Source organism: Pistacia vera, unplaced genomic scaffold (genome assembly GCF_008641045.1).
Source record: "Pistacia vera cultivar Batoury unplaced genomic scaffold, PisVer_v2 Contig143, whole genome shotgun sequence".
Lineage (NCBI taxonomy): Eukaryota > Viridiplantae > Streptophyta > Magnoliopsida > Sapindales > Anacardiaceae > Pistacia > Pistacia vera.
In genome coordinates, this window is record NW_022195500.1 from 801,123 (window position 1) to 923,018 (window position 121,896).

General features: G+C 37.1%; 2 protein-coding genes, 1 long non-coding RNA gene and 5 pseudogenes across 3 annotated transcripts; 6 read left to right on the forward strand and 2 right to left on the reverse strand.

Annotated features, from left to right (window-relative positions):
- Nucleotides 1-19,433: 19,433 nt before the first annotated feature.
- On the forward strand, nucleotides 19,434-21,198 carry LOC116123568. The gene is made up of 3 exons (XM_031409318.1): nucleotides 19,434-19,573; nucleotides 19,680-20,407; nucleotides 21,038-21,198. The coding sequence occupies exons 1-3, from the start codon at nucleotides 19,434-19,436 to the stop codon at nucleotides 21,196-21,198; spliced, it is 1,029 nt and encodes a 342-aa protein (XP_031265178.1).
- Nucleotides 21,199-53,035: 31,837 nt separating this feature from the next.
- Nucleotides 53,036-66,071, forward strand: LOC116123569 (annotated as a pseudogene).
- Nucleotides 66,072-66,679: 608 nt separating this feature from the next.
- On the reverse strand, nucleotides 66,680-68,335 carry LOC116123570 (annotated as a pseudogene).
- Nucleotides 68,336-73,653: 5,318 nt separating this feature from the next.
- Nucleotides 73,654-75,685, forward strand: LOC116123571 (annotated as a pseudogene).
- Nucleotides 75,686-91,915: 16,230 nt separating this feature from the next.
- Nucleotides 91,916-94,084, reverse strand: LOC116123596 (annotated as a pseudogene).
- Nucleotides 94,085-96,529: 2,445 nt separating this feature from the next.
- Nucleotides 96,530-99,205, forward strand: LOC116123572 (probable disease resistance protein At5g63020). Its single transcript, XM_031409320.1, has one exon. The coding sequence runs from the start codon at nucleotides 96,530-96,532 to the stop codon at nucleotides 99,203-99,205; it is 2,676 nt and encodes an 891-aa protein (XP_031265180.1).
- Nucleotides 99,206-110,206: 11,001 nt separating this feature from the next.
- On the forward strand, nucleotides 110,207-112,331 carry LOC116123546. Its single transcript, XR_004127050.1, has 2 exons — nucleotides 110,207-110,865; nucleotides 112,263-112,331. It is a non-coding gene; the product is annotated as an uncharacterized LOC116123546 (long non-coding RNA).
- Nucleotides 112,332-118,039: 5,708 nt separating this feature from the next.
- On the forward strand, nucleotides 118,040-119,699 carry LOC116123545 (annotated as a pseudogene).
- Nucleotides 119,700-121,896: the final 2,197 nt, after the last annotated feature.

Below are 121,896 nucleotides of genomic sequence, written 5' to 3' on the forward strand. Positions count from 1 at the left end.
GAAGTTGAAGATTTAAACATGTTCTTTTCCTCTTTCTTTTGGATTAAATATTTGGGGTGTTTTTGTCTTAATCTTTTCTTGAATTTACAATATATATATGTTGTCATCTTTGAGAATATACATGGGAATTGAAGATTTTTTTTTTTTGATGTTGGCTTTTAATAGTTGTGTAGATTAAGTAATGGAGAGATGATGATGTGAAAAAGGATTGGGTGCATCGAATAGGTAAGAAAAAGATTAAAAGCATACTTCCATATGGGATGGAGTAATAATGATTTCCTTAACAAGGTTTGTGATTTTTTTTTTTTTTTTTTTTCTCTTTTGATAGAGCTACGGATGCATACATTCAAGGTGCATGGGACTTTGTCAGGATGGCTGAAAAGAAGGCAGGCTAGGAAGCAAAGATTTTATGCCTTGTAAGATTGTGCAACTGACTCATCATGGTAGCGACGTTGGTTATGGCATCTGATTTACAAGGAATGGATCTAATATACAATTGGTTCATCATGGTGAAAATAGAAGATATACAGAAAACTATTACTAAGTAACAGGCAAAGCTTTTTTACTTAATTACTAGGGCATATATGGGAGCCAATCATATGATCAACATCAGAAGAGAGAAAGAGACAAGATTTCACACATCATTGGAAGATGCTGACAAATCCTTATATCCTGGTTATGCCAAGTATACAAAAATGTGTTGCCATTGTAAGCTTATATAAACACAAAAATCACGAAATGGTTGGACTGGCAACAGATTTGATGGCCTTTAAAGATGCTGGAGAGACATGTTACATAGAGCATAATGTAATTCTCAAATCATTACTCTGTGAGAAAAATTTATTAAGGAGTTGGCTTTGGGGTAGACAAAATTCATGCTGTGTGAATGATTGTTGCTGTTTAGAAAGAAATAAAAACTTGCAAAGTGTCCAAAGGTGGGCTTTCAGATGGAAGGTAGATGAAAGAACGAAGAAAATTAGGGAAGGTGTCCCGACTAAAGTTTTGAGATACTTCCTATAATACCAAGGTTTGAAAAGGATGTCAAGTCACCCAAAATGGTATGATAGAAGAACTTACGTAGCATTTCAAACACAAACAGGAAGATGACAAGATGCGTCACCTAGTGGATTCTATAACATGGGACTGGTTATTATAATGGCCTGTTTTGCAAAAGATCATAGAAACTTAGACTTGACTTGGTGCTGATGGCTTTAATCCTTTTTCAAACATGAGACAAACTTATCGTTTTTTGGCTGTAAATACTGTTACTACAATTTGCCGCCTTGGTATGCAGGAAGAAAGAAAATATCATGTTGACTTATTAATTCCAGGACCTAAACAACCGGGTAAGGACATTGATGTATTTACAGCCTCTGATAAAGCTCTACAAGAATTGTGGAATAATGGTGTAAATGTTTATGATGTCGTACACTAATTCTTGTTTAATAAGGGTTTTTTTGATGTGGACCCTAAATGAGTTCAACCTATGGAAATCTTTTGGATGTACAAACAAGGGAAAGTAGCATGTTCGTTGTGCGGTGACAAGACAAATTGATCATTGAAAGTTTAGGAGAAATTCGTTATATGGGTCATAGGAGATTTACACCTACTCATCCATTTAGATAAAAAAAAAAAAAGGCTTAGTTTGATGGAAAGGAAGAGAAAGAGGAGAAGCCCTATGATCATGAATGGTGCACAAAATTTGTCTGCTTTAAGGATTTTGAGAATGATTGGGGAAAGAGTTCTAAGAAAGAAAAGGAAAGAGATTGCGAAGCTACTCCATTATGGAAAAAAATATCTATCTTTTTCGAGTTGCCATTATGGAGGTACTCTTATTGGTTTTGTAGGAATTTTATTTAGTGTTATCCACAATTTTATATGATTTGTATTGCTTATAAAGTTTTGCAAATTTACTTTTCAGGAGTTGCCATTACGCCATAATTGGATGTTATGCACATTGAAAAGAAACATTTGTGAGAGTATCATTGGCACTTATTGGACATTAGTGGAAAAACAAAAGACGGAATCAATGCTCGAAAAGACTTAGAAATATGGAAATTCGTCATGAGTGCATCCAAAGATCATGGACGTAGAACAACAGTCAGCGCTCCATATAGTAACAAAGACGAGAAAGAAAAATTGTGTAAGAGATTCATTACTAAGTTACTGACGGGTATAGCTCAAAACATTAGGAATTGTTTTATCAATTGAAGAATGCAAGATAACAGTTCTAAATTGCATGATTGTATGTTCAATACAACAATATTGGTGGTAGCATTAAGAGGGTTGTTATCCAAGGGACCAAGATGGCAATATGCGATTATGTGCATTTTTTAATAAATATGCCAAAGAGTATTGAGAGAAGTGTGGTTGCACTAGAAGTGAATTGTTGAAACCCATATGTATGTTTGAGCGGTCTTCCCTCGTCATTCTTTGATATCAGCGTCCACCTTTCAATTCATTTAGGAAAAGAAGCAAACTAGGCGGACCAATCGTACAATGGATGTGATCCGTTTGAGAGGTGCTCAACGTTAAACCCACTCTGTTTAAATTACGTCTATTATTAAAGACAGTTATTTAATGTGATATATTTATTAGGTACATGAAGATTCTCAAAGGATATGTTAAAAAATAGGCACGGCCTGAAGGTTGTATTGCAGATGTATCTTGTGATGAAAACTGTTTAAACATATCCTGAGGAGATCTTCATGTAGTGGGTATTGTAAACATGATTTTGGAGGAAATGATCAAATGCTCAATCAAGATTCTTTTCGACAAATTGTAAAAGATCAGCCAATCTTGGAAGGAAAAGTCAATGTGATTAAGTGATGAAGTGTCTATGCGCGTGCACAATCGTTATGTGTTATTTAACACAACAGTGGCCGAACCATTTCTACAATAAGTATTATGCTCTAGATTTCCAATTGTAGTAACTATTTCATTGGTATAACTTTTGCATACTTGGGTTTTATGTTAGGATGGATTTGGAAGAGTTAAAAACAACCAACAAGAATCTTGAGAGAAATCACAACTTACTCCAAAAGACCCATCAAATAGTTTGCAACATGGTGAAAGAAAAGTATTATACTTGAATGTTGCTACAAGTACTTTGGAGTCATCTCATAAAATAATATTAACACCTCTTTAAAGGTTTTTGTATAGGTTTTCGTTCCTAACTTCCATATGTAAGGATGGAGAGGAAACACTAAAGTGGGTTACAAAGGGCCCAGGCAATCATGTCATGCGTATAATGGTTATGTTTATAAATGGATAAGGTTTTCACACAAAGGATATTGACAATCAAACAACACAAAAGTGGTGTTCAATGGAGGCACAAAAATATGTTGAGGCAAGTGCAAAAGAATTCACAAAGTTGTCGATGTAGTTGAATACTATGGGGTGATAAAAGTAACTTATTATTTGGATTAACTATCAATTCAGCTTCCAATATTCAAGTGGTCATTGGGCGAATGCTGGACATGGAGTTATAGTTTGAAGATGGTTTTACACTTGTCAATTAGCACCAAAGTCAGATAAGTATGTAAGGGAGCATATCCTAGCATCTCACAGCGAAAAACAAGTGTTTACCTAGGAAATCGATCACCTAGTTGGGACGTTAGTGCAGGCACCACCGAGAGGTTACTAGGAGTTGGAAATGTATAATGATGCTGAGGATTTGACTAGTAGACCGGAATATGTTCAACAACGGCAATATGAACATTTATGTGTAGTGAGGCAAGCTTAGTACATGAGAGGGGATTGTGAAGGTTAATTGGTGTGATTTATGTACTTTTGTAAATGTAAGTAAACGGAACTACAAATTCTTTTATGTACAGTGTTTATTACTTTTTATTTTGGTGGATGAAGCAGTTAATCTATTCAGTTACATATTGTATATCGTGTAATTTGAGTTGCACCTGTTTATAGGTAATAGGGCTTTTTACATTTATTCATTTCTAATAATTAATTGTAATTTAAATGTTATTTAGATTCTTAATAATTAAATTTCTTTGATTGTTTAGCAGGTATTGAGGCAAAGATAGACATTTGGAGGCCATACTGTGACTAAGGAAACAAAAGAGGGTCCACTAAAATGAAGACCATTGCTTTGAATGTTGAAATCGGATTGGATCAAGTTTCAATGACCAGGTCAGCCTATTGATGAAGAATCTGTTAAGCTATTTCATTCTTAGGACCTCGTGGGATGGAGAAATTGTACCTTTTACAATTCCTGATTGGTAGAAAGCTTCCGTCTGACATGGTAGAGAAAATATGGAAATGTGTTGCAGGTATGTAGATCTCCAGTTTATTTATATATATACATATTGGTGCTTGTTTTACATTTTAATTATATCTCTCAAGCAAGATATTAAGTTGGATTAGAATGGCAAAATACTATGTTTGACAGGGATGGGGTGCTCTTGGGAGAACTTCAAAGGCTAGACTGGTGAGTAACATCAAGATGGCTAAAAATGAAGAGGAAAGAATGGCACTAAACCTGATAACATCATAGGTATTAGTGAATGGAAAAAGTTTGTGGAAGAAAAATTGGGCCAAAGTTTAAGGTAAATTTAACATTGCACACTATGGTCATTAGATTATATCTTGCCGAAATGCGTTGTGATGTTGTTGCATATGGTCATTGTATGGTAAAAGTGAATGAAAGAAAAAGGAGGAAAAACAAACTTCTACTAGAGTGGGCGAAGGGGTTATGCTCGCAGTGACTGAGGATATAGTAATGTCTCATTCTTTGTTAGGTGTGATTGTAGTTTTAAATGGAAAAAAAGTATAAACTTTTAGGCTTATTTTCATTTTTTTGATAGAAAAAGAAAACTGGGAAGCGGGTTGTGTCCAGAGTTGAGGGTGGATGAAGCTCACAGAAAAAGAATGGTGAGCAATCAACAACAAGAACTGTAGACAAAGCAATGTAAGGTACTTGTTATTATGAGGTGGTATATATAATAGAAAAATCGTGATGTCATGTATTGCATTTGTAGGAAAGTTACAAACAAAGGGTAATGATTCAAGTTTACCAACTCCTACAAACTTGAGAGAAGAGTTATAACAAAGGTATAGATGATCTGATAAAGGTGGACATGTGAAGGGACTGGAAAGGGTGTAACTTTACACAATGTCCATAATAGCTCAAAGGGACAACTTATAGCTCAAAACGGCACACAGCTAATCGAGAGTAAATGAAAGTGAACTATATGGGAAAAACTTTTTTTTGGGTGGTTGGTTTATGGATTGTATATATAGATTCCTTATTTAATTTGGTATAATATTTCCTTGTCATATGGTATCATTGGTCAATGAAGTTATGGTATCAATGGTCAATGAAGTTACACAGTCAAAAGGGTAAAGTTCTTGGAAATTATAATTGAGAAGAAGTCAATAACCTGTAAGATCAAGCCTGAAATCTTTGAACTTGACTGAATGTTTTGGAGGCAACTACACGATGTCATTTGGCTTTTGAATATTGGCTTGCATAAACTTTGTAACTCCTGTTTTACACTAACAACTGCAGAGAGAGGAGATTTGAATATACTTCTGAATTTGATGAACTTTTGCTTGATGATTTAATCATTGATCAAAAGTTGATAGCTTGCATGCATCTTCAGTTGAAAAGTATGATCCTTTAGGACTTGACTTCACTAGAATATTTGGAAAGTCTTATTTTGCTGCAGGAATTAGTATGCTTGTTTTATGTAAGACGTGGTTTTGTATATTTGGAATTTAACAATGTGATGTCTATTTTGTTATAGTATTTCCTTGTCATATAGAGTCAATTTCATTGAAAATTCAATTGAACAGACAAAAAGGTTAAACTTCTAGGAAATTATATAATTTCAGAGGAGTCAATAATTGGCCAAAGAATATATCAATTCTAGATAGGTCAAACTTTCAGATCTAATGAAACTGCATATTCAGATCTAATGAGTGGTGCATAAGCATTATACTGTTTTAAAATGAATATTGTACACAGGAGAGATAGATAATATAAATATGAGAGAGGGATAGATGAAAAATAAAGCAAAAAGAGATAGAACAGAAAATCATCAGAAATGGAGATAAGAGCTGAGGAAGCTAACAATACTCAAACACTGTATGAAGCAAGCATGAGGGGAAGCTAACCTTGAATGACAAGTTATTGACTGCAATTTGCAATGCAAGCTGCAGTTTGCAAATGCAGGCTGTAGTTTCATAATGCTTATACTTGTTAATATTGTCTATCTCTCATAGAACCAAAAAGAATTGATACAACTGTAATTCAAATTTGCAGTTTATACTAATGGTTGTTGCGAGCTTTGTTGGAGAAGAACTTTTCTACCGAGTTGCTGTTCAGGTCTGTTGTCAGGAAGAGTGTTCTTTTATTATTATTATTATTATTTTTTTAATATTGAAAAAAGATATCATAGGACTTCTAGATCATAAATTTAGATGTTTGAATTTAGATATCGTACTTATTGACTACAAACTACAATTTGCAAACTGCAGCTTGCAAAAATGCAAACTACAGTTTGTAAAAATGGAGACTGCAGGTCACAGACTGCAGCTTGCAAAAATGTAGACTGTAGTTTGCATATTGCAGTTTACAAAAATTATAGACTGCAGTTTGCAAAAACTAAAGTCTCAAACAATTTGCATGTGCATTTTTAATATGAATTTATTGTATTTGTCAAATTGTAATAGTGTTTCCGTTTATACAGATCGAAATTTGTCCCATATCAAGAGGGAATTAAAGATTAGTGCAACAAGAAGGATTGGAGTTACTAAGCTACAACCATTAAGTATTCAGAGAGTAAGCATTATTATGTTGTTCAATGGAATTTGCATATTATGTTGGTTACATTCAACTCATGTTTTGTTGTTTTCATAATGTTGTTGCCATGTTTACCTATAATTATTCATGTGTAATGACTGTTTTATACTAGGATACTCATAGAAATATATCAAGTAGAATATATTTATATTAGCAAAAGTAAATGGGCCCAAAATTTTCTTTTATTACATATAAACATTCTTTATACAAAATAAAACTATCATTTACAAAATGATATTAAAACAGCGGACAGTGTAGCTATTGCTCCTTGCTTGCCGACGCCCATCCGACTGCATTCTCACCTAGATCCTGCAATCACAAAGAAAACAACGGGATGAGCACAAAACAATGCTCAGTAAGTAAATCCTCTACTCGACTGTCCCTGTAACTCTTTCTCTTAATTCTTTCCTTACACTTTTTCTCATCTCATTTATTCTCTCTTTCACACAACTCTCTTACTTAACTTCTGCTATAAGTCACGGCCTCATCTTACCAGAGGCATAGCTGGGTGGAGTTCACACAGCACCAACCCACTCTTCGTGACTTTCGAGTGGAGATCACAAAGCACCAACCCGCTTTTCATAACTTTCGGGTGGAGATCACAAAGCACCAGCCCATTTTTCATAACTATCGGGTGGAAATCACAAAGCACCAACCCCTTTTTAGTGCTCTTCTCATTCTCTCTACTCTTAGAGTAGTTCATTCACACAGTTCACACAGTTCTCTACTCTTTCTCAAGCTACTTCTCAATGCACAATTAATGCATATGGATGGTTCATGCTCATTAATGCACTTAGGAAATGCCAATATGCAATGTTGCAAGAATTAAGGTTCATAACTCATTCTTATACTTCTTTTAGGCATTTCATCAAACAACTCATGTGCATACAAAAACTCTTCTCTAACTACAACTCTATTTCTCTTTGTAACCATCCAACATGGGAGAAAGCTTCCTTCTATGGACATGGTTCCTATCATAGAAGAACACTCCCAAAATATCTACTCAATCTCCTCCAACTTCATCTCAAACTCATCACACATCAACATTTCTCATAAAGGAAATATATCCAACAAACACAACATGAATACTCATCTCAACTCAATTTCTCAACAAGTAGACATATATCTCTACTCAATTTCTCAATAAGCATCATATATACATGCATAAAGAAATCTCTACTCAAGGATTTCTTAAACTTTAGCTTGAGTTGGATTTACTTACCTTGTAATGGAGAGATTTCACTAACACTTTTCCTTTTCCTTAGTAACTTGTCCCTTCTTTACAACTTTAAACAATACAATCATAAGACTTCAACACACATATAAGCAAAATTTCACCTCTAAAGCAAGAATCCTTATCTTAGGATGCTTTAGATTAACTTTCTACCCCAACTTACTCAAAAAACCCTCTAAAATTCTTTAAATATTGAAAGGACACTTGAGAGGAAGTGGTGAATGGGAATGGCGGTGGAGAAGAGGAATGAGGGTTTTCTAAGCCCAAACCCTTATTAACTTACAATCAACACATCCTTTCCCATTTTGGCCTTGCTTTGTCTTGGAAATTTCATCATTGCCCTTTGATTCATTACAATCACATCCCCACTCTAACATATTCTTCATAAAATTCTCTTACATTTTACTCCCTACTTTTCCTGTTAACTAAGGGTAGAAAGGTCATTTTGCCCCTATGAAAGAATTCTCTAGAAACCTCAATACACATTTTATTCGGCTCTTCGCTGCGGCGAAGACTCTTTCTTCAACCCGATGAAAAATTACAGAACCTATCTCTTGAGTTGCAGAACCTCATCGCCGTGACGAAGATTATTCTTCGCCCCGGCGAAGTCTGTAACACCAAAATTTCGCCAAGTCTTTACAATTTCAAGGCAACCAAACAATATTAACAATATACCATCTCAAAGAAGAGCAAAACAATAACTATTAGCTACGTACCTCAAGTAGGGCGTTACGTCATGTATTGTTTGGCTTTTAATAATTTTGTAGATTAAGTAATGATGATGATGAAAAAAGATTGGGTGATTGAAGTAATAATGATTTTCCTTAACAAGGTTTTAGATGTTTTTTTTTTTTTTTTTTTTTTCTCTTTTGATAGAGCTACGGATGCATATATTCAAGGTGCATGGGACTTGTGCAGGATGGCTGAAAAGAATGCAGGCTATGAAGCAAAGATTTTATGCCCTTGTAAAGATTGGCGCAACTTGACTCATCATGGTATAGACGTTGTTATGAGCATCTGATTATACAAGGAATGGATTCCATACAACAATTTGGTTCCATCATGTGAAATAGAATATTACAGAAACTATTACTCAAGAAATAGTTCAGATGCTTTTAACTTAATTACTAGGGCATATATGGGAGCCAACATTATGCATCAACATCAGAAGAGAGAAGAGACAATGATTTCACACAATCATTGGAAGATGCTGAAACTCCTTTACCTAGTTGTGCCAAGTATACAAAAATGTTTGCCATTGTACCTTTATATAAACACAAAGTTCGAATGGTTGGACGACAACAGTTTTGATGGCCTTTTAGAGATGCTTGGAGTGTTACTAGAGCATAATGGGATTCTCAAATCAATCTACTCTGTGAGAAAATTTATTAAGGAGTTTGATTTGGGGTATGACAAAATTCATGCTTGTGTGAATGATGTTGCTTGTTTAGGAAAGAAATAGAAAACTTGCAAAGTTGTCCACAAGTGTGGCTCTCGAGATGGAAGGTAGAAAAGAACGAAGAAATTAGGAAAGGTGTCCCGGCTAAGTTTTGAGATATTTTCCTATAATACCAAGGTTTGAAAGGATGTTCAAGTCACCAAAATGTAGAAGAATTACAGTGGCATTTCAAACACAAAAGTGAAGATGGCAAGATGCGTCACCCAGTGGATTCTGTAACATGGGACTTGGTTAATTATAAATGACCTGATTTTGCAGAGATCCTAGAAATCTTAGACTTGGCTTGGCTGCTAATGGCTTTAATCCTTTTTCAAACATGAGCACAACTTATCGTTGTGGCCTGTAATACTTGTTACATACAATTTGCCGCCTGGTGTATGCAGGAAGAAAGAAAATATCATGTTGACTTTATTAATTCCAAGACCTAAACAACCGGGTAAGGACATGATGTTTATTTACAGCCTCTGATAGAAGATCTACAAGAATTGTGGAATATGGTTAAATGTTTATGATTCGTAACACTCATTGTTTAAATTAAGGGTTATTTGATGTGGACCATAAATGATTTCCAACCTATGGAAATCTTTATGGATGTACAACAAAGGGAGAAGTAGCATGTTCGTTGTACGGTGACAAGACAAATGCTCATTGGGTTAAAGTTTAGTAGGAAATTTGTTATATGGGTCATAGGAGATTTTATCACCTACTATCCATTTAGAAAAAAAAAAAAAAAAGGGCTTAGTTTGATGGAAAGGAAGAAAAGGGAAGAAGCCCTATGATCATGAATGGTGCAAAATTTTGTCTGCTTTTAAGGATTTTGAGAATGATGGGGAAAGAGTTCTAAGAAGAAAAGGAAGAGAGATGCGAAGCTACTCCATTATGGAAAAAATATCTATCTTTTTCGAGTTGCCATATTGGAAGGTACATCTTATGGTTTCATAGAATTTTTTATGTTGTTATCCACAATTTTATATGATTTTGTATTGCTTATAAATTTTTGCAAATTTTATTTTCAGGAGTTGCCATTACGCTATAATTTGGATGTCATGCACATTGAAAAGAACATTTGTGAGAGTATCATGGCACATTATTGGACATTAGTGGAAAACAAAAGACGAAATCAATGCTCGAAAAGACTTAGAAGATATGGAAATTCGTCATGAGTTGCATCCAAAGATCATGGGCGTAGAACATACCTTCCAGTGGCTCACATACGTTATCAAAGACAGAGAAAGAAAAATTTTATAAGAGATTATTTAATCTAAAGTTCCTGACGGGTATAGCTCAAACATTAGTAGTTGTTTATCAATTGAAGAATGCAAGAAACAAGTTAAATCGCATGATTGTCATGTTCTAATACAAACAATTATGGTGGTAGCATAAGGGTTTGTTACCAAGGGACCAAGAATGGCAATTATGCGATTAGTGCATTTTTAATAAATTATGCCTACGAGTATGATAGAGAAGTTGTGGTTGCACTAGAAGATGAAGTTGTTGAAACCATATGTTGTTTGAGCGATTCTTTCCCCGTCATTCTTTGATATCATGAGCCACCTTCAATTCATTTAGGAAAAGAAGCACGACTAGACGGACCCATTCAGTATCAATGGATGTATCCGTTGAGAGGTGCTCAATGTTAAACCCATCTCTGTTTAAATTCGTCTATTATTTAAAGACATAATTAATGTGATTATATTTTATTTAGGTACATGAAGATTCTCAAAGGATATGTTAAAAATAAGGCACGACCTGAAGGTTGTACTGCGAATGTTATCTTGTTGATGAAACTTTTTTAAAATATCCTTGAGAATCTTATGTAGTGGGTATTGTAAACATGATTTTGGAGGAAATGATCAAAATGCTCATAATCAAGATTTCTTTTCTGACGTAATTCTAGAAGGTCATCCAATCTTGGGAGGAAAGTCAATGTCATTAAGTGGATGAGTGGGTAGAGCGTGCATAACGTTATGTGTTATTTAACACAATAGTGGCCGAAACATTTCTACAATAAGTATTTATCTCTAGATTTCCAATTTAGATAACTATTTACATTGTTTATGACTTTTTCCTACTTGGTTTTAGTAGGATGCATTTGGAAGAGTTAAAGCAATCCAACAAGAATTTGAGAGAAATCAACTTACTCCAAAAGACCCATGCAAATAATTTTGCAACATGGTTGAAAGAAAAGGTATTATATGAATGATTGCTAAGTACTTTGTAAGTCATCTCATAAAATATATTAACACCTCTTAAAATGTTTATATAGGTTTCGTTCCTAACTTCCATATTGTGAGGATGGAGAAACACTAAAGTGGCTTACAAATGGTCCAAGGAATCATGCTATGAGTTATAATGGTTATGTTATAAATGGACAAAGGTTTCACACAAAGGATATGATAAATCAACACAAAATAGTGGGTGTTCAATTGAGGCAACAACAATATGTCGAGCAAGTGCAAAAGATACTTCACAAGTTGTCGATGTAGTTGAATACTATGGGGTGATAAAAGAAATTATCTTATTGGATTACTATCAATTTAGCTTCCAATATTCAAGTGTCATTGGGCGAATGCTGGACATGGAGTTAAGTTTAAAGATGGTTTTACAATTGTCAATTTGCACCAAAGTCAAAATCAGTATGTAAGGGAGCCATTTATCCTAGCATCTCAAGCGAAACAAGTGTTTTACTCTAGAGAAATTGATCACCTAGTTGGTACGTTATGTTGCAGGCACCACCGAAAGGTTACATGAGTTGGAAATGTATAATGAGGATGAGAATTTGACTAGTAGACCAGAATATGTTACAACAGCCAATATGAACATTTAGATGATAGTGAGGAAGTTAGTTACATGAGAGGGGATTGTGAAGCTCTATTGTTGTGATTTATGTACTTTTGTAAATGTAAGTTAAACGGAACTACAATTCTTTTATGTACACATTATTTTTATTTGTGGATTGAAGCTAGTTACTATCCATTACATATTGTTATCGTGTAATGTAGTGTGGCCTGTGTATAGGTAATGGGGTTTTTGCATTTATTAATTTCTTATAATTAATTATAATTAAATGTTATTTAGATTCTTAATAATTAACTTTCTTTGATTTGTTTAGCAGGTATTGAGGCAAAGATAAGAATTTATGGATTCCACTACTGTGCCTAAGAAAAAAAGAGGTCCAACTAAATGAAGACCATGCTTTGAATGGTGATAACGGATTGAGATCAATTCAATGACAAAGGTCAGCCTATTGATAAAGAATCTGTTAAGCTATCTTCATTCTTGGGACCTCTTGGGAGAGAAATTGTACCTTTTACAATTCCTGTTGGAGAAAGCTTCCGTCTGACATGAGAGAGAAATTAGGAAATGTGTTCAGGTTATGTATGAATCTTATGTTATATATATAATATATATATATATTATATATATATATAAATTTGGTGCTTGTTTTAACAATTTACTTATATCTCTCAGCAAGATATAGTTGGTCAGGAATGGCAAAAATATATGTGTTGAAGGAGTGGGTGCTCTTTGGAGAACTTCAAAGTCTAGGCTGGTGAGTAACATTAAGATGGCTAAAAATGAAGAGGAAAGAATGGCCCTCAAACCTGATAACATCAAGAGTATTAGTGAATGGAAAAAAAGTTGTGGAAGAAAAATTAGGGCCAAAGTTTAAGGTAATTATAACATTGCACACATATGGTCATATATATATACATATGCGTATTGTGATGTTGTTGCATATGGTCATTTTAGGGTAAAAGTGAAGAAATGAAAAATAAGAAGAAAAAACAAACTTCTACACAGGGGGTCGAAGGGGTTATGCTCGCATGACTGAGGATATAGTAATGTCTATTTTTGTTATGTGATCGTAGTTTTAAATTGAAAAATAGTATAAACATTTATGATTATCATTTTTTGATAGAAAAAGAAAATTGGGAAGCGGGTTGTGTGCAGAGTTGAGGTGTGGATGAAGCTCATAGAAAAGAATGGTGAGCCAATCAACACCAAGACTACAAAGCAATTTTAAGTACTTTGTTATATATGTGGTATTATATAATTAGAAAAATCTTGATGTGTGTTATTTGCATTTGTAGGAAAAGTTACACAAATGGGTAAGATTCAAGTTTACTAACTCTAAAAACTTGAGGAAAAATATGCTATAACAAAGGTATTAGATCCTGATAAAGGTGGACATGTGAAGGGACTTGGAAAGGGTGTAACTCTTACACAATTGTCCATAATAGCTCAAAGGGACAACCTTATAGCTCAAATGGCACAACAGCAAGAGAAGATAAAAATGGAAAAGAACTATATGAAGAACTTGCTCAACCTAGCTTTGAATCAAATTCAGGCTAGGATCACTAAAACCTGTTCTTTAATTTCATAATTATACATTGTATTTTTTCTCATATTCTCACATGAACTTTAAAAGGTCAAAGACAAACAGTTGAAGAATCCGAAGATGTATCAGTTAGATTATTTTCATATTAAGACGTTTATGTGTCAATAAATAGATACGTTTTCCCTTAGTCATTTCATTTGAGAATGGAAATTGTTTTATTTTTTCCATTTGGTGTTGCAGATTGTGAAAAAAATCCCCCACAAAACTAAATGCAAGTTGCTTGATTGGAGTGGGTCTACTGAAGTAGTAGCTAAAGGATGTTTCTCATCAGATGATCCAAAAGCACTTGTTCATCGTGTTCCTATTGGACCTGATGCTATGAGAGTTTGGATTGATATAGCCAAGGTCCCTAATGCATTTTTATGGAGATCTGCATCCGAAATGGTTTTTGTTGAAGATGTTGTTGGGAGTACAGTTGCTTGGCCTTCTGACAAAGTTGTCATACCTTTTCGAAAACAATTTTAGGTAACTTCTTTTCCAATTTAGGTACCTAATACATTTTTGTTTTGAGTCTAGTAACCAGTGAAGTTGGTTTATGTTGCAAGTGAGACTTCTTTTCTCGTTTTCTTCATTTATTGGGAGAAAATAATTCAAATTCCCTCTTATAAATCTTTGACTAACCGTATGATCAAATACTTATTGTTCCACTTCCGAGAATATTTTGTTTTGTTTTTTTTTTTCTTTTACACTGCATTATAGTATTGCAATATCATTACTTGGTCCATGTAAAATGGTGTATTTTTTTTATATGTTGTATAGTCCAAATATGGTCTGGACTTCATTATATCCTATTGAGGTTGAGGTATAACTTAGAAACTTACTATTGCTCTTTTAAATTATTGGATGCAGGAAATTCTGGGCAAGGTTATACTCTTCATGTCATTAGTGTAGCTGCTGGTGAGGTATGACTACAGTTTAGACTACATGTCATTACTCTTCATGCAGGAAATTCTGGGCAAGGTTAGACTACAGTTTGCAAAATTGTCGACTGCAGTTTGCAAACTGTAAAATTGCAGTTGGCATTTTTGCACGACTAATTGTGAAGTTGAATATTTAAACATGTTCTTTTAAACTTGCATAGTGCCATTTTTTAGAACTAGTGATTGTGAAGTTGAAGATTTAAACATGTTCTTTTAAATTCTGGGCAAGGTTATACTTTTCATGTCATTAGTGTAGCTGTTGGTGAGGTGTGCATTATCTTAGTATTGAAATTTTCTCATGTTGAGGTATATATGTATTCAATGTTTTAATTGTATGAACACACAATTTATGTATAGAGTTTGATCTATCTTAAGAAGTTTTTAATTTTTATTGAAATTGTGTAGCATGACATGAAATGTATCTAAGTAGGTCACTCTACTGTCTTTGTAAAACTTTAAAGTTTTTGCACTATAACATAATCATGTGTTCTTTGTTATTTAATTGAGTGAAGAAAGATTCTTGATGGTGTGCAAACTGCAATATGCAATATGTAGTCTACAAAATTGCAGACTGTAGTTTGCAAACTGCAGTTTGTAATTTTGCAATCGGCATTTTTGCAAACTACAATCTGCATTTTACAAACTGCAGTCTGCAATTTTACAAACTGTAGTTTGCAAATTGTAAAATTGCTGTTGGCATTTTTGCACTTGTGATTGTGAAGTTGAATATTTAAACATGTTCTTTTAAACTTGCATGGTGCCATTTTTTAGAATTAGTGATTGTGAAGTTGAAGATTTAAACATGTTCTTTTCCTCTTTCTTTTGGATTAAATATTTAGGGTGTTTTTGTCTTAATCTTTCTTGAATTTACAATATATATGTGTCGTCATCTTTGAGAATATACATGAGAATTGAAGTTTTTTTTGTATTAATGGTTTTATAGGTTGTGAAAATGCAAGAGTACTTTTTTGGTAAAGCACAATCTGGAATGGAAGATGGTATGCATGATGGTTCTTGTTGTTAGGATTTTTTGAATGATTGGAAGGTATTAACTATTGCTCATAGTTAATTTTCCAGTCATCTAGGTATTATAATGTAAAAATGATAGGTGCATATTTGTTAAGCATATATAAAACTTTTTGTATATGAAGGTTTATATGTTACAAAATATGATATGATATATGAAGCATATTAGATTTTATGGATGTAAAGGATGTTGGGTGCCTACTTATTAGGCATATATGCAAACTTTTTGCATATGAAGGTTTACCATCAATAAAATGTTCTTTGGAATATTAGTGTATCATTGTTTATAATTTGTATTATTTAAATAACAACTATAACAGTTTTATATATGCTATAACAAACACATTGATAACACTTTCAAAATGTTATGGAAAATAATTTTGTAACATTTACTAAATGCAATGAATGATACTTTGGTAGCACTTTTAACATGTTATTAAAAACTCTTCTGTAGCATTTTAACAATGTTACGGAAAACTAAACTGTAACAGGTTAAGAATGTTACAAAAAACTTATTTATAGCATTTTAAGATGTTACAGAAAACTAAACTGTAACATGTTAAGAAAGTTACAGAAAACTTATTTATAGCATTTTAAGAATGTTACAGAAAACTAAACTGTAACATGTTAAGAAAGTTACAGAAAACTTATTTATAGCATTTTGAGAATGTTACAAAAAACTAAACTGTAACATGTTAAGAAAGTTACAGAAAACTTATTTATAGCATTTTGGGAATGTTATAAAAAAACTAAACTCTAACAGATTAAGAATGTTACAGAAAACTTATTTATAGCATTTTGAGAATGTTACAAAAAACTAAACTGCAAAAGGTTAAGAATGTTACAAAAAACTTATTTATAGCATTTTGAGAATGTTACTGAAAACTAAACTGTAACAGGTTAAGAATGTTACAGAAAACTTATTTATAGCATTTTTATAATGTTACAAAAAATTAAACTGTAATAGGTTAAAAATGTTACAGAAAACTTATTTATAGCATTTATGCAGTGTTACCAAAAATCATTCGTAACTACGAATAAGTGCTACAATATACTTAACAACAACATTTTATGACAGTTATTGAAATGATTAGTAACATGCCAAAAGTGTTACCAATGTCTGCTTTTTAGTAACATGGGCTGTCATAGCATCCTTAAAAATGCTATGAATTACCTACAGTAACACTTTTTGCATGTTACCATAGACCATTTTTGTTGTAGTGGGGGTTTGAGTTTTTGTTATTAGTTAAAAAGATGGAATAAACCTATTAAAGAACAAAAACAATTGGTGGAAGCATGCACATTGAAAATGCAACTAAGTTGAACTATAGGGAGATAATTACCAACATGGAAAATAAAATATTTTTTGGTAGATATTTTACATATAAAAATTATATATATTTGTGGATGTAGTTGTGGACTTATTGAAGAATGTTGATGCACATGTGATAATAGGGTCAGACTTGCTTGTTGGAAATACAAAATCTCATGTGCCATTTGTTTCATTCTGTGACACAGGGCCTACTCTTTCTCCTGCTCAAAACCATCAATTCATCCATACAACTCAAAACTTCTCCTCTTCAGTAAAAGCAATTGCAGCCATTTTACAAGAATTTGAACCGAATGAAGTTGTTCTTATATATGAAGATACCGAATATGGCCATGGGATCATTCTTTATTTGGTTGGTGTTTTCCAAGTGATCGACATTCGGCTAGGGCACATTAGTGCAATCTCTAATTCAACTAAAGATTTTGCAAATTTAAGAGAATTGAACTCATTGACAACCATGATGACAAGGTTTTTCATTATGCACATGAGTACTCCACAACTGTTTGTTCTTGCTTATAAGACAGGACTAATGATGAGTAAAAATTATGCATTGGCTTATGACTGATGTCTTGTCAAATTCATTAGATGCCATGGATCCTAGACCAATTGATTTGATGAAGGGCGTGTTAGGCATTAGGCCTTACATTCCCAACTCAAAAGATCAAGAAAACTTCAGGAAGAGATGGAATCAAAACCTCCATTTTATGAAGAAATTCTTCATGCATACAATTAAAAATCGATAGTATTGAAGCTTTAGCAACTTCACTCCAGCAAGCTTCCAACTCAGCATTGAATAGTCAAACATAGTTAACTGTTTTAGTTAACTATAGTTAGTTTAATTAAAGATTAGTTTAACTATAGTTAGCTGAAGTTAGTTAGGATTGATACTTGAGTTAGTTACTACAGTTGAGTTTGTATAAAATGTTGTTGTATAGTAGTCGATTGTAATTTTCTTGACAGTATAATGAAATCCATTTTCCCTGAATCCTCTCTCCTCAAAATCTAACATGGTATCAGAGCTACGAAATTATTTCTTGAATCTACAGCAGGAGATTTGTCAAATTCTTCTTGGAGTGTGTTTGATTCCACTGATGTGTTTGATAAAGCTCAAAATCTGCTTAAAATTCGACGATCTCTGTCAACCCAATTTAAAGATTCTAGCTTGATTTAATGAGTTGCTTCACTAATAATTAGCTAGCTCAACTCTTCTAATGGTCAGTTCGATCTACTAGCTCAATCTGTTAAATGTTCAATCACTTGATTTTACTCGATCTAGGTCAGTTTAACAAGTTCATCTGAACTTCTTTACGAGCTTTGTTATGAGATCTATTTCTTTTGCACTATTTTAGAAAAAATTATAGCAAATGATGAACCCTAGCAGTGAAATGACAATGAATCTTACGGATTCAAACTCTCCACTGTATATCCACTCATCGGATACTCCAAGTTCAATATTAGTAATAGAGCAACTCACAAGACCTGAAAATATAGTATCTGGAGTAGGGCTATGACAGTATCACTTAAAGCCAAAAATAAATTGGGATTTGTTGATGGTACATGCAAGAAACCAGCAGATATAACCCTAGGTACATAGTCGGAGAGATGTAATTCATTAGTTTTAGCCTGGATTTTCAATACAGTATCAAAAGAGATTTTCAATTTTCAATGGAATAGTTTATTCCACTAGTGCACATCAGGTGTGGCAGGATCTCCAAGAGCGGTACCACAAAATTAGTGGAACTAGAATTTATGGAATACAAAGGGAAATAGTTAACTTGACACAAGGAAATATGTCAGTTGCAATCTATTATAATAAGTTGAAATCCTTATGGGATGAATTGAGTTCATTGGTCAGCCTACCACCTCTAGATAGTGTAGCTGCCAAAGCTTATCTGATCATTTAAATCAACAAAAATTGCTACAATTCTTGATGGGGCTCAATGACAATTACTTTATGGTAAGAAGTCAGATATTATTGATGTCACCATTACCATCAGTGAAGTAAGCATACTCAGTTGTTAACCAAGATGAAAGCCAAGGGATTTTGGCAGGAACAAATAATATTGGCACAGATATGACTACTAACCTATATGCTCAGAACACTTAGAAGGGGCAAAATCACAATCCAAAATATAAGGGCAAGACGCCTTACATAGAATGTGACATCTATCACTTGCCAGGACATAAATGTGATACTTGTTACAAAATCCATGGCTATCCTACAGATTATAAAGGAAAAATGACTGGCTCTAAGAACATATCATCAGCAAATCAAGTCCAATCTGCACAACTGACTGTTCAAGCAGCTTCTGTTCCTGCCTCTAACACTCTTGCAGATTCAACCAAAGGTTCTCCTGGAACAATTCTTTCAGCTGAGCAGTATTCTCAACTTCTCTAGCTCCTTGGAAAAAAAAAATATGTCAGCTTCAGCAAATATAGCAGGTAACACAACTTCACTCTTATCTTGCTTACATGAAAATGATAGATGGATAATAGATTTCGGGGCAACTGACCATATGACCAATAGATTATCTAGCATAATCTCTCCTATTGATATGGAATGCAACCCAAATGTTAGTCTACCAAATGGAACCAAAACTAGGATTAGGCACACTGGTTCTGTACAATTGGATGACAAAATTACTCTTGATCATGTTTTACATTTGCCTGATTTTAAATACAATCTGTTTTTAGTTTCAAAATTCACTTCATCACATAATTGTGTAGTCACATTTTACCCTGATTTTTGCTTAGTCCAGGACCTTTGGAGTGGCAAGTTGAAGGGGATTGGTAAAAAATTCCAAGGCTTGTACTTTCATGTTCCTCTTACACAACACTTGTCACACATTCTTGATATTCATGCACTTGCCAAAATTCTTTCTTCAAGCACAATTTGTAATACAGTAGTGAATAAGGTTTCAGATTCCAGGTCAAGATCTGTATCTTCTAGTTTACTATCTGATTTTCATATTTGGCATCAAAGACTAGGTCATGTACCAAATCCTACTCTTAGACATATTAATAAAGCTTTGCCAATTGATGTTAATTCACATTGTTCAATTTGTCCATTAGCAAAACAAGCTAGAATACCACTTCCTTTAAGTCAGAGCATTTCACAACATCCCTTTGATCTTTTGCACCTAGATGTTTGGGGTCCTTATAAAGTACTTACCTATGGTAATGCTAGGTTCTTTCTCACAATTGTGGATGATTGTACTAGAGTAACATGGCTATATTTGATGCAATTCAAATCTGATGTGTTTCAAATATTCAAGCATTTTTTCATCATGATTAAAAATCAATTTTCCATTACACCAAAATCTTCAGATCTGATAAGGGTCTAGAATTTTACAATAAAAATGGTAAAGAGCTATTTTTAGACTTAGGCATTCAACACCAAAGTTCATGTGTTTACTCTCCACAACAAACTGGTGTTGTGGAGAGGAAGCATAGACATATTTTGCAGGTAGCTAGAGCCTTAAAAATTCAATCTCATTTGCCAGATTCACTTTGGGAATATTGTGTGCGCACTGCAGTATATTTAATAAATAGAATACCATCTTCTGTCTTAAAGGGTATTTCACCATTTGAGAAACTTTTTAACAAGCCCCCATCCTTACTTCATTTGAGGGTTTTTGGTTGCCTTGCTTATTCTATTGTCCTTACACCAAAAGACAAATTTTCTCCTAGGTCTATTCCCTCTGTTTTTGTAGGTTATTCTTTGGATAAAAAAGGGTATCTACTTTATAACTCATGTTGTTCAAGTCACTAGGGATGTTATCTTTTACGAAAACATTTTTCCCTTTAAGTGGTCAATCCTAAATATGTCCATTTTTCCTTTAGATTCATTTTTGGATGAAAATTCGTTTGATATGCATTCCAACTCAGAATCAGTTGTGAGTCCTAATCCTTCACCTAATCCATCACAGTCTATACCACATTCTTCTCCTGACCATGACACATTAAGTCCAAATTCCTCTCCTGAATCTACAGCCTTAATATAACCTATTTCTGCTCCCTTAAAAAGATCAAATAAACATACAAGACCACCTATCTGAATACTGATTTCACTATCCCACTATACCTTCTACCTTACAAACTCATTGTGTCCAGTATCCCATCTTGAATGTGTTTACCTATTCTCATTTGTCACCAATATCAAGCTGCCTTAGCAAATTATCCATTAACTGAACCTACCAGCTTCCCAAGCTTCCAAAGATCCAAATTGGGTTGAAGCTATGTCAAAGGAGATATGGGCATTAGAAGACAATCACACTTGGTCATTGGTTCCTTTGCCTCCTGGCAAGAATCCAATCAATGCAAATGGGTGTATAAGTAAAATTCAATGCTTTAGAAAGGTACAAAGTCAAGCTGGTAGCTAAGGGTTACACACAACAAGTAGGTATTGTATGAGGAAACATTTTCCCCTGAGGTTAAAATGGTGACAGTAAGAATCATCTGTCCATAGCTTTTATTCAAGATTGGCCTTTATATCATCTTGATATTGACAATGCTTTTTTGCAAGGTGATTTAACTGAAGAATATATATGTCTTGCCTCAAGGTTTTACTAACCCAACAAATAAGAATGTTGTATGCAGACTCCACAAATCATTATATGGTTTAAATAGGCTTCTGTTTACCAGAGCTTATAGGAAATCTTCTTTACCTATGCGTGACTAGACCAGACTTGAGCTATTCTATCAACTTACTGAGTCAGTTTATGCATGCTCCTAAGCAATCTCATACGCGCGGCAGCTTTGAAGATTGTAAAGTAATAAAATTTGCTCCTGGTTTAGGTTTCTTTTTTCCATCGATGGCTCTTTGAATCTCACTGTCTATTGGATTCAGATTGGCCTCTTCTTGCTTACCAAATATATGTTACTAGCTTTTGTTTGTTTTTTTGGGACATTCTCTTTTATCTTGGAAATTTAAGAAACGGGTCACTGTTTCAAGGTCCTCTTCAGAGGCTAAATACAGGGCAATGGCCTCTACAATTTGTGAAATTGTGTGGATAGTGCAGTTACTTTCAGAACTGGGTTACCCTCTTCTTCTCCTATTCCCTTGTTCTGTGACAATCAATCTATATTGCATATTGTTCCATGAGCACACAAACACATTGACATTGACTGTCATCTTGTGCGTGAGAAGATTCAAGCTAGCATCATTACTACCAAGTATGTTCCCATCAATAGGAAGAGAGCAACATTCTCACCAAAGCCTTTGGCAGTCAGTTGCATCATCATTTTCTGTCCAAGTTGGGAGTGTTTAACCTTTATCACTCACCAACTTGAGGGGGGGTATTGAAGCTTCAACAACTTCAATCCAACAAGCAGCTTCCAACTCAGCATTGAATAGTCAAACATAGTTAACTGTTTTAGTTAACTAGAATTAGTTTGAAGATGTTTAACTATAGTTAGCTAAAGTTAGTTAGGATTGTTACTTGAGTTAGTTACTGCAGTTGAGTTTGATAAAAGGTTGTTGTACAGTAGTTGATAAGAGTGTAATTTACATATTTTTTATCCTATCATATTATGTTTTTGTTATGTTTTATGCCTAATTGAGTTTATTAGAGTTTATTGTAAGTTTGGCATATTTGGATAGACTTTAGGAAATATAAGAAAGATTAGGAAATTCTAGATTTTCCAGATTTTTCGTTATTCTGACCAGTGCTGCTGCGTTTTCAGGTTTTTCATGGAGTCAGACTTCTCGATTGCAAAAGTGTCCTTCAGAAGAAGTAAATTTGACAAATCAAGCTTTCCAGGAAGGTATTATGGGCGAAAATCCAAGTTCGTTTGGGTTCTCAGTAGTCGTTACAAAACCGGACCTGGAATCCTAGTCATGGTAGGATTTCCTGGCTGAGCATTGAATCTTTGAAGGGCCTAACTGGAGCGTCAGATATCAAAAGTGGGTGATTCAAAAGCACAGATTCATCTACACATCTGGGACTACAATTTTTATGAAGTGACTGAGCCCAGAAAAGAAATTTTACATTGCAAGATCCTGGTGCAAGCTGGAGACGAATTCTGGAATCCATATCTGAAAGATTTTGTCAAATCTGGAAGTCTATCTTTAGGAAACGTCTAGGAAAGATTTTCCGTGATTCCTGGGGTAGAATTAGGAGAAAAACATGTTATTTATTCAGGAGTGTTAGGTTAACCAGGGGAGAAGAGAGACAGCAGTAGTTTTTAGTTTTTTTTCGGTTTTTCTTTACTTTCTATGTCAAGATGTGAGGCTGATCTTCTTCTTCAGTTCAAGGGGATTTTGAACCCAAATTCATGCCATTGGTGTAGCCTAACTTCAGTAACATTGTTCTAATCTGTTTTTATTGGAATTGTTTATGTTATTCTGTTTTAATTGTTTTATAATTTTCTGTTTGGGTGATTTAGTATGGCCTGCTGAATTATTTCATCGAATTTTATCTGTTAGAGTTAGGAATTGTGATTTGTAATTGTCCTTTTTCTATTCAACGAGTGACACATGATGATAGCTGATTATGGACAAGTTTTCGGTCTATTGTCTGATAACATAACCTAAGTTAAATAATCCGAGCTTGTATGATTGTTGCTTAGATTGATCTATTCTCCTAATTTAAGGCTGCCATTGAATTAAATTTAGAGAGCTTGTTCTAGGTTGTTCAAGGGTTAGTATCTACTGAAAGAGCTTATTTCAGTAGTGACAAACTAAGGGAGAATTCGGGTAACAGAGCTGTTGTTTCCTAGGGTCAGTAGTTCCACAATAACAAGAGAAACAGTGTTACGGCTACTTATGCCATGCATGTTTAGGTGGATCTTGAACCGAGAACTAATTGTTTTAATTTGATATTTTTACCATTTGAGATTTCTTTGTTTACTTAGTTTGCGTTGTCTACAACCCCCTTTCATTACCGTTGTCATGTTTACTGTTTAGGATTTATTTGTTTTGTTATTTTTGTTGTGGTTATTGGATAGAAATAGGAATAATCGAACCATTCCCTGTGGGATCGACCCTTACTTACCCTATATATAATTCAGTAGTTAGGTTAGGAAGGTTATTAATTTGGAGCATTCGGCACGCTACCAGTAGTCGATTGTAATTTTCTTGGCAGTATAACGAAATCCATTTTCCCTAAATCCTCTCTCTTCGAAATCTAAGAGGCAGCATACTACCCGTGATGAATTATATTCATGGCCTAAATTTTTACCAAGTTATAAAAATTGCAAGTAAACACACTAAAACAACACTTTCTTTTTAAGCCCTGAGGGCGGAGGAGGAAGGGGAAATTATTTGCCGGACCAAAGACATAATGAACTTCGGATATTAATTCACATTGCACCATTAGTAAAAAAAGATCATAAAATCTCCTTTTTTCTCTTTTCCACTCACAACCTAGTTTGAATTTTTTGCTTGCAGAACATCTCTTCAAGATTCACTTTATTCATAGTGAGATGAAACATCAAGAAAACAAAGGTAATATTAGACTTGTACAAACATCAACTCAACTAAGACTCCAATTTCAATCCAAGCCCAAAATCCAACTTTTTAAAGTAGGTTTTTGGGACATGGAGCTCTTCCACCTCTAAAAAAAACATGAAGAACAAAATGATTTTTCCTGAATACCAAATCAATCATTTGGCGTGTTGACCAAATGTTGAAAGTGGCAGTTTTGTAAATAAACACAAATGTTATGCTGTTTGTGTAATTAGACGCAGCTGAGTAATTAGGCGCAGATGTTATACGGTGTAGTTTCATTTTCTTTATATAATAGAAGAAATTGTAAACTCAATATCAATGAATACTTTACGCTACTGAATCAGCTTTACTCTCTGGTTCTTCCTTTTTTTACAAATTCTTTCGTTTGTTTTGACTTGGTATCAGAGCCACTGACTAAGTGTCAATGGCAACTGATTCTGGTTCGGCAAACTCTCTTAAAAGCATAGAAGAGCTTCTAAGAGAGTCAATCGATCGTTCTACTTCGCATTTGATCAAGGAATCTTCAATCGTGGAATTTCAGTTTTACCTTCCAGTTTGCAAACCATTAGTCCAAAGCTCACAAGAAACAACTATCGATTCTGGAGCTCACAGGTTCTCTCGCTGAGGATCGCATGAATTGGAGGATATCTCATTGGTAAAGTTCCTGTCCTTCTCCTTTACTTGTATCGAACTCAGATATTGAAAATGAGTTAGGGCAAATTAGAGGTGAACTTAAGTTAGGTGATGATTTGGCTAGTATAAGGTGAATCCTGCCTATATCTTATGGAAGCGCACAGTAAGTTCCTTGTCAGTTGGCTTTTAGCTTCCATTTCTGAAAGTATGTTGGAGTAATATCAAAATGTAGGATATCAACTGATATTTGGAATACCTTGCATCTTGAGTTCCTAAATGATTCTAAGGCTAGAGCTTTACACCTTAGAACCTATTACAAACACCAAAAAGCGAATATGAGTTTTTTATGTTAAAAGGATGAAGGAAATAGCGAAAAGTTTATCGGCTAGTGGATTGATTGTGGCTGATGAGGATTTGTTGCAGTACGTATTAGATGTTTAGGACCAGAATATGATGCAGTTATTGTCAATTTAACCTCCAGACTTGAGTCCAAAGTTGATACGTGTCTCTGCAGGAAGCTCAGTTTCTGTTAAAAAATATGAGCTTAGGTTGGAAACTTAATACAACAGATTTGTATAACAATTCTGTAAATGTGGCTCACTTCATCACACTGGAACTCTTACTGATGTCACTAATCCAACTTCCTTCCACTCAACATTTCAATACAAAAACTTACCTAACACACTACAAACATCTGACACAAATCTATTCAATTCCTTCAGTGTCACAGGAAATCCACACTGTCAACAGAATTATGCCATACTGTTGCTGCTGCTTACAATGCTGGACTAGAACACCAACCTCAATTTACCTACAACACACACATTCACTCAAGACCTCCCTTTCAACAGTATGCAGAGGAAGAGCAGAAACTTTGGAGGAAAGGCTAATCTGTCAGGTGTGTAATAAGGCAGGACATTCCGCTGTGCAGTGTTATCACATATTCAATGCTGCCTATAATGGTACCTTTAGCAGTGTCTACACCAACTCACAGTCACCACACCCAACTTAACAATCCAATTTTATTCTCCACAGTAGTCTGTCTCTCAGTCATATGTGACCAAAGGATACTCTTCTGGTTAATGCCTTCACTAAATCCTATGAACTCTCAATCCCAACAGTTTGGGCAGCCACAACTTGTTGAACAATCTGCTGGTCCTATAGGGTCTTTTGCTCAGAATACACAACAGTCACAGTTTTCTCATCAAGTGCTGATAATCCGGGAAGTTCACTGTTAAATGTTCCAAGTCAGCAGCTAGCAGGGGATAGTCAAGCTTTTGTGGCTAGTTCAGATGTCCATTTTCTGGCTCTAAATCTGGGTGTTCTGTGTACAATCAGCAAGCTCATCCTCAGCCAGCTTTACATTCTGCTCTTGCTACATATCCACCCCTACTGATCCTGTGTGGTACATGGATTCAGGCGCAACAGATCATGTCACTACTGATTTGAGTCACATGAGTCTTAGCAAGAGTTATGATGGTGCAAATAACTTCAAGTGGGGAATGGTGAGTTTCTTAACATACTCATATTGGCTTTCTCTTATATGTCATCTTCATTCAATGTTTAATGCTAAAAAATATTCATGTGTGCCTAAAATCACAAAAAATTTGCTAAGTATCTCTAAGTTTACTAAGGAAATGATGTAGTGGTAGAGTTTAATGCTGATGTTGCATTGTTAAGGACAAGTTAACCAGGGCTACTTTGCTGCAAGGGAACTTAAAGGAGGCTTGTACCAGTTGAATATCTCACCTAGGTCTGCTGTGCCCTGTTTATCCAATTCTGATGCACCTTACTCTAGTGGTTTTTGTTCCAATCTTTCTAGTTCAAATAAGTCTAGCACCGAAACTTCTCGTCGATAATCAGGTTTTACGTTATGTAGTCAAGGCAACTGTAAACCTGGTGTATCCTGCTCTACATATAGTCCTGGTGTCATCATGTGTAGAGTTAAATAATCTTGTACTAATTCTGGTGATGATAGTAATCCTGATGGTCTTATGAAATGTAGTACTCCAGTTATGATAGTAATTCTGGGGGTCTTATGACATGAATATTCTTTCAGCAATAAAGATTTTACTATGGTTCAGTAAATTCTACATTCTGATTTCTTAGTCTAATGTAAATCTGGTTACTCTAATTCTAATTCTGGAATTCATTGTTTACTTGCTGATACTACTAAGAATGCATATATGACATGGCAAATGAGACTAGGACACCCACATTCACTTATTCTACATAAAATTCTTGCTACTTTACCTAAAAACATTGTTAATCAGCTCAATCTAAGTTAACTTCTGCACCTGAATTTTGTGATGCCTGTCAAATGGGAAAACTGCATTTATCAGTTTTCCATCTTCTTCTTCCATGACCACTGCTCCTTAGAGTTAGTACATAGTGAGTGTGGGGTCCTGCACCCTACCTTCTGAGAGGGTTTTCGTTATTATGTACAATTCTTAGATGATTTTAGTAGATACACTTGGTTGTTTCCTCTTCGCACAAAGGAGAAGTAAAATCTGTTTTTATCAAGTTTCATCATCTTGCCGAAAGGCAATTTGGTCACAAACTCAAGTGTTTGCAATCTGATCAAGGTGGAGAGTACATTGCATTACAACCTATCTTACTGAATTAGGTATTTGGTTTAGTATTCATGTGCATACATTCATCAACAAAATGGAAGATGTGAAAGAAAACATAGGCATTTAGTAGAAACCGGATTAACTCTTCTTGCCCATCTTATGCCTTTATGTTTTGGTGGTTAGCTTTTGAAACCGCTGTTTTCTCATAATAGGATGCCTACTGCCACTATTAATTTCATGTCACCTTATCAGAATTATTCAATCATATGCTGTTTATGACCCTTAAAAGTTTTGGTTGTACTTGCTTTCCTTTTCTTCGAATGTACAATGATAATAAGTTTGGTTTTCATTCTGTTAAATGTGTTTTTGTTGGGTATAGTCTTGTTCACAAAGGTTATAGATGTTTAAAACCTGATGGAAAAATTATAATAACTCCAAGTGTCAAATTTAATGAGTTTGAGTTTCCTTTTGCCAAGGCCCATTTGTGTCTACTCTCATCACCTACTACCCAAGAAACTCACATTGAAACTCCTTCTCTTTCCCATTGTTGCTGTTTATCCAACTTCCTCTGGTCAAGCTTCTGGTTCCCTACAATATTCAGCCCTGCAAACAAGTCTAACAATGGTGTAACAGGAGGTAAGCATTCTAACTCTGTATACATAAAGTCTACTCTGTTTCCAGATTGCAGCAAGAGTCACTCTAATTCTGGTATTCACCAACTACTAAGAGTCAATAAATTCTGGTGTAATACCTGTTGCGTCTGCACCTTTTTCTTCAAATTCTGGTGAACAATCACCTGTTGCATCTGCACCTTTCTCTTCAAATTCTGAGTACAATTCCCTGTTGCATCTATACTCTTTCTTCAGTTTTGAGTCAACCTCTAACATAGTCTCTCATACTAATACTGCTCCATCCATTAGTTATTCCTCTCTGCCATTATACCATCCCATTTATACCTCCGTCTTGCTCACTTGAAGTTGATCTTACACTGTCAAAATTCTCCAAAGATTCAATGTCTTCTCAGTCAGCAGCAACAAATACTCATTCTATGGTGACAAGAGCAAAAGCTACTGCCATAAACTCTGCTCAAACCAGTGCTGATGTTGATCATAGTGCTGATCTTGATCATCCTACTGCTTGCCTTACTACAACAAATGTGGATGTTGTACCTATTCCTGCTACTATCCTGGACAATAATTTCTCAGATTCAGCATTGGTTTTTCCTACAAACCTTCTGCTCTCTGTCTGTTTCTTCACAACTCCAAGTTGAAACGAACCAGCTTCAGTTTTTGATGCATTAGCTAGTCCTAATTGGAAAGCAGCCATGAAATCTGAGTTTGATGCACTTGTTCATAACGACACTTGGGTGCTTGTACCTTTATCTCCTAATATGAATGTGGTAGGAAACAAAGGGTGTTTCGCACCAAATTTAATGCTGATGGTACACTCCAAAAGCAAGGCAAGGTTGGTTGCCAAGGGGTTTCAACAAACCCCTGGTTTTGACTATTTTGAAACATTTAGTCCCGTGGTTAAACCGTCTACAATCAATAATTCTGACTTTGGCAGTAACAAATTGTTGGGATATTCAGCAAGTTGATGTGAATAATGCATTTTTGAATGGGACCTGATGAAGTAAGAAGTGTATATGCAGCAACCGATTGCGTTTGAAGATTCTTCTCAGCCTACTTTTGTATGCAAGTTACAAAAAGCTTATATGGTCTAAACAAGCTCAAGGGCTTGGTTTGATAAGTTGAAAACAGCCTTGCTTAGCAAAGGATTTCTGAATTCTATTTTTGATTCTAGTCTTTTTGTATGTAAGCAAGATTCTTGTCTAACTTATGTGTTGTTTATGTTGATGATCTCCTAACAGGGTCAATCCAGCTTACATTTCACAGCTAATGCAAGAACTTAATGAAGAGTTTGCTCTCAAAACTCTTGGCTCCCTGCGTTATTTCCTTGGATTAGAGGCTACTAGAACTTGCAAAGGTATTCATTTGAAGCAAACTAAGTATGCCTCTGATCTGTTAACAAAGACCAGCATGCTAGATGCAAATTCTTGCTGTACACCTATGGCTGGGTACAAAATTAGCTTCCAATGACAGTGAACTGTTTGAGAACCCTAGTCTTTATTGTAGTACAATTGGGGCTCTAGTACCTCACCCTTACCAGGCCTGATCTCAGCTTTCCCGTAACAAATTAAGTCAGTTTTTTCAGCTCCTACAAATCTACAATGGCAGGCTTGCAAGAGAATTTTGAGATATGTGAAAGGACATTAGATCATGGCTTGCATTCAAGCCTACAGGGAGCTTGCGCTGAGGTGCTATGCTGATGCAGATTGGGGAAGCAATTTGGAAGATAGGAGATCACAAGTGGTTATTGTGTGTACATGGGTCCAAATTTAATACAGTGGAGCTCCAGGAAGCAAAAAGTAGTTGCCTTATCCTCTACTGAAGCTGAGTACAGGCTTTAGCTCAAACTGGAACAGAGGTTGCATGGTTACAAAGTTTATTTGCTGAATTGGGTATTCCCTAAACTTCTAAACCTGTCATTTGGTGCGATAATGTTAGTGCTGCTGCCTTGGCATCTAATCTGGTTTCTGCACGGACCAAACACATAGAAATGATGCTATTATATTAGGAACAGGTTTGGCTAATAAGGTAGCTATACAATATGTGCGTCTAAGTTGCAAATTGCAGATCTGTTGACAAAGGCTGTCTGCTGCCCATTTTGCAGAATTACGTGAAAAACTGAATGTATCAGCAAGGATGACAGCATCAATAATTGCAGTTTTTGAGTTTTTTGAAAATTGCAATGTCTATTGCAGAGAATGTTTGTTGCAGAATGGTTGTTTGCAAAATGCTGAAGAGTTGCAGGTAATCTGTTGCAGAATGTTTATTGCAGAGAATGATGGTTTTAGAATGGTTGTTTGCAAAATGTTGGAGAGTTGCAGTGTAGTTTGTAGTTGCAAAGTGGGATCTGTTAAAGAGCCACTTGTGGTATTGATATGTTAAAGAGTGTGATCTGTTGGTGTTGCGAGTTGTAGAAGGTTTTCTGTTAAATGCTGAAGAGCTGCAGGTGATCTGTTGCAGAATGTTATTGCAGAGAATGATGGTTGTAGAATGGCTGTTTGCAAAATGTTGGAGAGTTGCAATGTTATGTTGTAGTTGCAAAGTGTGATCTGTTAAGAAGCCACTTGCTGGTATTGATATGTTAAGAGTGTGTGATGTTGGTGTTGCAGAGTTGTAAAGTGTTTTCTGGTAATGCAGAAGTTAGAAGTATAGTATCTGCAGGTGTGATGTTAGAGTAGTTGCAGTGTGTGTTGTTGCAAAGAAAAATATGTAGTATCTGCAGGTGTGGTGTTAGAGTAGTTGCAGTGTGTGTGTGTTGCAAAAGAAAAATGCAGAAGTTAAGAGATTGTACTGCAGTGTGATGTTAGAACAGTTGCGTGTGTGTTTGTTACAAAAGAAAAATGCAGAGTTATAGAAGTATTTTCTGGTGTATATTGTGTAATGTTGCAGCATCAGAATTACTAGAATAAGCAGAGTGTGTTGATTATGCTGTGATGACTAAAATGTTGTGTGAAGTTGTATATAGCAATGCTGGTACAAAGAAAAATGAGCAGTTGCAGTGTGTGTTTGTTACAAAGTGCAGAGTGTGATGTTGAATAGCGAGTAAAGTACAGAGTGATTTTTCTGCAAAATTGTTTTCTAGATCAGTTCAGAACTGCTCCTTAACAAGCTTAGTTTTCAGTCAAAAGTGCAGAGATACGTAGCTTGGTTTGGGGGGCATGTTGACCAAATGTTGAAAGTGGCAGTTTTGTAAATAAACACAAATGTTATGCTGTTTGTGTATTAGACGCAGCTGAGTATTAGGCGCAGATGTTATACGGTGTAGTTTCATTCTTCTTTATATAATAGAAGAAATTGTAAACTCAATATCAATGAATACTTTACGCTACTGATCAAATTCAAAGTAGAACATAGGGCTCCAACTTCCTGATTGAAATTATAAAGTTCTTAGTAAGTGATAAAACTTTCTAAATAGCAAAGACAATGGGAAATTATTGAAGAAAGAATCATGTTAAAGAAAAAATCGGATCATCAGATAAAATTTCACGAGGCCAATTAAAGAACAATTGACAAGCCAATTAAGAATGCTTACGATCTAAATACACAAAAAACTTACAATTTTTACAATGAAACGCAATATGAAATAAATAAAAATTACAATGGTTCAGCCTTCAATCCTCAACCCTTCCTCGCAAAGCCAAATTCAAATGCGAGCTTTCTGAAAACGAACAGAGAGAATATAATTAGCCAAAAATGAAACAACCCATCACAAGAAACAAATTTTAAACAGACCCAGAAGAGATGTGAAGATATCAAGTGGACTTATGCTTGGAAGGAACAGGAAAAACAATTTTTGGGCAGCACAGCAAGCCATGAAGCAGAGTATCAGTATAGAGATTCTGAAAGAAAAAGAAAAGCGAAGAAAGCGTCCAAAGGCTGGGTCACAAGCCCGTGTTATCTCTATTAGGCTGGGCTGACCTGCATATATTAGCAAATGGAGATTTAAAAATAGTCTTTTTAGGGATAATCCGCAAATGGAGCTTTTATTTGATAAATACATGTCGCGATTGATATTTTTTAAAATAAAGAATAAATTTAGCAAAGGAATAAATTTATAATGTATCACTAGGGTGTAACCCCTGTTAATTTGTACACAGAACTAGGTCATTTTACGTTCTTATATATTGTTCATATGTAATATGTTATTTTCTAGTTATTACATATTTTTATCAGTCATAATCCTGATTCCTGACGATAGTTAGCCAAAAAAAAAAAAAAAAAAATCATTATACTAATTAGAGTCCATCTTTATTGACATAAAAAGAAGTAGATTTTAGACTAAATAAATATTATTTATAAAATTCATATCTCAACTACTGAGACATGTAATGTACAAATAAATATACATTCACATTCATCTTAGTTGTGGATTTCTTCTCTCACATTTGTTCTCCAGAAACATTTTCATCAATCTGCAGGTGGACATGCTAGCAGGGTTCTCAGAGTATTCTCAATTTCGGTGCTGAGGATTGTTCAATGACGTTCATCTCATTCTCAGTTGTTGATTGAATAACAATTTTTCTGTGTTATTTGGAGAATGAGATGCAAGGTATTTTTGTGTATATCTTTCGCCATTGCAACAGTTTTTGCCAAAACCAGCTTTGTGACATGGTAAGGGCAAATAGGATAGCGACCCCTGCGATGATGAGAGACCTCCAAAGCTATAAACGTCAAGGCTAGGACTACTACTAGCAACTAGATCAGCACTGTCACTTTGAGAAGTAGTTCATGTCCAAAATATCTCTCTCAATATCATCTAGCGTTTATTTTCCCTCACGTGTAAGATCGCTCTAGAAAAATAAGAGACCATCGGATTCTAGCGGAAATGCCTGAAATAATAAATGAAAAAATTAAGATATTACATGAAATTTGTGGCTTTGGAATTAGAGTGATATTAATTATATTAGGATCTTGCCTAGTCACTGTTGGATTTTTATCTGTAAAATATCATTTTGGAAAGAATTACTCAAAGCCAAATCCATCAGTCCTGTATGTTGGTCCAGACATCATGTATTCAGAACCATATTTGGCAAGGAAGACTTAACGTAGGGGATTTCAACGAAGATAGCTGCAACTCCACCATTCTCACTTCTTTAGACAAAGCCTTGTATACTCTTGGATGGTGTGATACGGCACAAGCTTGGACGCATTAAATTTCAATATGCACTAACAAATCTTTCACAAATGAACCATGTTGATATCCAACAAAATAACCTTTTGTTTTGAGTTCATCCACGCTAAAAATGAAGGTTTCAACTGATCGACAGTTAAAATTGAAGATAAACTTGCTGTGTAGCTTTGCAATAAAATATATGCCAAGCATAACCATGAGACAATACAAACTTGGAGTATTTGCTGACCAACTCTCCTGTTATAGTGCAAAGAAATTAACCATATTTCGTAATTAGCTTAAAGATAATTCAAACTCACGTTATTTTTTCTGTATCTTCATGCAATATTCCAGTTAAGCAAAGAAAAATGGAGATTTATTCTTCCTAGCTCGCTATGTATGTGTTTAAATGAAAAATCAACCCAATTTAGTTTTGCCTTTTTTTTGCCTTGTATGGTATCAAACAATGAAAATTGTAAATAAGTGTAGTTAACTTGAAGGCTAGAGATTTTACCTTGGGGAACGACCAGATGATAATGGAAAATATAATACCATGCCGACTTGACGTGTAGTTGATCCTTGAAATTCTGTGTTGGCGTGCCATGTTCAATGATTCGTAGGCAATCCCAGTAAAGATAGAATACATAACGGCAGCCAACCAAAGACCCCAGCTCCATGGTCGTAAGAAAATCCACATATTTTTGCGTTTATCACGCTTAATTGGTACAAGCATGGTCACACCTGACTCCGAATATGGCAATGTAAAATCAACATATGATGTTCGATTGGCCACGATTGTGGTATCTCCCACAACAATATCCACTTTCTAAGTTTTCTCATCATAAAGGCATGAAAAAATAGAAGAATTAATATAAAAATTAGTAAAAAAATAGAACATTCAAACCTGAAAATCAATAAATATATGTGTGCATGAAAAATTGTTTAAAAGAGATTTCGAATTACGAGGCGGCCCAACCTTGTCTCTCAATTTGGTAAAGAAGTTCATCGCAAGTTCCAGCAGTCCTTCCTTCAGCATTCGGTGAGGGACTATTAGGATATTAAAGTAGTTTGGGATTTACTGATTTACCCTTACCTTGTATTATAAAAGGCTTGTAACAGTGACAGTTATTCACTTAAAGAAAATATCAGTCCTCTTCTTCACTTCCTCTGTCTCTTTTCAGCCTCACTAGGTTTGCATTTCCTCTCTAAATCAACTTGGTATCAGAGCCACTGACCAACGTCGAAAATGGCCGATCCATCACCAATTTCTTCTTCCTTTGACAAAGCAAATAACGATTCAAGTCTCAAATACTTTTGATTCAGTCATTTCTCCAATTCTTCTCTTTCTCCTCTTCAACACTTCCAGTAATCTCACCAAAATTGACAAGAGATAACCACCGTTTCTGGAAATCACAGATTTTTTTGCCGTTGGAGCTCATGGACTCGAAGAACACCTCACTGGACTCGTATCATGTCCAGCACCCTTTGTTCGTGTTCAAGTGGATAGCTCAAGTTCAGAGGTTCACAAAAAAACCTAATTCAGAGTATCTACTTTGGAAAAGAATTGATAAATTGCTAGTGAGTGGTTTATTATCTTCAATATCAGAGTCTAGTTTTCTGCGATCTCTAAGTGTCAGTTGGCAACCGAGATATGGCTGACCTTGGAAAAAGAATTTCTTACCGAATCGAAAGCTAAAACACTGCATGTTAAGAGTCTATTGTAACACGAAAAAGGATGGTTAAGTATGCATGCTTATTTCCTAAAGATGAAAGTTATGCTGAGAGTTTGATTGCTAGTGGTGTATTATCACCGATGAAGAGTTGTTGAATATACGTATTGGATGGTTTAGATTCTGAATAGATGCGGCATTGTTAACATAACGACTAGGCTTGAATCTAAGGTTGATCCGATAACTGGCAAGAAGCTCAAATTGTTTTACAGAAGCTAGAACTTAGGCTGGAGAAAGCTAATAGTATAATGAATTCCTTGGTTCAGAATGAATTCATAGCAGTTCAGCTTATATATTGCTAGTCTATCTAGAACAATGAACAGACGAGTTACAATCTGTACACAGTTCTCTACTGATCTAGCTCCAACCTCACAATCTTCTAAGTTCAACCAATCTGGTAACCAGTCATACGCTGCACCTAATCAAATTCAGTATGAATGCACCCTCTCAGAATCAATTCATACCACCTCAGAATCAATTCTTTACTTCACAATTTGCTGAGGATATTTTGGTGGCAGAGGAAGAGGTATGTAGGAGGAGAAACAGATTTATCTGTCAAGTGGTTGTAAAACTGGTCATCTGGCTTTGAACTGCTACCATAGGTTTGATGTAATTTCTCAGAAACTCTTCAATACTACAGAACAATTTTAATCCTCATGGATTTGCAAGAGCACCTGAACCTATCATGGAGGGTTTTATCCTTCCATACCTCCTCAACACTACTCACAAACTGCCAATACAGGCCAGTTGCCACCATTTCAGAGCCAGCCACCATTTCAGAGCCAGTTACCACCATTTCAGAATGTCTATCAGAATCAACAACCTCCATTTTCAACAACCCTTGGAACTTCCTCTAGCAACACTGGTTTACTGTCTAATGTTGGTCCTTCAAATATGTCTAATTAGGTGTTTATGGCTCGTCTCAGACTTATGATCAGGCACAAATCAGACTCCAGTAGCCATTAACTATAGCCACACCATCCACTGTAAGAGATGCTGCTTGGTACATGGACTCTGGAGCAACAGACCATGTTACCTCTGATTTTTCCCAGCTGATAACAATCTAATTACACAGGAGGAGAACAACTTCAGGTTGGCAATGGTGAGTTGCTAACTATTTCACATACTGGTTCTGCTATATTAGCCTGTTCACATAGGAATTTGTATCTTAGAAATGTTTTTTTTTTGTTCCTAATATTACCAAAAATTTACTTAGTGTTTCCAAATTAACTAGAGATAATGATGTCTTGGTTGAATTTTTCAATGATCATTGTGTTGTTAAGGACAATCCTCAAAGCAACCCTTCTCCAAGGAGTTCTTAAAGCTGGTCTGTACCAACTTCAAATCCAGTCTGTCCTACTTCCATTGCAGCTTTGTCTCCCTCGTTGTCCTCTTCACACAATGTTCAACATCACAGCACCAGCTCTGCCTCATTTCCTTGCTCTTCCAATCAAGGTCTTCTTGATTTGTCTCAACAATCACCTTTGATTTCTCCACTCTTAATAATTGTAATGAAGATTGTATGTTCAATAAGGGCAAAAATTGTAGAGAATACACTGATCTGCCATGTATTCTAGTTTGTCTATTCCAAGCAATGTACCCTCTTTTGATATAGCACCTATTAATAATGAAAGTACTGTTTTGCAATCTTCTATCTTGACAAGGTTGTTACCACTAAGTTGATAGTTTTCAATCTTTTCCTGTCCAGAAAACTGACTTATGATATGGCATAAAAGGCTGGGTCATCCTAACTTCTTAGTCCTTACTAAATTCTTAAAATTTGGAGATCCCCTTTCACACAAAAACTGACCTAATTTTGTACAGCCTGCCAATATGGTAAATTGCATCAATCTACCTATCCAAAATCTACCTTTCAAGCCTCTAAACCTCTCAAACTTGTATACTCGGACCTTTGGGGACCTTCACCTATTCCTTCACCTGAAGGTTTTAAATACTACATCCAATTCTTAGATGATCATAAAAGATTCACCTGGATTTTTCCTCTGAAAACCAAATTTAAACTTACACCATCTTCACTCATTTCATAAACTTGTTGAGAAACAATTTGACACCTCCTAAAATGTGTTCAAACTGAGGGGGGTGAATATAGGAGTCTAGTTCCTTATTTCAAAGCCAATGGTATCTTGTTTAGGCATCCCTATCCCACACCCCCATCAACAAAATGGAGGGTAGAGAGGAACATGGACAACTAGTTGAACAAGGATTAACTCTTCTTGCACAAGCAGGCAGCCATTAAAATTCTGGTGGTAGCATTCAAAAGCTGCCTATCTTAAAACAGACTTCCCACACCTGTTTTGGAACAATTTTTCACCCTTTCAAGAACTGTTTCATACTGTCCCTAATTACTCTGCCATTAGAGTGTTTGGTTGTGCTATTTACCCTTCCTTAGACCCTATAACACTCACAAATTTAACTTTCACACTGTCAAGTGTACTTTCATTGGTTATAGTCTACATCATAAAGGGTATAGGTGCTTAGCTCCTTCAGGAGAATTTATACTTGTCAAGTGTCAAGTTTGATGAGTCAGATTTTCCATTTTAGAACATTACCAATTAGCTCCAGTTTCATCTATTATATCATCCAGTTTCTGATTCATTCCAACCCACTATTTCATCCTGGCATGTACCTACTGTAGTACTTAATTCTGCTCCTATATTACCTACAACCTCACAATGTCAATCAAACATGATCATTGGAACAAATCAACCAGGATACATTCTCCAGTTTCATCTCAGTCCAGTTCACTTCAGACTTCCATACCTGTCAGCCTATTGATGTCCAAATTTCTAAAAATTTTGAGTCTTCACTTGAGTCCACAACCTCTAAGATTGAAGAATCCTTGATGTCCCCTGTAACCATCTCCTCTAATAACTCCTTTGAAACTATACCACTTGCAGTTCACTTGCCTTTAGCAGCACCTTTACCTTCTGGAACAAATAACATCCTATGTTAACTAGAGCAAAAACCAAAGCCCATAACACTGCCCTATTGACCTCTTATCCCTGGATACCAAAGAACCAGTCACTGTGTCAGAAGCACTCTCTCATCCATCCTGGAAAGCTGCTATGCAGGCTAAGTATGATGCTTTGATATCCAATCAGACCTGGGAGCTTGTTCCAACTAACTCTGATATGAATCCAGTAGGTTGTAAATGGTGTTTAAGGTTAAAACTAATCCTGATGGTTCTATATAGAGATTTAAAGCCAGGTTGTTGCTAAAGGATTCCAGCAGACTCCTGTATAGATTATCTTGAGACATTAGTCCAATGGTTAAATCTCCACTATTAGAGTATTTTGAGCTTGGCTGTAAGTTTTGGATGGATATCAGCAGGTAGATATTAATAATGGTTTCTTAATAGAGATCTTCAAGAAAAAGTCTACATGGTTCAACCTGAAGGATTTGTTGATTCACAACATCTCATCATGTTGTAGATTGACCAAAGCTCTTTATGGACTTAAACAGGCCCTAGGGCCTGGTTTGATAAACTTAGAAAGCATTCCTTGGTTGGGGATTTGTTCATTCTCTAGCAGATCCTAGTCATTTATGTACAAAAGAAGGCACATTGATGTATGTTCTAGTGTAGTGGATAGACATTTTACTCACAGGAAATGACCCCAATCTGGTTTAGAAACAGTATCTGATCTTAATACACAGTTTGCATTAAAGGCTTTAGGATCTCTCAAGTATTTTCTTGGGTTTGAGGTGACAAGAATAAAGACAGGAATTCATTGATCAGGAGAAATATGCAAAAGATCTACTGGTTAAAACAAATATGGTTGATTGTAAGCCTTGTAATACTCCAATGCTGCTGGAACTAAACTTGCACTTAAGGACATGAACCTTTTGAAAATCCAACACTCTACAGAAGTACAGTGGGTGCACTGCAGTATTTGACATTGTCTAGACCTGACATTCTTACTCAGTCAATAAGCTCAGTCATTTTTAAAAGCTCCTACACAACTGCACTGGCAAGCCTGTAAAAGGCTACTGAGATATCTTAGGCCCCTCCAATTATGGCCTTCAATTCTGTCCCAATCATAGGCTTAATCTAGAGTGTTACGCAGATGCAGATTAGGCTTGCAATCCACTAGACAGAAGGTCAACTAGTGGCTGCTGTGTGTTTCTTGGGTCTAATCTCATTCATGGGAATTCAAGGAAGCAAAGGTATGGCTCTTTCTTCCACGAGGAGAATATAGGGCTTTGCACAAGGGTCCACTGAAATAGCCTGGTTTGCAGTCTTTTCCTGAAATTGGTCTTCAGTATGAAATTCTGTTATCTGGTGTGACAACCAGAGTGCAGGATCACTTGCCTCCATCCTGTCTTTCATGGTAGGACTAAACATATTGAGCTAGATGCTCACTATCTACGGGAACAAGTTACAGCCAACAAGGTGAAGGTTCAATATGTTCCAACTGAGATATAAAAAGCTGATATTCACTTAAGGCACTTTCAGCTTCCAAGTTTGAACCACTTCGAGAAAAACTTACTGTACAAGCACCTGGTAGTGTTTAGTTAATGGACTAATATGCAGTTGTGGTTTATTGCGAATGTGTTCAGTTTTTTTTGCTGTTCTGGTGGAGTTTTTATGGTCTGGTGCAGTTCTGGCTTATTGTGAATGTGTTCTGTTGATTGTTGTTCTGGTGGAGTTTTTATGATCTAGTGCAGTTGTGGTTGTTGCAAATGTGTTCTGTTGATTGGCTTTGTGTGATTTATGTCTGGTGAGAATATTGATTGAGTCAGTGAAGTTTGGTTGTTGAAATCAGATTTGATACTGAAAAAAAAAAAATATGAAATGACTGAAGTTGTTTCTCAGTTTTGTACAGATCGGGATTTTTTTTTTTTAAGGTTGTTTTTTTTTAAGACGGTTTATGGAAAGTTTGGGGTTCCTTGCTGAAAGTTTGAGGTTGGTTTTGGAACTCTGTTTTCATTTAAGTACAACTGTATTGAAGTGTTTGAAGCTGCATTATGGAATTATGGTGTTAAAGTTGTTTGGTGGATTGAAGCGTTTGAAACTGCATTATGGAATATGGTTTAAAGCTTGTTTTGGTGCATTGAAGCTGTTTGAAACTGCATTATGGAATTCTGGTGTTAAAGCTGTTTTGGTGCATTGAAGCTGTTGAAACTGCATATGGAATTCTGTGTTAAAGCTTGTTTGGTGCATTGAAGCTGTTTGAGCTGCATTATGGAAGAGCTGATTATGGAATTTTGCTTGTTAAAGCTTGTTGGTACATGAAGTTGTTTGAGCTGCATTATGAAAGAGCTGCATTATGAAATTTTACTTCTTAGATTATTTGGAGTTCTGGGAAGTGCTGCTGTTTTGTTTGGAAGCAGGTGGCGTTGAAGTTGCTTGAGCTGCATTAAAACCGTGGACAGTTTGCATATTCTGGGGCAAACCTGTAGCCAATTACTAACTGTAGACCAATTGCTTGTCAGCTCCACAAAGGCAGCCAGTGAATGGTACAGCAATGATGCTTGTTCAAGGGTGGATATTAGAGTAGTTGGTAACAGTAATTACTGATAGAAGTTTGTTTAGGGAGGATATTAGGATATTAAGTAGTTTGGGATTTACTGATTTACCCTTACCTTGTATTATAAAAGGTTGTAACGGTGACAGTTATTCACTTAACGAAAATATCAGTCCTCTTCTTCACTTCCTCTATTTCTTTTCAGCTCACTAGGTTTGCATTTCCTCTCGAAATCAACTGGGACAAATTCGTAAAGAACTTCGAAATCTAATGCCTCTAATGTAGCTAAGAAAAAAAATCACATGAGAACCCTGTGCATTTTGTTCTTTTGTATAAGGATTCCTTTGAATCTCACAAATTGAGTAAAAACCAGGCGCGGGATCCCTACTTTCGGTTTATTTTTATGGAGTGTCCAGGCCATATAATCTTTTTAACTTACTTGAATTTGAGAGAGTTGATCGTAGTTGAACCCAAGTTTCGGGATAAACCTTTGTCTGAGTCCAGTATCCTACAACATTTGTTCTTGTCCAATCATATTGAACACTTCAAAGGTGGATTGTTGTAACTGCCCATAACTAACTCAAATTCTCCGCTCAATCCTGTGATTTTGGCATCAAAGATTTATTGAAGTCTTGGACCAATTTGTGAAACGCCCAAGTTTCAACACCTATTGAACTTTCGGTATTGTTTACCTGCAAAGGTGGTACAATATTTAGTAAACAATCTTCTCTAATGCCATTGCTAATAAAGATACTGTATCATATGCCACAAACCAGATATTTTGGGAAATTATTGCTGTACTATTTGGATTCATAAACTTGAGCTTCCTTGTCCATCTTTTTCCGAAGTTTCAAGATCTTTCGACTTCGGGACGTAAGGCCTGATGCCCAATACACCTTTCATTCCTTAACGGTTGTGAGATCTACTGATTAGTGAATTTGACATGCCATCAGTGATGACCAAACATATTCTTTACTCATCATTCAGCTTTATGCGAGTTCAAAGTCGAGAACCAATCGAACAGTCATCTGCACGGAAAAACCCTAGTTTGCATGAGTGTTATTAATGTTTCAGTGCTTTAGAGATTTCAAAATCTTCAGCAAAACTAGAGATTGCACTCATGTGCACAAGCCGAATGCCAAGTCTTGGAAAATATCAATGGCATAAGGAATGATCCCAATCCCATACGATGTGTTCTTCAGTATGAACAACTTCACGCCATTTAAATTCTGTAAAACGGCACCAATGGCTTTTACGGAAGAGGACAAGTTTTGGGTTGTATGGATGAATTGAGGGTTTGTGTGGGAGAAAATGAAATAAACGGGACTTGAGCTTTTTCTTCCAATGCCATCACATATTTGTTTGCATTTAGCAGATGATCGACGTGATAATGGACATGCACCTCAACATTCTCAATAAACCAAAACTGATTTCCATTACAAAAGGTAGCAAAAGTTAGTAGTAAGTAAATAATAGAATAATCTCAAAATTTTCATTGACAAATTGCAAGAAGCCTTCATTTATTCCATTTCAATCTGATTATGACTCTTTATTTTTCTTTAGTAATCGCGATGGGAACATCGCCATGGGGGTTTTTCTCTCTCATGTGAGAATAGTGGAGTATATAGATGGGGCTATCGTGTGAGAATAGTTGAGTGTTTAATTAAATAGGCCTAATAGGTATACTCAATAGACCCGTCTGTAGTGCCAGGACGTGTCATCCTTGACTAGAAATGTTGCTTTCCTTTCAACCTTGACTTAGAAATATTAAATGTTGCTTCCTTTCTCACAACAATATTAATTTTTAAACGTATAATGTCACATTGAATCATTTTTTATTTTTATTTTTATTTTTGTACATTGCGGATATATGTAAATATAATGATTTTTGTTGAATGCTAAGATATGCAAGTGTATAATGATAACCTATAGCCATATAGCAAAATTATGGGTTTCTAATAATCTAATTAACACAAAGTGACTCAACCGATATTTGTGCTAGAACATAAGTTGAAGAAACATAATTATTTCTAACGACTTGTGATTAACACGGGAAGACTTTTTTTATAAGAAATCGAACCACGTAAAATCTGTGTTTTGAGGTTAAAAGAAGTAAATGAACAAGCCAAGACGGAGCAGGTGCAGCAAGCAAACATGAGAGCAAGGTTGAACATTTACTTAATATTAAAGTGGAAGTATAAATACAGTTAAGCTTGTACTTGAACATAAAGCGAAGATATTAAAAAGTTACCTGCAGAAGTGGTGGCAACAACACTTCCCGCCGAGTCCCTGGAGTGTAGAAACAATCTTGTTTGATAATTAGAGTGAGCAGCATAAAAATCCGAGATTGCCATCTTCATACACATATTTGCCATGGCACCAAATGGCGAGTTCAAATCAAGAACCACACCTATATCTACAGATAAGTTTGATTCTGGCATATTTCCTGTACTGATGCCAAACTGAAACCACAGAGAGAATAAGAGGAGATAACCCAAGTTTTCCATGTAAAAAACTTAGAGGTAGTGCTGTCTCAAGGGTTTTTGAGGTCTACGGTTAAAAAAAAAAAAAAGTTAAAATAGGTCTTTTTATATTCATAATATATAACTTTTAAAAAATTTTGAAGTAAGATATATTTTATTTAAAATTTATCTATCTTGCCTTCTCAGGTACAAAAATATTTACTTCATTAATCGTTTAATTATATATATATATAGGCTAGGGTATCATGACTTAAATTTTTTATACTTGGTGAATCATTCATCTTTATGGATACTATAATAATAAGATATATACATATAATATAATCAAAGGTGAACAACTAACAGCTCACATTTGATTATGTTACAAATTTCAAAATGATAATTTTTTCATATATATATTGAAAAAACCAAAATGATAATTGTTGCATATATATATTGAAAAAACCTTGTTCTGTCGTCTCCAAAGGAAAGTCGTCTCCAAAGGAAAGTTGTCTCCAAGGAAAGTACCTTTAATTGCTGAGGTCAAGCCGGCCTTAATTAGGTGTATGGCATGGACCCACGAAGGGGTTCACTTTTCAACTAACCAGATAAATTTCTAATTTGGTGAATACTTGACAGAGGAAGCAATCAAGAAAACTCGTGCTATGACATTTAGTTTCCAAAATAATTATATATTATATATGTGTTATACTCCGACTGTTAGGGTTTACTATTATTAAGTTGTGAATATTTTAATAGCATCATCATCTCCAGCATAATGTATAATTATATAAGAATAATATTATTTATCCCAAAACATATCTCAAAAATCACGTAAAAAATCAGTGTCCTGAATTACTATAGAGCTATAAGTCAAGGACCACAAACTTTTTTTCTCCACATTATTTAGCCTGATGTATGTAATAAATGATGATATACTTTTAATTATGATATTGATACATTAATAATGGCACCAATTGACATTTAAAGTTTAGATTGGAACATAACATTATTGGAATTTAATAAAGAGCCATGCTAGCTCGTATCAAATCAAGAGATTGAGATTCGAGGGAAATAAAAGTATTGTTTAGAAGTTTTTACTTGGTACAAAATTAAACAAAATTTTAAAATGGTGAATTATGCATTTTGATAAATTTTTAAATATAATAAATATATTTTACAATAAAACATAGTACATAATACATACTGAAAAAAAAATTTAAGCTGATTTATAGCACCATCATCATGTATATAAGGCTGCTAAGGTGGTATTGAAATAAAAATTCTTTTTCTTTTTCTTTTTTTCAAATTATTAGATTGAATTAAATAAAAAGTTATTATTGTTGTCCCATTGTGTTTAATCATATCAGAATTTTATATCTTTATATCACGTTTATCTTGATTTTCCCACGAGATTTAAAATAAAACTACTGATCGGATAAGAATTATAATAACTACCTCTATTAGCAATTGAGAAGATATTCAAACTTAAAATAAATGAGAGAGTTGCAGAAGTGGAGAGAATTTTGAGTTTAGGAAGAAGAGAAGTATTGAGAAGGAAGTAGAGGATTATTATTATTCACAGCCAAAATAAAAAATGACATCCCTTATAAATAGAGTCTGATCTATAAGCAATCCCTTATTCAAGCATTCTCTTTACGTCAGGAACATGAGAAATTAAAATAAATCATCTTCTAATTAGTCTTCGATCTTCCCTTTAATCCAACAAGCGAGCTGTCATCCTCAAATTGTGCTTGGGTCTTGTCACAACACCATCCGAAATATCTGCTGGCTGTTGAGAAGGATTGGCTTGAAGCTGAATTTTTGTTACATTAAGAGAGAGTTAATTTCTTTATTGAACCGCCCGAGACTCGACCACTCAAACATAAGTTAATTTCCCCCCTTTTTTTAACTTTCTATTAGAGTCAAATAAAGTTTGATTAATTTGACTCTTTCAAAGTCGGAAATAATTAATTTTGAATGACTCCTCTTAATCTTACTATTTATATGGTAAACCTTACTAATCTTTAAGGTTGTTAGAAATTTTAAGAATTATAAAAATTTCCAAAAATCTTGCCCAAGATACTTAAAAAAAAAAAAAATTCCCTTCTAATGAACAGAATATAAGAAAAGAAAAATAAAATTGTAAAGAATAATATATACCTGCAATGAGCATAAGTATGTTGACATCAAGCCTTAAATTCCTTAGAGCCACAAAGCCTTTGAGAATAATGGGACAAATGCCAACAGCAACAGCTCCAAGAACCAACCAACGAAATGAATGATACAAATATTTGAAAAATGATTGAGCAAGCAATATTCCAGAAGCAACTGCAAATGGACTTGGCCATCTTTTCTGGTAATTTTCCCCTCCATATGCTCTCACATTTGCCTCCAATCTTGCTTGATTCAGTGCCTTCACTGTCTCAATAAATTTATCAAACAAACAATCAATCAATTTAATTAGGAGGGCTGTTATGGGTAAAATATATAGCTTAATTAATTAAAGTAGTTGATATTTCTCTATCAATTTACTCAATTTGAAAGGTCATTAATAATGTTCCTTTGTTGAGGTTAAATATATTGAAACTTATCTTATAGTAGGAAACATGTTCCATGTGCTATTCTTATTTAAATATATAATCAAAAGCAAATTTATTATACAAAACTAATTGGTTACAAATTTTGAAACTCACCCCCCTTCTGTCTATCTAATAAAGAATAATTAATAAGAGGTATTTTTTTATTATTATTTTTTTTACTTCTTATGATGTCCTTTTTGCTTGACAAATAAGAATGAGTATTGATGCTGCGGAAAGGAATAAAAATAAATAAAATAATACGTAGATGACTAGAGACTTTTTGAAGTTTGTTCTCTACGAGAAAATCAATGATGAATGTGACGAATATGTTAACTATCTCCGCATAGGTTCCAATTAGTTTGTAACTCTCAGGTATATTATTTAAAAAATTTTAAGTATAAATTCTCTCAATTACTAATAAAGAATAATTATTAGAGATTTACTTGACTGTTAATTTCAGGACCTTATGAGATTAATTGAAGTACACACAAACTGGTCTAGACACCAAAAAAAAAAAAAATGTTCAAAAAAATATAAATAAACAGAAATATATAAAAAAAGATCTCAGAGTTGCGTACCAAATTATTTCAAGGAATTCAGTTCCAAAAATAAATTTGTATTTTACTCATTGTATAGGCCAAAGATCGTAATGGGTTTCACCAGATCCAAATGCAAAACATCTACTGCATGGCCTAAGGACATGACCCAATTTCGATTGGGTCTACGCTAAGCTCCACACCACAAGTCAAACCATTGTGCTGACCAGGCTACTCACGAGTTGGATCATCCAATTACTAAGGCCTTGCCCCGAATTGGGCCTCATCATTAGACCACTTAAGCTTAGGCCCATCGGCCCATGATCGCTCTAGAGGAACCAAAGTTTCATTCACATCCTAATTCATCTATCAATTCTATCTTTATCCCAATCCTTCCAAGGGTTTCATCTACATCATAATTCATTTAAGATCTTGAATCTTACTTGAATTAGGACTCTTACTCTTACAAAGGCAAGTAAATCAAGACTTTCTTATTTACTCAAACTTCGCCATTATGAATTCAGAGTTCAATAAGGATTCAAGCTCCTAAGCTCACTTTATAAATAGAGGTCATGCCTCTCATTAGGTATTCAATCTCAATACCACCTATTTGCTCCTAAAGTTTTTGCTCCCAAGAACCACCATCATCTTCACCATACTTCTAGTCTTCGACAATACTTTAATAACATTTCCTCTCCTTAGCCCTCACTAAATTATCTTTTAATCTTACTGACTTGAATATTGAAGTGCATATGACAAACATCACACTAATGGTCCCACTTAGTTTTACACTTATTTTTTTATGTATACAGATTCAGTAAATTATCATTGGCCTCAATCTTACATGATGCGTCTATTCCATAACCATAGATTTTTAATATAAACACCCATGAAAGAAGCAAACAAGCAAAGGAACTAACAAAATCTCCAAAAGAAGCAAATCTCAAAAAGCAATTCCACTAAATCCCAATTGAATAATGAATAAAATATATCTCTATCAATTCATTAATATTCCCACCAAACCCGCTAGCTACATCCCCCCACCTAATGACTCTGACATAATGTTTCGAAAACCGAATCAGACTATAACCTATTTCAGGGTCTAGTTTTCAATTTGATCAGCTTGACCGGTTGGATCGGTCGATTGGACTGTATTTTGTAAAATTATTTTTAATCCCTAAATATTTGAAATTCATCAAAAACACCCCTATAATACTCCCTTAAGGTTTAAAATCTATCTAAAATACCCCTATCGCTCGAAGAGACTGGTGAGTGGTGGCGGCAGCGATGATCAACGGCCAATCGAAGTTAGAATCATGGGGCTTTTGATGTATAGGTTCCAGCAAATCTAAAGGTGGTGTTAGGGAGTTCCATCAACACCGAAAATTGCCGGAATCAAGAATGAAGTCTGATAGTCGCATGAACTTTAACTGGACGGCGAGCGACGAAGGTTGGACGACGGCTACTAAAAATGGATGGGTTTTTTCGTGGAGATGTCGTCAAGTCGAATGGTGGTATTTTCTCTGTCAAACGATGCCAGAATCCGGCGAGATTGAGTTGCGATTGGACCGCGACTCGACACTATTCTGGCGGTCCAACCGCAACTCAATCTGGTTTAACTGAAAATGCAGATTTTTAGAAGATGCCGGACCGGAGACGCCGCCGGCTCCTGGTTGAACCGGTCCGACTGGACAGTCCGGTCTGATTTTCAGAACATTGCTCTGACGTATCAACTTGGATCATTTATGCCCTAATGTCAGATGGCTTTATCATTGGATAAGCAAGATGCATGTATATGAATTAACTTAGTCTATTGTCCAAATTCTACAGTTTGAAAACTAAATAACAAATTTCCCTTCATTTACCTCAAACAATATTTTATCCTTGCAGTCGATGTTCTATTTGCGTTTCTTTCATCTGACTAACACATATTACTTCTGTTCTCTCAATGAGAAATTTCCTTTCATGCATCTGAAACAATATTTTATTCTTACAGTCAATGTTCTGCTAGGGGCTATTTGATGTAACAAAAATTAGTAGATTAAAATGTTTTAGGATTTTTTTTTTTTTAATTTAAAGTCTGAATATAACATAATTTAGTAGATTAAGATGTTTTAGATTGGTTTGTTTTTTAACTTATGTATGTTTATCAGATATAAACAAAAAACTAAAATATATGACTTTTATCATAATACAAAAACATCTTAATCATTATAATTTTCTTTTGTCAACAATACCCCTATTAAATTTATATAATTCCAATTTTAACAAAACTCTTATGCATTATGTTTTTTGATATTCTTTTAAATTTTTTTTTAATATTTCATTAAACAATATAATAACATAATTATTTATAATGTATATACATTTGTTTTGATTTGATTTTCATAAATTTGATAATGTTAATTGTTTAAAACATGTAAAATATAAATTATATTATATTTAATAAGGACAAATGTGTCAAAACACCAGTTTTAAGATGTTTACATATTTAAAAACAAATAACTCAATACTTATAATCAGACATTAAAAAAATAAAAAAAAACAAACATATGGATCAAATTTGTATATACAAACATATCCAACTAAAAGATATTTTTAGCTTTAAGATAAAATAACAAACACCACCTTAGAGTTTCTCTCATATGACTGACACATATTATTTATGTTATGTAAATTAAACGCCAAAACACTACCAAGACATTGACAAACAAGAGATACATTTTTATTACATATACTTGACTGGGGAAAAATTATTCACTGTAACTTAAAAGAAAAATTATATTAAACTCAATAGTTTATAAAACTATTAAAATATCTTTTAATATAGTAATTATATTGTATATATAAATAGTACGGGTATTTTTGAGCTTGTCATGTGTTTCTACAGAAGCCATGCAAATGTATTTGTTTAAAACTATATGATACATTCATGTCTTGTACATGCATGTCAACGATAGATCAAAGTACGAATAAATAAATAAATAAAAATAAATTTACATTACTTATAACTGGTAACCATCCATGTGAATCATGTGATCATTGGCAAGGTCCACTTGACTTGACTTGTTCGAGGAAATTACTATAAAAATTGACTTGGCATAAAGATGCATTATTGTTTATTTGATGAAAGATTGTTGGAGTTGCCGACTACTTCAGTATTAATGGGTAACGGAGATGCACTCGGAGGTCCCGCTGACCGGTCAGCGCCCCCGAGCCCATAGGCGGTTTTGGGCTTTTCCATGTATAACCGCTGTAGGATTTCTTTTAAGTTATTAATTCCTTTTTGGGTTGAGCTTAGGAATAAGAATCCTTATAAAACTAGATTTAATCTCTTAAACCTAGTATATAAACATACTTTTTTCTTGTTATAAGGGTTAGAGCAATTCATTCATTGTAAACGAGAGAGGTGAGGCATATTGCAATAATATTGACTCAGTTAGACGTAACCCACATTGGGTGAACCAGGGTAAATCGCGCGTATTATTTTCTTTGTTTACTGTTTGTTTTGTTTTACTATTATTATTTTGTTCCTGTTGTTGTCTCTATTTCGTTCAAAGATACCATATGATCATTGGCAATGTCCACTTGACTTGACTTGTTCGAGGAAATTACTATAAATATTGACTTTGTTTATTTGATGAAAGATACGATCAAGATATCAAGATGCCAGATAAAAATGCAGAATAAAACTTAATTTTTGGTAAATATTGGCATGGTTCTTGATCTTTTACCTCAATTATTATATTAGTCATTCTGTAGTAAAAATGTATTGATATTGAATTCATCATGACCACAGTTGAATTCATCTCATTCGATTAATATGACATTTTATAACTTAAATTCAATGCTATATATACATAATCCTAACAAATTGACATCATAACTTTCTTATTAGATTAATATGACATTTTATAACTTAAATTCAATGCTATATATACATAATCCTGACAAATTAACATCATAACATTCTTTTAAAGAATATATATATATATATATATAAAATATTATAATTTAAATGATCCTCCTGTGTTGTAGGTTTATTATTAAAACTGCTATAGAGGTTTATTAAAAAAAAAAAGGGTCATGGATTGTCTAAATCACAAAATGCAAATAGAACTTCAAAAGCATATACTTATCAAGCCAGATAATTTACATCTAAATCACAAAATGATAGAAATATAATGAACGAATTTTGTAACAAATAAAACTTACAATAGTTCAAACTTCTATTCCCAAATCTTCTCAAAAAAGCCAAATCTGAATGCGAGGAAGAGGAAAAAATTACCCGAAAACGCAAAAAGCTATTAACAAAATACAAAATTTAGACAGACCAGAAGAGGATATGAAGATATCTAGTGGACTTATACTAAAAGGAACCTTAAAATCAAGTTCTAGGCATCCTAAAAAGGCATGGAAACAGTGAATTAGCAAAGAGAAGCTACTGAAAGATAGCAAAAGAAAAGGAAGCGTATAATGGGCTGGGCACAAGCCCATGTTAATCAGATTTTAGAAAGAGCGGTGTTATTAAAGGGGAAATATACTATTAATGAAATTGAATGTTGTATTTAAAAATGACCTTGGATGGTCAAATGATTAAATAGGGACTCTTGAATATTTATCAAGAGTTCTTAAGTTTAATTCACTTTGATTACTAATATGAGTGACCGTTGGAGGTTTATCTGACAGTTAACTACAAGACTTCAATGATTAGTTGAGCTATGCGCAAGTTAATCCATATACCCTAATCACCAAAAAAAAAAAAAAAAAATGGAAACCCATGTGAAATGATGGAAATGATAAAGTTAATAGAGATATTTAGAAGAAAAAAATATTAATTATTAAAGGACAATTTTATAATGAAAAAAAATATATTTGTAAATTAAAATTTTAAAATAATTTTAATTATTATTAAGACTTAGAAAGAGATCAATTGGGACTTGAAGAACACGACTTTTTTGGAAAACTTTGCAGTTTGCAAGCCCACAGACTTTTAGCAATCGGGTCAGCTTGACTCTGAGAAGTAAGTCCATGCCCGAAATATCTTTTCTCAATATCATCCATTGTTTTATTCTCCCTTACTGAAGACTATTGATGAAAAACCAGAGAAGAACAGAGAAAACACATGATATCCAAAAAGCTGAAAAAGTGGAATCTGTTTATTTTGCATGAAGGTTAGTTACACAACCAGTACAGCTGTTATTATATAACATATCAAAACGCACCGTATTAGAAAACATTTCAATTCTTACAAATACACCATTACTCTATTATACTCAATATTCCCCCTTAAACTAACCTCTCTCAGTACCTGAAAACATTTCAATTCTTACAAATACACCCTTACTTTATTATACTCAATATTCCCCCTTAAACTAAACTCTCTCAGTACCTGAAAACATTTCAATTCTTACAAATACACCCTTACTTTATTATACTCAATATTCCCCCTTAAACTAAACTCTCTCAGTACCCGGAAAAACTTTATGCCAACTTCTCTCCTTAAGCAGTTTTCAGCTCTTACACAAACATCTTTACTCTATTTAAAACACTTTCTATCAACTTCTCTCCTTAAACAGGTCATACTTTGAAGACTGTTCATTCAAGTTNAGTAAGTTTTGCTCCAGATTTCGAAGAGATTTTTGAAAGTTAAAAATTTGGTGGCTGGGCAAAATGACAGTATTACCCTTTATGAAACGGAAATCACTAACGGTATAGAACGGAAAGTACTTATTTGTCGATTCCAAACCTTTTGGGTACCCATTTGTCGTTACGGAAAACCTTAGGTACTTGTTAGTCGTTCGGCCATAACATAATCACTAGACTTTGATCAAGTTCAAAAAAAAAAAAAATTAGTTGACGTATTTTATTTGTTTCAACATATAAGTGTTAACTATGAGATTGATTTTTAATGAATTTCTGAAAGGTGAAGGGTTGATTGATTAAAAAGAATTTAATTACCATAAACTTGGAAATATTAAGAAGGTAATTGATTAAACAGAAGCTGCATTATTTACAGTATGATTTATTATTCTACACAAAGCTACTTATTTATAACTGCCCTTTAAGCATGATATAGCCTTCACATTGGATCCTTGAAACTTTTGCTGTAAAGACATCAGTAAGTTCCAACACTTATTGGGTAGCCGCCGGCCCTTAGAAGTATCTAATTACAATTGCTAATGCATATGAGAGGAAGCGAATCAAACTTAATTTGTTTAGGAAGAAATAAGAATCAGAAATTACGTCCCTCTTAGCTGCCTGTATTATTTATATTTTCACCTCAATTAAAAATAATGTTTCTATAACTTTCACAATGAACAAGTTGACATAACATAGTTTAGGATATTGCTGTCCAGATAAAGAGAGCTCGGTTCGTGTTTCTTTTCAGTCCCAGTCCCTATATGGCATATTGATTTAATCATATGCAATATGCAGACTGTATACAATTTACTTGTTGCTGTAACTTGCCCCATAAAATTGTAAAAAATTAAGACGGCATTTGAAAATCGTGTTTTCTGACTCAGCTCTCAATGTACATTGCGACCGTGATTTTGTGATCATTTGAACTTCAGAGTGCCTTTATCCTTTGAAACATAATTTCAGTTATACTAGTCATTCTTTCTCTTCCTTGAAATCTTACTCAAATCATGGGTAACTTCTTCTCTTCTTCCTCCTCATGTGACGGCATTTTCTCTCGTTGCTTAGATTGCACTCTCACAAAAGCTGCTTACATTAGTGAGCTCAAAGATAATCTTGCTGCCTTGCAGACTGAGCACCAAAAATTAATTGAAGCAAGGAACGATGTGATGAGGAGGGTCAAAATTGCTGAAGAAGAACATGTTATGAAACGGCTGGACCAAGTGGATGGCTGGCTCTCGAGAGTGGATACCATGGGAACTGAAGTTGACAAACTAATGGAAGATAGATCTCGAGAAATCGAGAAATTATGTCTTGGTGCCTATTGTTCCATGAACTGCAAGTCAAGCTACAAGTTCGGGAGAAAAGTGGCGAAAAAGTTGCAAGATGTGGCCACTTTAAAAAGGGAAGGAGATATCATTGATATGGCTGAGAGGGTACCAAAAGATTCGGTGGATGAAATACCAATTGATCCAAAAATAATTGGTTTGCAATCGTTATTTGATAAAGTTTGGAGATGCCTTGAAAAAAAGCAAGTGGGAATTATAGGGCTATATGGCGCAGGAGGAGTTGGTAAAACTACACTGTTGACTCAGATCAACAACAACTTCTGCAACGAACGAAAAGATTTTGATGTTGTGATTTGGGTGGTGGTGTCTAAAGACCACCAAGTTGAGAAGATTCAAGAAAAGATTACGGAAAAGATAGGTTTGTCAAGCGAGTCGTGGAAAACAAAGTCTCCTTTACAAAGCTCAGGACTTAGTTCAAGATTTTGAGTAAGAAGAAATTTGTTTTATTATTGGATGACATTTGGGAGAGAGTTGATTTAACCAAAGTGGGAATCCCTCATCCAGATCCAAACAATGGATCAAAAATAGTTTTTACCACTCGTTTTGTTGAGGTTTGTGGCCATATGGAAGCTCATAAACATTTTAGAGTGGAGTTTTTGGAAAATGAAGAAGCATGGAAATTGTTTAAATCAAAGGTTGGAGAAGACACTCTTAACAATCATCCATGTGAAACCCCATTTCTAATTTAGTAATAGCATGAATTTTAATTAGTTATTTAATTCCCTTTCTATTTGATTTTATGGTATTATTGTAAGAAAGGGGTATTTTTGTGAAAGTTGTGTTAAGGGGTAAAAACGAAGAAATAAATCATGATGGGTTTGCATGATCAAGAGGGAAAAATTTGGACATTTTTGTAACGAAAAGTTTAGGTGGCGGGGCTAGATTGAAATTTAGAAATTTTGGGGGGTATATTATAATTTCAAAAAAATGTTTTGTTTAAAAGAAAAAGAAAACTGGGCAGTTCGCCCAAAGGGAGAAGAAAACGAGAGCAGAAGAAAGAAAGAAGAGAGGAGAGAAAGGAGGAAAAAAAAAAAAAAAAGGAGAGAAGAAAGAGTGGGTTCGGCCGAGAGATAGAGTGAGAAAGGAAGAGAAGAAAAAGATGAACAAAGAGAAAGGGAGAGGATATATTAGTTTTTGAGTCTGTGAACAGTGCATCATCAGATCGTGATTTGGAACTTGTTTGCCGTCCGATCGTTCTGATTTTTGGATATGTTGTTCATGAAACACAACTCTACATTCTGAACGGTGGAGATCGAAATCCAAGCACTGTAATAGACAGTCAATTATAGGATTAGAAGGGTGAGTGGTTTTAATGAAAACTTTCCTTAAAATTTCAGATCTATGGCTGCATGTTAATTTCTAGTATGTCATTTTTGTATTTTGATGAGGTTTGAGCTAAATGTGAAGCTTGCTTGGTTTATTTTTCTTTGCATGTTTTCGGACAGATTCTAGAGTGGTTGTTTTGAGTTTTTAAAATGAAATGAACTTGCTTGCTAATTGAACTTGCATGCATTTGGTTGTTTCAATAAACTGTGATGGTGGCTGCATATTTTGGTTGCATGCACTCGGCTGGACTGCATTTTGAGAGGTGCTTGAGTTATGTATTTGGACTAAATTTTGGTTGGTTGAATACGCTTGCATGCTTCCAGTTGGACTGTCTTTGAGAAAATTGATTTCCATGGTGTTTTAAAATGCTGGGAGTTAAGGCATTTTGCCTATTAAAACGTTAAAGAAATGACTGAGATTTGTGAGGTTGGTAATAATTTTCTCTGTAAAAAGGGGAAATAGGGTGCTTTTCGTCGTCAGTTTTGAAAGTGTATTTTAAAAACTTGCATTTTACCCCCTATTTTCCATGAAATCTCATACGTGGACATGATTTATCCTTATATAAAATATTCTTATATTATTATTATTATTATTATTGCTCTTGGGTTTAATTATAATTATAATGTGTTATATGAGTTTTGACTTTTAAAAGTGATTTTTTTGTTTATGATTTGTATCGGATATATGGTAAGCTCATGTGATGTTGAAATAATTTTCAATCTGGGTTAAACCATCAGATTCTGAAACATGTTTAGAAAATTGTCGTTTCACCCCTATATGTGATTTTGAATATTATGTCATATATGTATGATTTATAAGCACTTACGAAATATGCTCTTGACTTACATGTTACTTGAGATTATGCATGAGATTGTTATGGTGCTAAAACCACCCTACGAAGTACCCATCCCCCAGTTTCAGGCTCTGCCCACGCGATGCAGGATTCCGCTGGGTATTGAGATATTTGGTCTTCAGGCTCTGTGCATGCATATTGAGATATTTAGTGCTCTGCCTGGGCGTTGAGCTTGTCCGTCAGGTATTGAGATGGTTTTCTTCAAACTCTGCCTGCGCGATGATAGATCTTGCCGGGTATTGAGATGTTTTTCCCAGCTCTGCCTGTGTGTGGGATGCCCACTAGGTATCGAGATTTTTCCCCCAGGGTACTAGTTGCGGTGAGGGTTTTCTATTTTTAATATCATAATCAGTTTTAGAATGTTCAAAATCACATTCAGTTTTGAGTATCAATTATGCGCGATAGTCTCAATATGAGTTTTCAGAATATTAAGAGAGCCTTCAGTATTAGCCCCAGTTTCGAAATAAGATATTAGCTTATAGTTTTCAATAACAGTAAAAGCTACAGTATCCAATTTAAAGTTCAGCCATCAGCATAAAGTTTACAGTATTCCAAAATCAGTTATCAATGCATAATTTCAGAAAAATCAGTTTTCAATTTTATATCATCACAATAGTTATAAATTTAGGTACCAGATTTTGTCTTGTGAATCATGAGTGTTCATTAAATGATGGTTTGGATGTTTACAGCATGATTAGTAGAGTTGTTATTTTCAGAATCACATGCATGAGGAACTTTAGTATCAGTTTACTGTTTCGAAACATGATATCGGTTTAAAGTTTTTAGATACCAGCCTGCAGTTTTCAGTATCAGTTAATAGTTTCAGTTTTCAGTATATGATGGATAGTTTGCATTAGTTATATGAAACATTTGATGTTTGTAGCATGATTTATAGAAAGCATTGTCTTTAGAAGCATGAGCATTTACAGCTATTCTTTAAGTTCTCATAAAAGAGTTTTCAATATTTAGTGATGAGCTAGGATTCAGAAATTGTTGTCAGTTTAATTGATTATATTATAATACTTAGAACGATTGGAAATGAGTTATGCATGCATACAGGATGATCAGCTACCACCATATCATGTTCATAGAATCATGTTGTTTTCAGTATTTCATAAGGACCATTGCACACCATAACTTTTATTTGACGAATGTTTTGCAAACTTCCCCTTTTCCCCCACTCACTGAGTATTTCAGCTCACCCCTTTTCAAAAAATGTTTCCCCCCCACCCCCCCTCTCTCTCAGGTTTACAGGGAGATCGTGCCGAGCAATGAGTCACCGCTCAAGGTTGTGCCACTCATCGACATCGTTTTATGTGGGTTTCACATTTATGTCGTATTGCATTTTTGGACTTTCGTTTCAAAAGAAAACTCATGTTTTCCATCATGTATTTCGTTTTGTTTATGTTTTGGAATGTGTTGTATAAGCGGAAAATCTGATACCACAAATTTCCTTAACTCTTTTCTTTTGTAAAACGAAGGATGATGCATGTTTTTTTTTAGATGCTGGAAATGAAAATACTATGATGTTATTCAGGAAAAGTAGGTCTTCTAACAGGTTTCATAGTTTTTCTACATGACACGTCTCGGGTATCCGAGTCTTGTGGGAGCGCCCGGATCCTACGGGATGAGGAAATTCGGGACGGGTCGTGTTAACTTGGTATCAGAGCATGGTTTTCGATTTTTTTAGGGCATTTAAAAAAAAAAAAATTACGCATGCTAATTGTCCCTAAATGAAGTTTATTTCCGTCCATAAGTTTTTTTTTAGAAACAAATTTGTTTATATTTTATAGATATCAGCAGCAGTCAACGTGGCCAGCCTGCACGAAATCCGTGAGAGAATTATTAGTTCCTAGAGTGCTCAGGAGGGTGAGTGAGCCTAGGGAAGAGAGAGTAGAAGAGTCGAGTACCCGCAGGTCAGGACCTCAAGGACCTCAGGGATGCTGATAATCAAAATGATGGGGAAGGACCAATGAGTGAACAAAATGCAGGGCTCCAAGGTGATAGGGATAACATGGAGCAGACTATGGATAGGTTAGCTCAGCTGATGACTAGAGTAGTGCAGGAAAGGACACTTGGGTGTCAGGGAGAAGGAAAAACTATAGAGAGAGCAAGAAAATTAGGGGCAACAGACTTTGAGGGGACGAGAGATCCCACAGATGCCGACTCCTGGATGGATCAACTAGAGCAAGTATTTGGGATGATGGAGTGCACCGATGACCAAAAACTACGGTTCGCTGCCTTTCTACTTAAAGGGAGGGCTCGTCATTGGTGGAGATCGGTACAACTTAGATATCGGGATCCGACAACAATTACTTGGGCTAATTTCCGTCAAGAGTTCTTCGATCGTTATTTTCCTATGGTGTATCAGGACGCTAAGTAGAGTGAGTTTATCAAACTAACACAAGGAAATATGTCAGTGGAGGAATATTTGATTAAGTTTATTGAGTTATCCCGTTTTGCCCCACTTATGGTCGGAGATGAGAGAGCAAAATGTAGGAGATTTGAGGAGGGCCTCAGAGGTAGGATCAGAACAATAGTGGCCTCACACTGTTGCTCAGAGTTTGTGAAATTGACAGAGATAGTTATGAGAACTGAGAGTAATTTGGGAGAGCTTGATAAGAGAGAGCCACGAAGACCAAAACGTAATGACCGTGAGTGGGTAGTTGACGGCCCTAGTAATAGGAATCAGAAAAGAGAGGTTAGTTTTTCTAGGACTTCTGGTAGTCTAAGACAAGATCAGAGACAGGTTCGGGGTCAGTTGTCAGTGGGTAGTGATAATTGGAATAGAAGGTTCCAAGATAGTAGACAACCGAGTTTTGGTAGTAGTGGGGATCGAGTACAGTGCAACGAGTGTGGGAGATTTCATTATGGATAGTGTCGGGGAAGGTCCTCAGGTTGTTATCACTGTGGGCAAAGTGGTCATATCAAGAGGAATTGTCCTATTCTGATTCAAGGTGGTAATGTCACTCAAAGACCGGTTCAGGAGAGGTTTCAGGTTCAAGGGGCACAGGACAGTATTACAAATAGTAGTAGTGGGAACCAAAAGGGATTAGGGCGACCCCAAACTCAGGCTCGTGTGTTCAACTTGACACAACAAAATGCACAAGCCACTCCAATTGTGGACACGGGTATGTTGTCTAACTTTGAGCGTGAGGATCGTAATTTGATTAATTCTAATTTTACACATTCGATTGTTTTCTAAGCATGCCGACAAAGAGTTAGAGATTCTTTGGCGTGTAGATGGATGGTAGTCACCCTATAGGAAACTCTTTATTAATGAGGAGTGCGTACTGGAGAATGTGTTGCGAGACTTATAAAAGGACCCATATCCGTTTATTACTCATAGTAAATTTCGGGGACGAAATTCTTTTAAGGTGGGGAAGTTGTAAAACCCCATTTCTAATTTAGTAATAGCATGAATTTTAATTAGTTATTTAATTCCCTTTCTATTTGATTTTATGGTATTATTGTAAGAAAGAGGTATTTTTGTCAGTTTTTAAAGTTACGTTAAGGGGTGAAAACGAAGAAATAAATCATGATGGGTTTGCATGTATCAAGAGGGAAAAATTTGGACATTTTTGTAACGAAAAGCTTAGGTGGCGGGGCTAGATTGAAATTTAGAAATTTTGGGGGGTATATTATAATTTCAGAAAAATGTTTTGTTTAAAAGAAGAAGAAAATTGGGCAGTTCGCCCAAAGGAAGAAGAAGAAAACGAGAGCAGAAGAAAGAAAGAAGAGAGGAGAGAAAGTAGGAAAAAAAAAAAGGAGGGAAGAAAGAGTGGGTTCGGCTGAGAGTTAAGAGTGAGAGAGGAAGAGAAGAAAAAGGAAAGAACAAAGAGAAAGGGAGAGGATATATTAGTTTTTGAGTTTGTGAACAGTGCATCATCAGATCGTGATCTGGAACTTGTTTGCCGTCCGATCGTTCTGATTTTTGGATATGTTATTCATGAAACACAACTCTACATTCTGAACGGTGGAGATCGAAATCCAAGCACTGTAATAGGCAGTCAATTACACGATCTGAAATTTTAAGGAAAGTTTTCATTAAAACCACTCACCCTTCTAATCCTATAATTGACTGCCTATTACAGTGCTTGGATTTCGATCTCCACCGTTCAGAATGTAGAGTTGTGTTTCATGAACAACATATCCAAAAATCAGAACGATCGGACGGCAAACAAGTTCCAGATCACGATCTGATGATGCACTGTTCACAAACTCANAGGTTTCATAGTTTTTCTACATGACACGTCTCGGGTATCCGAGTCTTGTGGGAGCGCCCGGATCCTACGGGATGAGGAAATTCGGGACGGGTCGTGTTAACTTGGTATCAGAGCATGGTTTTCGATTTTTTTAGGGCATTTAAAAAAAAAAAAAATTACGCATGCTAATTGTCCCTAAATGAAGTTTATTTCCGTCCATAAGTTTTTTTTTAGAAACAAATTTGTTTATATTTTATAGATATCAGCAGCAGTCAACGTGGCCAGCCTGCACGAAATCCGTGAGAGAATTATTAGTTCCTAGAGTGCTCAGGAGGGTGAGTGAGCCTAGGGAAGAGAGAGTAGAAGAGTCGAGTACCCGCAGGTCAGGACCTCAAGGACCTCAGGGATGCTGATAATCAAAATGATGGGGAAGGACCAATGAGTGAACAAAATGCAGGGCTCCAAGGTGATAGGGATAACATGGAGCAGACTATGGATAGGTTAGCTCAGCTGATGACTAGAGTAGTGCAGGAAAGGACACTTGGGTGTCAGGGAGAAGGAAAAACTATAGAGAGAGCAAGAAAATTAGGGGCAACAGACTTTGAGGGGACGAGAGATCCCACAGATGCCGACTCCTGGATGGATCAACTAGAGCAAGTATTTGGGATGATGGAGTGCACCGATGACCAAAAACTACGGTTCGCTGCCTTTCTACTTAAAGGGAGGGCTCGTCATTGGTGGAGATCGGTACAACTTAGATATCGGGATCCGACAACAATTACTTGGGCTAATTTCCGTCAAGAGTTCTTCGATCGTTATTTTCCTATGGTGTATCAGGACGCTAAGTAGAGTGAGTTTATCAAACTAACACAAGGAAATATGTCAGTGGAGGAATATTTGATTAAGTTTATTGAGTTATCCCGTTTTGCCCCACTTATGGTCGGAGATGAGAGAGCAAAATGTAGGAGATTTGAGGAGGGCCTCAGAGGTAGGATCAGAACAATAGTGGCCTCACACTGTTGCTCAGAGTTTGTGAAATTGACAGAGATAGTTATGAGAACTGAGAGTAATTTGGGAGAGCTTGATAAGAGAGAGCCACGAAGACCAAAACGTAATGACCGTGAGTGGGTAGTTGACGGCCCTAGTAATAGGAATCAGAAAAGAGAGGTTAGTTTTTCTAGGACTTCTGGTAGTCTAAGACAAGATCAGAGACAGGTTCGGGGTCAGTTGTCAGTGGGTAGTGATAATTGGAATAGAAGGTTCCAAGATAGTAGACAACCGAGTTTTGGTAGTAGTGGGGATCGAGTACAGTGCAACGAGTGTGGGAGATTTCATTATGGATAGTGTCGGGGAAGGTCCTCAGGTTGTTATCACTGTGGGCAAAGTGGTCATATCAAGAGGAATTGTCCTATTCTGATTCAAGGTGGTAATGTCACTCAAAGACCGGTTCAGGAGAGGTTTCAGGTTCAAGGGGCACAGGACAGTATTACAAATAGTAGTAGTGGGAACCAAAAGGGATTAGGGCGACCCCAAACTCAGGCTCGTGTGTTCAACTTGACACAACAAAATGCACAAGCCACTCCAATTGTGGACACGGGTATGTTGTCTAACTTTGAGCGTGAGGATCGTAATTTGATTAATTCTAATTTTACACATTCGATTGTTTTCTAAGCATGCCGACAAAGAGTTAGAGATTCTTTGGCGTGTAGATGGATGGTAGTCACCCTATAGGAAACTCTTTATTAATGAGGAGTGCGTACTGGAGAATGTGTTGCGAGACTTATAAAAGGACCCATATCCGTTTATTACTCATAGTAAATTTCGGGGACGAAATTCTTTTAAGGTGGGGAAGTTGTAAAACCCCATTTCTAATTTAGTAATAGCATGAATTTTAATTAGTTATTTAATTCCCTTTCTATTTGATTTTATGGTATTATTGTAAGAAAGGGGTATTTTTGTGAAAGTTGTGTTAAGGGGTAAAAACGAAGAAATAAATCATGATGGGTTTGCATGATCAAGAGGGAAAAATTTGGACATTTTTGTAACGAAAAGTTTAGGTGGCGGGGCTAGATTGAAATTTAGAAATTTTGGGGGGTATATTATAATTTCAAAAAAATGTTTTGTTTAAAAGAAAAAGAAAACTGGGCAGTTCGCCCAAAGGGAGAAGAAAACGAGAGCAGAAGAAAGAAAGAAGAGAGGAGAGAAAGGAGGAAAAAAAAAAAAAAAAGGAGAGAAGAAAGAGTGGGTTCGGCCGAGAGATAGAGTGAGAAAGGAAGAGAAGAAAAAGATGAACAAAGAGAAAGGGAGAGGATATATTAGTTTTTGAGTCTGTGAACAGTGCATCATCAGATCGTGATTTGGAACTTGTTTGCCGTCCGATCGTTCTGATTTTTGGATATGTTGTTCATGAAACACAACTCTACATTCTGAACGGTGGAGATCGAAATCCAAGCACTGTAATAGACAGTCAATTATAGGATTAGAAGGGTGAGTGGTTTTAATGAAAACTTTCCTTAAAATTTCAGATCTATGGCTGCATGTTAATTTCTAGTATGCCATTTTTGTATTTTGATGAGGTTTGAGCTAAATGTGAAGCTTGCTTGGTTTATTTTTCTTTGCATGTTTTCGGACAGATTCTAGAGTGGTTGTTTTGAGTTTTTAAAATGAAATGAACTTGCTTGCTAATTGAACTTGCATGCATTTGGTTGTTTCAATAAACTATGATGGTGGCTGCATATTTTGGTTGCATGCACTCGACTGGACTGCATTTTGAGAGGTGCTTGAGTTATGTATTTGGACTAAATTTTGGTTGGTTGAATACGCTTACATGCTTCCAGTTGGACTATCTTTGAGAAAATTGATTTCCATGGTGTTTTAAAATGCTGGGAGTTAAGGTATTTTGCCTGTTAAAACGTTAAAGCAAGGATTGAGATTTGTGAGGTTGGTAATAATTTTCTCGGTAAAAAGGGGAAATGGGGTGCTTTTCATCAGTTTTGAAAGTGTATTTTAAAAACTCAAAACAACCACTCTAGAATCTGTCCGAAAACGTACAAAGAAACCCATGTGAGACTCGTTATGAATTAACCAATTGTGAGCTGTCACATCAAGGTTGTGAAAGAAAGTTTGTGAGAAAGAGTCGTTGATGTAGTATTGTTTTTTACTAATAGCTATATATAATGTACTAACAAATTAGGGGCTGTTTGTTTTACTTTTCCTATTCCTATCTTACCAAAATGCATTTTTGTTCCCTTATTCTCAAAATTCAATCATATTATATTCAACTCTTTAAACCCCTATAAGTTTATTAATTTAACTAAACACACCCAACAAAAAAAGTTTATAAATTGGAAAAAAACACCCCCACCCACCAGTATTTGCTAGACTATGGCCACCACCGCTGGAATGTGGTCGGAATCTGGCGTAATGGCGCACTACCAGCTGGATCTGGTCAGATCTGGCCATAGATTTGACATTTTTCAACTAGATCTACGGTGGATTTGGTCGAAAAATGTCATATCGGCACACGAATTACCAGATCCAGCCGATAGTGTGTCATTACGCTAGATTTCAACCATCGAAAAATAAACCAAGCAAGGTTCACATTTAGCTCAAACCTCATCAAAATACAAAAATGGCATACTAGAAATTAACATGTAAGCATAGATCTGAAATTTTAAGGAAAGTTTTCATTAAAACCACTCACCCTTTTAATCCTATAATTGACTGTCTATTACAGTGCTTGGATTTCGATCTCCACCATTCAGAATGTAGAGTTGTGTTTCATGAACAACATATCCAAAAATCAGAACGATCAGACAGCAAACGAGTTCCAGATCACGATCTGATGATGCATTGTTCACAGACTCAAAAACTAATATATCCTCTCCCTTTTTCTTTGTTCATCTTTTTCTTCTCTTCCTCTCTCACTCTATCTCTCGGCCGAACCCACTCTTTCTTCTCTCCCTTTTTTTTTTTTTCCTTCCTCCTTTCTCTCCTCTCTTCTTTCTTTCTTCTGCTCTCATTTTCTTCTTCTTCCTTTGGGCGAATTGCCCAGTTTTCTTCTTCTTCCTTTGGGCGAATTGCCCAGTTTTCTTCTTCTTTTAAACAAAACATTTTTCTGAAATTTATATGCCCCCCAAAATTTCTAAATTTCAATCTAGCCCCGCCCCTAAGCTTTTCGTTACAAAAATGTCCAAATTTTTCCCTCTTGATCACGCAAACCCATCATGATTTATTTCTTCGTTTTCACCCCTTAACGCAACTTTAAAAATTGACAAGAATACCCCTTTCTGACAATAATTCCATAAAATCAAATAGAAAAGGAATTAAATAACTAATTAAAATTCATGCTATTACTAAATTAGAAATGGGGTTTTACAATCCAGGTATTCTTGAATTGGCCAGAATTGTAGCCAAAGAGTGTGGTGGTTTACCGCTTGCACTCATTACTATTGGTAGAGCAATGGCTTTCGAGAAGACACCTGAAGAATGGAGCTATGCCATTCAAGTCCTACAGAGATCAGCCTCTGAATTTCCAGGTATGAATGAAGTGTATCCTCGTTTAAAGTTTACTTACAACAGTTTGCCGAACGACAAAGTTAGATCTTGTTTCTTATACTGTAGTTTGTTTTCCGAAGACTTTAATGTTGATAAAAGGGACTTAATATATTGTTGGATAGGTGAGGGATTTTTAGATGAATATGAGGGAATTGGAGCTCGAAATCAAGGATACCACTTTATTGGTATTCTTCTTAATGCATGTTTATTGGAAGAAGTATCCGGTGTTGGTGATAGCGTGAAAATGCATGATGTGATACGTGATATGGCTTTGTGGATAGCATGTGAAGTTGAGAAGGAGAAGGAAAACTTTTTGGTCCATGCAGGTGCCAGACTAACAGAAGCACCAAGGGCTGACAAATGGATAGGGGTGAGAAGGATATCATTAATGAAAAATCAAATAGAGAACCTATCAGAAGTTCCTACATGCCCTCGCCTCCTCACATTGTTTCTGAAGGACAATAGATTGAAGATGATAAATAATGACTTCTTTCAATCTATGTCTTCTCTAACAATTTTAGATCTTTCATTTAATCCTCTCACCAAGTTAGCATCAGGAATCTCAAAGTTGGTTTCACTACAACATCTTGATATCTCAAGGACTCAATTAGAAGAGTTGCCAAAAGAGTTAAAGGCTTTGGTTAATCTTAAATGTTTGAACTTGGACTACACGTTTGATCTTCATAAAATTCCGCGTAAATTAATATCTAAGTTTTCAATGTTACGCGTATTGAGAATGTTCAATTGTGGTCCTTTCGGTCTATTTGTTCATGATATTAGTGAAGATAGCATTTTGTTTGGTGGAAATGAATTTTTGGTGGAGGAATTGCTTTGTTTGGAAGTTTTGAATGTGCTAAGCATTGACTTACGCAGTTACTCTGCACTCCAAAAATTTTTTAGTTCCCTTAATTTACATAACTTGATCGAATCTCTAAGGCTTCAATGTTTAGAGAATATTAAGTCCCTTAATGTTTGCTCATTAGCAACTATGAAGCATCTCGATACTCTACACTTTTTAAATTGTGAAGATTTGGAAGAGGTGAAGATTGACTTTATGTGTAAAGTCCAAGAGATACGAGAACCTCATGGTTTTCAAAACCTCCAGTCAGTACGGTTATGGTCTTGCTTTAAATTGAAGGACTTGACGTTGGTTATTCTTGCTCCCAATCTCAGGTCTTTGGATGTTTCTGATTGCTCTGATATGGAAGAAATAATTGAAATCTCAAAGTTTGGTGAAGTTCAACGGATGATGGGAAACTTGAACCCATTGGCAAAAGTCAAAGTGTTTACGCTAGAAGTACTGCCAAAATTGAAGAGCATCCACCGGAATGCCTTGTCTTTCCCATTTCTGCAGCAAATGAATATATCTGAATGTCCACTACTTAAGAAGCTTCCACTTGATTCCAGTCGCGCAATCACAGACAAACATGAATTTGTTATCAGAGGAGATTAACATTGGTGGGAAGAGTTGGAATGGGAGGATGAAGCTACTCTAAACGTTTTTCTACCCTTTTTCCAGATCATTGACGATTAACAGGCATCAACATGAATGTGGAAAGCCTGAAGCAGAACTTGGATGTGTACGTAATTATGTATTTTGATTTAAAACCTTTTAATTTGTTCGTATTGTTGACACTTTTTTTCTTGCATGATGTTAACTTTTTCCAGATTTGCTTTGTTTGACGGGAAGCTCGGTAGATTCTTGAAATATTATCTGATGAAGGGTCAAGATTCATTCAATAACTGTAATACCCCGTATTTTATAAGTTGTTTCATTAAACTTTTTTGGTGTTAAAATGTAAGAATTTGAAAGTTTTTAGAAAATAGAGTATAATAGCTGAAACTATAGGGGATTAAAGCGACATTTGTCAAGATATTTTTTGTGAATTGAACGTTTTACCCACCCTGTTAGGGACCCGCACCGCCCCGTCCCAAATGAGGTAAGGATTCCCCGAAATAGTCAGGATGGGCAAAGGAAATTCCCCGACTTGGAGCACAAGGGTAGGTTGGGGACAAGGACCCCATTCTCCGGCGCTTCCCATGCCCATGCCCATCCCTAAACCAAAGACGAGATTGTTAGATTGGTCTATGATCATATTTCAAACTCTTTTCACTCTGTCTATGATTCGGTTGGATTTCCTTTTGCAAAACTAGATCAACAAACTTCTGTTTATTTTGTTTCCTGAAAATAAAAATAGCAACAGTAATAGTAATAATATTAGTGATAATGAATAATAGTAATTTTCATTCCATTTTAGAAAATAAAATATCTGTCTAAGAGCAACTTATTTAGTTTCCTTAAAAGAATGGTATTTTTTCTACACCTCGTATAATATCAAGCTTATCTCCTCAAATATAAAAATTGAAGCATTATTGCCAACCAATATCCTAAATTAAAGAAATAGCGAAGAGATTAATTGACAACATCAAGGACCAGCTTTCGTGACTTGAGAACTGACCATCTCAAGCATCGATAGAAAGCTGCTTGAAGAAGAGCGAGTGACAGCACAAATATCCACTTAAATCCTATCTGCAGGTTTTTAAACCCAAATGAAGTTAGAACTGTATAAAGGCATTTGAACTTTGAAGTACAATCATAAATTCCTCATCTCAACTCCCATCTAATATAATGTTGTAATTACAGTATTATCGACTCAAAGGATGTGGTTGTGCACCACCCAAGATGAAGGATTTGAAGAGAAATGAATCACTATTTTCATTAAGGATATATCCCTTTCAGCATTTTGGGCATTGCTATTGCCCCACCAGGAAAGTAAGGATTATAGTGCAGCCCTTCTCGAATCTACAACGACAATTGCAAGACAGAACAAGAGATTTACATTTACACGTTTAGAACCAAAGAGCAAGCCAATCATGTAAATGCTTAAAATGATATATTGAAGAACTTTTAAGTTTGACAATTCAGTACAGAATACACTGAAGAACTTAGAAGTTAGAACAATGTTTTACATATTTTTAGCAGGCATAACTGCTTTATCTGTTTTCTCTGCATTCTCACAGACAAGGTTTGGCTCATATTAATTATAAATTGATTGTTAATTTTTAACAAAGCTCTGATCATTTTCTGTTAATTCAGAGTTACAACGAGTTTTTTTTCTCCTTTTATATCCCTTGTGGCAGAAACCAAGATTCCAAAATTCCAATCCATTCAAGGTGTGACATAACATCTTTTACTTTCTCAAGGAATTTAGCGTGGCCAGAAATCTCAATAAATGTATTTTCAGCAACATAATCATTTGAAAATCTAAACAATATCATCACTTTGAACAGAAACAAAGGACTGAAATTCAGAAATTTCATAAACCAGTAAATCCTCTTACTAACTATAGTAGTGATTGAACATTATATTTTCTATTTGCTGAAAAAATTGTAGGTAAGCTGAGAAGTAGATAATACCGAGACACCAGCTGGAGGATCACAATAACCAGTTAGAAGAGCAAACACATAGTTCTGACCGTTATGACGGGCCTGAAAAGATATGGTGTTAGACACATCAGGATAAATGATTGCTTCATTTCTAGTCATCAATTCAGTAAATTGTTAATACCTGTGTGATAAGACTTAAATCGGGAGGATATCCACACCACACCACCCCCCCCCCCCCCCCCCCCCCCCCCCCCCCCCCCCCCCCCCCCAACCACAAATAGCAAATCTGGCTGCTTGTTCATTTGCATATGGTTGAGGAAAACGATCACTTAGCTTGCCACACCCACAAGATCACGAAACGATATCAATGACATAGAGTGGCAAGATGCACTAACTTGCTGATAGACTTGGTGACCCCTACGAATCCTGCTCACAGATAGCTGCCATTGCCTATCTAGAGATGTACTCGATCTCTAGAGCTCGAATGCTTAACGGTAAACCATAGCATTCTAGATTTAGCAGATATGGTGAATCTCCATATACTATCTTTGAAAAATTGTGGTTTTACAGGAGCTAAAGTTTGACAATAAATTACTTGCATCTAAATGTTTCAGCAGACTTTCCGCTGTTCATATTGCGTCTTGCTATAACTTGAGGGAGTTGACATGGCTTATTCTTGTTCGGAACCTAAAGATACTTGAGGTATCAAGTTGCCATGACAGGAAGAAATAATCAGTGAAAGGAAACTTCGCAGCCAATATTGTTTCCACATATGCTTCCTTAATATATCTTGATTCTTGACCTCTGGTGTTCTGCAGCCAATTACTATTTATACATTTTGGAGTTCTGACGACAAATTATCTCTAAAAAAGTGTTTTAATTGTGCCATCTGATTTTCCATCAGTGAATATACTTAGAAGATTTTATAATTTCATTAGGAAACTTAATCGCAGCAGCAAGAAACTTGTTGCTCCTCGCAACTTTTTCAATAGATCCACTGTATGACTGTATGAACATCTGATACTAACATCCCAGTTACGGCCTCAACTTCTGATTGAATTAATGGAGGGAAATGTACTTGTCCATGACATTGCAGATCCGTGGAAACAATTTACTGAAACTTGCAGTGGATACTATCAAGTGTTTGATGAAATTAAATTTTCAGAATTACTATAATGGACAAAGAAGCATCGATCAGTAATTTCTACTTGAGTTAAGGCCTGACATTCTTTGGAGCTAAAACTTTTATTTCCTCAATTCAGAAGTTATTCTTTTAACATACATTTAGATTCCTTCCTCAAAACAAAAGAAGTTACATATTTTTTACTTACAATGATTCATTGATCAATTCACACTCTTCATCTTATGATTCCATCTCCTCTACTCTAAAGCAAAAGAAGTTATATATTCTATACTTAAATAATTCATACTAGCTGCACTTTTTGTTAACTTCTCTTGTAGCTTTCTTTCTCCCTCTTTCCTTCTATCTATACAAGATGGCCTCAAAAGTTAGACCAGAACAATTTAATTGTAACTCACCTCACTGGTTTGGACGACAGCAACATCAAGTTCTTGACAGCGTTTTCTTCTTTCAGGTAAATGAATTATTTAGTTATATATATATATATATATTTTTTTTTTTTTTCCAAAATTGTTGAATAAGCTAGAATCATCTTTTGTTTTCCTTCTTGTAAGCCTTTTTTTTTTTTAATCCCTAATTTAATTTCCTGTTATTAAAATAGTTGAAATATATGGATCATATTAGTGCAGGTTTGAACAACGAAATCAAGTCGTTGAGTGCATCTTTTGTCCCAGGTAAATACAAGTTACTTTAAAACGAAAATAATGTAAAATAGAACTTATTGTAAGATATGTACTTGTAGATTACATTTACAACATTATTTAAGATTATCAAATTTTATGTCTTTTGAAAAACATTTTAAATGTTAAGCATCACCATATATAGGAACCTCATCATATGAAAAATCTGGGCTGTACTCAAGCTCTCTGTCTTCAATACCTAAAGGATTTTCAGCTCCTTGTTAGATCTCTTACAACAATGAAATGTCTAGACACTAGAGACACTATATGTTTGTAAATGTGAGGATGTGATATTAGGATTTGCTTAGCTGCTAAATTTTTTTTATTATTATTTTTTAAATCTCATCTAAATTGATTCTTTTCTAATGACTTCTAAAATTTTGGTCCTGACACCATTTAGAGATGGCAATGGACCCGATATTTTTAGGTACCCGACTCGAAAGGGACGGACTTTACCCGCGGTTAGCGGGCTTGGGCCTGGCTTGATTTTAAGGCCCGACCTCATATACGGGCCGGGCACGGGTATACCTTTAGGCCCGGCCCGACCCCAAAAATTTTAGTATTAATTTAACCTTATACTTTATATTTAATTACAATATTATCCTACATATATATATATATCCATTTTTTCCAAACCCTAACCTCAATTTTCATCCCATATTGAAGGTTTAACATGTTAAAATTGCCTTTAAATGAGTTAGATGGGTTTGGTTCAACTTATAAAAGTGAATTTCATCATAACATATTATGCACAGCTGAAAAGTTAGTATAATCAAATATTATGGAGTTTTAATTGCTCACTTATTGCTTAAATTATTTGTGGAAATAGCTTCAATTAATATTTAAAAACTATTTCTAAAATTTAAAATATTAAAAAAATTTAAAATTTATTAATATTTAAAAATAAACATTATTAAAAAAGGCGGGCTTGGGCCGGACTTGTGGTTATAAAAAACCCGTCGGGCCAGGCTTAGGCTTTGCTTATCATACCCATAATGGGCTCGGGATGGGCTTAGGCCTGTGTCATGAGATTGGGTTTGGGCCTAGACTAAGGAGTACCTGGTCCCGGCCCGGCCCATTGCCATCACTAGCACCATCTAGGATTTCTTGAGTGTTATGAGCAGAACCAATATCCACTCAAGGTTCCTCATGTTAATTACCGCCTTAATTCCTGAGTTTCATAACAGAGCCCAGAACTGTTGAGTAATTATAGCATTCAGATTGTCAATGCAAACACTAGAAAACTTTGGTCATAGAATGTTAGTCAAGGACCAAGGAAAAGTCGTTATTTTATTTCTTTGGGATTTCTAGTTCTAATTACAAGAATTAATCAGAGGAAAAGTCAAATATTGGGGCTCGTAGGAGCAGGGGAGAAAGACACGTGGCGACGCGTGTATGGGTATATCACCGTTCAAAACGAGCGGTTTAGAACTGGTGGAGTGGCCTAGTGGGCCCGTGTTATTCTTTGCCCTTTAAACGCATGTTATTGGGCAGTTTAGGAAGATGCCTAATTATCTTTAACCCTCATTTTAAATCTATTATTTTGTTTGGATAAATTTAACTTTAATTTAAATTTTCCGGCCAAATTCCGTCGATAGGTGCCAGAATATGACACTGCAAGTGGTGGGAGTGTTTTTGTCATTTTATATATTAGTGTCTTTAATTAAATTAGTAAACCTAAAGGTTTTTTCATAAATTTTTAAAGTTTATCTCGTAAAATTCCACTATCCAACAATCCAATACTATCCTTAAAATCCTATCCAAAATAATTAACTAAACGCACCCATAATTTTTAAAGATACTTACATTCTATTTTATTTTTAACATGTAATCTTTCATAAATTCTAATCCTAAATTTTCATAACCTAATATTAAATTATTATTTTTTATGTTCAGAGAAGGGGAGAGAGAGAGAGAGAGAGAGAGAAAGAGAGAGAGAAGAAGAAGAAGAAAGAGAAGAGGCGGAGAAGATGGAAAGAAAAAGAAGATAATAAAGAAATAAAGAGAAAAAAGTGAGGGAGTTTATAAAACATAAAAAGTCAAAATTACATCGGGTGCGTTTGGTTTAGTATTTTGGATAGGATTTTAAGGGTAGTATTGGGTTATTGGATATGGGAGTATTACGAGGTAAATTTTAAAAATTTATAAAAAAGCCCTTAGGTTTACTAATTTAACTAAAGACCCTAACATGTAAAATGACAAAAACACCCCCACCACTGCAGTGTCAGATTCCGGCCACCACCGCCGGAATCTGACCGGAAAATTTCGTTACGGCACAGACTTGTCGGATCTGTGCCGTAACACATCGTTATGGCCTTTTTGTTCCGGCTAGATCCATGGTAGATCTGGCCGAAAAGGCCAGATCTATGGTTTGTTTTGGCCGTCGACGCCGGAAAAGGCCAAACGACGGCCATCTTTGGCCGTCAGCGACGGCCAAAGATGTGGCGTCGTTTTCGATCGACGACGCCAAGATTTGGCCGTCGTTGACCGTCAACGACGGCCATTTCTTTGGCCGTCGCTGACGGCCAATCTGGCCTTTTCCGGCCAGATCCGTTGTGGATCTGGCCGAAAAGGCCACAGCGGTGACTTCCGGCCATTTCTGGTCGGAAGTTTGGCCGTTGTACAGATTCCGGCTATCACCGACGTGGTTGCCGGATCTGACAAGTTGGGTTGATGGGGGTGTTTTTGTTAATTTTAAACTTTTTTTTCAGGGGGTATTTAGTGAAATTAACCTTATGGGGTTAAAATGTAATTAAAAAAATATAGGTAATATTTTGAGAATATTGTACCAAACGCGATTTGAAAAATAGGATCCAGAATAGGGATAAAAATATTAAACCAAACGCATCATCAATATCATTATTTCTTCAAATGGATTTATATAGATCGGTTGGAAAATGGTTTTTTGTCGTTTTCAAACTTTTAGGTAATAAATTGCATTAGGGCAAAGTTTGGGTGGGAGGATGTTCGCCTTTTTTATTAAAACCCTTATATTTTAAAAAATTTATGAAAAGAAAACGTAACATTTTTGTTAAATCATAATAAATTTATTAAGTTTAACAAGTAAATTGACTACTTTATCTCCCAAAGTTAGCACTTTTATATTCAAAATACAATAACATAATCACTAGACTTTGATCAAGTTCAAAAAGAAAAATTACCTGACGTATTTTATTTGTTTCAACAATAAGTGTTTACTATGAGATTGATTTTAATGATTTCTGAAAGGTGAAGGGTTGATTGATTAAAAAGAATTTAATTACCATAAACTTGGAAATATTAAGAAGGTAATTGATTAAACAGAAGCTGCATTATTTACAGTATGATTTATTATCACACAAAGCTACTTATTTATAACTGCCCTTTAAGCATGATATAGCCTTCACGTTGGGTCCTTGAAACTTTTGCGGTAAAGACATCAGTAAGTTCCAACACTTATTGGGTAGCCGCCGGCCCTTAGAAGTATCTAATTACAATTGCCAATGCATGTGAAAGGAAGCAAATCAAACTTAATTTGTTAGAAGAAATAAGATCAGACTTTCGTCCCTCTCAGCTGCCTGTATTATTTATATTTTCACCTCAATTAAAATACTGTTTCTCTAACTTTCACAATAAAAAATTGACATAAAATAGTTTAGGATATTGCTGTCCAGATAAAGGGGGCATATTGATTTATTCATATGCAATATGCAGACTGTATATATTTCTTTGTTGCCTTAACTTGCCCCATAAGACGGCATTTGAAAATCGTGTTTTCTGACTCGCTCTTAATGAACAGAAGACACAAAAAATAGCAATATTTTATGTATCAATATTATCATTAAAAGAATGTACATTGCAACCGTGATTTTGTGATCATTTGAACTTCAGAGTGCCTTTATCCTTTGAAACATAATTTCAGTTATACTAGTCATTCTTCTCTTCCTTGAAATCTTACTCAAATCATGGGTAACTTCTTCTCTTCTTCCTCCTCATGTGACGGCATTTTCTCTCGTTGCTTAGATTGCACTCTCACACAAATGCTTACATTAGTGAGCTCAAAGAATATCTTGCTGCCTCGCAGACTGAGCACCAAAAATTAATTGAAGCACGGAACGATGTGATGAGAGGTCAAAATTGCTGAAGAAGACATGTTTGAAACGGCTGGACCAGTGGATGGCTGGCTCTCGAGAGTGGATACCATGGGAACTGAAGTTGACAACTAATGGAAGATAGATCTCGAGAAATTGAGAAATTATGTCTCGGTGACTATTTCCATGAACTGCAAGTCAAACTACAAGTTCGGGAGACAAGTGCGAAAAATTTGCAAGATTGCCACTTTAAAAAGGAAGGAGATATCATTGATATGGCTGAGAGGGTACCAAAAGATTCGGTGGATGAAATACCAATTGATCCAAAAATAATTGGTTGCAATCGTTATTTGATAAAGTTTGGAGATGCCTTGGAGAAAACAAGTGGGAATTATAGGGCTATATGGCGCAGGAGGAGTGGTAAAACTACACTATTGAATCAGATCAACAACAACTTCTGCAACGAACGAAATGATTTTGATGTTGTGATCTGGGTAGTGGTGTCTAAAGACCACCAAGTTGAGAAGATTCAAGAAGAGATTGCGGAAAAAGATAGGTTTGTCAAGCGAGTCGTGGAAGAAAAAAAGTCTCCTTTACAAAGCTCAGGACTTGTTCAAGATTTTGAGGATCAAAAATAGTTTTTACCACTCGTTCTGTTGAGGTTTGTGGCCATATGGAAGCTCATAAACATTTTAGAGTGGAGTTTTTGGAAAATGAGCAAGCATGGAAATTGTTTAAATCAAAGGTCGGAGAAAACACTCTTAACAATCATCCAGGTATTCTTGAATTGGCCAAAATTGTAGCCAAAGAGTGTGGTGGTTTACCGCTTGCACTCATTACTATTGGCAGAGCAATGGCTTTCAAGAAGACACCAGAAGAATGGAGATATGCCATTCAAGTTCTAAAGAGATCAGCCTCTGAGTTTCCAGGTATGAATGAAGTGTATCCTCGTTTAAAGTTTACTTACGACAGTTTGCCGAACGACAAAGTTAGATCTTGTTTCTTATACAGTTATACTGTAGTTTATTATCTGAAGACTTTATTGTTCGTAAAGGGAACTTAATAGATTGTTGGATAGGTGAGGGATTTTTAGATGAATATGAGGGAATTGAAGCTCGAAATCAAGGATACCACTTTATTGGTATTCTTCTTAATGCATGTTTATTGGAAGAAGTATCCGGTGTTGATGATAGAGTGAAAATGCATGATGTGATACGTGATATGGCTTTGTGGATAGCATGTAAAGTTGAGAAGGAGAAGGAGAACTTTTTGGTCCATGCAGGTGCCAGACTAAAAGAAGCACCAAAGGCTGACAAATGGACGGGTGAGAAGGATATCTTTAATGAAAAATCAAATAAAGAACCTATCAGAGGTTCCTACATGCCCTCGCCTCCTCACATTGTTTCTGAATTCCAATAGGTTGAAGACGATAAATAATGACTTCTTTCAATCCATGTCTTCTATAAAACTTTTATATCTTTCATGTAATCCTCTCACCAAGTTACCATCAGGAATCTCGAAGTTGGTTTCACTACAACATCTTGATCTCTCAGGGACTAAATTAGAAGAGTTGCCAAAAGAGTTAAAGGCTTTGGTTAATCTTAAATGTTTGAACTTGAGCGGCACAGATCATCTTCGTACAATTCCGCGTAAATTGATATCTGAGTTTTCAATGCTACGAGTATTGAGAATGTTCTATTGTGGTTCTTTCAGTGAAGTTATTGAAGATAGCATTTTGTTTGGTGGAAATGAATTTTTGGTGGAGGAATTGCTTTGTTTGGAAGTTTTGAACGTGCTAAGCATTGACTTACGGAGTAACTCTGCACTCCAAAAATTTTTTAGCGCCCATAGGTTACATAACTTGATCGACCGTCTGGGGCTTCGACGTTTAAAGAATATTAAGTCCCTAAATGTTTGTTCTTTAGCAACTATGAAGCATCTCGATACTCTAGCCATTTCAGATTGTGAAAATTTGGAAGAGGTGAAGATTGACTTTATATGTAAAGTCCAAGATATACGAGAACCTCACGGTTTTCAAAACCTCCGGTCAGTAGCTTTAGTGTTGTTGATGCTGGATTCTAATACCAACTAACCGACATGTGCGCAACGTTGATTAGTCAAGAAACACACGTGATTATGGATAGAGAATACGAAATAAATGCAATGAGAGCTTTTAAAGTGGTTCGGATGCTAAGGTAGCAAGTCCTACGTCCACTGATTTGTATTAATATGGTCAGTCAGGTCGCAAAAGAGGACTGACTTACAAATGATTGGGGGAAGTAAATATACAGTTTCTCGAGAGAGAGAGAGTTCAAGTGTAAAACTAGCCGAATCCCCCTAATGAAGGGGTCTTCCTCTTTTTATATCAAGTTGAATGCGTGTAATCATCATTAAATCCTTGGGTTGGTGTGAATGTCAGGACATAATCCGGCTTTACGTCTCATTGCCCATTTCCCAAGCTGATTTCACGCGATTTGGAGCAGGGAAACGGACACGTGGGAGCTCCACGGCGCTTGGCAGGCTTGACGTGCGCTTACCGTTCTGACGGGAGCAGGTCACGCTTCATCATGTGACTCCACGTCAGCCCTTGATTTCCCAGGCATAACAGAAGTCCCCTAGTTTTTAAGGTTTGAGGATCGAACCTTGGAAACTAAGTCATGCCGCGATTGGAGGTTCTGGTCACTTCGACCTGAATGGGAGAAGCTCGGGACAAGGCCTTTAGCGAACACGACCTCACACAATTCTTTGCCTAAACGACGTGACAATCATCATCCTAGCGACCTGGATTCGTCGGACGTTCCTTTCCGTGCCTTAGGGTTGGAGATTCAATGAACCTGTTTCTGCGCTGTCAGGCGCTCTGCACGTGTTAAAGCGTCTGGCAGGCGCATTAAATGCGATGTGTGCTGATTCGGCGTCGTTTTGACAGCATTAATTGCACGATGCATTTGAAACGACGACCCTTATCACGGAATTTAATGCGACGTGGGGCGCATTTAATGCGGAGAGAGAGAGAAGGCTGTCGTTTTGGTTCCGAGAGGTGGTAACCGTCGATTCGCAGTCCATATAAAAGCTCACATTTTTCAGATGACGCCACCAAAATCCCTTTTGCCTCGAGTGACAAGCCTTTGCAAACCGGAAGTTCTTCTTTTCTGATTGGCGCCTCTCAGATATCTGAAACAAGATTCGGCCTTGGTCACGCGTCCCAGAAGGTAAGATCCTTTTTCTTCTTCCTTTTTGTTTGGTCGGTGGCCAATGGCGTTGGGTCTCCTGGTGTTTCACCAAAGGCACGACGCCGTCGTCGGATTCGAGCCGTGGATGGCGGCTCGAGTTACTGTTAGGGTTTAAGGAATTTGTCCCATGCCGCCGCACGGGACAACATGCGAAGGCTAAAATGACCGTGTCTGTCGGTGTTGCAGACTCTGGAATGGAACCGTCAATGTCCAGACCCAAGGAAGGAACCAGCTCATCCTCGCGGGACGTTCCCGCGGACGCATCCCTTGATGTCTTCTCAGTTCTCACCCGAGAAGAGTTTGATAAGATTAAAAAGCAGTACGACGTCCGCGCAGAGGTGTTCCTCGACAACACCCCGTCGTCACGGCATCCTTCAGATGGCCTTGCTGCGATCTCCGAAGAGATCTTCAAGGGTGGAGGGATGATTCCCTTCCATCCTTTAATCAGGTCGGTCCTGGATCACTTCGGGATCGCACTGATGCAGCTGACACCAAACGCGTATGTCATCGCCGTCGCGATGTACATCGCGTGCTGCGAGGGTGGCTTGGGCGAGCCAACGGCGGTGGAACTCGGTATCGCCTACTATCTTAAAAAGAGTAGGGACAAGGATTCGTATTACTTGTTCCGGCGACCTACCATCGCCGATGGGATACATAGCTATCCCAGCAACGCGGGGGCCTACGAGATAAAATTCTTCTTTTTCTACTGTGACGGCTACTGCCGCTTTCAGAAACCAAATAGGTTCTTCTTCGTTAGGTTCATTGTCTGTTCGCATGCTTTATAATAATGACCTGCTTTCTTCTTTTGCAGTTAATAGAACGACCAGCCAAGACCTGCTTAACGACCCGGATAGGCTCCTGTCTTTTAGAGTCCTTCCCAAGGAAAGCCGGGATGCGAGGAAGCTCGTGACAATCGCGAACTTGCGAAAGTACGGTTTTATCAGTAACAACGCGTCTTTAGAGCCCCTATAAGGTAAGTTACACTGATTTCCTTCTGGTCGCAGAATAATTTTGTTTACTAATGTACTTGCATGCAGCAACTATGCCTCCGAAGGAGTCCGAGCAGCCTCGCCGAGCACCGTTCGTCTTCCCTCGATCGAGGAGAGAGAGAGCGGCCGAAGCTGCTCGTCCCATTCTGGCACAACCGGTGCGAACAGCCGCGTCTTCCCAGCCCCGTCCTGTGCAAGAAGCGACCAGGACAGAACAGGTCGTTCAGGCACCACCTACTTGCCCAAGGCGGAAGGCTCCAGCCCAGAGGTCAAAGAAGAGGAAGCAAATTCAGGTCGACGAGTCAGAGACCGAATCTGAGGAAGAACCTTTGAGGTCGCGACAGGACTCAAGGAGGTCAGGCAAGGAATCCGTGAGTGAGGCGATCGCTGCCGACAAGGCGAAGGACGCACCAGTGCTGGACTCATTGGGGAGTCTGCCCGAATACCTGCAGCCGATAGTCTATTCTCTACTCGAGTGTGGCCTATCGGAGTCGTATGATGAGTTCGCTGATACGGGCGACGACCTGATGACCACGTCGTTCCAGCATCTAAGCAAGGTAAGCGAACTGCTCTTAAAGTTGCCCGTCTTTATCCTAATTCTTTATTCTAACACTTCTTGTTCGCAGGCCTTGCTTGCGATGAGGATGTCTATGAAGAAGACTTGACTGGGGGCCGCGAAGGGGACAAGCGACCTAAAGGAGGAGGTAGCAAAGCTTAAACAGAGCCTGGAGTCCGTCGAAGTGGAGAGAACGCAAGCGTTCAAAGCGGCGAACAGGTACCTGAACCAAAAAGATGCTACTTTGCGGACAGTAGACTTCCAAAAGGCGGAGCTTGAGCGACGTGTGGAGGAAGTGAAGGAGCTCAGAGGACAACTGCTAGGCTCTCCAAGGAGGTCGGAGAGAAGGACCAGCAGCTCCAGATGACCTCCGCATGGGCTCAGCGAGCTGAACAAGAAAGGGAGGCTTCCGAAAAGGAAAGGCTAGCTCTCGAGGCCGAGCTCCAGGAGAGTCGGGAAAGAATCGCTTCGCTAACTGAAGAAATGCGAATCCAGTCAGAGGAGGTCGAGGACAAGGCCGCCGACTGGGCGATCGAGTCCATTTATACCCTGCGACCAAAGAACCCAAATCTGGATATTTCTGACCTCCCAGAGGGATGGCAAGAGACTTTGCGGGTCCTGGCGGAGGAAGATGACCAAGCAGCAGTGGCCACCCGATGATCCGACCAGGCAGGGGGTTCTGGTCCTGGTTCGAAGGATCCCCCCGACCAGCCATAGTGTAACGAGTCTTGACTCCATAGAGATTGGGTCTTAACTTTTCTTGTACATAAATGAAAATACATTTTGCTTTCAATTGCTACTCGCTCTTTTATACATAAGTGCAGTTTACAATTCAGTTTTACATGAGCAATATTACATGTGAATCGTTACAAGTGAACAGAATAGATGCGAACTGTTTCAGCAAACAGAATAAACGCGAACTGCTTAAGCGAACAGAATAATACTTTACAACAAAGAGGGAATTAACAAAATCAAAAACTAATCTATAATAAGAGCTGAGTTCGGGATTACTGATAGTATGGCCGGAGGTGCTCGGCATTCCAAGCTCGGGGTACTTTGGAACCGTTTAATCTTTTGAGACGGTAAGTCCCCGGTCTGATCACCTTGTCGACCCGGTACGGTCCTTCCCAGTTAGGTCCTAGTACCCCCGCACTCGGCTCTCTGGTCCCAAGGAGAACTTCCTTTAGCACAAGGTCTCCGACCTAAAAGTCTCTTCGCTTGACCTTTGAATCGAAAAACCTCTTGGCACGCTACTGGTAGGCTGCTATCCTTCGCGAAGCTTTACTGCGGTGCTCTTCAACGAGGTCCAAACTTGCCCTCATAAGTGCTTCGTTTTTGACCTCATTATACAAGTCCCTCCGAAGAGAACCAGTTCCCACCTCTACAAGAATCATTGCTTTGCAGCCATAAGCTAGCGAAAAAAGGGTTTCTGAGGTGGAGGTTCTTGGGGTTGTCCTGTATGCCCATAAGACCTCGGGGAGATCGTCAGCCCAATTTCCTTTGGTCGCCCCGAGTTTAGCCTTTAGAGTGTGCTTGATGGTCTTGTTGACAGCTTCAACTTGGCCATTTGCTTGCGGTCTGGCGACTAAGGCAAATTTTTTATGGATGCCCAGCTCGTTGCAGAACTGCTTGAACTCCCCGTTATCGAATTGCTTCCCATTATTTGAGATGAGGGTGTGGGGAATTCCGTAACGGCACACTATGTTCTTGAAAACGAAGTCTTTCAGCTTTCTGGTCGTGATCGCGGCTAAAGGTTCAGCTTCCACCCATTTTGTGAAATAATCTACCGCGACCACGGCATACTTGACCCCTCTCTTTCCAACTGGCATAAGACCGATAAGGTCGATCCCCCACATGGAAAACGGCCAGGGGCTAGACATCGTTATCAGCTTGTGCGAGGGGGCTCGCGGAATGTTCATGAACCGCTGGCTTTCTTGACAAAATTGTGCGTATCTTCTTGGATCCGAGGCCAATAATATCCCTGGCGAACAACCTTGTTCGCAAGAGATCGAGCAGCTGTGTGATTACCGTAGATTCCTTCGTGAATTTCTCTCATGACGTAGTCTACTTCTTCACTGGTTACACATCGGAGGAGAGGGGCACTGAATCCTCTCCTATACAGCTGGTCCCCGATGAGTGTGTAACGAGCAGATCTTGTTCGCAGGACTCTTGCCTCGACCTTGTCATCTGGCAGGGTCCCATCCTTGAGGTACTGGAAAATGGGAGTCATCCAGGAATCCGGTTGAGTCGTATTTACGGCCTGTTCGGCTGAGCTGATAGTTGGAGCATCCACAAAACGAACAGGAATGCTATCTGGAGCCTCGGAATCCAACGACGAGGCTATCTTTGCTAGGGCGTCCGCTATAGAATTGCTATCTCTGGGGATCTGAGTGATTTCAAAGTGTTTGAACGACCCGAGAGCGGTCTTAGCTTCTTTCAGGTAGCGGATCATGTTCTCTTCCTTAGCTTGATATTCCCCTAGAATTTGGTTGACGACCAGCATGGAGTCGCTATAAATGCTGATCGCGGTTGCATCCATCTCTTTGGCAAGTCGCAACCCGGCAAGCAAGGCTTCATACTGAGCCTCATTGTTGGTTGCCTTAAACCCGAACCAGAGAATACCATGAATTCGAGCCCCCTCGGGACTTACAAGGAGAAGACCCGCACCGACTCTTTTCCTGTTTGATGACCCGTCGACATAGAGATTCCAGGTTGACAGGTTCTGAATACTTTCCCGCACGACCTCGCTAGGCTGTTGCTCGCTTGGGGGATAGGAAAATTCTGAGATGAAGTCTGCAACGGCTTGCCCTTTAATGGTCGACCTGGCCTTGTACTTCAGGTCGAACTGGCTCAACTCCATGGCCCATTTGAGCAGTTTACCCGAGGCTTCTGGTTTCTGGAGGACCTGCCTGAGGGGGTAATTAGTCATTACGTTGATCGTATGGGCGTGGAAGTAAGGTCGCAGCTTTCTGGATGCGATCAGCAGAGCAAAGGCTAGTCGCTCTATTTCCGGATACCGCATCTCGGCATCCGACAGGCGCTTGCTCGCATAGTACACTGGCCATTGCGCCTTTTCCTCCTCCCGTACCAGAGCTGCACTGACCGCGAACTGAGATACAGACAGGTAAATGAGCAGGATTTCCTGTGGAAGAGGCTTAGAGAGGAGAGGTGGCTTCCCGAGGTGTTCTTTTATACTCTAGAACACCTGTTCGCATTCGAGAGTCCATTCGAATTTCTTGTTGGCCTTCAGAACATTGAAAAATGGTAAGCAGCGGTCTGTTAATCTCGATATGAAGCGACTAAGTGCCGCTATCCGCCCATTTAGACTCATGACCTGCTTTTTGCTGGTCGGGCTCTCCATATCGAGCAGAACTTGAATCTTCTCGGGGTTTATTTCTATGCCCCGCTGATTAACCATATACCCCAAGAACTTTCCTGATGACACCCCGAACGAACACTTGAGAGGGTTTAGCTTCATTCTGTACAGTCAGAGGATGTCGAACATCTCAGCGAGATGTGTAATGTGTTCTGAGGCGACCTGGGATTTGACCAGCATGTTGTCCACATAGACCTCCATTGTCTTCCCGATCTGGTCGGAGATCATTCGGTTGACCAACCTCTGATAGGTCGCGCCCGCATTCTTGAGGCCGAAAGGCATAACTTTGTAACAGTACAGCCCCCGGTCCGTAATGAAGGATGTATGCTCCTCGTCTGGCCCATACATCGGGATTTGATTATATCCCGAGTATGCATCCATGAAGCTTAGTAGCTCGTGCCCCGAAGTGGCATCAACGAGCTGGTCGATTCTCGGTCGAGGGAAGCTGTCTTTCGGGCAAGCCTTGTTGAGGTTGCTGAAGTCAACGCAGGTCCGCCACTTGCCGTTTGGCTTCTTTACCAGGACCGGGTTGGCAACCCAGGTCGGGTAGAGAGCCTCTTGAATGGACCCATTTCGGATAAGGTTTTCCACTTCTGATTTCAGTGCGGCATACCGCTTCGGATCCATCGCTCTTCTTTTCTGGCGAACCGGTTTGGCTTCACTGCTGACGTTTAACGAATGGCAAATAATGTCCGGGTTGATCCTGACCATATCTCCATGCGACCAGGCGAACACATCGATGTTTTCCCTTAAGAAGCTTATCAGTTCGGAAACGAGCTGAGGGTTGAGACAGCTTCCAATCTTTAACACTCGGCTCGGTTCTTTTGGATCAATCGAAATTTCAGACAGATCCTCAACCGAGCTGCTAGGAGGGATTTCCTGGATTCGCGGATCTATGTTATTCTCCGCTGGACCAGGCTGTGGCTAGATCCGGCTGATCGCCATAGCCTGGCGAGGCACACATCACGAGATGCCCTTACCTGCCAGCTGTACCGCTTTTACGTAGCATTCGCGAGATGCGCTTTGCGATCCGCTCACTTCCCCTATCCCTGTTGGAGTGGGGAACTTAATTTTGAGGTGATATATGGAAGTGATTGCCTTGAAGCTTCTCAACAGAGGTCGCCCCAAGATTTCATTAAAGGCCGATAAGCAGTCCACGACCAAAAATTCGGAAACCTTAGTCACCTTGTCGTAGTCGCCGAGCATGACTGGTAGCTGGATCGTTTCTTTGGGGATCAGGTGGTTCCCAGTAAAACCGTAAAGAGGCATCGAGGCGGGCTTCAGGTCGGCCTCGTCTAGATTCACTCTATCGAAAGCAGTCTTGAACAGGATGTTCACAGCGCTTTCGATGTCCACAAGCATTCTGCAGACATTATGGAACCCTATCAGGGGCGTGATCACCAGGGCGTCCTCGTGAGGATGGTGCAAGCAAGCTGCTTCCTTTTCGCAGAAAGTGATCGGCTCTTCCTTTCGAGGCTTTTGTGGTCGCTGCAAAGTCTGATCGGGTCGCGATATGCTTCGCGAGCATACCTTTCCTGCGCTCCTCGCGTGTTTCCCGCGAGGTGCGGGCCTCCGAATATTATATTAACACTACTGTATCCGCTGCAATCACGACGCTTTTTCTTTTACTCCCCTTGGCTCTCTTTTGGAGAGTCATCAATATACTCCTTGAAGTGCCCTTTTTTAATGAGCTCTTCGATTGCCTGCTTTAGGGCTCGGCATTCATCAGTGTGATGCCCATTATCCCGATGGTAACGGCAGTATTTTTTGCTGTTTCTGGCCGTAGCAGGAGTTTTCATTGGTTCTGGCTCACCGAGCAAGCTAGCCTCCTCAGATTTGTCAAGGATTGCAGATATGGACACGTTCAACGGAGTGTATTGAGCTCTGTCGCGGTTGCGACGAGGAACAGGAGCATAGGACTTTTTGTGCTCGTAGCAGGGTTTCTTCCCTTTTCGCTGATCATCAATGTCTCCTTTGTGATCAGCTCTCCTATTTTCTCCCCGACCAAACATACTGCTGGAAGTGCCGTGATCGCGACGGCGGAGTGCCACCAATGAATTCTCTATTCGGAGATATTTTTCTGCAAGGTTGTAAAATCTGGTGAGGGAAACATCGTCCTCAGCCTGCAGTTCTTTCCACAGGTCGGTTTGCGGGCGAACTCCAGCTATTATAAGTGCTCGGATGAACTCTTCTGGAGCGTGAGCCACCTTGTTGAGTTCCCTGTGGAAACGGTCGATGTAAGATTGCAGGGATTCGTCTCTTTCTTGCCTTATGTTGCTGAGGTAGCTCAAAGGCATCGAAAACTTCCAATTCGCTTGGAAATGCCAGAGGAACGTCGTGCTCATCTGAGGCCACGAACTGATCGATCCTGCTGGGAGCGACCTTAACCACCGCTTGGCGTGAGAAGTGAGCGTCACGGCCAAACAACGGCATTTTGCAAGGTCTGAAACCTGGTGGAGCTCCATCAGGTCGTTGAACTCGTACAAATGATCCTGCAGGTCATGGTTCCCGTCAAACGGTCGCATGTCGGGCATTCTGAACCCTGGTGGGAGTGGAGCAGCTAGCACTTCGGGAGAAAAAAGGGATGCAGACGCGACCTGTGCCTGTTCGTTTTGCTGCTCCTTTAACCTGTCCAGAGCTCGCTGTAGCTCCTCAATTCATGGTAACGGAGCCAATTGGGGGTTGCTTTCACCCATGCGAGTCCGGCCTTCGCGATTACGGTTCAGGAAAGTCCAGAGGTCGGATTCCTCTTCGCCTCGGCCGGCATCTTCGGCCGCGCTCGACACACGCTGGCTAGAGGCGTGTGAAGGCGATGGATTGCGCGGGGCGTTTTCATGACCCTCGCGGTGGTACGAACCGCCCTGCGAGGTGTGGGGGCCACCCGCATGATAACGATCGGGATCGTTCTGCTGGGGGTGATAGGAATCATCGTGCCTGGTATTTTTGCTTGGGTTCGCCTGCAACGTGGCATGGGACAGCTCGGGATTCACTTTTTCGCCGAGTCTCAGCTTTGTCGGCACCCTGCTCGGGGCACGATTTGTGCTCGTTGGTCCTTGGGAGCCCGTAGGCTTACCTTTTGCCACTTGCTTACCGTTACGTCTACGCGCTGCAGTGCTCGCGGCACGAGCTATTGCCCTTTGCCGCGCTTTCGCGCGACTTGCAGACGTCTTTGGCGGTTGCACCACCCCAACTGTTGTAGATGACATGCCTTGGTCCAAACAGTCCAACCTTTGGTTGACCGTCTGGAGAGTATTGTCGAACCTCTCCAGGTAGCTTCTGATGGCGGGGTCGAGTTGCGAAGCTACCGGGATATCCCCTGTAGCATTTTGCAAAACTGGAAGTACCCTGGAGGGGGTATCCCCTTGGGTCAAGGGGACTCCTTCAGCGCGCTGATTAGCTTGCTCTGGCTCAGATTGGTGGGCCATTTGTTGCTGTAGGACCAGTAGGTCGAAGATTCTCCTAATGAATGGTAAACACTAAATCAGGGCCCTCCTTCTAGCGCCAAACTGTTGATGCTGGATTTTAACACCAACTAATCGACACGTGCGCAACGTTGATTAGTCAAGAAACACACGTGATTATGGATAGAGAATACGAAATAAATGCAATGAGAGCTTTTAAAGTGGTTCGGATGCTAAGGTAGCAAGTCCTACGTCCACTGATTTGTATTAATATGGTCGGTCAAGTCGCAAAAGCGGACTGACTTATAAATGATTGGGGGAAGTAAATATACAGTTTCTCAAGAGAGAGAGAGTTCAAGTGTCAAACTAGCCGAATCCCCCTAATGAAAGGGTCTTCCTCTTTTTATATCAAGTTGAATGCGTGTAATCATCATTAAATCCTTGGGTTGGTGTGAATGTCAGGACATAATCCGGCTTTACGTCTCATTGCCCATTTCCTAAGCTGATTTCACGCGACTTGGAGTAGGGAAACGGACACGTGGGAGCTCCACGGCGCTTGGCAGGCCTGACGTGCGCTTACCATTCTGACGGGAGCAGGTCACGCTTCATCACGTGACTCCATGTCAGCCCTTGATTTCCCAGGCATAACAAGTGTCTTGCTTTAAATTGAGGGACTTGACGTGGCTTACTCTTGCTCCCAATCTCGGTTATTTGTATGGAAGAAATAATCGATATCTCAAAGTTTGGTGAAGTTCAACAGATAATGGGAAACTTGAACCCATTTGCAAAAGTCAATGTGTTTACACTACGAGCACTGACAAAATTGAAGTCCATCCACCGGAATGCCTTGTCTTTACCATTTCTACAGCGAATGAATATATCTGAATGTCCACTACTTAAGAAGCTTCCACTTGATTCCAGTCGCGCAATCACAAACAAACATGAATTTGTTATTAGAGGAGAAAAACATTGGTGGGAAGAGTTGGAATGGGAGGATGAAGCTACTCGAAACTTTTTTCTACCCTTTTTCCGGTCTAGGCATTGACAATTAACGGGCATCAGCACGAATGTGGAAAGCCTGAAGCAGAATTTCGATGTGTACGTAATTATGTATTTTGAATTTAACCTTTTAATTTGTTCGTATTGTTGACACTTTATTTCTGGCATGATGTGAACTTTTTCCAGATTTGCTTTGTTTGACGGGAAGCTCGTTAGATACTTCAAATATTATCTGCTCAAGGGCATTCAATAACTGTAATACCCCGTATTTTATAAGTTGTTTTATTAAACTTTATTTTGTAATTTTTGGGTGTTAAAATGTAAGAATTTGAAAGTGGAGTGTAATAGCCGAAACAATGGGGGACTAAAGTGAACTTTGTCAAGTATTTGTTGTGACTTGTGAATAATAATAAATTAAAGGAGGAAGGAAGGATGGAGAAGAAGAAGGAGAAGGAGAAGGGGAGAGCGGGAAAAAGAAAAGAAAGAATCGAAGGAAGAAGAGAGTGGCTTTGGCCGAGAGGTAGAGTGTGAGAAGAGGAGTGAGAGTGAAGTGAACCAAATGGGGGAGGAGAAAAAAAACTGAGCAGATCCTTCAAATCCAAGCTCGGGAACGGAAGAGAGGAGTGCTTGAAGCTTCGATTTGAGTTCAGCTGAGCTGAATTGTGAGTGGAATGGTAAACCCGTTCACAACCCATGCATCTCAATTCTTCATTTGAGTGGATTTAAGTTATTTTCGTTAATGTATTTGAGTTTGTGTGGCTGCTTGTCGAAATTGAGTTTAAAATTTGCTATATTGTGTTCGGCTGGCGATATTTGATTTTGTGGTGATTGTGCTATGTTTTGAAACCCGGTTGTTTATGTGAAAATTTATGGTTAGGGGGTTGCTTTGCTATGGCCGAATGCAAGAAGAGAAATGGACAAAATGAACATGAGATGGAGGTGATTTATTTTGTTGCATGTGACTCTTATTCATGATTTATTTGGGTTTTCGATTGTTCTGTATGCTGGCTGCTTGTTGGATATATGAGTTGTCTGGGTTATGAAGATATTATGTGTATTTCGGAATGAATTATAAACTTGCATTTTTGGGTGATATTGCAATTGTTTGGTTTAAAATGTGTTATATATATGTTTAAGTATAGTTTCTTGCATGAAGTTAAATGGTATATGAGAGGAGGCACTGAAGCTAAAATGTGTTTTGTAAAGGGTAGGTAAAATTGGCTAATTGAAGAGGGACTGTTTTGCATGTCTCAACTGGGGCTGGAGTCTTGGTGAGGAAAAATGCATCTGCTTATTATTAGATATTATGTTTGTCTCCTTTGCATGGTGTAAGTATTTGTAAATGAAAATGGCGTTATATTTTTTATTGAATGTGGGTTGCTAGATTTGGGAGCAATTTCATTATGGAGTGTTGTTTGAGCTCGGCTAATGGAAGAGTAAAGGAGGTAGAATGGTTAAAAATGGGTGCAGACTTTGGTAATGGGAAGTGGTAGTTGGGTTGATGCATTGGATTGGTCACAACTTTGTTCTTTTAGCATGGGGTATATATATATATAAACTTATAACTTTATGTTGTAAAGTTACCTTATGAGAATTAGTGTGTTGGCTGCTGGAAAGTTGTTGATAAATTAGTGAACTTGTGATGTTGAATTAATGAGTGGAGTCGGTCATGTGTAGTGAGTTGCAATGTGAGGAAATTCCGAATCTGGGTTAAACGTTCAGTTTTGAAACATGTTTGGAAATTTGCAGTTTCACCCTTGGATGTGATTTTTGAATATTATGTGATATATGCATGATTTATAAGCACATATGTGATATGTTCTTGACTTATATGTTACTTGAGATTATCATGAGATGCATGATTTTTCAATTTTAATTTTCAAGCGCATTAAATTTCTTAATTTTCTTTCCAAAACTATGTTAATTAAATGATTTTTATATATATATATATATATATATATATATATATATATATAAAACCTGCTATTGCTCATTGTTTTGCCGGAAATTTGAGAAGAGTGGAAATTCATGATTAAATGAGAGTGTAGTGCTTTTGATAAATATTTTAAATGAGTTTTACTCCTTATTGGGCAGTTGGTTTGAATAAGGAGAGGAAATGCATTGAGAAATGTTGTGAGACTATGTTTGAATTAATGTTGATGAATTCACATTAGAAGAAGTTTTATTGTTATTAAATGCGGGAAGTGTTGTTTGCATTGGGTGGAGATGAATTTGATGTGGATGAAAAGTAATTGAAATGAGGAATGAAAATTGTGTCGAAATTGTTGGTTTTTGAGAAACATTATGAAGTTACATGCTTGCCCATTTACATTGCATCAAGCGCTATGATTTTTAAGCATGCCTTTTATGAAGAAGAAAAGCATAAGTTTTATGAGAAAAGTAAGGATTGATAAAGTAAAGATAAAAGTGATTTTCAAACCATCGTACGTAGTATCCGTCTCCCTCTTCGTATTATGTGATAACTCTGCACATGCGTATGATTGGTTAATTGTCAGCCCGAGTGAGTCGAAAACCCAAGCGGTGTATGATTTTGCCTCGCAGGATTTGATTGTAACAAATATGAAAAATCTATATCTCATTTTTCAAGTTTTATAAAATGAATGTGCTATGCTTTTTTTTATTTTCAAATACGTATATATTATATGTTATGTTTTTCATGACAAATCAAGAGAATGTTTTTATGAGAAGCATATTCAGAAAACAAATTTTTAGGGTTTCATAGCTTTCCACATGGCACATCTCGGGTCACTTGAGTCTTATAGGTGCGTTCGGAGCCTATAGGATAAAAAGGGTTGGGTCGGGTCATGTCAATAACTATTTCTTTTTGTCATATGAAAATTGCAGATTTTTAGAATGAATTTACTACTCTTCCTAAGAATATCTTGTAACGTTTTTTAGGATGAGTTTAATGCTTTTCCCAAATGTTATCTAACATTCACATTCATAATTCATGTGTTAGTTAACGTTGCAATATCATATATATCGAGATGGGTTACATGTGCTGCCTCTATAGAGGTATTTGAAATACAATCATGAACTCCTCATCTTCCAGCTCGAATAATGATGTAATTACAGTATTATCAAATCAAAAGATACATAGTTGTCAAAACATATTTCCCCATCTGAGCCAACATTGTTGAAAGATTCACTCTTTCTGGAGAAACCTAATATGTATAACGGAAAGGTTAGGCGGTTGCCTGTAACTTTGTTGCCGGGATACCTAATTCAACAGCACTGTCATTAAGCATTTAAAGCACCCTTCTCGAATCTACGAGAATAATTCCACGATCGAACAAGAGATATGCATCTATACGTTTAGAGCCATAGAGCAAGCCTATTATGTAAATGCTTAAAATGTTGAGCATGAATCTCAGAAAGAATTGACTCGTCGAGATTGACAAAGTCAGTAGAAAATATATTGAAGAACTTTAAGAACAATACAAATGATTAGCAGGTATAACTGCTTTATCAAGTAATTATAATTTGATTGTTAATTTTTAATCAAGCTCTGAACACTTTCTGTTAATTCAAAGTTACAAGGAAAATTCTCTTCTCCTTTTATTTCCCTTATGGCAGAAGCCAAGATTCCAAAATTTCAATCCATTCAAGTCAGAAATTTGAATATACGTACTGTCAGCAATATAATCATTTTATAGAACTTTTTGGTTCATGCAGGTGCTAGACTAACAAAAGCACCAAAGGCTGACAAATGGAAAGGGGTGGGAAGATTAGAATATCATTAATACTAAATCTTGATATCAGTACAACATCTTGATCTCTCAGAAACTGAATTAGAAGAGTTGCCAAAAGAGTTACAGGCTTTGGTTAAATCTTAGATGTTTGAATTTGAACCATACATATGATCTTCATACAATTCCGCATAAAGTGATAACTTTAGCAAATATGAAGCATCTTAATATGCTTGTTATTTCAAATAGTGAAGATTTGGAAGAGGTGAAGATTGAATTTACAGGAGAAGTTCAAACTCCGGTCAGTACTCATATTGTCTTGCTCCAAATTAAGGGCCATGACATGGCTTATCCTTGCTCCCAACCTCACGTCTATTGCTGTATATAATTGCTCTGATGTGGAAGAAATAATCAATGCTGCAAAGTTTGGTGAAGTTGAAGAGATAATGGGAAACTTGAACCCATTTGCAGAAGTCAGAAATCTTGTACTACAAATACTGCCAAAAATGAAAAGCATCCACCGGAATGCCTTGTCCTTCCCACTTTTAACAGCCACGATTATATACGGATGTCCACAGCTTAAGAAGCTTCCTCTCTATTGGTTGCACAAACGAACATAAATTTGTTATTGCAGGAGAGGAACATTGGTGGGAAGAGCTGGAATGGGAGCATCAATCTACTCAATATGTTTTTCGACCTTATTGAAATACATATTTCCAATCTCAAGGTTGAAAATTAACAGGGATCAACATGGATATGGAGAGTCTGAAGCGGAATTTGTATGTGTAAATATATATTCTAATTCAAGAATACTTCACATCCCAAGAGTTATCCCAGTTTTCTCAACTCAAATGATCCATAGTCGTACCAGGTGATGAGATTTAAAGGAAGTAATGACAATGCCAAATAAGATGACACATCATTCTAAAAGTAAATTTTAGGATATATATTGGGATGTGTAGCATTACTCATTTTAAATTTACAACTTTCAATATGTTTGTATTGTTGACGCTTTGTTCTTGCATAGTTCAGATTTTTTCTTTGTCCAGATGCTTATTAGTTACTTGAAATATTATATTCCCTGATTCATGAGTTAATTAACGTAGTAATATCATATTTTGATGTCATATTAAGTGCACTATCTTGATAAACCAAAGTAGGGATGAGCATTGTTTTAAAACACAGACCGGAGGACAACCCGTTTTGTTGCCTAGGTCACGAGTCAACCGGTCCAACTGGTTGGATCGGTGATGTCAGCAATAATTTAATTTTTAAAAAATTACATATTAATCTCTGAATTTTAGTATATTGAACATATCCCTAAAAAAATTCAAAGTAGTCCCTAAAATTTTTATTTATTGCAAAAATTTCCCAAAAAATTATCAATTAATCCCTAAACTCTTGGCATATCTCTAAAACACCCCTTAAAACCACAAATTAGTCCCTATAACTTTAAAATATTACAAATACCCCCTGAACCCTAAACCGACCCTGAGAAGCTGTCGGGTCCCAGTCAAACCAGTCTGACCAATAGGTCCAATCCTAGTTTTAAAACAGAGGGATGAGCATTTGACCTACCCTGTCAAAGGCTTGCACCGTTTCGTCCCAAACAGGGCGAGGATTCCTCAAAATAGTCAAGGATGAGGTCAGGAACAGAGCATAGGCAATTCCGCAACCTAGGGGATAGGGAACCCATTCCCTCGCCCCACCCCGTGCCCATCCCTAAACCAAAGACGAGATTGTTAAATTGGTCTATAATCATATTTCAGACTCTTTTCACTCTGTTTATGATTCGGTTGGATTTCCTTTTGCAAAACTAGGTCAAAAAACTTTTGTTTAATTTGTTTCCTGAAAACAAAATAGGAGTAGCAATAACAATACTAGTGATAATGACAATACTAGTAATAGTAACTTTCAATCCATTTTAGAAAATAAATAAGGTTTAACATATTTGTATAAGAGTAACTTATTTAGTTTCATTCCTTAAAAGAATTAAGATTGAAATGGGTATTTTTCTACATGCCGTATAATATCAAGCTCATCTCCTCAATATGAAAATTGAAGCATTATTGCCAACCAATATCCTAAATTAAAGAAATGGCGAAGAGATTAATTGACAACATCAAGGACCAGCTTTCGTGACTTGAGAACTGACCATCTCAAGCCCCGGTAGTAAGCTGCTTGAAGAAGAGCGAGTGACAGCACAAATATCCACTTGAATCCCATCTGCAGGTTTTTAAACCCAAACAAAGTTAGAACTGTTTACAGGCACTTGAAATACAATCATAAATTCCTCATCTCAACCCCCATCTCAGATAATGTTGTAATTACTGTATTATAGACTCAAAGGACGTGGTTGTGCACCACCCAAGATGAAGGAATTGAAGAGAATTGAATCACTATTTTCATTAAGGATATATCACTTTCAAGTGTTAGACCCAAATGAATAGTTTATGAGCACACTAGGAAACGTTATATAGTACCAAAATTACCATTATAGTAAATATCCTGACGCAAATAGCCAATTTTACTAAAAAAAATATCATGTTTATATATGTTAGACTAGCTATTATGCAATTCATCACCATTTCATAAACAACAAAAAAACTAAAAAGTAAAATTTTAGAATGTTGACTCATCACCGTTACGTAAATAGGCGTCTTATGGATAAACATTTGCAAGCAACTCAAAACATTTTTTTTGTAAAATGCCTCTAATTGATATTTGAAAATAGCCGCATTGATTCCAAGATAATTTCAAGTGCATAGGTTAATTTACCAGTTTTCTCTCTTCCATTTCTGGCTCAGCCGCCCATGTCAAAAATGTCACAAAATCTTTCCCCATCTGTGCCAACATTGTGGAAGAACATGATGATTCCCTCTTTCTAGATAAATCTGCCAGATATAATGGAAAGGTTTGGCAATTACCTCTGATTCTGTTGTTCGGGTACCATCTTCATATTCAACGGCACCATCATTCGGCACTTTGGGCATAGCTATTGCCCCACCAGGAAAGTAAGGATTTTAGTGCAGCCCTTCTCAAATCTACAACGACAATTCCAAGACAGAACAAGAGATTTACAATTACACGTTTAGGCAAAGAGCAAGCCAATCATGTAAATGCTTAAAATGATATATTGAAGAACTTTAAGTTTGACAATTCAGTAGACAATATATTGAAGAACTTTAAGAACAATGTTTTACGTATTTTTAGCAGGCAGAACTGCTTTATCTGTTTTCTCTGCATTTCCACAGATAAGGATTGGCTCATATTAATTATAAATTGATTGTTAATTTTTAACAAAGCTCTAATCATTTTCTGTTAATTCAGAGTTACAACGAGTTTTTTTTTTCCTCCTTTTATATCCCTTGTGGCAGAAACCAAGATTCCAAAATTTCAATCCATTCAAGGTGTGACATAACATCTTTTACTTTCTCCAAGAATTTAACGTGGCCAGAAATCTCAATAAATGTATTTTCAGCAACATAGTCATTTGAAAATCTAAACAATATCACCACTTTGAATAGAAACGAAGGACTGAAATTGAAAATTCAGAAATTTCATAAACCAGTAAATCCTCTTACTAACTATAGTACTGATTGAACATTGTATTTTCCATTTGCTGAAAAAATTGTAGGTAAGCTAAGTAGATAATACCGAGACACCAGCTGCAGGATCACAATAACCAGTTAGAAGAGCAAACACATAGTTCTGACAGTTGTGACGGGCCTTAAATAAGATGGTGTTAAGACACATCGGGATAAGTGATTGCTTCATTTCCAGCCATCAATTTAGTAAATTGTTAATACCTTTGTGAAAAGACTTAAATCGGGAGGATATGCGCCCCCCCCCCCCCCCCCCCCCCCCCCCCCCCCCCCCCCCAAGCAAATCTGGCTGCTTGTTCATTTGCATATGGTTGAGGAAAATGATCACTTAGATTGCCAGGTCTTGTAAACATCTCACCTTCATCATTCGGCCCATCTACCACTTCAATTTCAGCTGCCATAGCCTTCGTCTCTTCTTCAGTGTATGCCACACCCACAAGATCACAAAACGATATCAAGGACATAGAGTGGCAAGATGCACAAACTTGCTGATAAGACTTGGTGACCCCTACGAATCCTGCTCATATTTAGCTGCCATTAGCTATCTAGAAATGTACTCGATCTCTAGAGCTCGAATGCTTAATGGTAAATCATAGCGTTCTAGATTTAGCAGATATGGTGAATCTCCATATATTATCTTTGAAAAATTGTGGTTTTACAGAAGAGCTAAAGTTCGACAATAAATTACATGCATCTAAATGTTTTGGCAGGCTTTCCGCTGTTCATATTGCGTCTTCCTATAACTAGATGTTGAAGAATAAAGACGAAGATGGTTAGCAGATGGTTAGCTGAGTCAGTTATTTGTTATAACAGAGTTAGTTAGTTGTTAAGAAGTTCGTTTTCAAGTAGTTATTAGTTTGTTATAATGTTAGTTAATTAGTTAAAACAGTTAGTGTTTGTTAAGTTGTTAAGTTTGTTGTAAGTTTGCTGTATATAAAGAATACACTGCTGTACTCTGTTTTTCAATTCAAAATGAATTCAATATCATTTTTCCATATCTGAGTTATTTTCATCACTAGATGGACTTGACATGGCTTATTCTTGTTCGGAACCTAAAGATACTTGAGGTATCAAGTTGCCATGACATGGAGGAAATAATCAGTGAAAGGAAACTTCGCAGCCAATATTGTTTCCCTATATGCTTCCTTAATATATCTTGATTCTTGACCTCTGGTGTTCTGCAGCCAATTACTATTTATACATTTTGGAGTTCTGACTACAACTTATCTCTAAAAAAGGGTTTTAATTGTGCCATCTGATTTTCCATCAGTGAATATGCCTAGAAGATTTTAAAATTTCATTAGGAAACCTAATCGCATCAGCAAGAAACTTTTTCAATAGATCCATTGTATGACTGTATGAACATCTGATACTAACATCCCAGTTACGGCCTCAACTTCTGATTGAATTAATGGAAGGAAATGTACTTGTCCATGACATTGCAGATCCGTGGAAACAATTTACTGAAACTTGCAATGGATACTATTAAGTGTTTGATGAAATTAAATTTTCAGAATTACTATAATGGACAAAGAAGCATCGATCAGTAATTTCTACTTGAGTTAAGGCCTTACATTCTTTGGAGCTAAAACTTTTATTTCCTCAATTCAGAAGTTATTCTTTAACATAAATTTGGATTCCTTCCTCAAAACAAAAGAAGTTATATATTCTTTACTTAAATAATTCATGCTAGCTGCACTTTTTGTTAACTTCTCTTGTAGCTTTCTCCCTCTTTCCTTCTATCTATGCAAGATGGCCTCAAAGTTAGACCATAGAACAATTTAATTGTAACTCACCTCACTGCTTTGGACGACAGCAACATCAAGTTCTTCACAGCGTTTTCTTCTTTCAGGTAAATGAATTATTTAGTTACAGACATGATGCAAATAAAATTTATGCAGCATTAATATGTATATATATATATATTAGTTAGGGCGTACTGATATTAATTTCATCATGATCTTGTTTAATCATCGATGAACTAATAAAATATTTTATAACTCAAATTCGATGGTTTGTATTTATAGTCCTAATAAATTAATATCTGGACATCATGACCAGATAATTGTATTTATATATATTCTAAGGTGTGAATGTCATGATTAGTTCTTTTGATTTTTATTGATTTTTTTTATTTTATTTTACTAAGCTAGTTTTGATTAATTGTCGAGTTTGATTTGCACGATAAAAGTTTCAAACATCCATACCTAATAGTTTGATTTGCAATTTTTTTTTTTTTTTTATAATTCTCATCTAAATTGATTCTTTTCTAATGACTTCTAAAATTTTGGTCCTGGCACCATCTAGGATTTCTTGAGTGTTATGAGTAGAATCAATATCCACTCAAGGTTCCTCATGTTAATTACTGCCTTAATTCCTGAATTTCATAACAGAGCCCAGAACTGTTGAGTAATCATAGCATTCAGATTGTCAATGCAAGCCCTAGAAAACTCTGGTCATAGAATGTTAGTCAAGGACCAAGGAAAATTGGTTATTTTATTTCTTTAGGATTTCTAGTTCTAATTACAAGAATTAATCAGAGGAAAAGTCAAATATTAGGGCTCTGTTTTAAGGACCAGTGAGCTGTTAATATTAAGAATCAGACTTTTTTTTTTTTTTTTCCTCTCAGCTTCCTAATCATTAAAGACCATTTTATGTGAATATTCCAATTTTTTTGCACAAACAAATGCCAATAACTAAAAGAACATTTTCAAAATTAGGAAGTTCTGTATTTCTTCAATGAATTTCTTACAAATGGCATAGTAATTAAATATCATGTTTTCTGTCTCCTGCAATAAACATGTTGACATAAATTAGAACCATTTCAGAAATCGTTAATTTTGTTAAGTTTTATGATTGAAGAGTATTTAAGCTAAAGTTTTACCTTTGCTCTGACTTTTGTAAACTCTGGTTTATTTTGTTAAGTTTTCTCTGTAATTTTCCTTTGATTTTTCTTAATCTTCTTGAAAATCTTCAAAGAGACATTGAAGGAATCCTATCCTCTAAAACATAATTTTATTTTTGTATTATACAGTCACTTCTTTCTCTTACTTGAAACCTTACAGAAATCATGGGTAACTTCTGCTCTTTCTCAATCTCTTGTGATGCCATTTTCTCTCGTTGCCTGAATTGCACGGTTGCGAAAACTGCTTACATAAGAGACCTCGAAAAAAACCTTGGTGTCTTGCAAACCGACTGCCGAAAATTGATTGAAGCAAGGAACGATGTAACGAGGAGGGTTATGATTGCTGAAGAGCAACATGAAATGAAACGGCTGGAACAAGTGCAAGGCTGGCTTTCAAGGGTGGAAGCGGTGGGAACTGAAGTTGAGGAGATAATAAAAGACAGCTCTCAAGAAATTGAGAGATTATGTCTTGGCGGCTATTGTTCCAGGAACTGCAAATCCAGCTACAAGTTTGGAAAAAGAGTGGCTGAAAAGTTGCGAGCTGTGGCCACTTTAAAGAGTGAAGGAGATTTCAAAGATGTGGCTGAGAGGGTGCTAAAAGATTCGGTTAATGAAATACCAATTGATCCAATGATAGTTGGTATGCAATCCATATTTGATAAAGTTTGGAGATGCCTTGGAGAAAAGCAAGTGGGAATTATAGGGCTACATGGCACAGGAGGAGTTGGTAAAACTACACTATTGACTCAGATCAACAACAACTTCTGCAACGAACAAAATGATTTTGACGTTGTGATCTGGGTAGTGGTGTCTAAAGACCAACAAGTTGAGAAGATTCAAGAAGAGATTGGGGAAAAGATAGGTTTGTCAAGCGAGTCGTGGAAGAAAAAAAGTCTCCCTCGCAAAGCTCAGGACTTGCTCGAGGTTTTGAGAAAGAAGAAATTTCTTTTATTGTTGGATGACATTTGGGAGAGAGTTGATTTAACCGAAGTGGGAATCCCTCATCCAGATCCAAACAATGGATCAAAAATAGTTTTTACCACTCGTTTTGTTGAGGTTTGTGGCCAAATGGAAGCCCATAAACATTTTAGAGTGGAGTTTTTGGAAAATGAAGAAGCATGGAAATTGTTTCGATCAAAGGTTGGAGAAGACACTCTTAAAAATCATCCAAATATTCTTGAATTAGCCAAAAATGTAGCCAAAGAGTGTGGTGGTTTACCGCTTGCACTCATTACTATTGGTAGAGCAATGGCTTTCAAGAAGACACCTGGAGAATGGAGCTATGCCATTCAAGTCCTACAGCGATCAGCCTCTGAATTTCAAGGTATGGATAAAGTGTATCCTCGTTTAAAGTTTACTTACGACAGTTTGCCGAACGACAAAGTTAGATCTTGTTTCTTATACTGTAGTTTATTACCTGAAGACTTTATTGTTCGTAAAGAGGGCTTAATAGATTGTTGGATTGGTGAGGGATTTTTAGATGAGTATGAGGGAATAGGAGCTCGAAATCAAGGATACCACTTTATTGGTATCCTTCTTAATGCATGTTTATTGGAAGAAGTATCCGGTGTTGATGATAGCGTGAAAATGCATGATGTGATACGTGATATGGCTTTGTGGATAGCATGTAAAGTTGAGAAGGAGAAGGAAAACTTTTTGGTCCATGCAGGTGCCAGACTAACAGAAGCACCAAAGGCTGACAAATGGATAGGGGTGAGAAGGATATCATTAATGGAAAATCAAATAGAGAACCTATCAGAGGTTCCTACATGCCCTCGCCTCCTCACATTGTTTCTGAATTCCAATAGGTTGAAGACGATAAATAATGACTTCTTTCAATCTATGTCTTCTCTAAAACTTTTAGATCTTTCAGTTAATCCTCTCACCAAGTTACCATCAGGAATCTCGAAGTTGGTTTCACTACAACATCTTGATCTCTCATGGACTCAATTAGAAGAGTTGCCAAAAGACTTAAAGGCCTTGGTTAATCTTAAATGTTTGAACTTGGACCGCACATATCATCTTCGTACAATTCCGCGTAAATTGATATCTGAGTTTTCGATGTTACGCGTATTGAGAATGTTCTATTGTGGAGATAGCATTTTGTTTGGTGGAAATGAATTTTTGGTGGAGGAATTGCTTTGTTTGGAAGTTTTGAATGTGTTAAGCATTGACTTACGGAGTAACTCTGCACTCCAAAATTTTTTTAGCTCTCGTAAGTTACATAAGTTGATCGACTCTCTGAGACTTCATCGTTTAGAGAATATTAAGTCCCTTAATGTTTGTTCTTTAGCAACTATGAAGCATCTCGATACTCTAGACATTTCAGATTGTGAAGATTTGGAAGAGGTGAAGATTGACATTATATGTAAAGTCCAAGAGATACGAGAACCTCATGGTTTTGAAAACCTCCGGTCAGTATTTTTAGTGTCTTGCCATAAATTGAGGGACTTGACGTGGCTTATTCTTGCTCCTAATCTCAGGTCTTTGTCTGTTCTTAATTGCTTTGATATGGAAGAAATAATCGATATCTCAAAGTTCGGTGAAGTTCAAAAGATAATGGGAAACTTGAACCCATTTGCAAAAGTCAATGTGTTTACACTACAAGTACTGCCAAAATTGAAGAGCATCCACCGGAATGCCTTGTCTTTACCACTTCTGCAGAAAATGAATATATTTGAATGTCCACTACTTAAGAAGCTTCCACTTGATTCCAGTCGCGCAATCACAAACAAACGTGAATTCATTATCAGAGGAGATAAAGATTGGTGGGAAGAGTTGGAATGGGAGGATGAAACTACTCAAAACGTTTTTCTACCCTTTTTCCGGTCTTGGCGTTGACAATTAACAGGCATCAACATGAATGTGGAGAGGCTGAAGCAGAACTTGGATGTGTACGTAATTATGTATTTTGATTTAAAACCTTTTAATTTGTTCGTATTGTTGACACTTTGTTTCTTGCATGATGTTAAATTTTTCCAGATTTGCTTTGTTTGACGGGAAGCTCGATAGATACTTGAAATATTATCTGATGAAGGGTCAATATTCATTCAATAACTGTAATACCCCGTATTTTATAAGTTGTTTTATTAAACTTTATTTTGTAATTTTTGGGTGTTAAAATGTAAGAATTTGGAAGTTTTGGGGAAGTTGAGGTAGCCGAAACAAGAGGAGACTAAAGTAAAATTTGTCAATATATTTGTTGTGAATAATAATAAATTAAAAGAGGAAGGATTGAGAAGGAGAAGGGGAGAACGGGAAAAGGAAAATAAAAACTGAAGAAAGAAGAGAGAGTGGGTTTGGCCGAGAGGTAGAGTGTGAGAGGAGGAGTGAGAGTGAAGTGAACCAAATGGGGGAGGAGAAAAAAAACTGAGCAGATCCTTCAAATCCAAGCTCGGGAACGGAAGAGAGGAGTGCTTGAAGCTTCGATTTGAGTTCAGCTGAGCTGAATTGTGGGCGGAATAGTAAACCCGTTCACAACCCATGCATCTCAAGTCTTCATTTGAGTGGATTTAAGTTATTTTTGTTAATGTATTTGAGTTTCTGTGGCTGCTTGTTGAAATTAAGTTTAAAATTTGCTCTATTGTGTTCGGCTGGTTATATTTGATTTTGTAGTTGTACTATGTTTTGAAACCCGGTTGTTTGTGTGATAATTTATGGTTAGGGGGTCGCTTTGCTATGGCCGAATGCATGATGAGAAGTGGCCGAAATGAACATAAGATGGAGGTGATTTGTTTTGTTGGATGTGACTCTTATTCATGATTTATTTGGGTTTTCAATTGTTTTGTATGCTGGCTGCTTGTTGGATATATGAGTTGTCTGGTTATGAAGATATTATGTGTGTTTTGGAATGAATTATAAGCTTGCATTTTTGGGTGATATTGCAATTGTTTGGTTTAAAATGTGTTATATATATGTTTAAGTAGAGTTTCTTGCATGAAGTTAAAATGGTGTATCAGAGGAGATATTGAAGCTAAAACGTGTTTTGTAAAGGAGAGGTAAAATTGGCTAATTGAAGAGGGAAGAAAATCTGCATTTTTTTTTTTCGTACGGGTAATATCTGCTGAACTGTTTTGCATGTCTCAGCTGGGCAGGATTCTTGGTGAGGAAAAATGCATTTGCTTAGTATTACATATTAAGTTTGACTCCTTTGCATGGTGCAAGTATTTGTAAAAGAAAATGGCGTTATATTTTTTATTAAATGTGGGTTGCTAGATTTGGGAGCAATTTCATTATGGAGTGTTGTTTGAGCTCGGCTAATGGAAGAGTAAAGGAGGGAGAATGATTAAAAATGGGTGTTCTCAATCAATTATTTTTATTCCTGTTACAATTATGTTTTATAGGTACATATTAGGATATATTTTCTATACATATTTTTCTCCTATAATTACGCTAACCGTTTGAAGGAGATAATTTCTTTCCATCCAACTTCCTATAACTACTCTAATTCTTTTAATATACAACTCACGCCAACACTCCCCCTCAAGTTGATGCATACGGATCCTTCATGCGCAACTTGATCAGTGAGTTGTGGAAGTCTTTGCTGGACACGGCTTTGGTAAGTATATCTGCAAGCTGGTCCTCAGATTTGACAAATGGGAACTGGATTGTATTATTCTCTAGGTTATGCTTGATGAAGTGTCGATCAACCTCTACATGCTTGGTTCGATCATGCTGAACCGGATTGTGTGAAATGTCTATAGCAGCTTTATTGTCACAGAAGAGGTTCATTTCAGACTTGGGAGCAAAACCAATCTCAGATAATAGTCTTTTCAGCCAAAGGAGCTCACACAACCCTTTGACCATCCCACGAAACCTTGCCTCCGCACTCGAGAGTGCCACCACCTTTTGTTTCTTGCTTCTCCATGTCACAAGGTTTCCACTTACAAATGTGAAATGCCCTAACGTCGACTTCCTATCAGAGATGTTCCCAGCCTAATCTGTATCGGTATAGCCATCAACTTCCACATAATCATTCTTAAAAAACATGAGCCATTTTCCTAGAGAAGACTTCAAGTACTTTAGTATCCGAATTACAGCCTTCATGTGTTCTTCACTTGGACAATGCATAAATTGACTCACTACACTCACAGCATAAGCAATATCTGGACGAGTATGAGAGAGATAAATTACTTTTCCAACTAATCGTTGATATCTTCCCTTGTCAGTTGGTTTCTGGTTCGGATATACCTCAAGCTTATGATTTTGGACAATTGGGGTATCCACTGGTTTGCATTCCAACAATCCAACTTCAGATAATAAATCTAGGATATATTTTCTTTGGGATAAAAATATGCCTTGGGGTGATCTAGCAACTTCTATCCTAAGGAAATACTTGAGCCCACCTAGATTCTTCATTTCGAATTCGCTAGCCAACTGCCATTGGAGCCGTGAGATTTCTTTAATATCATCTCCCGTAATGATCATATCGTCGACATAAACAATAAGAGTTGTAACTTTGCCTTGCTATTTTTTGAGAAACAAGGTGTGGTCTGCGTTGCTCTGTTAGAAACTATACTTCTTCATTGCCAAGCTAAATCGCCCGAACCAAGCCTGTGGTGATTGTTTTAACCCATACAAGGCTCGTTGTAACTTACACACCTCATTAGTTTCTATGGTCATTAAGTAGCCTGGAGGGATGTCCATATAAACCTTTTCTTCAAGCTCATCATGAAGAAAGGCATTTTTCACATCCAACTGATGTAGTGGCTATCCTAAATTTGCTGCAAGAGATAGCAACACTCTAACAGTATTTAATTTTGCTACTGGTGAGAAAGTATCTTGATAGTCTATACCATATGTTTGAGTGTACCATTTTGCCACGAGTCTTGCCTTGTTTCTTTCTATAGATCCGTCAGCTTTGTATTTAATGGAAAACACCCACTTGCACCCCACTGTTCTTTTTCCTTCCGGTAGTGGCACTAGGTTCCATGTCTTGTTCTTCATTAGTGCCTCCATTTCATCTTTAATTGCCTGAGTCCACTTCGGGTCTTTTAAGGCTTCCTCCACCCTTGTTGGAACATGACACACAGACAGGCTATGCACAAATGTCTTGAGAGGATCATTCAGCTCCTTTGTAGACACATAATTGGCAATAGGGTATCTTGATCTTCTTTCCTCAATGTCTGGTGAGTAGCGGCTTGGGGGCTTGCCACGATTTTGCCTATTAGGTAACACATAACTAACAGGAGATGTCACAATATTTGTGTTAAAGGGGCTTACCTCAAGATCATTCTCAGGAGTTGGGTCTTCGGGTACTGCAGAAGGGGAAGAAACATGCACTTCGTGATCATTTTCATGGTGTTCAGTAGCCGAAGAGATATGTTCTGTTCACCTTGGTTCCACGTGCGTTTCAGATAAGTTTTCATTAGCCGAAGAGATATGTTCTGTTCGCCTTGGTTCCACATGCGTTTTAGATAAGTTTGGCCAATTTAATTCCATCCAATTCTGCTCTTCTTGTCTACTATCCCCCTGAAGAGGAGAAGTAGGTGGAAAAAATGTTTCGGTTTCCATGAAGGTGACATCCATAGTAATATAGGTGCGACCAGAGGTAGGATCATAGCATCTATAACCTTTTTGATGAAAGCATAGCCCAGAAAAAAAACATCGACGAGCATAAGGATCCAGCTTAGTCCGCTAGTTTTTATGGAGATGGACATACGCTACACACCCAAATACACGTGGAGGAAGCATCAAGACTGCAGGCACCGGAGTGTAGCCCGAGAGGGCTTGTAATGGAGTTCTAAAATCCAACACCTTAGAGGGCATCTGGTTGAGCAAATGAACGATAGTGGTGACGGCATCAGCCTAAAACTGATTAAGAGCATGGGCACCAATTAAGAGAGCTCAAGCGGTTTGAAGAACATGGCGGTTTTTCCGCTCAGCAATGTCGTTTTGTTGAGGGGTTTGGGGGCTTGAAGTCTCGTAAATAATGCCATGTTGTTGAAAATACTCACGAAATTGGTGATTGACATATTCACCACCATTATCCGATCGAAGGACCTGAACCTTAGCAGAAAATTGTGTTTGCACCATAGTATGAAGTGATTTAACACAGCGAGTACTTCATCTTTATGTTTGAGCAAATACAGCTAAGTCATGCCAGTGCAGTCATCAACAAACAACACAAACCATTTGAAGCCAGATACAGTAGTAATTGGGGAAGGACCCTACACATTAGAGTGGATCAAAGCAAATGGAATATCCTTTTTATTCAAACTTAATAGAAAAGAAGCCCTATGACTTTTTGCCAATATGCAAGTTTCACATTGAAAATCAAAATTATTCAATTGAGAAAATAAATTTGGGAACAAATGTTTCATATAGGTGAAGGACGGATGTCCTAACCGACGGTGCCAAAGCCAAAGTTCCTTTTCTTTGACACCAAGAGAATGATGCGTATGATGTGCTTGGGCCACACTCACGTCTTCCATATAGTAGAGTCCCCCCCTCTTAGTACCATGCCCAATGATCTCCTTCGTTCGAATGTCCTAGAGAAGACAGAAAGTAGGATACATTAACACCATGTAGTTAAGATCAGAGGTTAGTTGGCTCACGGAGAGAAGCTTATGAGATGAAGATGGAACAAGTAAAGTGTTATGCAGCTGTAACATAAGAGATAAGGCCACAGTGCCCGCTCCAGTGACTGGAGAGGTAATGCCATTAGCATTGGCAATATTAGTACGTTTCGGTAGGGAAGTCGTGATGAAATCCATAACAGAAAACGTCATATGGTCAGTGGCGCCGGAGTCCAGGAGCCATGCACCACTGTTAGCATCATTAGTCGAAGTATAACAAGCACAAACAGAGTTACTTGAGGAGAGTTGAGGTTCGGCAGTAACCACGGTTGCTTGACCAGAGCCTGCATCCTTAGTGCCAAGGTCACGACCCTTCTTAGCCTGGAGATCATTCCACCAATCAGGATACCCGTGCAGTTTAAAGCAAGTGTCACGAGTGTGTCTCGAATTGCCACAATGAGAGCACTTTAAACCGTCAAAAGATGCACGAGATTTATGCTTGCCATTGTGCATGGTAGGAGGGTGGGCAGAGGAACCAAGTTTGAGTCCTTTGGTGGCGAGAACAGCGCCAGATACAGCATCTGCACTGCCAGTGATCATAACAGATTGATGGAGAGCTTCACGGCGGACATGGGCATACGCTGGCTTCACGATAGGGAATGGGTGAAGCTGCAACACATCACCCTAGATCTTATCGAATCGATCATCCAGACCATCCAAGAAAACATATACTCTGTCTTCTTGAAGGATAAGATAATAATATTGGATATCAACGGCACACTCCATAGGATTAGGCCGTTGGAAGTCAATCTCACGGCATAAGCCTTGGAGGTCATTGTAGTATTTCTCAAGGGAGCCTCCAGCCTGTTTCAACTGTGTCACTCGACGTCGAAGATCATAGACCTGAGACGTGTCACTACCATCAAAGTAAGTGGTAGCAATGGAATCCCACACCAACTTAGCCGTAGGAAACCGAATGAAATTCTCTATCAATGAGGGATCCATGGAGTTTATCAACCAACCTTTGACAATGGCATTGTCCGTACGCCATTTGCGAAATGTTGGATCTGTCGAAGATGGTTGTGGAATATCACCATTGATATATCCCAACTTGTCTTTTCCAGAGATATACATCTCGACAACTTGGGACCAGAGAGCATAGTTGGTTTCATTCAACTTGATGCCGATCTGAGCAACAGAGGGTTCGGTGGTCATGGTCGGGGTTTGGACTTTGGTGAGAGTTTCGGTCATCTTAGCCGTGAAGTCAGAGAAGAGAGAATCGGAATGAGACTCACCAGTCGAGGGTTCTGTATTAGAGTTTGACGACATGGTGGGCAAGGTGAGGGATGTGAAGTTTAGGGTAGGTGGGTACCAGGGTTAGGCTCTGATAGCGTGTCAAAAAGTTCTCAATCAATTATTTTTATTCCTGTTACAATTCTGTTTTATAGGTACATATCAGGATATATTTTCTATACAAATTTTTCCCCTATAATTACGCTAACCGTTTGAAGGAGATAATTTCTTTCCATCCAACTTCCTATAACTACTATAATTCCTTTAATATACAACTCACGCCAACATAGACTTTGGTAATGGGAAGTGGTAGTTGGGTTGATGCATTGGATTGGTCACAACTTTGTTCTTTTAGCATGGGGTATATATATATATATATATATATATATAAACTTATAACTTTATGTTGTAAAGTTACCTTATGAGAATTAGTGTGTTGGCTGCTGGAAAATTGTTGATAAATTAGTGAACTTGTGATGTTGAATTAATAAGTGGAGTTGGTCACGTGTAGTGAGTTGCAATGTTGAGGAAATTCCGAATCTGGGTTAAACGTTCAGTTTTGAAATATGTTTGAAAATTTGCAGTTTCACCCCTGGATGTGATTTTTGAATATTATGTCATACATGCATGATTTATAAGCACATATGTGATATGTTCTTGACTTATATGCTACTTGAGATTATCATGAGATGCATGATTTTTCAATTTTAATTTTCAAGCGCATTAAATTACTTAATTTTCTTTCCAAAACTATGTTTATTAAATGATTATTATTTTTGATATTAAAAACATGCTATTGCTCATTGTTTTGCCAGAAATTTGAGGAGAGTGGAAATACATGATTAAATGAGAGTGTAGTGCTTTCGATAAATATACTAAATGAGTTTTACTCCTTATTGGGCAATTGGTTTGAATAAGGAGAGGAGATGCATTGAGAAATGTTGTGAGACTATGTTTGAATTAATGACTATTTGTTAAATGTTGCCTTAAAAATGTTGATGAATTCACATTAGAAGAAGTTTTCTTGTTACTAAATGCAGGAAGTGTTGTTTGCATTGGGTGGAGATGAATTCTGATGTGGATGACAAGTAGTTGAAATGACAAATGAAAAATGTGTTGAAATTGTTGGTTTTTGAGAAACATTATGAAATTACATGTTTACCCATTTTCATTGTATAACGTATTATGATTTTTAAGTGTGCCTTTTATAAAGAAAAGCTTAAGTTTTATGAAGTTACATGCTTACCCATTTACATTGCATCAAGCGTTATGATTTTTAAGCATGCCTTTTATAAAGAAGAAAAGCATAAGTTTTATGAGAAAAGTGAGGATTGAGAAAGTAAAGATAAAAGTCATTTTCAAACCACCCTACGTAGTACCCATTCCTCTCTTCATATTATGTGAGGACTTTGCGCATACGTATGATTGGTTAATTGCCAACTCGAGTAAGTCAAAGGCCCAAGCGGTGTATGATTCTACCTGGCAGGATTTGATTGTGTCGGCTCGAGCGATGCATATTCATGTTGGGTCGAAGGCTTGAGCGGAGTTTGATTCCGCCTAGCAAGATGGATTTAATGTTCAACACGCACGATGCTAGATCTTGTTAGGTTGGATAATTTATACTTGGGTACTAGTTGGGAGAGTTTTCAGTGATTAGTATCAAGATCTGTTTTTCAGTTAAGAATCAGAAAGCAGTTTTTAGTATTTAATGGTAAAGTAGTATTGAACTCAGAGTTTTTCTGTTTTAGTAAAATCTACAGTATTCAGTTTAAAGTTCAGTTATCAGCATAAAGTTTTCAGTATTCAGAAATCAAATATCAGTTCATTGTTTTCAAAAATCAGTTTTCAGTTCACATCATCAAGATAGTTATCATTTATTAATACTAGTTTTATATGACTAATTCAGGCATTTGAAATATGATTTTAGTAATGTTGTTTTAAAGACATGAGAAATTTGAGATGCATGAGTATTAATTTGCACGCATAAACATTGGTTGTATGTTTTAATACTGTCGTTCCAGAAACACTAAATAAGCATTCATTGAGTGATGATGTGGATGTTTGCAGTATGATTTCTTTTTGTAGATGATCAAAATCAGATTAAGTTTTTAGTATCAGAAAAACTATGGGTTAATTGCATCAATCACAATTGCATGAAGTCTCTGTTATGTACATGACATTCATAGAGCATTATTTCTTTTCAATGATACATGTTTGTTTGTGATGTTTCGGATGTTTGCAGCATGACCTTTCAGAGTTATTGTTTTTCAGAGTCATAAGTGTTCTTTGAGTGATGACATAGATGGTTACAACATGATTTTTAGAAAACACTGTTTTCAAAAGCATGAGCATTTACAGTTGTATTTTAAGTTTTCAGAGAAGAGTTTTGAGTGTGTTGTATCCCATTCACATGTAAGGGTTTGAGAAAATTGCAAACATGTTTATTTGAAGGTGTTTTTAGTGAGCATGAAAAATCATTGTTTGTATAAAAGCTTTTCAGAAAAATCATTATTTCCCTCTTATGGCGGAAGCCAAAATTTCAATCCATTCAAGGAATTTAGCATGGCTAGAAATCTGAATATACGTATTGTCAGCAACATTCATGCAGGTGCTAGATTAACAGAAGCATGTTTATGGGATTGGACTCAGGCAGACAGAAGACTACTACAACACTCTAAAGATCCTAAACTACTTGACATCCTCAAAAACAAGGATTTAAATGATGTAAATTAATAAATTAGTAAAAACAAATTTATTTAATTGTTTATTTGTTTAAGTTTAAATTAAATTTGCACATTGTGAAATGTGAATATTATATTTATATTAAAATTAAATTATCTCTTTCAATTAAAATCATATAAATTTATAACCAATTAATCATCCATTTATATTTATTTAATTATTTAAGTTCAAATTAAATTTTCAAAGCTAAAATTAAATTATCTCTTTAAATTAAAATCATTATAACCATTCATTTATATTTATTGACTAATTATTAAAAAATTTACAAATCACCCCTCAAAAATTACTAAACCCCCTTACATAATTTTCAATTTAACCTCAACCAAAAAAAAAAAATTAAGGGTGGTACAATAAATTTTCTAGGCCCATAGGAACCCTTACATAATTTTCAATTTAACCTCAAATAAATAAAAAATTAAGGATGGTAAAATAAATTTTCTAGGCCCATAAGACCAGTCCTATTGGCGCAGATCTTGCCTACCTCTAACTACTAATAACCAACCAACCGATCTCTTTACTAAATCTTTAGGCAGCAAAGTTCATCATCATTTTTTGCACAAGTTGGTGTTAGGACCAAAAATCATCTTGGGTTTGACGAGACCCAATAACAAAATAAACAAGTCACGGCCTAAGGCCTCAACCCAATCACTATTGGGTCTACGCTTAAAATCACCTTGCGAACTACCCACTCTATGAGTTGGGCTATCTTATAAGTTAAGCTAAACTGGGTTTCAGCCCATTAGCCTACAACAGTCTATAAATAGGAAATTAGAATCTCATTCTATTTCCTCATTTACTAAGATTTCAAATCTTACTCAAACTATTTAACTTAATCTGATAAGGTCAATAAATCATATCTCTTTCATGATAGGGATTATCTCTCAAAATAGGACTTAGTGTCCTATTAAGATTCCAAATCTTATTTAAACTATTAAACTTAATCTGATAAGGTCAAGAAATTATATCTCTTTTATGATAGGGATTATCTCCCAAAATAGGACTTAGTGTCCTACTAAGATTCCAAATCTTATTTAAACTATTAAACTTAATCTGATAAGGTTAAGAAATCATATTTCTTTCTTAATACGGATTATCTCCCAAAAAAGAGGACTCAATGTCCTACTAGGATTCCAACCCCTTGGGTTCATTATAAAAACAAAGGCTTGCCCTCTCATTAAGGGGCAATCTCCCATAATCAATCTACACTACTCAAAACCATCTATTTGCTCCTAAAGTTCTTGCTTTCAAGAACCCGACACCTCCGCCGTAGTTCTACCTTCCAACAAGACTCCTGGTAATTATTCATCTCCTTAATTCTTATCAAATAATCTCTTCCAACCTTGCTGACTTGAGCGTTGGAGTGCCTACGGCAAACACTACCCCGATGTTTTCTGTAAGCTTCACGCTTGCACTTTCATGTGTGCAGGTCTAGCAGATTATCAGTGGCCTCAACCTCACAAGATCAGACCCTATTTTCATGACGGTAGATTTTTTGCATTTACAGTTTGGCGCCCACCGTGGGGCCTTGACAATCATCTGCCAACGATGACTTACAACATGGGAGGCGACAGGGAACTCCTTTTGACTGACAATGTTAATCAGAAAATCCCATCACGATAAGAATTTTTTTTTTATTTTTCTTCGTTTGTTTTATCTATTCACGTGCCATATTATATCTATTTGGCATATCGTAATTTATTTTATATTATATCCATTCAGTGGGTAGTCAAAGACCTTGAAGCTCATATTATTGTTCTAAATTAATAATAGCTTCATATTATTGTTCTAAATTAATAATAGAATAATAATGTGTCAGAGTTTAAAGTGGTGTTCTTGAACCACTTGATTCATTGACTTTGCTTCAACAATCTCTCTTCTCTAATCCTCTATTCAAATAAGCCAATAGCTTCTATCTCTAACCTCTCTACACGCGCCTTTTCATTTCAATCATCAAACCACCAGGTGGTCCGCCACCGTCATCAGAGCTTTGCAATGCATTATCCGCCACAAAACCAGTCAATTTGTTCATTCAAGAAGATGCCGCAATACGCCAGCATCTCCAGGACCTCCGCTCCATTAGAAGGTAACTCAAACTCGACCAGCCTTGATCAAATCCCAATTCAACTTCATGGAGATTTGCCACCACTTTAAAACCTAAAACCCGACCATCTGTTCTCCTAAAATCGCCCTAACAGCTTCTCCAATCACACGGTGAAATCCTAAAAACACAGTTGTAATCCTCTCAAAACACCTAAAGTCATCTACTAAACATGAAGAGAAACCCTGTAAAACCCCATTCATGATTTTAGTTAGATCATGAATTGTATTTAAGTTAATTAATTTTTTTAATTTTTTTATTTATTTGATTTTTTGGTATTGTGGTAAGATAGGGGTATTTCTGTCAGTTTTTAAAGCTGTGCTAAGGGGGTGAAATCGAAGAAATAAATCCTGATGGGTTTGCATGTATCAAGAGGGAAAAATTTGGACATTTTTGCTAAGGAAAGCTTATGTGGCTGGGTTAAACTGAAATTTAGAGGAATTGAGGGGCAGAAATAAATTTTAGAAAAATGTTTGTTTAAAAAGGGGAAGGGAACTGGGCAGTTCGCCCAAAGGAGGAAGAAGAAAACGAGAGGAGAAGAAAGAAAGAAGAGAGGAGAGAAAGGAGAAAGAAAAGAAAAGGAAAGAAAAAAAAAAAAAGGGAGAGAAGAGAAGGAAGAGTGGTTTGGCCGAGAGATAGAGTGAGAGAAGAAGAGAAGAACAAAGAGAAAGGGAGAGTTTATTAGTTTTAAGTCTGTGAACAGTGGATCATCAAATCGTGATCTGGAGCTCATTCGCCGTCCGATCGTGCTGATTTTCGGATATGTTGTTCATGAAACACAGCTCTACATTCTGAACGGTGGAGATCGAAATCTAAGCACTGTAATAGGCAGCCAATTATAGGATAGAAGAGTGAGTGGATCAAATGAAAGTTTTCTTAAAAATTCAGATTTATGTTTGCATGTTAAATATAGTTGGCCATTTTTGCTTTTTGATGAGTTTTGAGCTGAATTTGAAGCTTGCTGAACTTGCTTTCCTTTCCATGCTTGGTTGGTTAATTTGGTGCTTAAAATGGAGTGTATTTTGCTTGCTAGCTGCACCTGTTTGCATTCGGTTGTTTGACTAAATTGTGATGTTGGCTGGATATTTTACCTTAGCATGTCCCGGCTGAGCAAATTTTTGAGTGAAAGTGTCTCAGATCTAAATTTAACAAAGCTGATTTGTGTTGCATGTCATTAGACCTTTCTTAAAAGCTTAAGACTTATGTCTGCATGTTAATGTTTTGATGAGTTTTTGGATTATATGTGAAGTTTGTGTGAGTTGCTTGTTCTCCCATGCTTCGGCTGGATTTGGGAAGGTAGAAGTTAAGTGAGTAATTGAAAAGGGCTAAACTGCCAGTTTTGAAAACATTTTTTTTTACAGTTTTAATTTTTCACCCATGTATTGATATATTCATGTTAAAGGAAATGTTACAATTTAGAGCTTGGAAATTGGTTGAACTGCATATGAGTTGAGATTTGTGATGTTGATATGATTTCCTGGTAATATTATAAATGTGGCGAATTTATTAGTTTTGAGAATATATTTTAAAAACTTGCAGTTTCACCCCTATATGTGACCTTGGAATATTATGTCATATATGTATGATTTATAAGTACATATGAAATATGCTATTGACTTACATGTTACATGAGATTATGCATGAGTATGTTGTGGTGCAAAAACCACCCTACGAAGTACCCATCCCCCAGAGATACAGATTTTTGGCTCTGCCCGAGCGATGCAGGATTCCGCTGGGTATGACAGTTTCAGATTTTGGCTCTGCGCATGCGTATGACAGATTTTATTGGCTCTGCCTGGGCGTTGAGTGGTCCGCCAGGTATGACAGTTTTTTAGGCTCTGCCCGCGCGATGATAGACCTTGCCGGGTATGACAGGTACGTCCCTCGCTCTGCCTGCGTGTGGGACGCCCACCAGGTATGACAGATTTCCCCCAGGGTACTAGTTGTGGTGAGAGTTTTAATAATAAATGTTGAGGTTTTATACAGAATCCGATACAGTTAAAGGAAGTAAGTCAGAGTACAGTTTACTGAGTGCAGGATGATTAGAAATAAATTGTATATTGTATGCGAGAACGGGGTGGTTGTTCTATTGCATATTCATAAAGTTACATTGTTGCCATGATTTGCTTGAAAATTGTTGTATGTTAGCATTATTCTTTTTTTAAGAACTTTTATAAACCTCCCCCTTTTTCCCCACTCACTGAGTATTTTTAGCTCACCCCTTTTTAAATGTTTTTCCCCCCACCAGGACCTTCCGGAGATCGTGCCGAGCAGTGAGCCTCCGCTTAGGGTTGTGCCACGCGTTGACATCTTTTATGTGGGTCTTATATTTATGTCGCATTGTAAATCTGGACTTTCGTTTCAAGAAACTCATGTTTTCCATCATGTATTTCCTTTTGTTTCATATTTTGGAATGTGTAGTATAAGTGGAAAACCTGATACCAAAAGTTTCCCTAACTCTTTTCTTTTGTAAAACGAAAGATGATACATGTCTTTCTTTTGAGATGTTGGAGATGGAAATACTATGATGTTATTCAGGAAAAGTATGTCTTTAAACAGGTTTCGCAGTTTTTTTTCTACATGGCACGTCTCGGGTATCCAAGTCTTGTGGGAGCGCCCGGATCCTACGGGATGAGGAAATTCGGGACGGGTTGTGTCAAACCCCCCAAACAAAACCTGCTTAAGTGACGCAACCCCACTCTCGCCTAATCTCCTTACCCCACCGTATTCCAAAACTCCAAACTCGAACCATCGCCCCTTCCCAACCAATACATATCAACGCAAACCAACTTTACATCACAATCTCCAACACACCTGTCACAAAAGCCATCACGCTCCCTGCTGTCTGCAAACTTTCCACTCCCCCCTGCAACTCAGCACCACTAAACAACACGAGTAGTCCACTCAATGATATTTGGGTCTGCACATAAGATATTAACGTGCCCATTCAGATCAGCTCAAAAGTGAATCATGTGCCCACTCAACTTCAACTGGTTCAGCTCCGACATAGAAAGTAACACCCCTCTCCCCACTCGGTCCAGCAAGCATGGGTGGCAGCACTTGAAGGGGAAAGGTACGTGTCATTGTCTCCTTTTAACTACCACTCTATTTGGTTAAATCTTTCTCTATTCAGCCCATTACTTAAATACATGCAGCCCATTTTTCCATTTAGCTCACTCTTTATTCAGCCCATAACAAATGCACATCATGCATATTAACCCTTCATTCGACTATTTGCTTAAAACATGCATGCCATGCATGTCACTGCTCCAGCTTCAATCAAATGTTTTCAACTACAAAGTGGGTCACGCTGACTGGGACACATAGCCCTCAAAGGTTTCAACTACAAGTCGATCATGCCGATTCGACTGCAAGCTCCATACAAGCTCCACTAGTCATACACCATCGTATCATCCTTACCCGATACACGGATTTACACCATCGGCTCGGCCCTGCCTGATTCACAGATTTACACCTTCAGATCGGCCTTGCCTGATCCACGGATTTACACCTTCGGATCGACCTGATCCACGAATTTACACATTCGAATCGGCCCTGCCCGATTCACAGATTTACACTTCGGTCGGCCTTGCCTGATCCATGAGTTTTACACCTTTGAATCGGCCCTGCCCGATTCACGAATACACCTTAGGATCAGCCCTACCCGATCCATGGATTTACACATTCGGATCGACCTTGCCCGATTCATGGATTAACACATTTGGATCGGCCCTGTCTGATTCACGGATTTACACCTTCGGATCGGCCCTGCTGATTCACAGAATTCGAATCGGCCCTGCTCGATTCACGGATTTACACCTTCGGTCAGCCCTGCCCGATCAATGAGTTATACACTTTCGAATCGGCCCTGCCCGACTCATGGATTTACACCTTCGAATCAGCCCTGCCCGATTCACGAGTTCGCACCTTCGAATAGGCCCTGCCCGATTCACAGATTTACACCTTTGAATAGGCCCTACCCGATTCACGGATTTACACCTTCGAATCGGTCCTGCCCGATTCACAAGTTTACACCTTCGATCGGCTTAGCCCGATTCATGAGTTTACACCTTCGATCGACCCAGACCGATTTATAGATTTACACATTTAGTCAGCCCAGACCAATTGAAGGACTTGCACCTCAAATCGACAAGTCATCTACCCAATCCACACAACGATCCATCCGACCTAACGAGCTGCTATCACTAATCCACTCAGTCTGTACTCATTCGATTAAATATACTCTCTAAGCTAAATACTCTTTAACTTAGAGAGTGGGGGACTAACTATTAGGGCCAAAAATCGTCTTGGGCTTGACGAGGCCCAATAACGAAATAAACATGTCACGGCCCAAGGCCTCAATCCAATCTTGATTGGGCCTACGCTTAAAATCACCTTGCGAACTACCCACTCTATGAGTTGGGCTATCCTATAAGTTAAGCTAAATTGGGTTTCAGCCCATTAGTCTGCAACAGTCTATAAATAGGAAATCAGAATCTCATTCTATTTCCTCATCTAGTAAGATTTCAAATCTTACTCAAACTATTAAACTTAATCTGATAAGGTCAATAAATCATATCTCTTTCATGATAGGGATTATCTCTCAAAATAGGACTTAGTGTCCTATTAAGATTCCAAATCTTATTTAATGTAACAACTACTGTAAACTAGTACAATGCATGCATAATATCAATAGAAAATGGGCCCAAAACTTTTCTTTTTATTATAAGTATTACGTCTTTTATACACAAAGAACAACATTTACAAAAGATGCCATTTTAAAAGACAAAACAGGGGAAACAGTGTAGCTATTACTCCTCGCTTGCCGACGCCCCTCCGACTGCATCATCACCTAGATCCTGCATCCACAAAGGAAAATAACGGGGTGAGCACAAAATAATGCTCAGTAAGTAAAACCCTCTATCTGTCTATCCCCGTATGTATTACTCTTAATTCTTTCCTCACACTTTCTGTTGTTTCCTACTAAACGTCATGGCCTCATCTTACCGGAGGTACGGCCGGATGGCGTTCACACAGCACCATCTCACTCTTCATGACTATCGGGTGGAATTCACACAGCACCAACCCGTTCTTAGTGACTACCGAGTGGGGATCACGAAGCACCTACCCGGTTTTCGTAACTATCGGGTGGAGACCACATAGCACCTACCCGTTCCTCATGACTTTCGGGTAACGATCACCAAGCATTAACCCGTTCCTAATCACTGTCGGGTGATGATCACAAAGCATCAACCCATCTCTAATAAATATCGGGTGATGATCACAAAGCATCAACCCCTTTTCTAATAACTAACCGGGTGATGGTCACAAAGCATCCACCCGTTTCTAATACCTATCGGGTGATGATCACAAAGCATCAACCCATTTCTAATGGCTATTCGGGTGATGATCACAAAGCATCAACCCGATTCTCATAACTGTCGGGTGATGATCACAAAGCATCAACCCATTTCTAATACTCTTCTCATTCACTCTATTCTAGCACTTCTCATTCTCTCTACCCTTAGAGTAGTTGCATCCACAAAGTTCTCTACTCATAGAGCAAGTGCATACACAAAGTTTCCTACTCTTTCTTAGGTCACTTCTCAATGCACAATTAATGCCTATGGATGGTTCATCTCCACTAATGCACTTATGAAATGCCAACATGCAATGTTGCAAGAATTAAGGTTCACTACTCATACTCAAACCTCTATTAGGCATTTCATCAAACAACTCAAGTGCATAATAAAACTCTACTATAACAATAATTCTAAATCTTTCTCTAACCATCCAAAATGGGGAGAAACCCCCTCACATAGCCACATAACCTGCCAAAGAAAGACACTTCCAAAAGGGTTCCACAATACCCCTTCAATTCCATCTCAAACTACCTTTCCAACCCACATCTCACTTCTTATATTTGAAAGGTATAAACAATCACAAAGCACTAGAAATCTCTATTTAAGCCTCAATAACATGGCATATAACATGTATATAACACACATACATAAGTGCTATCAAAACCCTAATCAAGAAAATTCTCAAATCTCAACTTGGGTTGGGGTTTACTTACCTTGTTATGGAGAGATTTCACTAACTCTTCCTTTCACTTGGTTTGCTTGACTTTTTCTCTACTCTTAAACAAAAGAACAAAAACCCTCAATATTCAATATATACAAAAACTCACAAAGCTTCACAACCAAAGCAAGAATCCTTACCTTAGGATGCCTTAGGTTGATTTTCTACCTCAAATCACTCCAAAAGCCCTTTAAAACTCCTTGATCAAAAGAAAGAGAATTTGAGAGGAATCAAGAGGGGAGAGTGGCGATGGAGAAGAAGAATGAAGGGTTTGCAATGACTTAATTCCTTTTAATGAAATTTATACACAAGCATTCCCATTTTGCCCTTACTTTTCTTTGGGAATTCTATCTATATCCTTTGATTCATTACAAACACACCCCCATAGCAACATATTCTCCATGAAAATTCCTTACAATTTACTCCCCACTTTTCCTGCTAATTAGGGGTAGAATGGTCAAATTGCCCTTAGGGAAGAAAATATCTTAAACTTAACAAACATTTTGGTCGGCCCGTCACCGCGGCGAGGAAGCTTCTGTCACCGCGGCGAAACTGTCCAACAGCTTCCCGTGGCTTCAACACCCCTTCGCCCGGACGAAGCTTGGAACACTGAACTTCTTCTATTTTCAACCAATTTCAGGACAAGTATTCAACATAACACTCAATTAAAGGTCAACCAAACAATATTACCAAGAAACCAACTCAAATAAGGGCAAAAGAAGAAACAATAACTACGTACCTCAAGTGGGGTGTTACATTTAAACTATTAAACTTAATCTAATAAGGTCAAGAAATCATATCTTTTTCATGATAGGGATTATCTCCCAAAATAGGACTTAGTGTCCTACTAAGATTCCAAATCTTATTTATACTATTAAACTTAATCTGATAAGGTCAAGAAATCATATTTCTTTCTTAATACAGATTATCTCCCAAAAAAGAGGACTTAATGTCCTACTAGGATTCCAACCCCTTTGGTTCATTATAAAAACAGAGGCTTGCCCTCTCATTAAGGGGCAATCTCCCATAGTCAAATTACACTACTCAAAACCATCTATTTGCTCCTAAAGTTCTTGCTCCCAAGAACCCGACGCCTCCGCCGTAGTCTTAGCTTCCGAGAAGACTCTTGGTAATTCTTCATCTCCTTAATTCTTATCAAATAATCTCTTTCAGCCTTGCTGACTTGAGCGTTGGAGTGCATACGGCAAACACCACCCCGGTGTTTTCCGTAAGCTCCACGCTTGCCCTTTCATGTGTGTAGGTCTAGCAGATTGTCAGTGGCCTCAACCTCATGAGATCAGACCCTATTTTCATGACGGTAGATTTTTTGTATCTACAGTTGGGACTTGGGAGGGTTAGACATTTATCACCCACCAACTTGGAATAATGAGTGTAATCAGTTCTTATTGTTCATGTTGTTTTAATTACTTAAGTTTTATTAAGTCAGTTAAAAACTTAAAATAGTTTAAGCAATTATATTTGTATAGTTTAGGCTCTTGCGAAGTAGTTGGGATACAACAGTGTTAACTCTAGTTAAATATGATACCATAATGATGAGTTAATGGGAGAAAAGTGATTTTCCACGAAGTTTCTTCTTTTCTTTTTTGGTACTTCCTTCTCTGTTTGTTACAATCTCGTTATAAGAACGAAGAAATGTCGAGGAAATGCTATCCTCTGAGACATAATTATTTTCTCTATTTTACTTGCTGGTCTCACTTCATTCTCTTCTTTGAAAACCTAACAAAAATCATGGGTAACGTCTTCTCTTTCTCAATCTCAGGTGATGAAATTTTATCTCGTTGCCTGAATGGCACGGTCGCGAAAACTGCTTACATAAGAGATCTCGAAGACAACCTTGGTGACTTGTAAACCGAGTACCGAAAATTGATTGAAGCAAGAAACGATGTAACGAAGAGGGTTATGATTGCTGAAGAGCAACATGAAATGAAACGGCTGGACCAAGTGCAAGGCTGGCTTTCAAGGGTGGAAGCGGTAGGAACTGAAGTTGAGAAGATAATGAAAGATAGCTCTCAAGAAATTGGGAGATTATGTCTTGGCGGCTATTGTTCCAGGAACTGCAAATCCAGCTACAAGTTTGGAAAAAGAGTGGCTGAAAAGTTGCGAGCTGTGGCCACTTTAAAGAGTGAAGGAGATTTCAAAAATGTGGCTGAGAGGTTACTAAAAGATTCGGTTAATGAAATACCAATTGATCCAAAGATAGTTAGTATGCAATCCATATTTGATAAAGTTTGGAGATGCCTTGGAGAAGAGCAAGTGGGAATTATAGGGCTACATGGCACAGGAGGAGTTGGTAAAACTACACTATTGACTCAGATCAATAACAACTTCTGCAACGAACGAAATGATTTTGATGTTGTGATCTGGGTAGTGGTGTCTAAAGACCACCAAGTTGAGAAGATTCAAGAAGTGATTGGGGAAAAGATAGGTTTGTCAAGCGAGTCGTGGAAGACAAAAAAGTCTCCTTTACAAAGCTCAGGACTTGTTCCAGATTTTGAGAAAGAAGAAATTTGTTTTATTGTTGGATGACATTTGGGAGAGAGTTGCTTTAACCAAAGTGGGAATCCCTCATCCAGATCCAAACAATGGATCAAAAATAGTTTTTACCACTCGTTTTGTTGAGGTTTGTGGCCATATGGAAGCTCATAAACATTTTAGAGTGGAGTTTTTGGAAAATGAAGAAGCATGGAACTTGTTTCGATCAAAGGTTGGAGAAGACACTCTTAACAATCATCCAAATATTCTTGAATCAGCCAAAATTGTAGCCAAAGAGTGTGGTGGTTTACCGCTTGCACTCATTACTATTGGTAGAGCAATGGCTTTCAAGAAGACACCTGGAGAATGGAGCTATGCCATTCAAGTCCTACAGAGATCAGCCTCTGAATTTCCAGGTATGAATGAAGTGTATCCTCGTTTAAAGTTTACTTACGACAGTTTGCCGAACGACAAAGTGAGATCTTGTTTCTTATACTGTAGTTTACTTTCTAAAGACCTTAATGTTTGTAAAGAGGATTTAATAGATTTATGGATAGGTGAGGGATTATTAGATGAATGTGAGGGAATTGGTGCTCGAAATCAAGGATACCACTTTATTGGTAATCGATGATGATGATTATGATAGAGTGAAAATGCATGATGTGATACGTGATATGGCTTTGTGGATAGCATGTGAAGTTGAGAAGGAGAAGGAAAGCTTTTTGGTCCATGCAGGTGCCAGACTAACAGAAGAACCAAAGGCTGACAAATGGATAGGGGTGAGAAGGATATCATTAATTAAAAATCAAATAGAGAACCTATCAGAGGTTCCTACATGCCCTCGCCTCCTCACATTGTTGCTGAAGGGCAATAGTTTGAAGATGATAAATAATGACTTCTTTCAATCTATGTCTTCTCTAAAACTTTTAGATCTTTCATATAATATTCCTCTCACCAAGTTACCATCAGGAATCTTGAAGTTGGTTTCCCTACAACATCTTGATCTCTCATGGACTGGATTAGAAGAGTTGCCAAAAGAGTTAAAGGCTTTGGTTAATCTTAAATGTTTGAACTTGAGCTGCACATATAATCTTCATACAATTCCGCGTAACTTGATATCTGAATTTTCAATGTTACGCGTATTTAGAATGTACTTTTGTCCAGATATGTTTTTGTTTGGTGGAAATGAATTTTTGGTGGAGGAATTGCTTTGTTTGGAAGTTTTGAATGTGTTAAGCATTGACTTAGGGACTAACTCTGCACTCCAAAAATTTTTTAGCTCTCGTAAGTTACATAACTTGATCGACTCTCTGAGGCTCTATCGTTTAGAGAATATTAAGTCCCTTGATGTTTGTTCTTTGGCAACTATGAAGCATCTCGATACTCTAGCCATTTCACATTGTGAAGATTTGGAAGAGGTGAAGATTGACTTTATATGTAACGTCCAAGAGATACGAGAACCTAATGGTTTTCAAAACCTCAGGACAGTAGCTGTAGCGGGTTGCATTAAATTGAGGGACTTGACGTGGCTTATTCTTGCTCCCAATCTCAGGTCTTTTTATGTTTATGATTGCTCTGATATGGAAGAAATAATCGATATCTCAAAGTTTGGTGAAGTTCAAAAGATAATGGGAAACTTGAACCCATTTGCAAAAGTCAATAAGTTTACACTACGAAAACTGCCAAAATTGAAGAGCATCCACCGGAATGCCTTGTCTTTACCACTTCTGCAGGAAATGGAGATAGTTGGATGTCCAGTACTTAAGAAGCTTCCACTTGATTCCAGTCGCGCAATCACAAACAAACATGAATTTGTTATCAGAGGAGATGAACATTGGTGGGAAGAGTTGGAATGGGAGGATGAAGCTACTCAAAACATTTTTCTACCCTTTTTTTCCAGTCGCGGAATCATTTACTTTTAACAGGCATCAACATAAATGTGGAGAGGCTGAAGCAGAACTTGGATGTGTCCGTAATTATGTATTTTGATTTAAAGCCTTTTAATTTGTTCGTATTTTTGACACTTTGTTTCTTGCATGATGTTAACTTTTTCCAGATTTGCTTTGTTTGACGGGAAGCTCGTTAGATACTTCCAATATTATCTGCTTAAGGGTCAAGATTCATTCATAACTGTAATACCTCGTATTTTATAAGTTGTTTTATTAAACTTTATTTTGTAATTTTTGGAGGTTAAAATATAAGAATTTGAAAGTGGAGTGTAATAGCCGAAACAATAGGGGACTAAAGTGACATTTGTCAAGATATTTGTTGTGAATTATAATAAATTAAAGGAGGAAGGATGGAGAAGGAGAAGGAGAAGGGGAGAACGGGGAAGAGAAAAGAAAAAGAGAAGAAGAAAGAAGGGAGAGTGGGTTTGGCCGAGAGGTAGAGTGTGAGAGGAGGAGTGAGAGTGAAGTGGATCCTTCAAATCCAAGCTCGGGAGCGGAAGAGAGGAGTGCTTGAAGCTTCGATTTGAGTTCAGCTGAGCTGAATTGTGAGTGGAATGGTAAACCCATGCATCTCAAGTCTTCATTTGAGTGGATTTAAGTTATTTTTGTTAATGTATTTGAGTTTGTGTGGCTGCTTGTGGAAATTAAGTTTAAAATTTGCTAGATTGTGTTTGGCTGGTTATATTTGATTTTGTAATTGTACTATGTTTTGAAACCCGGTTGTTTATGTGAAAATTATGGTTAGGGGGTTGCTTTGCTATGGCCAAATGCATGATGAGAAGTGGCCGAAATGAACATGAGATGGAGGTGATTTATTTTGTTGGATGTGACTTTTATTCATGATTTATTTGGGTTTTCGATTGTTTTGTATGCTGGCTGCTTGTTGGATATATGAGTTGTCTGGGTTATGAAGATATTATGTGTGTTTTGGAATGAATTATAAGCTTGCATTTTTTGGTGATATTGCAATTGTTTGGTTTAAAATGTGTGACTCTATGTTTAAGTAGAGTTTCTTGCGTGAAGTTAAATGGTGTATGAGAGGAGGCATTGAAGCTAAAATGTGTTTTGTAAAGGGACTGTTTTGCATGTCTCGACTGGGCTGGAGTCTTGGTGAGGAAAAATGCATTTGCTTAGTATTTGGTATTAAGTTTGTCTCCTTTGCATGGTGTAAGTATTTGTAAAAGAAAATGGCGTCATATTTTTTTATTAAATGTGGGTTGGAAAATTGGAAAAAGTACAATGGAACCAATTTTGAACAAGTTATCAGATTCCAAGTGTGGAATTCATGGGTAAAATTTTGAACCAAGCACAAGCTAGTCTATTTTTGGTCAAATTTAAAGAGTTAACGACTTTTTTCCC

Bases quoted from the DNA above. Each gene is read 5' to 3' on its own strand.
- LOC116123572 (XM_031409320.1), top strand. From the start codon at position 96,530: ATGGGTAACTTCTGCTCTTTCTCAATCTCTTGTGATGCCATTTTCTCT.
- LOC116123568 (XM_031409318.1), top strand. From the start codon at position 19,434: ATGACTGGCTCTAAGAACATATCATCAGCAAATCAAGTCCAATCTGCA. The intron at 19,574-19,679 runs GTATTCTCAACT...TGAAAATGATAG, and splicing joins ACAATTCTTTCAGCTGAGCA to ATGGATAATAGATTTCGGGG. The intron at 20,408-21,037 runs GTACTAGAGTAA...TTTTTCCTTTAG, and splicing joins TCTCACAATTGTGGATGATT to ATTCATTTTTGGATGAAAAT.